Genomic DNA, 144,179 nt, shown 5'->3' with positions numbered 1-144,179 from the left:
CAAATCAGTCACAGAATCTGCTTTAGATTCAACTGCATTAGAATCAAGCTTACTATCTGCGTTAACACATTCTGAAATATCTTTTGTTTTATCTAACTTCATCTTATCAGGAATGTCTTTTAATTCCAACTTTTTACCACTGACTGTTCTTTCTTCTTTAGAGTCATATTTCACATTTTCAGTTTTCTCTTTTTCAGGTTTCTCTTCATCAGGAGAAATGACAGGTTTTTCTGTAATTTTTATGTCTCCGATTTTCACTGTTTTATTTTCAATATCAATACCGTCACCTTCGAGGACCGAATCGTGTTTACTTTCATCCGATTCTTGACTGAAAGACTTATCAATTTCACTTATATTTTTCTCGTCATCAGTTAAATATCCGCTCGTTTCAGTTTTCAAATCAGAAGCATTGGTAGCGTCCGTTTCCATAGGAACGGTGTCTTCAACGTCAGCTTTGAAACGTTTTGCCTGGTTTGTGTACACAGCGTAGTACAATCTAAGCGGTCCTTTCTGAAATGGATATGTAAAAATGTTCTAGATTGCAGAATGCCAGAATATTCTATGAATAATGCGTTACTTAGGAACTAGCTGTCAACAAATCAGATGTCATTAAAATAAAGCTATTTTTCTCTATGCTGAATAACGATATCAATTCTGTTAACAACAACAAAAACTACGTTTAAGATACATCGCAACTGTCAATCATATTTATGTGGTTTTGAAAAAAAAAGTTAATTAATACTTTATTGATGTTTCCCTAAAAAAGACACACCATATACATCGCGTTACCACTTTATTGTAAAAATAACTATATTTCCTGCTCAAAGTTAAACAGCTATTTATTCTATTCAAAACGTCTCTTATATACAGACACCGGGATTCTTTTCCGCACGGGGGTAAATCTTTTTCAGACTTATCGCTTTTAACACGTGTAAACATACATTTATCAAGTGAATTCCATGAAGAAATAATAATTTTTGAAGCTTTTATACTAAGTGTCCTAAAGCGAATATATGGGGAATGATGTTGAAACTATTTCGTTTCAGCAAACTCCATGAAAATGAAACTTTCGAACAACAACGTATTTCTGTTATTTTGTATAACTTGAAGGTTTTGGTGCATTTTACAGCAATCGACTTATGGTGCGTATAATAGAACATTTACTGCCGCGCATTTACAAAAGTATGTACGGTATTTGAGAAATACGTCGGTAGTCAATCTATACGACACCTTTAGCTGAAAGATATAGCCACCGATTAAAGATGAAAAACTCTCAAATTTCATTTATCATTTATGTATACAAATTATCTAACAGTTTATACATAAATGTAGAGTAAATCCCCCATTAATGACAGGCGGGACAGACCATAGCAGTATAACTACACAAGTATATAGTGAAATTATGACGGCTGGTGAAATGTACGAGTAATTTAGCTTGTTAATTTAGAGAATAAGAAATTCCTGAGAGACTGGTCGATGTATCCATACGGCAAACCGTCTACTAACATTCAATAAAATCTACATCGTGAAATTATATATACAGACAAAACCTATGAAACATAAAGCCAGTGCACGTTATTTGCATTTTAATTTGTTCACATTCACTGAAAAAAAATCAAAATAATGGTCACTAAGTGTATTCTCATACTTAAAAGATCTCGCGCACGAGTTTTTACCAGGATGTGTCAGATGATATGTTGCCAAGCAACGGCATGTTTTAGCACGCGCTATCAATCTGCCTACTTAATTCATAACATTGGCCCTTTAATGACCCAGATAAAATACAATTACCATACATATCTAATGATCTTTAAAAATATAACGGATTGCTACAAAAAATTGAATATTGCATAGCATGAAAGTGTCTTGAAATAGTGTCAAAGTTTGGTAGGATAATCAAAAAGAAGTCATTATCCAAAGCAAATTTTACTCAATATTTTTGTGAATAATCATCTGTATGGCATATTCCATCTACCAAGACAATTGTCTTGCGGAAAACTCAAAAAGCTGTCATGACAATACAACTTTTCAGAAATAATTTCAGACCATTAGTCTTACAACATCAAGAAATAATATGATTACATCTATTCCGCAGATGACAAAATTCACATACGCAGACGGACAAATTTCACGTTACAACAAGAAATTTCTTCTTAAGGCATATAACAGAAAATTGAAAATAATAGAAAATAGCCTTTTTCTTTCTGTTATATCACTAGAGCACATACAATACTGGAAATATCTGATGTTATGTTAGAAAATATCGATCAGTACTAACCCTGCGCCAAGAGTATATATACGCAATATCTACCAGTGTATAATGGTCGTGTAAAGTCTCGTCTGTGTGGTAAAAATCAATCTGAAAAAAAAAATGCAATTCAAATTTCCATATCATATATATCATAAATACACATGTATAATTAATGAGGCTGAATATCAACATGTATGTGTTGTCGAGAATGATTTTTGGCACGGAATTTTCGGTGTTGACGGTCCGGACTGATAACGTCAAAAGCCATCAATTTAACTGAACATGTTTAAACATTCATCCTAAATCTTGCAGGAGGTTTTCAACAATTTGTTCATACATTACAGGTACGAAATTCACAATATTTTCAAATCTGAAAAATAAATGATTCTTTAAGGTAGGTTTTGATTTATTGCTAACTATAATAATTAATGTTTACGGTTATACTATACATTATTTTCATTTTTCTGTTTTTCAGGGGACAGAACATGGAGGTACTAATCTTCGTTTTAATTGCGATGTTGTAAAGGAGAGCGTCTATTTGAGTAAACTTCATAAAATTCATTTTTCATTAACAACAATTGCATAGAAACGGAGTGGAAAATAACCGCTTCAGTGGTATATATAAAGTTACTGTTAACACGTCATTCATTATTCACTCACATCTGTTTATGCCAAAAACACCGATGAATGAATTTTATAAACATTATAATAACATTCCGTGATGTGACATTTATAATTTACGTATCTGCACGCACTTGTAAGTCTCCAAATTTCAATAACATTCTGGCGGGCCGAGGCGAAACGTACACAGTAATGTCCGACAGACGCATTAATACTTAAACATTATTAATGTACTGATTTCAGGTCAATGTAAATTAACAAACAAGGACATAATAAAATGTTTTGTTAAAAGGTACAACATTAAAACATAAGTGGCTGTGAAGAAACTCGTGTTCTCCCTCTATAGATATTTCTGTTTACAACATTCCATCATAAAAATATGTAAGAAATGTGTGTATTTCATATTATTATGTTGTTTATTATTCGCGTTGGTGTAACAAAAATAAACGCTTCGAAATTTAAGATTTTTTAAATGAAAATTGCAACAATAAATGGTGCGCGTTTGTTGATAAAACCTAATAGGAATTTGCGGGGGGTGTTAAATCTTCTCATATTATTTATTAACCTCTATATCTATGCGCTTTCCATTTATATGTTATGCATGTCACAGGGTTACCAAGTGTTAATGTTCATGACTCCGTTGTTATCAGAATTTGATCGTTTATTTGCTCACAGTAACCTCAAGCAAGCTGCTTTTCCGATTAATTTGCCCTTTTTGTCTTTCTTTTCTTATGTTCTTTTGTAAGTTAGATACTTCTGCCAAATACTATGTTAATCCAAATTCCGTAAACTTTAATAATGAAGATTTACCTGAAATCGGTCACACAAGTTGAACTTCATTTTGATAAATTTCTTTAGATGTCCAACGGTAAAATTCCCTGGACATGACAAGTAACGGCGATCCGCGGCCTGTTTAAAACAAAATAGAAAAATGTGATTATTTTATGAAACATTTTAATGACATTCATTATGTACGAAATATGTTAAAACTTATATAATAATAATATTCCACCGAGACTGACAGGCATTTCAACTACCTATAGAGTTCGGCGCAAAATTTTCTATAGAAAGTTAAGAACATTTACAATTATGAATTAAAATGCTATATCAGTAAAAGTGCTGAAGAAATCTGAAACTGCAAAAGCTTCTACAAATACATGTTTGTACAGCATGTAATAAAAAAACAATACTAAAAAACATGCATTATTAAACATTGCAAAGCTTGACTGAAAATGAAATTTTTTTGCAACCAGTAGTGAGTCCGGCCAGTCTAGTCTGCTTAAACTTTATACTGTTTGTTCACAAACTACCAGTATATAAATACAAAATGTAAATATTTTCATATACATGAATCGGCTGTTTAACTATGTTATATGTATATACTTAAGCGGAAATTGTCATGTTGACCTTTCTTGAAACAATTCATTTTTCAAATTTCAAGCGTTTGTTTTGTTTACCTCTAATCTTGGTTGCCTAGACGATCGACCACTTGTCGAGTATGGTGCATTACCGCTAGAAATGAAATAAAAATATTTATTAACTATGACGATATGAAAAATGTCATAGAACCGGATTTGAAATAAATAAAACACTTATAAAAATATTATACAAAACATTTTACCCCTTACTCATAACTAAATATTTGATGTAATTAAATGAATCTTGTATCATAAAAACGGATACAAGTATGGAGAAATATCAATGGAAATTAAAGTGTATAAGGAAAACAACTCATTATTTCAAGTTTTTCAAGACAAATACACCAAGATAAGCAGACGACAACTTAAGAGACACGAACGCTGACCAGGCTAAATTCAGTTATATATTTTTACTACAAATAATTCGAATAATCTAAAGTTAAGACGGTAAATACAAAAAAAAACGTGTAAGACATACATTTTTGTAATTATAAAGGTTAGAGATTTATTACTTACTCGGAACTTAATTCGATCACAAGACTTATATGTTCATCAGCTGAGTATATAATCCGTTCTCGTTCTTCCGGTATACCATTCTCGCCGACACGGCCTGAACAGAAAATAACCACTATATACTATTCATACTAGTTCGATTTTATTAACAAACACTTTTATCCGAAACTATCTAAGCATCTATACATAATGCATGTAAATGAGAAAATAATATCTATAGGAAAAACATTTGTATTATATATAACATCTTTCAATGTGAAATTATATTCAAATTTTTATTCTCAATATAACTTTTATAAGAAAGATGCCACGTAACAAATAAAAAACAATAATTACTAGCAAACTCACCACTTTCTATCTCTTCTTTGTAGAATTCACGCCGCTTTTTCATTTCATCTGTAATAATTAAGAAAAAAGAACTAACATTTAGAATACTAAAATCAGGCTACAAATAATGCTACGAATATCACGTGTTTCTTCTTTATAATTTGCAAAAGGGAAATGTGAGATAAAAGCAGACATAAAAACATGATAAGACTGTCATGCTAAGGCATATTTATACTGCAATTAACATGATATGCAGCGCGTGCATACAATTTGGACGGCGACTCGTTGAGGCTTAATTCGGATAATACACAATTCGGTCACGTCACGCTAAACTTTCCCATATATGGTCGAAGTTCATTACGAAAACTCCTTAATGGAATGTCGGAAATCCCCGTGGGTGCTGAAATCTCATTCTTTACCATGAGAACCCGTTGATCCCTGCTGCTGACCCTTATTAGCGCCATAGTTCTATAATCATGTTTCCATTACGCATGGGCAATTGTTACCATAGTTACCCATTCTCTGCACGTGATTGGACAAAATGAAATTAGCGCGACGTCAAATGAATCCCCGGAAATGTCACGACAGACAAATGAAAGTGACATGGAAATCGAATAAGCTACAAACACGGGATACGGGCGAATCCATTACTGAGATAATTCCTGGAATTCGATACGTCTGCTACCGTTTTTTTTTCTAGATAAAAATGCTTCAGTAAGCACTGCATGAATTCGGTACTCATATTTTATCATTGTGTTGTCTGCAAGTTACCTAAAGAATTGTTGATGATTTTTTATACTGTTGGTCATATGCGTAAGATCATGTTTTTCTTTCCTCAATGAAAGAAAACTATCGAACGGTACAACGCCATTAATATTACTAGGCAGTTTTACTGACCATGTTTAAAAAAATATAAAGAAATAATAACAACGAAAATTTAAACTATATAATCATTATAGTCCATTGATTTATTCTGATTATATGTGATAGAAATAGTAACTATACCTTGAAATAATCCCGGGACTAACTTGTACACCAGATCTTGTAGGGTGTGGTCAGGTCTGAAAAAAAAACAACAGGATAGCATAAAAATACAATATAAGTATAAAGTACATTGCCCATAACTCCAATGTCAAAGACATGCTAAGAATTGGTGTAAATGTTTTTGCTATTCGACGTAAAAGACAGGGTCCGAAACATTACCGCATTTTGTTTGTATATTATTGCGTTCTAAATCTGACATCATTATGTAATATTATTCCTTTAAAGTGTATAACAAACTTTAATGGTTTTCGTCATTTTATCGAAAGAATCGTTACATTTTGCTCTCCGATGCATTAAACGGAGAAAAAAAAGCACCAGTATAATATTCAAATGCATCTATGCACTGAAAAGTGATCGTTAAATTCACTGTTCTTGTTTTTTTCTGCAATATCTGCAGACGATAATAAAATGTAGAATTCTTTAGAAACTCCTGAGATTAAAGGTATAAATAAATGAGTAAACAGTGTTCTTTAAATGCAATTCTCACGTGCTAACAATAGACATACCAGCACGAGACTAATACTTCCCGTGAACAGGCTTTATGCACGAGCTTTATGCAATTTATAAACTATTTCTGAAAGGAACGCGCGACTTGGCGCACCACAGATCAAAGATCTTTGCGAACAAAACGCTTAGATAAAAGCTTTCGTATCTTCAAGCAACGTAAAACATATGACGGAAATATAAGGTATGGCGAAGGGTTTTAAGAAAAGATAATTGTCGTCTGCTCAATAAGTTATTAGATTCTACATCAGGTTATGAATTAAACGAAATTGCAATTTAAACACGAACGTGCCGTAAAATAATTTTAAACTAGATTGCAGTATCATATTTTCATGTCATTTAGTTAAGTGCTAACGCACGAACATTTCCAGCAAATAAAATTGTAAATAGGATGGTATAGAAAATACAAAATGTACTATCTTAAGGGTAATTTGATAAATCTTTCAGCGTTTCTAGTTTACTAAGCCTTCCCCTATAAATGAACGTCGTTATGTGAAAATAAAAAATAATTATTCGCTCGCCTCAGTTATTTAATAGTCGGAAATATGATTGGCTGCGAAACAAATAGCTGCACCACGTTGCCTATATTCTCTGTTGCCATGGTAACACAATGGTAAATATCTATTTTATAGTGGCTTCAGAATGTTACATTAAGTTGTTGTTGCGCGTAAAAAGAACTTTATCATCATGGTCTTAACAGGTTTTACACCGTTTGGACTATTAAAACGTGATTTATATAGTGTGCGAGTAAATCTCAGCTTTCACTCTATGTACGTAAACATGGAAACATGCCAAGCAACGGAATAAATAGGACGTTTGCGTCTTGTTTTTATTTATTTATCTTTTTTTTTCGTAAGTTTTCCTCACAAACGTTTTAAGTACAAAAAAGATCTCAAAGCAAATTAACAAGAAAAGCGATTTATATTATCTCACGTAATAAAATTGATACACCTTGATTTTATCTTACAGAAAATAATTCGTTCAAATAATGTTAGACCTCTTTATGTAAAAACTGAAGGAAGTAAAATGCCAAGTTATAAATCAGGCGTACATTTTATTTTAATAAGAAGACTCGATCAACCTGCACGCATAAATCAAGCTATACTCGGGGTTATCAATAAATGTCCGACTGCTTTATTGCTCTGGAAGGAAAACAATACTAATTTAAAAACATTTATCTATCGCGTTGGCACGGTACAGAATTTTCCATTAATATTTTTTTTCTCATAACTTAAATGCATATTGTATTCTGGAGGCAAGATATGACTTCTGATATTTCCATTACCCGCTTATTTACGCAGTAATTACTTGGTCGTCTGCCTCTTTCAATCATCACGTGATGCGCACGTGACTTCTGACATCCGGCACGCGCGCGTCGTGAGCTCTTGAAAACAGATTATTGGTTTTCATGTACGCTCCAAAAGATCCTAAAATACCGTAACAAGTGGAACAAATACGCGTTCTCAATTATCTTAAGACAACATGAAAACCACACGATATCCAAGAAAAAACAACCTAGCAGGAATGTCAGAAGTTCTGCGTTAACTTTATATTTCTCATTAAAATGTACATGATCATATTCTTGCCAGATTTCACTACGGTAACCGTAAACATGCATATTTATTAAACATCCACCTTACAAAATGAATACAGCAACAAAGATGTCCATTTATTCATATACATGTATATAACACGTGCATGGATAATATTTCCACTGCGCTTCAATTAAAACCGTGTGTGTGCATTATCCTCGTAATTCAAAATAAGCAGACGAAATTCACACCAAGTCTTGAAAAATCATTAAAACTTCTTTTTTTTCAACAAGTGGAAAGTAAAAAACAAAACGTTTATCTTACGTCAATTGCCATTCTTTTTTGCAACCCGGAAGAATATCAATTTGAGATACAGGAGGCTACTAAGTACAGTCAGAAATTTTGAATATACATTTGTAACGCATAATTATATGTAGAAAAAAGAACGCATGATATAACTTCGAAAGCGAATCTATCTGTATCAAAGTTTCTAAAAACGAGGTATTAAAGCCAGATATGTTGTAAGTTAAAATTTTGTTGTCGAGACAGGCAAACAATATACAGTATTCCTGAAGTGACACAAGTGGTCCACTAAAGTTTATTTGTCTCAAACGTACGCCGTCTCAATATTTATTGAGTGAAGGTCCTTAAACATTAACAATGTCTTTAAGCTATATCCATTACTAAAAATTATTGTGTCTAGATTTTTACCCTGAAAATTTCGTGCACATGATTATAGCGGAGTTGTACTGGTATAATTGTTTTCATACTATTCACAGAATTTCTTTCTTCGTAAAGCCTAACTCATTAGGGAGTGAGAACGATAATATAGACATCATGGAAATGTGTACATGTTAAACACGGGAGGCAAAACAGACCCATGTGTTTCTTGTTGTTTAACACTGCAGATAGTTATAAACGATGTACAAACTATTTCAATATTTCTTTGTAGTCAACAAAGACCGCGTGCGCAAACTAGGCATTCACGGCACGTGTAACTTGTAAGCGTCTCTTTTCTGTAATATAAGTACAACAACCGCTAATTAACTTAAAATGAGATTAAATACAAACGCAATGTTTCTTTTGCTCCCTGTATACGCCATTAAATTATTTTTCTATGAGAATATATGTAAGGGAAATTCTAAGAAATACCTTTAGATTGTACACCGCGAACATTTGCTTCGAAATTATTAGCCACAATATCATAATGTGGAGTTATATCTGTAGTTGTGTTGTTAGGGCTCATACTTGGTGTAAAACAGTATAAAAATAAATCATATGTTGTTTTTATGTATATACTAAATGTAATTCAAAGATTCACTTACATAAAAGGAGACCCGTGGTCGAGTAAATTGACGAAGACAAACTGGGGAGCCATGAAAACATGAATAAATGCTAACCTTAAGCCCCCTTGCAAGCATTAGACCAGCGCAGACCGAGATCATCCGGCACAACCGTGTCGTCTAGTCATGGTCTGTACCACTCGCTTTTAAGCCGATAAATATTTTGAAAATTTTTCCTAAAAATGTTGAATGGTTTTGTCCGGATTCAAGATGGTGAATGGTCAAGTCTATTTAGAATATTTAACATGATAACGGTTAAAGAAATGCAAAGACTGAGAGCAATTAACCTTGTCTTGTAACCATTCAATTACGATTTATTCTCTGTTTCTTTTTTCTAAGATTACTAAGTTTTCAAATTGTATATAGTTACAAGTGAAAACTGTTAATCATTTACGAAATAGTGGTTCAAAAGCTGCAATTATCGTGAATATTGTTGTCTCCGATGATGAGACAGAATAATAATTTATTATAAAACTGATTAATTTTGCTAATACTATAAAGAATTTAATCTGCTGTCTATTTCGAGTCAAGGAATCCTGAAAACGATACTCCACGTCAAAATCTCATCGATACTGTCGGGCATCTCCGTAAGAAATGACAGTTGTGAAATTTTGTCGGCACCGGAAAGGAATTTTAACAAATTATGCGGGCAAGTCATTACGATAACATATAAATCTTATCTTTCGATCAAAGCTAGTTCCAAATATAATTCCATCAAACAAAGACAGAACTAAATTACGCGCACCGCTAGCACGACGTTGACGCCACTTAAACAGCCTTACATCCTCGGACCACAACGGCAATGTATACATGAACAAACAGATAATAGTTAAAATATTAATGATGAAATTTTGTCAAACTAAATAAAATATATATTAACGAAATAGAAATCTACAATTGTTACGTTATTCCCTGTATAAAACAAGTATAACGATAATTTACCTAAGTCGTAGATGCGGCTTTGTTTTATGAACAAGGTTGTCACACACCGGACAGTGCCTGCTCGCCTCCAAATATCCAACTATACATGTTTTACAAACTGAAAATAGAAAAAAGTAAACATAAAAGATACTAAACTGTGATATACCGTATACGTGTACATCTTACGTATAAAAATTTCTGGTAATTTTAATAATTATTGCGAAGTAAAAATGTCTGAAAGGGCCTCGACGAACCACCATAATAAATTATCGTAAGATGACGAAAGGCCCCAACAATTTCGGCATATTGGGGGTAGTTCCAAATGGGAAAACAGCTAGACTCTTTTTAACTACATTTGAAAGGAATGATGTATATATAACCATTAGTGAATAATTCATAATTCTAACGTATCATTTTAACATATCTTTTCTGCTTTCTATTACGAACTAAAATAATTATTCATGTGTATATATTATTTAAATGCTACATATTTTCTTTGCTGACGTAAGAACGCTGCAAGTGTCGTATTCCATTCATTGATTTTATTTATTTATTTATAGATATTTTTGCAAATATTGTCATGCTGAAAATAGATAAAATATGAGAAAATGAAACAAATGCAAATGTTACTGAACAGCATTTATCAGAAACTCTGTATCTATTATGCTTAAATTTCATTTTCAAGTTACATGAATATAGTTTGAAAAAATTTAATTTACAATTTATTTACTCTGGAAAGCAACAAATGTAAACCAAATATAGATGCAGGTATGTGTTTTTTATAAGCGTGTTTCAACATATCATGCCCGACCCAACAGATTCAAATATAATTTATAGTATCTACACCGTAGTAAAATAAAAAATAAAAGTACTTATTAGACAATAACAATGTTTTTCAAAACAACATCTGATCACAAAGGCGTCAACAAAATATATTTTTAGAAAAGAAACATCAATGAAATATTTTGCTTAAAAAATAACAGCACCAAAGCACGCACATATATAAATTAATGCATCATAAAATATACATCTTTAAAGGGATATGCGTAATAATTATTTGAACATATTCCGTCTGTTGCAACTAAACGGTAACTAATTAAAATGCATTACATGAACTTTATATATTCCAAGCCCCCGAGCGTACTACTAATTAGATGCATGTGCAATTGACGCAACTGCACGTGCGTATAACATGCTTCCCGTGTATTCATGCATCATTTCCAATATTTTAACAATTTATCATTTTTTTATTTCATGAAACAGGTATTATCCCCACATATGCGCCTTCTTTATCTGTACACGATGATAAAAATCTTAAAACAAATGCAATAAAAACAAATTTAGAATTGAAAATATGCAAAATGTACAAATGCATTACTTAGGAGAAAAAAAAATCACTAAAATTAAACAAAACTTCTATATCAAACTTTCTGGTTACCTTTTTTTATTAATGATTTTCGACTTCACATATCTTTTCAAATTTTACTCTGAACTTACTCAATATTTTTTTTCTTTTAAGAATAGGAAATGTAAAAAACAAATCTTATACATTGATCAAAAGGTTCTAAAATATAACCAAACTAGCATCGAAGGTAAGGAAAAATTCGTTGCTTTTTCTTGTAAGAAATGAATTTCAAACATTAAAAAATATATATATGAATGATTAAAACTTTGCTAGACGATATAGTTTAATTAAGAATTTGTGAAACTTCTTTTTATATATAATATTCTTCACTATGTAATTGTTAAATTATCCCAAATCTTTATATTATACCGATTTGCTGGATAGATAAATTTATACTTTTTGCATTTTACGTAGATCTGTTTTATTTCATAGAAATTTACAGACGAGAATCTGTTAAAATCAAATCAAGACATTTAAATTATTTGTAACATTTTGATAAGTTTTATTTTTTATTGAGATATTAAAAGCTTAATGATTTCTTCAGCTCAAATCTAAAGACGATTCTATCAAATAATTCAATAAAAATATCAACATACTCTTTAGCTCTTATTATTTATAAACTTGAAATGTATGTGAATCCGGAAAACAAACTTTATATGAAAGCATGGATCGAATAAGTTTGTGAACAATTTACTAGAATCTTCTGACCAAACAAATACTTACAATAAACTTGGTGAGTTTTTTTTAAAAGATATAATAATTAGGCTTAACTTTGAGTAAAATATTACTATTGCAGAAATTAATTGAAATCTAGTTCCTTATTTCGGGTCTACTAAAGCTGGTATTTTCTTACTAAAAACTGCCATTTTTTTAATGACATTATAATTATATTCATAGTGTGCCTGTCCACTTATATTGTGCAGGATTTAAAACATATCTTCTTTATCATATGTGAAGTCAAAACATGTTTATTTTATATTTTTTATATTTACAAAGAGACTATGTAGCAATTATCACTATTTTCAAATATCAAATTTGAGCATAGTATATCTTTGAATGTGAGGGGAATAGCCAAAAATTTCTTTGGATATTTGTATGACACACGAACTTTTATTGCCTTTTTTACAGATATATAACTATACAACAATATATGAAAGATACGTGTACAGTATTGTATAGAATTAAGATAAATATTTCATCTATAAAAATCGGAAAAAAACACCAAAAAGCTATTCAAGAAATTAATTATAATGAACTTAAAAGATATGAAAAATAGATATAAAAAGCGTTTATACCCTTTACAGTTTATCTTAACGAAGACGATTCTTTTTTTAATGTTGTCAATTTTTGATTTTTTTTATCCATGGTGCTAATGGAGTTTAAATACGAAAAGATCCAACTTAAGTGTTACTGTTAAAACGAGTTATTGTTAAATTCAGTAGATTAAAAGAATCTAAAAAAAGTTTCTTTATTTTTTGCAAAAGAAAATTTCAGAACAATATTATAAAATACAAACTCATTTTTAGAAAATAGAAAATAAACTTTTAAAATAAAGAATTAAGAACATTTTAAAAAATAATATGGTACGGTTAAAATTAAAATGAAATGTATATAAATATAAATAAACGTGAAGCAATTTAAACTAAAAAATGAAATCAACAAAAAAGTTTAAAATGTAAATAAAATATTGTTTGAACAATGCAAATCAAGATGTTTCTGCTGGACATTAAGACTTATCTATTTTGTTTAATTCAACTTGCATTTATACAAGTTAGTTGTTAAATTGCACACTTTCAAACATATTTTTCCATCTTAGGTTTTACATCTAGTAAACATCATATTTCACTTTTATCACACATTCTTTAGTTTATTTGTTTTTAAATAAAAAATCCTCAATTTTAATTTTACTATATTAAAAACTAATGTCATGACCATAAAAGGGCATGTCCCTTTTTGTGTTTTGATATACATTATTATTTTTACGGACATAAACTATTTAAACAAATGCTTCTGAAGTTTTGCAATTTTTTAATGTAACTAATAATACGTTATATACAGTTTCTTTACGAATTTTACCCAACCAAGATCTACAGGGAGTTTTTTTGCTGTCTGGTTATGGTCTGTACTGTGTGCAATCCGTAAATATTTTGAAATTTCCCCTAAAAATTATAATTAGTTTCGTCCACACTAAGAGATTGGCAAGTCCATTTAAGGTATATGGGGTGGTAAGGATAAAAGAAAAATTGCTAAAAGATCAAATGTTTTACTGAATGTTATCACACAATTAACAGATATATATATACCTGGCTTCTGAATTAGAATGAGAGATATATATATTTGTCCGTTTTCTTATAATTAGGATGAAACTGTAATACAATTTTTGCATTTTTGTTTAAAAAAAATATAAACTATCACAATTTGCGAAGTTGCAATCTTTATATTTTCTATGTTCTATGTTCTTTACTAAGAACCATAAAGATAATATGAAGAAAATGCGCAGTTTTTTTTATCTTTTAAATGTTTGTATGGGACAATGTTTTAATGTTGATGCAAAAAAATACAAAAAAAATAGAATTATTGGAAAATAGAGATGTTTGAATAAAGTTTTAACTATTGTGGTTCTAAGTAACACCATGGAATAACATGTCAAATGTAAATTTCACCAGAGGCATTCGAGATAAAATGTGTGTACATTACTCATATTCGTCGAGCTTTTAGGTCTATACTGATATATACATGTGTAAATATTTATTAAAACACTGTAACTATTCCCACTAAAAGAAAACAATGCCATTGATTCGAGTTGATGGGTATCAAACAACATATTTTCTGAAAAGAATTTCAATAGTAATATGTCCTTTTTATCATAAAATATGTTTCAATTGTCACTATTGTAATGAATATATTTTTATTAAGTTTCATTTTAGTAGAATTTTATACTTGTGTGTATTTGTTACTTTTTGTTTAATTTTATGTTTTTTTTTTCTATTCGGAATTGTCACAAACATTAACTTCAACGATAACTGTGTGCATAAATGTTATGTACTGTATTAAATTTATAATCATATTGCAATTCAAGCCGCAACAAGAAAAAAGTTTGTTTATCATGAATCTTGCAATATTTTCAACGCATACATCATTTTTCCGTGTAATATGAAAATATATTGAACGGTTTCTTTCATTCAAACACAAGTGTGATACATTGTATATCCCTGTATCTCACTGACCACATGTGCGTTTATTATATACTTTAACAGTACAATACAACAGTACGTGTTTTCATTTATACTTTGATGTTGTTTCTTCGTTGTGTGTTTAATGTTAACGGAAATACATGTACATGTATATAATAAATTGCGGGCTAAGTCTGAGAAAGACATTTTTACGCTTATTTCATCAACATATTGGTTACAACTATCCTAAGGTGACATACATTCAAATTATTGCGCACCCGAATTGTCGTTACAACATACTATCATTTTTCATTTATTGAAAACTAATTTTGTTTTAAATTCAAATCAAAATTTCATATCGTCTGCTTTTTACGCGATGCAAAATGACTTATATGTACATACAATATGTTGAGATGAAGTGGCTATTCTGCAGAGATGTAAAAAACTAAATCTATTTGAATTTTTCAGTAGTGCAGTTTCTAGTTACAGAAATGTATAGGGTAACGAAATGTCATTAAATCGTTAGGAGATGCCGCCCAAAAAATACCACAAACAATTAGACAAACGCTTCACAAAGCGTTTTTATCACTCTGATCTCGAGGCCGAATTACTTCCAGGTGAACGGAACACTTTAAATCCTCCGCCTCAAAAAGTAGGCCACGTTTTTTCAGCAATGATATAATGCGTTTTTGACATTAGTGTATGCGTCATACAGTCATTTGAAGAGTCTAATTTATCATTTATGATTTTAAGATGAGATACGAATGTCCTTGGACGTGTTTAAACGAATGAAATGCACCTCGTGCTTTTTTTGTTATCAGGCTTGCAAAAAATTCAATCATGAACACCGTACTGATTGTACGGCTCGAATGATATGAAATGGAGAAACATAATCAATCGTGGAGATAAAATGAAATTTATATCACGCATACCACCATATCTCACAATAACGTTGTAGCGAAAATCTCATTTTCAAGCAATAACGCAGACGATGAACATCAAATTACAGCGTAGTTACCATCTATATATCTGCATGATAAAGAGCTCCGTCGATTATATAACTAAACATGTAGCATGCTCTGAATGGATAGCCTGTCACCATCCGTCTTTCCAAAGCTTAATTATGTACTGAGATAAAGAGGAAAGGTTTTCCCGCCAAAAACATGTAAAGGCATGGGCTGACGACAATGATCTTAAACAATGACATTTTCGTTAATAATATTTTTTACAAGTCCCGACAAAAAAGTCTTTAAAGGCCATCGGACTTAAAAATAGGTATATAGAAGGTATTGTAGTAGGATTTCTTTAAATATCATTTAACACAATGTCTAAAGTATATAAATTAATGTTTAATTTAGATTTTGTATTGCTATATACATGCATATACAATACAGATACAAATTTCATATGTATTCTAAACAGCAAAAGAAAACGGGTTGGGCCCCAAGTTCATACAACATTAGCGGTCGGCCCTCCCCGGAAGATAATGAATAACTTAACAAACCCACATGTATGTTTCTGGCAAAGAACTCATCAGAAATATGGACATAATAGCGTTTTTAGAAGTTCACTGGCGATAAATTAAGCATATTGCATTTAAAAAAATAGATTTTAAAAAACAGCAGACGACAATTGCACACACTGCAGAAGAAATGTATAAAACGATATTTGTTGCTATGAAATATTCATTATCATTTAAAAGGCCAAATATCACAGAACGCGCATGCGAACTTGCCGCGGACGACATCGCTCACTATCTGCTGCTGGAATGCTGTTCACAGTGTCACAACTGCGTCATATGGAATTTTCTTAAACAACCTGGCAGACGCTCGTGGTAGAACAGAATCGATATTTTCAATAGAATTACAAACTCTCTGCGGGAATAGTTAATTCTTGCAATACAGGACATAAATCTCTGGTAATAGCTAGGCTGCAAGGCTTTTTCTTCTTCTCGCGAACAGTCTCAAACAAACGAAAGACAAAAATGTGACGAAGCTTAAAATTATAACACTCAGGGAAACGGAGTTGTCGTTAAGGTTAAAAAGGATGCTTGTATTTGTAAAACAAAAATATTCGAAATTTACAACACGTGATACACAGACCGGAAATGAAGTCTAATTCTTCAGGAAAAAAATGCAAGAAAATGATAAGATTGTAAAATTAATTCATATTTTTGTCGTGCTGTTTTAGGAAATATTTAGGTCCCTGGTTTGAAAATCATTTAAATCTAGCTTTTTTATACTTATTGCTTATTGTTACTAGTGTCCACGTTTGTTTATTTACTGTGACATTAGTTAAAAACTAGTAAAATGATTCCATTTCTGAAGAACACAGGATCGTTTTTTCGCAAATAAAAAGAAATATAAAGTACCAAATAATGCACAATACTAGTCCATTTGAAATCGTAAGGGTACCGAGTAAAACGTATGCGCGATATTTCAGCTTCTCCAAGTTGATTAAGCGACAATGGGAAGCTATAAAACAAATCATCAAAATTGCTAGTAATCTTTTCTCCATTGATTGCCCGAAAACTACAGACTTGTAATTTCCTAGTGTCAGTGTTTGAACAGAGAACACTTCACGCGCACTAATCGTGCTTTATGAACGACCTCTATGATAAATCTCACATGCTTTCTATTATTATCATGTATTTTAATGAAAAGAACTCCTGCTGATGATTTCTCTACCTCTATATAAGACGAAAAACGGAGAAAAAATGATTTCGGTATTCACGTCTAAGTATTAAACATTTTAAATTCTAGCCGTCGTTACCGCTGTAATTAAGAAGTAAAATGGCATTAAATTAACACTTAATTTTTAAAGACTTTCGTGATAAAAGAATAACTCTCAAATGTATTTGGACCCCAAACAATACTTTTGACAACAATTTATAACTATAATATTGTTCACATAACGAACTTTTAACACATACAGTTCTTTTTTGTAAACGTTTTCTTCGCCAACCAAAGTTTGAACATTTTAGAAAATGAATTTAACTATCACGATTATTTTCTATGAAATACATGTATGAACATATAAAATTCATTATTTCGTTTATTCACGATTTCAACTTGACGTATTTTACTACATTTATTAAAGAGTTCAGTTCAACTTTGAAATGGTGGTATTTCAGCTTCACGAATTTTTTAATGCAACTTTCATTCACGAATTTTTTATCGTGCATTCTTGGAGTAGAACTCGTGAATTCGTTACAATTCTTGAATATGAAATCGAACATTCGTTAAGTTGAAAGGTCACCACCGATTTTTCCTTATTTCAGTGAACATTATTCCTCAAAAATGCAATGTTAAAATGAATTACCATACTAACAACAACAACAACAAAAACAAAAGTACTTGTAACACTTCAAACTTTGTATATTGCTCTTTAAAAGTGAAAATTAAAGTTTTCAAACGTACAGTATTTATTACAATAAGACATAAATCATTCATTTACAAAGCAAATGTTATCAGAAAAAGACAGGAATTGGTACCCAAGTAATGAGTTTTTAAAGTTCAATACACGCATGCGCGTCTTCAGATGTTATATCCGGTTGCACATGACAGATGCATTTTCCGCAGATTTCTCACCCATCTTCAAGGGGAAAATTTGATCATCTTGAAGAAATACGGACGAAAGTTGGCCAAATTCCTGGAAAATTTCGTTTCATCTTTTCCAGACAGATCTTTAAAGTATTCATTTTAAAAGATATTCTAGCAAATTAATGTTTAGATAAGGAAGCAATACGGAAAGCATCGAAAAATAAAATCCATGAAAGCAAATAAATCAATTTTAATTTTACGTTAACTAAAATAGATGATACGATTCGTGCACTTTATGACTGGGAAAGAAGAATGTATGTTTGCTGGTGAATATTGTTAAGACAATAGTTTAAATTTAAACAAAGGACTCAAAAGTACCATTCAATTAAGACATTAAAGTCGTTTAAATCATGTACAGTTTTGGTTTATCTTTACCTACACAATTACACTGTACATGTTACAATCTCATTACACGTTTCAGCCTAACAATCCGAGACAAATGTTTAATTAAATAAAACAAAACGTATTAAGACTTAAAACTTAATAGAAACTCATAAATTTCAGAAGTCAAATCTGTCAAACAAGAAATTTGTTTTTACTGGTAACAGAAAAACACATTTCGCACAAAGGGATGTTACGAATATTTTATCGTATATAAGTCGTAAATCTTTAAACAGGGGAGTTGCGTTTTAACATTTAAACCTTATAGATAATAAAAGTCACAAAGCGTCATCGTCGTCATTATTTAAGCCTTTGTTTAAATGTAATTATTCCGCCATTTAATAAAGATCTTAACTTAAATCCCATTTAAAAACTAAAAACTGCTCAAATTAAAGGTGTTCTGTATTCAAAACGGAAATGAACGCAAATTAGTGAAAAAAAAGAATGAAAAACAGCACGTAATATAGCATTATCGTGCGATTCTTCAACTATGCTTCATTATTCTTATAGATAAACACGATACATTTACTTCAAAAAAGCGTATGAAATAAAAATGCACGATAATGCACGTTCATCTCATCACACGCTGTGCTTCTCGCGGGATTTTTTCGTGACCTGTTTAACTCTTCAGTGTTTTAATGGGAAATCCGTCACTGGAGCAAGATAATAACTGTCTGTTTGATAAATCCGACAGTCAATTACAACACAGCTTCTGTTGAGACTGAAAGAAAAAATCTCAACGAAAATGCACGAGTTTTGTTATCTCTACCGGTGCAGTCGTAAAATAAGTCCAGTCATGAGAATTGCACCTGCTGTAGAATTCTATCAATTCAAGAAAAAAATAACAGAGTCAAAACTTTTTTTAACATTATTTAAGTTATTTTTTATTTAGTATTTAAATTCAGGCGATAAAAACAAACATATATTTTACGATCGTTTTAGTTTTAAGTACAGAGCCTTGTAGGAAAAGACAACCTAAGTTATAGATATTTTATGTAATCACTGACAAATACATCTGAATAAACCAGGTTTCAAGTTTTCTCCAAGTTTTCTCCAAGTCTCTCCAAAACGGAGTACATTTTACAATGAGATAAAAATTTACAACGGCCTTCAAAGATAACAAAACACGATAGCCAATACGCCCGCGCTGATGGCCATTTTTGTTACAATCACGTGACATCTTATCTGATAACACGAGTAAATTATCTCCCTTTATCGACTCGCCATTGAGGCGGCCATATATCAAACTGACACTAATATTCTACATTAAATCGAAGGTTTGAAGGAGGAACATTTGTCATTTTCTCAACATGCTGCAATTCTCAGTTATTTATATTGATTCGGAAAGCCAAAGTAAAAGACCAGGCCACTCTTGATTGTCAACACGACGAAAAACACATGTTAATTTTTTATGTGTGGAAAATCAAAGTTTTTTTTCAGCCAGTTTTGATGAGATTCAATGGCACAATTCTTATCGTCTTGGTGGTAAAATCTATGAGAACAGAACTTGAATTTCAACAAAAGAAAATGATTATACACATTTTTTCCGTTGGCTGTGCACTGTTTAGTGATTTATTTTTATAGTGTTGAAATACATCTGTGTATATATATATGGAAATTCTTTTCATATATTTCTTTTTTAAATGCAACTTAATTGACCCTCTTATTGCATCAACTTTATGTTTAATAATTTCTGCGAATCACAGTTTAAGAAAATAAAGCGCCTTACAATTGAGAAATATGTGTTTTAACGAAGCCGTATATTTGTCGTGTAGGAAACATTTGTTGTGTCGGTGTTAATTTCATCATTCAAATTATTATTATCTACTGCTTACAATAAGCTTAAATGTCTATGAAATTAAAACAAAAACAAACTTTAATATGCTTAAAAGTCTAGCCAACTACCGCATGGTTCTGTTTAAGCATACATTTTGATTTCTGAACAATATTTTTACAATTTGTCAGTCTAACGATCTAGAATAAATTTAAAATTATGCAAATATGCCAGTATTTCTCTCGTGGTCTCGTAAACTTATGTCAATTTGTGTTATTAATAAATCCATTGAATAATCATTAAATATTTCATCTGAACGGTCATTATCATACTGAATGTGAAAGCCGACTAATATACGCAGACGTAAATAAAACTGGAATGTTAAATTTTGTTTTGAAAACTTCCATTCATGTCTTAAGATACAAACGTAGATAACAACATTTTACAAGCTCATTTTAGTAGGGTTTTTTTTCTGCATTACGAGTCGTTCTCTCTTTGCTGTTCTGCTTAAATTAATTATTTTATCATTGTTTCCTTATACTCTCGGTGGCTCGAGGTTTTGTTTAATAAAAAAACGCAAAGAGACCGTGAATACTTGAAAAAAATGTTTTGACTTGCCATTAATGTGTTTATTTTGCAATACTCTGGATACAGGCAATCTATCTCAGGCAATCCAATACAAATTTTCACTCATGAAAAGACCATAATTTCCCGTCCACAATGGTCCTTATATTTGCATAAAAGCTAGTTTGACCAAAGGCCTTTCACGTCGCTTCAGAACTATACAAACAGCCATTGGGAATTAACTTTTATCGATTGGCGGAGAAAGGAACTTGATCGTTCCGCTCAGCATAATTTGTAGTAACTTTATAGTCCGTACTTTCAGATAAAAATGCGTAACTTTACAATGTTTACTCGACGATTATTCGTCCACGGTGTTCTTGGCTTAACCGCAAAATTTGGTTAAAACCACAAAGCGCAGCCTTTGGAAAAGTCATTAATTTGTCAACCATTAGAACCTAATGTAGTCTGTGCTTCTTTGTAAAGTAGAACATTTCGCCGCCTGTCTCCTAGGGTGGTAAGTAAGGGGTTCGATCAATAGCCATTTACAAAACAAATTTAACATTCTGGTAGATGTCTGGACATCGTAATCAGCAGTCAAACATAATCTCTCCCTCTCTGTTGATTATAACACATTTAATATAAAAAACCCTTACATTTTAAAACGACTTAACAAAGAATGTTCATTAAGAATGGGATATTTTCTTGATGTCAGCTATGTTTCAGGTTTTTTTAAAAACACCTGTAAATGTTATGGAATGAAATATAATTGAATGGAATAGAATAGAATAGAATACTGATTGGCAAATACATTATTACATTTACTTTGGAAGAAGATAATCTCAATTTCAATTTTTATATCATTGAAATGTTATTCTAAATATATACTGTTTTGTTTTTCTTCAATTTACCAACAACAAAAAATAACAATCATAACTTAATTAAGTAATCAGCTCTCGGTTCGATAAATTTTATACAAAGCAGTTCAAGGCTACATAAAACTGTTATTATCTTTTTTTGGTTTGAATATAAACCAAAACATCATTCAACAAAAACGTAATTATGTGGCTAATATACGAAACAAACAGACTTGTGAAAATACCAAGATCGTATTCCAAAAGTGGTTCCTACATATCGATCCACGGTGCTATATAAACATTTGAACAACGTTTGAAAACGTCTGACGGATGTATTTTTTGTTCTCAGAAGAAAAAAATGATGAAAGATGCAGATGCAGTTTTTTTAATCCTTTTTTTTAATTTTCAAATTATAGAACAATTATATATTGTTTCAACTATGAACTGACTTGCTACGTATTAAATGAATGTACTTCATTTGCAATAACGGTTTAACATGATTAACGAAATTAAACATTGACGTCATGTTTTGATGACGAATTTCTATTTGGATATATTTACATTACTTCCAGACTTATAAAGTTAGCGAAGCTATCGTATACAGAGAGTCTGTTATCGTTTATCTTTCATCTTCTATATTAGGTATTACAACACAAAATTGTAAAGATAAAACGTGCATAAATATGATCAGATATAGCCATTAGAAAGTTCCCTTTATCAGAAATGTCAATAATAATAATATGGATACTACGTTATAGCAAACTGCCTGAAGGCGCGTTACTTTTATAGCTTTGACGGTGACGTCAATTCCACAAAACATACGAGAGAAAAAACTACACAGAATGTATACATTATATAATGTATACTAGTATAGTTTATCACGAAACTGCTTACAGTCACCATCATTTCAGTTTTGCCCGAAAAACTACAAATATTTATGTGGACATAAAACGTTAGTGAATATAAATCAAAATGATATAACGTATTGTGTAAAAGCGTTCTTCTCCAAGTGACGTCAGTATATGAAAACACTTACGAAAGAGTTATATAAAACACAAAGGAAAAGATATATTTCTTATTGCCGTAATTATTTGTATTTTTCCTAACTTTAATGCCATCTCCTGGACGCCACACATAATTATATGATATAATTGATTGCCCATGGTTTTTCCTTTCTTTGTACTTCGGACGTTGACCGCAATTAAGCAGAATATGATTTTCTTATATAAACATATAAGGTTTCTAAATAAAAAAATGTATCATTCGCAAAATGTTTCTACAAGGGAGGTATGGTTGCACGCGCGCACGAGTGGCACGAATGGCGGGGTAAAGATTCCATAGAGAAAGAACTTCTAGCTACTTCACCGAAGCATTCCGATCAATTCTGACGGAAGCGAACACATAAAATGGGCATGAAATTATAGCTAAATGTCGCCCAATAGCTCAATTCTGGTCATTAATTCTCCATTATTGATTGGAAACAATCTAGAAAGAGGATATTAAGATGGTATTAATGAACCCTCCGTATTTAATGGAAGTATTGGAAGATTGTAAATCGAAATTTAACAGGAAAAAAACCCACAAGAGCTGCACATTATGGGTTTTGCAAAGAATGAGCATTGGAGGGAGGGGGTGTTAGTATGCATTTCTACAGTATTTCAAGATAAAGCTATTGTGAAATTCATATTCATATATTATTACTTTGTTTGATTATGTGTTTGTACTTTATATGCATATTTTATATATATAAATCATGTTTTATACAAAATAAAATTTTCAAAAATAGCACCCATAAACGTTTATTTTAGTTTATAAAATTTTTACTCTATAAAAGTTTGCCTTTATAAACACCACTTTAATCACGTGTAATGTCTACCTGACATATTTGTTTAAATAGATTACAATTAATCGTCGGCAAGATCAAAGAATTTTCAATTAACAGAAAACATAAACAAGGGAAACAAGTGGATCAGACGTAAATAACAAATGAACTTTTGAGTTTTCTTATCCAGAAATGTTGACAATATAATTAATTACCTTGGCAGAGGAATTTCCAGTTTTTCCTTCCTAATAACTGACGGTTGGACGTAAATTGATGACGCAAAACATTTATTATAAATTATTTCGAAAAAGAGAAACAACGTGATTCAGAAACAAGGCTTTCATAATAACGGTAATATTCTTTTTCAAAGTACGAGTCATACTTCAAAGTTAACCAATGAAAACAATCTATATATTACCGGTTCAAAGTAAGATTGACAACTTCAGGCACATCGTACTCTTAAAATAGTAAGTGCAAGTTAAAGTTAAAATATCAGGCATATTCCAAATTCAGGGCCGGTGTTCTCGGTTCCGTTGTCGAGTCAAAATGAAATTACAAAATAAAATAAAGCAACGCTCCCCCATAATAATCAGTACATTGTAAAGTACCAATAGTTGCAAAATGTCTGATAGTAATGACCAATTATACATTGAATAATTAAAAGCCTTTTAGTGAACTCAAAACGTCATACTACAATCTGAAACAAAATTTAGTACCACATTACACTGTAAATGTTTGCTATTTATATTTAATGTCGAGTCTATTTGAGAACATAAACTCACTAAGAATCCAAACTCGAGAGAAACCCAATTCGGGAAAGGATGATTATTATGAAATATGAATCTACCGGAAGTGACAGCGACTTGGCGTCTATTTCTTTTTTGTTCTTATATTTTATGAAAAAGAAGAATACTTCAAAATGTATTTGTTACTAAAATTAAGTAAACAGTCATTAGTGTTCTGTTGATTTGAATTGATTTCACATTAGAGAATTTAGGATATTAGTTTATTAGACGACGGTTTACTTGCTAGAAGTCAAATTTCAGGAAACGGATATCCTTTCCTGAAACTTCATATAAGGATTATTGGATGCAGGCGAGTATTCCGAATGTTCAGACATTTGGAACTGGAAATGAAAATAAAAATAAAATTCCAATAACTCACGTACTTGCAAAGTTTTCATAAACGATTATACCTGGGAAGATACTTGCCTTTACACAATGATCACTTTCTTTGCAAGCCGACCCTTTACAAGCTTGTTCTTAGTGAAATGAAAATATCTTCCTGTTAGTCCGGACTCTTTCTGGTTACAATCGCTTTGACCAAGAAAATAATTTGTCACAATATCAATGTTATATGGACGCATGTTATTGTGATTTCTTTGTGGAAACTATTTATGGAAGAACTCAATTAGTCAAATACCTACAACAAGAGAAATTCATACAAACATATAATAAGGAGACTTACATGTATGTAGACATTCTATAATGGTTGTGGCATCGATGTAATAACCGCCGCAAAGGACACAAATCAAGTGAGGATTAACTTCCGATACACGCAGACGCTTGAACCGTTCCATTTTCCGGAAGCTTCGGTCCAGCTGAAAGTAAGAATAAATAATAATTAAATTGTACATGAAAGAACAATTCCTGCACATCAGGTGATACGAAAAAATCACGGTCATGAAAGATATATAAATCCGTAGAATTTTAAAATAATCTCTGGATATCTGTCGTAAAGTGTGTAGAAAATAGATGTGTGGAAATAAATGACTATTTATATTATTAAGTTTGACTAGGGGATGGGGAATTTTTCTCGGTATACCTGACTTATACTTTTATTTGACAGAATAAAAATACGCATTAAAGCTTGAAAGCAAAACTTAACAAAATAACTGTTTCATGATGTGGAAAACATGTGTACCTTGAAAAATCATCAGTATTCAAATGGTGTATTCGTGAAATTTACAAAATTAATTAACGTACGAAAATCACAATGAATGAATCAATCAAGAACAGTAGTAAACCTAATACTTTGAGAAATTTGTATTTAAATGATTCAGCAAAATATACAAAAAAAAATAGTTCAATGACTTTCGGAAATGGATAATTAATAATTATGTGAAATTGGTAAAATTTAACCGTTTAAATCTTATCAGTTACAAATAATGTTCTGATTAAAGCAATGAAATTAAAGGGAATATCTTAAGTTTGACTACAAAAAAAAACGCCGATAGTTTTATACGAATTTATGTATAAAAGTTATATAACAGTTGAAGAAAAAAAAACCTTCTCAACGTTCCGCCAATAACTAACCTTTTCTGTTCTATATACAAAAATATACGTGTATACGTTAAAGGATATAAAACTATTTCTAATTAAATATTTTTGTAAATGATTTATAGTGTAATGTACGGGAACGATATATTATCATATCTTAGCAGGAAAGTGATTGTTGCATACGCTGCTAACGGAATATATAAACGTACTTCTTTCAAACAAGTATTTTGAAATTATTCTTTTTTAAAAATTCAAACAATAGGCAGCAGATTCATAGCTTTAAAAAGGGGTATATTGTCAATTTATAGTAAACAATCAATGGAAATCGCTCGTCCATCGCTTTAGTTAAAATATGTTTGAAAGGAAATAATGTATGGATTAGCGTCAAATTCGTTTATAAAGAAAGAGAATTAAATATTTTCATATCCCTTCAAACATCATGACTAGAATATTAATTGCAATTTTTATCTTGTTATACTGAGAGCTACGTGCATGTATTTCTTTACAAGCATTAAGGTATTATCAAATATAAAAACAAAGCTTAAGTTATGGCTGTTTTGCGTCGGGTCAAGGTTTTAATTTTTCTGTATCCAGGGTTCCAGTTTCAGACATGGAATGCGTCATGGACCGCCTTCATAAAGTCTTCCTAAAGATTAGTGTTATACACACCTGAGACAAAAACTCCTCCATTAAACGGTGTTACATTTCCCTTTGAAGATTCTCATAACAGATATCTCATTTTAAATAATTCTAAAATTTTGTCTGAAATGTTAATACTTGAAAATCGGCCCATTGCAGCGCATTATCAGTGTTTTCTTTCTTTCTATTTTTGTTAAAGACGTATTTAAGATCTTTAAAAGTTTTATTTCATTGAGCAAAATAACTTTTATCAAAAGAGCAGGTAAAGAAATCAAAGATAATGTGGGGGAAAACTATTGACAGGAAATAAATGTAACTGGAAACTATAACGAGCTATCGGAGAGAAAAAAACAAACAAGAAAGCTTGTAAAAAGATATTAATTTCAACAGGTATGTGAAGAGTTAAAACTCTTTATGTAATGCAAGGCATTCGGGTTATCGCGTATAACATTTTAAAAATCCGTATTGGGTAAGCTTGTTATGGGTACATTTCATTCAATGGTATTTACTATTATAACTTGTTTTTGTAGGTATTTGGATACAAAATCCGCGTTTATCTTTCCGTTCATCTACGTAATTACGGTGTACAAAGCGTACATATTTTTCAATAGGCGGCCAATCCATAAAATCGGTGGCGTTGAATTGAACTTATTTATCCGTCTAATGAGGAGATTCCTTGAGTAATCCATATAAATCATTATGATTGTGACTGGCTTTGTCGAAAAACTGTTTACCCCGCCCACTTTGTGCAGAACGAGGCGGTATTACGCTTATGTTAGAAGATGTTAGGTTCTGATAACGATTATTATGTTAAAGTGTAGAGGGTTTGAATTTCTAACTACGAGTTTTTACAATCGTTAGATAAGAATGTATGAGAAAGGTGAACGGGGTCATTGTTCGTAAATACAGAAGTAGTTTTCGCAAATAATTTTATACAATTTTGTTCAACTTTGGGTAATGTTATAAAGGCGTTTATATCTCACATCCGGATCTGTGTACAGTTAATAAAAACATACACAAGAGGTTTATTGTGAAACCACTTAATGAAGTTTCGTCTTTATATATATACACAGTATAACCAAATAACAGTCGAACCTTGTTTCTTGTGCTACAGTCACTGTTGATTTACTGATATACTTATTGGTGAACTGAATCCACAGGGTATGTCTTTATATGACCAATGTTTTATTCTTTGTATTAAAAGAATGAATGTCCGGTTATGTGTGTTCTTTTTTTTGTGGTATTTTCATTGTTTTGAAACAGGACGGAGTACGAAAATATATTTTTGTTATCTGTCTGCTATCTTGGGGGCTAGGACTGGTTTTGTTGTTGTTTTTGCTGGTGGTGATGTTGTTGTTGTATGATAAAAAGTTGTGGTTACAAAGAACAGAATAGAACACAATCCAACACTTACATAAAAATAATACATACATATCATCGACTTATTAAACGTTCATGCTGTTTTATGCACTTATGTAATTTCGTAAAACACGTATGAATAATAATCATTTATATCTGTCAGGGCATACGTGTTCTCGAAAATTAATGACCGAAAAAAAAAATGTAGGAAATTACACATTTATGACTACGGTCTCTGTGCTGTTTAGTCTAATAATCAAAGCAAGGTTTTTGGTCTAAGCTAAAAAAAATCTATTGCACACCGTTCACGAATTTAACGCATTAATACACGATTTAAGCGCAATAAATTATTTAAAATTACGTCTTCACTTCGTCTCATACAAAGAACATGTTTATAATTAAAAGCGTCTGTCGAGACTGATTGTTAGGGTAATAAGCCAAACGCTTGCACATATTCTAAATAACGTCAGGGAAAAAATGAAATTTAACTCAAACGTTGTCTAAGATTTGCTCTACTTTTGGACCATTTGTTTAGAATAAAGAAGTAGTCCCTAAAACCGTAAATCTATCTTTAAAAAATATTCTTAAGCCTCTGAATAAAAACTGAATAAACTCTTTTTATAAGAAAATAAAACACCCACCAACACAAAAAAAAACACAACATAAAAGGGAACAGGTAATGTATATATCAGGTTAATTCATCAGATATGCCACGATTTAAAGATTTCTTTACTCCCCCAGATACTGATCTAATCTTTAAAATGAAACCCAAGTACGTCTTTATCAAAGACGAAAAATGCAATCATTTGTTAAGGTTACTTTTCAGAATTCTCATTGAAAGTACTTGTTCGTGTTCAGTTCTCGTGCATTTACGATAAACGCATCTCAAGTGGCTGACAAATAAATTTGAAGTTGATGTAAACGAAAACGTCTCCATTGTTGCGAAAGACGCGTACTTATTTATACAGCACGTTTTTTCGTAATCTTTAATGTTGCCTGTGAAAGTCTGGTTCCACAATTCTCCCATAGAGCCGACAGGAATTGTACGTATACATGTAGAAAGTACATGTCTGCGATGTTTTCGGAGTTGATGGACATGTTAATGATGCAGGATGCAGACGATACGGTTGGGAGCTGCATGTCCCATTCTAAACATTATAACATAACCGTCTTCAAAACTACTTAATAAACGTAAGTGACATGAAATACAGGGAAATAAGCACAGGCAAGTGTGCAGTTTGTTTTATTATTTTGTGACAAATTGCACAGTTTTCTGTGCAATAATAATGACAAGATAATAAAACATGACGAAGATTGATGCTGAATAAAAACACCCAAACATAATTTCAATTGTTTCTCTATCGTCGTTTAAAAGAGTAAAATAAATTAAACGACTTCAGCGTTATATCGGATGAAAATTGCACGTCATATTCATGATGGAGCTGCAGTATCTATACATACATGTACATGTATTATCAACTACAGTCTTTTCGTATGTGAAAACAACAATATATTTCTATGCTTGCAATATTTATTATGTCATCTATGTATACTATTCATTATCCAATGATTTTTTGGAAAACAAACATGAAAACCAATATTATACACCATTTTCTCTCATCTGCGTACACAAAAAAAGATGTCGGCTGATTTATCATTATCGTCTGTTTGATTCTATGAATGCAACACCACGATCTAGCTGTAACATTAAACCACACCATTCTGTAAGATTATACGCTAAATGTTATGGTCAGTGGTTTCTCACGGTCATTTTACATCAAAATATCTTGACCGGACACACTAAATATCATACGATGCATTGTATCAAACGAGAAGCAACAAGATAGTGTAATTGATTGCGTTAAATTAGAGAGAAAGAAATTTCTTCTGAACCATTCTAACATACGGACTGGCTCTAAATTAAACGAAATCTTATGATAATTTCCATACAGCAGACGAAGAATGCGTGCTAAAAAACAGACTGTTGGAAATAATGAAAAGGCAACATTAGTTCTCACGTGCACTTGGGGTAATTGGTGATCTAGTAAAGTTCCTTATCATACATTAAAAGCATGTTGTTAAATTTCACATGGATCAGGAAAGCTACGAAAAATTAAAAATAAAACAACACAAAACATCGCCCACATGCTACTGAAGAAAGTGCAAAACTGTTATAAATTACGTTAGCCATCCCTTCAACAACAACAACAACAGCACGAAAAGATTTCGAAACAACAGTGGCACTTAAATCCAGATAGCATTGTTGCAGAGTTGAAGCATATGGCAATTCAAATAAAGTTACATAATTTGATCCCACATAGAGAATACCTGGCTCATACGTCATTGCTTCATATTATCGAATTATTTTACGTACTGGTACTTCCGGTTTTGAGTTCCAGCTACATTAATATGTTGCAATTACTGGACAGAAATCTTAAGTATCAACATCATCATATTGCAGGATACAGTAACCACAAAAGATGCAGAAATAAATATTAAAAAATGTTAGTACTAAATGTAGAGTTCACACCGTTATATCCTGGTTATTGTGCACGTGATTTCCGAGTAAGTTTAAGTGGTAAAACAATCGATATATAAAGTACGTGGAAATAAAATCAAACGATCTTGACACCATTACGCTGCTCATCGTGTAATGACGACATTGACAATATAATCTGACATTGAAGACATTGATTTTTGTCTGATTAAAATGATACAGTCAAACTTCTACTTACATATACAGTCAAACATGTGTGACAAACTATCCTAATAAAGAGGAGCATAGACTTACCAACCTCTCGTCAAAGCTCATTGTTGTTTTTTGTTGGGTTTTTTCAATTACAAATACATGTTAAATTAACCTGAATCAAGACACCACCTGTCTAGAACGATTACCTGTAATGGTCGTTCTAGACAAGTCATTCTGTTTAACTACATCACTAAAAGTTTCATCTTTAAATCATCAATACATAGTATTACACAATCACCTATACGGACAGATTACATAATGTACAAAAAAACAAAAACTTGTCGATTCATTTCCTGCCCCGATAAATCTAATCTCAGAAATGGAAATTCTGCAAGTATAAAACCACTGTCAAAAGGTTCATCAATTATTCATAAAATATATTATACATGTGAATAGTAATGTCTATTTCTCTTCGTCAAGTATTTCCCAATACCAGAGCATCCAAAGTTTTTCAATACAACTGCACGATATCACTGGGAGACGATCAAACACCGGAAATTGTGTTTTCCAAGAAAATAAAGCAGACGACATTTAGACGAGTACATAACTCCATAGCAATTTTGTCATTTCACTCTATTTTTTCGTTATAACAAAGCTAATAAAATTCAAATCAAGTTTTTTTTACTGGCGTCGCAGTGTAGTCTCGTTTTAACAATTATATCTCCTATTTCAAAAGACGGCAAAGGGCATAGTAACAAAATGATATCAAATTAAAATGTATTTTATATCTCTTTGCACGGGGCTAACAGCTGAAATGAAGCGTTATTTGAACTCCCTGTAAAAGTAACTTTCACACATGCTAATTTATACGCACACCGTGTAATATATTTTTAAAGCAAAAGAATCTATATATATATTGACATTTAAAGTATATGAAATGAAATGATGACCTTACCCTTTGACATATGCTAATTTTCCCAGACATGTCCATCGTAGAACAAAGGTTATGTCCCCTTATATTTGCTATTGAATTATCTCCCCTGACATCTTGTTAACATTCACTGTTTCCTCATTGACCCCAAGAAAAAAAACCTTATAAAACAATGAAGTTTCCATACATAGTTGAAACACATTAAATCCATTTATCCCCGATATTATCTCCCTTTATGAAAATCAAAAAACCTGCACATAAGAAAGTCCATTATTAAACGATATGCAAAATAAATTAAATGATTTCCTATTCATGAACTCTGTATAATATGCATAAATGAACTGAAATTTCCAGCTACACAGGTATAATAAGAGCACTAAATCCCCCTCACGATGAATAAGATCACATCCGCAGTTTCAAGTCTCAGCATATAGTAAACTTTGTGAACACAATTAATTATTCCCCCTAAAGCGTTTGATTTATCATACTCCGAGCTATTTAACTATATTCCGTGCTTTGATGCGCATCTTAAGAGAACGTTGCAGCGTAATAAGCACTTAATGTGCAAGAATTCTCCCGGTTTTTTAATACACATTGTACATGTATAGTTTAAGCACTACCAGACCACACCGTATATACAATAACATAAATGACAGAATAAGTAATTTACTTTGTGTGTCTAGTATGATAAATTAAACATCGGGCAATAAAAATAGAGCACAAACGGCCGTATCGTCTTTCAGAACGTATTCAAGCGAAAACGACGTTAATGGGAATTTATGTCAATCAAATACTATGTGGGCGGAGCTACGTCCAACGCGAGGCATGGATTTGGGCGACTTCCAACGAGCTTCATGATTAATTAAATTTGTTTGGTAGATTTTATCATTCATAGAGATAAAGTTCAAACAAGCACGAAACAGTTTTGATGAAACAAAGAAGAGTCCAAAAAATTTTGAGTCATGTTACGTCATGTATATGGGATTTTATATAAATATTTCTTTAGTGTAATTTTATTTTAAATATTTAAAAGGCAAGGGAAAAAATAAAAAGACAGAAAATGTAAAGAAAAGGTTTTTTTAGCACAAAAAAATCTGGAAATTTTAAACGGATGTACTTGATGACATTTGATGTATTATCTTCATGCAAAACAGGTTTACAAATGTTATGAATGTATGAATTTCCTGCGAAACTTCGCGCCTATTTTTAACGTTTTTTACATTTATACTCTCCCATCGGAAATGAAAACACTTACAGTGTTCTATAAAATGTTACATGGAAAATAAAGACATGGGAAAACCTTTATATATTACTAAGTACAAAAATTCTTTAACTCAGCGTATTTGTTGGCAATAAATAATGCATATGTAATTATTTATTTTTATAAAGTAAGCTGTAATGGGAAAACTTGGCGCTCTGTGTTGCCTAGCAACTTAAAGGAGGGTTTAACATATCTGTGCCAATTATTACGTCATTTCTGTATAGTAATTGTTGCTTTCAAAGCTTTATCACCGAAAATGGCGCAATATTATTTACACAAGATAAATTAGCTCGGCACTAAATATAAATCTGTTAAAATCTGCAGATAAAACCAAGTACAATATTTGTCATAGAAAACTGTTGCACATTAAAAGGGGCTTTTAAAATGCGTTTATTATTTAAACCAACAGTCGGTCTGTACGCTAATATTTTGACACATGCCTCTAGGCTTTAGATTATAAATTAACTTCGTTTTACACATAAAAAAATCATAATTTAATTTTTGTGCATTAACATATACATTAAACAGGAAATCACTCTGGTATTTAAAAATTCAATGACATATCTTTTAAATTAATGGTTAATTCATTTGATTATACATCGCAAATTTTATACGAATCCCGGAAACAAACAACAGAAAAAATTGTAAAGATTTAATAAAATAACTAAGCTTATGAAATAAAGCGCGAGTAATACATAAAAAAAATTGAATTGATAAAATAATGCACGATCTTAGTGAATTAATAATGCACGTGACCTGGGGTTTACAATCTGCCAAAAGCTGATATGATATTTCCCCCTTGCCTGACACACGGCCTCTATCCGGGCTTAATTCGTCAATAGATTAAAACAGAAAACTTGTGATAATAATCATAAAATGTCAATACTAAATACGACTAATGGGTCACGTGGTCGTAGTTTTTATCTGTCCGAGGCATATCCGCTTACGACATCATGCGGATTCTTTCCCTCTTGACCGTACACACATTCAGAGATCATTGGATTTTTTTTATTGACTTGGACAACACTATCTGTTTTACGACATAGATGCTTTTGACGTTGTATTAATATTTCAACACAAAGCATATTTCCATCTTAAAATAAAGAAATAAAGATACCTGGCAGCGAACACTCAAGATAAAACTTCAGGTACATGCACATGTACTAAATTCTTACACATCAAAAAAAAAAAAATATCAATGAATATATTGAAAAGAAAATTGAAAAAGACCCCCAATCCCCTGTAAAAGTAAGTACATGTATAAACTGATAAAACTTATTGAAGCACCACTATAAAACGCTAGTGCCAAAAAAAAAACACGTCTATGTATATACAGACACGTCATTAAACCAATAAAAATACAATAATTTCAGGTAGTTTTTTTTCCATTTCACTTCAGTGTTCTTTATATTTCTACTTTTTTTATCAGTACACACATTTCTCTTTTCATAATGATGATAAGAACGGAAACAAATCTGCCACACAACAAAAACGAAATAAATACCTTACCAACACAGGAAATGCATTTTCCATGCAAAAAATGCACAGTCATTAAAATTGGAGAGAGAGAATAATGTAAATCTACGTTGCAACTGAATACGTGGAGAGAAATGTCCCGACTCGAGTGTATCATAAAATGAGCCGCGTCATGACAAAACCAACATAATGGGTTTGCGACAAGCATGGATCCAGACCAGCCTGCGCATCCGCGCAGTCTGATCAGGATCCATGCTGTTCGCTTACAAACCCTATAACAAGTAGAGAAACTGATAGCGAACAGCATGGATCCTGATCAGACTGCGCGGATGCGCAGGCTGGTCTGGATCCATGCTGGTCGCAAACCCATTATGTTGGTTTTGTCGTGACGCGGCTCAAATAAACATAAAATTCGCTGCTTATAAAAACTACTATATACAACATTATGACACTTCATTCATTTATCATACAGGGGTCTTTACTTCGTGACAAGATAAATCTTCATAATTTAAAAGCACTAGTCATAAACTACGTGCAACTTTTAAAACATGAATATAATGTTTTAAATGTTCTAGTTTTTTCCTACCCCTGCTCTTCAAACATTGATATATCATGAATACTAATAAGGTTGTTTTTCCTACTTGTCAAAATATAATGAGAAAAAAATCATAGTAGCCTTTTCTTTGAACGAGTGTTTTTCGTGGACGAAGCACAAGGAGTGATTCAATATAACTATGTTTTTAGAGTTTTACATAAACAATAAATGCATTTGATTTCAATAAAGAAACTCTGTAAACATTTAGGCAGACGAATTAAATAAATATCATTAAATTAACCTAAATTCACTCTGAATCATTATAAATTCATATATAATCATCCTACCAAAATTTATATTTAGATTGACAATAGTTAAGAAACGGTATTTTATAGTCTAAATTTTTGATAAATAAATTAGATGAGAAATCATTACTAGAGAATGTTAAAAGATGTCTTTTTAAAATATTTAACACAGACATTAAGAAATTGAGCTAAATTAATTTATAAACGGATACAAAGTTTCAAGATATACTATGCTCATCTAACGATAAAATACTTTTATTAGAAATTAATTGAAATTCTCTCTGAATATGTCCAATTTGAATAAGAGAATGTCCAAAATATATTTATGAAACTTCATTCCCTATTACTGGTCAAGTTTATTTGATCCTGTCTTTAAAAAAAAGTGCCAGTTTGTTTTAAAAGATACTTGTATCTGTCTACAGTGGTAAAGTCTAACGGAATATATCGTCTGTACGTGTACTCAAAAGATATCCATTTTACATGATAAGAAAGTAAAGCAATTATCAGTATTTTCAAATATTACATTTGGGCATAACATTTAAAAATAGCGTTAGTCACGCAGTTGTCCTCTATGTTATATACCTATTTTTGATAGTGACCTATTTCTTTTATATGTCTACATATTTGATTTGCTCATGTTTTTGTACATTATACAAACTGAGTGTTATTGTAAATAAAATTGAAATTGAAATTGAAATTGTACGTGAAGAATCTCTGTCTACACGCAGTTACAGGTTTGTCTTGTATAATTAAAAAAAATGTACAAAAAATACACGGAATAACATAGCATGATTGAACGTTTCGTTTAACATTTTAGTAAGTTCAAAATGTACCGCAGAATTTCAAATTTCCAAAACTACCGTATACCTTTTTTCTTTCTTCTTATTTCACGTTAAAAATACTTTTTGTTCTGTATATAATAGATCATGAACAATATATTAGGGGTGTTGTTTTGCAAAGTATAAAAAATTTTCACATTTTATTACGGACATTTTCGTTTATTTATGTAGAAAAAACATTCAAATTTACTATTTTAACGTAAATAATTATAATGTCTGTTTTTAAGGTTTTGGGAAAAAAATCATTTTTGTTTACTAAGCACCGTTTTATTTAACTTTTTTTTTCGACGAAATCAATGTAAATAATCAACTGTAGAAAACACTCCAAATTTTATATTCTAAAGTGTTTTAAACTCCACGAAAAACAAATTCTAGAAACAAAAAACACCCGCATTTAACATTTATGACCAAAAATATCTCTATTTAAATAATGATTTATGTTATCATTTTATTGTTTGCTTGGTCAAATAAGTTTGTAAAGTTGAAATAGCACTTGCAAATATTGCTAAATCAGTTGAAAAAGTCTTGAAATATATTTTATCATTTACATAAATAAAAATGCCGGAATATTTTTTAATGAAAAGCGAGTTATTTGAAGTGTATATTTATTTCTTTATCTCAAATCAAATATTTCCAGTTAAAAATAGTGAATTATTATTATGAACAAACAGTAAAATGGATAATTTGAGCAACAAAATGCATTTTATCTAATCCAAATACATACAGGGATATATCAGCGTTCGTTTATATTCTGTCATTCCTTTACTTTTTCATTCAAGAAATGTCGTCTGATAATGAGTTAAAACGGAAACGTTACATATTTGTTCAGCGGCGGGAAACTTGTACTTCCGGACAATAAAGCGCCCCCTACGTTTTAAACATGGCTTATCAGGTTGACGATCTAAATCTTGACCTTTGAAGTGCCAATTTCTGCCCTTTTAAGTGACTCGTGCTTGAAAAACTTCCGTTTAAAATTGTGCATTTCCGTAAAAGGGAAGTTACATTAAGTTACAGTTATTCTCGTGTACTAATCTGACGGGTTTTGTTGTTTTTTCCCTTTCCTATTTTTTCCATTTACGTGTTCGCATGTTAGTATATGAACATGATCAACGAGGAAAAATAAATACACCATTTTGTGAGCATTCAAATGTATATACACATTATTATTTCACATTTTTTAGAAATGTTTTTTATAAGTTACGCTTACATACTACCTATAATTCCCCCTTTCCTTTTTGAAATTTTGCACGATACAGAATAAAGAACTTATTGACGACATAAATTTATTTTGTCATTTTAAACAATTCATCACATAATGTTTCCACACTTGTTTCTTTTATTGTTCCGTTGTTAGAACTTTACATTTCCGAGTGAAAAAATAATAAGATTTTTACGCATGTTGCATTGAAAAAATATTTTATTTGAATTCCTTAGAATTTATGAAAATAGCAAAAAGATTTTTTTTAACTTTACATTACTTTCTTTATTCTGCGACAGAAAACAAAAATCTCGACAAATTGTCAGATGTTGGCAATATATTTTACGACAAATCTGTCTTGACAATATCTATCAAAAATTTAATTCTATGCAACTGCTTAAAATTGAGGAAAAAACACACACACACACACAAACAACTTAACCATACAAAATCAGATATTTTCTTAACTTACGAGATCAAAGTTTTAACAATAGAATATAGAGAAGTCGTATAGATATGGCAGCAATATCTTGAAATTTTCAAATGCATATATATTTGTACTAAAATGAATAATTTTTGTATCATTTCTATTCTCGTTGTTTACCGTTTCCTACAAAATTACGAATCAAAACGAACAAAACTATATTTATTACATTTTAAAACTGTTTGAAACATCGTAATCTAAAGTTTCTTCTGTCACAGATATTTTTTGCAACATATTTACTTGTTATATTTCTTGTCATCATATCTCATGTATCAATATTTCACGTATACGTAAAATAAATAAATAAGTCTCTGGTGGCCAAACTGTGTTTCATTCTTCATTTTCAGGGATGGTGGTGACAAAATAATAGAAGAGTTTTTTCTCAACGTAAACTTCATTCTATTTAACATACTGTACTTGGTTGTTCAAATTATTTAGAAATTGTGCGACAAATTTAAAATAAAAATACATTTGCATATGAACATGTATATATACTATGATCACATAGTACGTAAACTAACGTTAAACGTAACTGATTGTACTGCGACTGATGTAGGTTTAATGCAAAGAGTTTAAACTTCTATAATAAATTACATACGAGCACATTTTTAACATACATATTTAAAATTATTTATTTTGATTTAATCAATTGAATTTAATTGTAAATTTCTAATTTCATAATAAGTAACTAATAAGATTTAGTACAGTGTTAATGCAATCGAGAATTACTAAATCATTAAGAATTTATTGCTATTTACTAAAAAGTATTCGGTTATTAATTTTCTTGTTTGCTATTGACTATCATTTTAAACCAAAAAAGACACTGTTTATATGCCCCTCCCCCATGCTCATGTACAGTCTTCTCCCCGTAACTTTAAAACACCAGAAGACAGATTGTATGATTTATTCTGTATGAAAAAAAACTAAACGGAAAATAGTCTTTAAAATTTGCACGATGTTCGAAAGATTTTTTAAAATTTAAATTAAAGACACAATAAGCTTCAATTTCCTCCGACGAAAAGGCATACGTATGTTTAATCTCTAACTTGTCAGTTTAAACAGTTTATTTTAAAACAAGTTAACACATTTACAATTTACAAATAAAACTTTTGCAACACATGAAATGTATGAAGAAGGATCAGAATCTTTAACTTGACTAATAGTTAAAAAGCAAAAGATGGTTTGGCTTGATGGTCAATGAGTTCCGTTTAGGAAACCTACAGAAATAAAAACAACAACATTTTATGGAGCTTAACGAGTCTGTATTTTCCTTTTTTTATTTTCAAACAATCCAAGAATTTAAGGTGAATCTCCTTTTCAGCATAAGTATTAACTATCCTTTATTTACAGATGAGCAAGTATATGTACATCGTATGTAGAGATTACCGCGCGCATGTGAAACAGTGCACGAGATTTTAATCAATTAGAGGTAACGCAGGATGTGCAGTAAAATTCCAATTTTTCGATTAAGTTCTGTCTTGAAATGTCAGACTGTAAGAGAAAAAGCAGGTGTAGCGTCTGGAGATTACGTAAGTGTAAACACAGACTTTGTACAAGACGCAAGTGGTTGCCGTACCGTACCGTATACCGTACCGTATTTTATCTAAAATAATTGCGCTGGTTATTATTTTCATGCAATGATAAGAATGTATGCAAATACAGAAATTTATTTTATTACTGTACTGTAAAACAAAAAAAGGCTCGGTTACAATACTTATATTATGGTAAAAACGAATTAAGTAAGATAAGGAATAGGTTTTGTTTGCCTTATATAACTGCATATGCACATTTTGCATCATTGAAACTTTCAGAAATGTATATTAATGCTGCCATGACAATGACTGTAACATATCTTCCTTTTCTATATATAGCAGACAACACTGCAAGAACTATATTCCCTTCTTTAAATCGATAATCTTTACGATAATATCGATCTTCATTACGATACACATGTTCGTTTCCACGATATTTGAGCGATATTTTTTCACGATACAATCGATAACTATTTTCGATATATTTCACAGTACAATCAATTTTCATCATGGTACTATTAAACTATAATACACTTGCAACGATTTTTGAGTCGATTTTACAGGTCCTCATTGTTATACAATTTATATACTAAATATCTCGATTAAATTTAATTCTATTAAGATAAAACGGATCTTTCATACGAAACTGTTTGAATCTGAATCATTATCATAAACCACCGATATTTTTTTGCGATAGTGCCTTCATAATTCATACTTTTATATTCTACATCTAACGTGCGAAATAATACGTTCAATGATTTTAAAATTCAACCATATTCCTTGTGCTATACACGTGACTGGGCCGGGCAACATATGGATGGCTGCTTTCCATTTATTTTCAAAATTACTATTGCTAATGGAATTAATTCGTACGTCCTAATTCGTACTTTCTCTCGTCTTAAGAGAGTAATAAACCATCTGTCCCAGGGAAAGGAAGAAGGGAACTGAAGTTTAGCACGACATTTCAACAAATTACTTGCTTCGATTAATTAAATTACAGTTTGAAACATGTCGCTTAAAGCTTGAAATTTTAATGTTTATCGCCTAGACACATATACTTTGGCAAATACGGTAAACAGACTGGAGAAAAAAAAAGAAATATTTCCTGAAATGCACATGAGTTTATTGTGGTATCGGCTTTACGTTGAGAACAGTTCACAGAAAGCATTGAATCGAATTTTACAGAAACCGAACGCACATGCGCACATCACTAAAACTCTGTAACAGAATCAGATAATTTTAATTTCCTGCACGAGAAGCGCAGGAACAGCACTTGGATTTCACAAATCAATAGAATATTGTAGAATTTTTCAAAAATAAAACGCAACATCCATCTTAAAAGCAATCCTGTTAAAATAGCACACGTTGCTCTCGTTAGAATACAAAAAATGAGCATCACGGAGTTGTGTTGCCTTGTTGTTACACTTACTGCATTTTTCTGCATATACAAACAGATGTTTTTGATTTTTGTCACACTACATGTATGCAGTGTAAATATTTTAATGTATGCAGCAGCGCATAAATTGAAGCAGTATTTAAAGAGTATTTAATTGCTAACAAAAAATGTATATTTATTTAAGTTATTTTTCACTTGATCCCATTTGTTGAAACATTATTTGATAAAACGTATCTGCAGTCATGAATTTTATTAGTGAATATTACATTCACTTGCACAAGAAAAAGTGCATTTGGTTTATGTGAAATACTGTGTACTAAATTAAGCAAACTATTGGCAAATGTTTTATCAATTTTTTTAGAATTGTATTTAGTGCACGATGATTTACTTTAAAATGAAAATTTATTCTTACGTGCATGAAAATAGCGGAAGGGTGAAAAGCGAAAGTTGCAGAATTCTGGTTTTTGTTGTTGTCGTTGTTGTCTAATAAGTGACAAAGCAAATGTTTAAAGACTGCATGGGCCTAACGTAAATCTTATGGAGTCTGCTGGAATGGTTTCTATTCTAATATTCAAGTATCCAGAGGAGGCAAAAACGTATTTACAAAACAAAATATGTCTGCAACTTGAAGCATTCTTCCTTTTATATGTTCAAGACGTAAGATGATAATTCTTATATTAATCAATTTTCGATCAAATGTAAAACATTTCGCAGTCTATACATTTTTGAAACTATTTAAACCAAACACTAGTAGATGACCATGTTTTGCTATATGTATACTAGTCCACGCTATTTTGCAATTAAATAAAGAAATCTTATGGTGACGCTTGCAAATTCAAAACATCGTACTATCGTTACATTGCCTTTTTAAATTGGATGTTAAAAGAATAAAAAAAGAAATGTTATTAGACCGAAATATGACCACAGACTCGAACTTTGCAAATTAGCCTTATTTATGATAGACACGATTATCAGACATATAATGTTCATTACCGGAGCATTTAGTCGACATATATATTTTCCTCATGCTATTTTAGAAACCTTTTTCGGGGAAAGAGAAAAAAGTATGTATGTAGGATTATACAGTCATGTATGTACAAACCGCGAAATAACGAAGGAGAATAAAAAAAATTCTTACATGTATAAATGTATACAGACACGAAATATGTATGAAACCTCGTCAATTCAGACATTTCGTTCATCCCAACAGGTCTACGAACAGACTAACTCTTTCGTCACCGTTGTTAAAGAATTCCTACGGGAATGATGTTTATTTTGGCATTTTCACAGACGGCTTAATGAAGCGGCAGTTTGCTCTAGCACATCCGCGCTGTTTGTAGAAGATAATGCGCAATATAAGATCCAGAGATCTCTACAACAATTCCCAAACAATCAATGCCGCACTAAATCAAACCATTCCGTGATTAGTGAAATTCATTTCGTGTTTTATAAAAATTGTTTCGTATTTTGCGTCATTGTTTTATACAGTATTTGTGTCATCGCTTTAAGAGAGAACTATCTTCTGTCATTTTAATGTTGATATTAATAGCAACAATAACGATACATTACATAGAACATTGAAACGATTCTTCTAGCACATAAAGTCACATATTATCAGAATATCATCTTGCTGTAACGTTTATCAATTAAATGTCTATTGTATGAAGATGCTAATTAAATATTCCCTGATCATTAAAATATAATAATAAAACAAAGAAAATAGGATCGACTAAAAAGTTATGCCTTGCATTTGATCGGGGTAAAAACTGCCGTAGAGAATTCTGGTTTCGAAAAAACCGAGAGAGTTAATGTACATTATTTAGAGTATACATGGCCTTAGAGAATCTTTAAATAATGATGCAAGCAAAGTTTTTTCTCTACTGAACTATCTATAGACCTAAAATTTTCGTTTTAATATTATTACATTTCACCTTATTGTGAGATAAGATGGACATTTTTACTGGTGATCATTTTTGTTATACCAACAAACCATCGCATGTATACAATACAAAGTACTTGATTTTATACCACACTGAGAGGCATATGTCAATCTTTCGGTCACGGAACGGTTTTCATGTTAGTGATTAATTTCGGTTTAAGTACAAATAATGATTTTAAACGAATTTGCCTCAAATTAGTTTCAGAATACTATGGTGGAGAAATTTGATAAGTTTCACCCCTTGTAATTGACAAGTCCAAATATTCACACCTAAAAATTGATGGAAGAACAATCAATCCACCGTCTCCGTCTTGCTGCATTCAAAGCACCGTTTTCTCCTTTTTAATTTCACAGACGACGGATCGTCACATCCTTTTCATCAAACTTTGACAAGATATCCGCCATATTGGGATCCCCAGACGGGTTCAATGGTTTTTTCTTGCAATCAAGCGTCTCGCGTACAATGATGAATCACTTTCACTAATGGGTCGATACGAAATCCGTAGAACCGGTCTGATTTAATTGATTTTACAGCTATCAGCCAATAATGTTGTTCACCACGAGAAAAGGGAAGTTTTTGTATCCAATTAGAGAATTATAAAATATTAATTTACTCAGAAATCGATACAAATGAGACGTGAAGTGGGTGGGTTAATTGAATTCGAAACATGAAACGCAGATACCGACTGATTATGTATTTTCAATTCAAATGCAGTCAGTAATGGTAAAGAATGCATTTCATTCTCTACGTAAATTATTCAAGTTATTTCTGTGTTTTTTATATGACGTAATGCATGATGAAATGATAATTATAAATCAAATAATGAGATTCTTTTGTAAAAAAAAATAAATAATTCGTATGATATTTTCATAAATCGATTATTTAAATTGCTGGTCCATTTACATGATATGTATGTATTCCCTTTAACATCAAGAAGTTGTCAATTAGAAACGTAACAAGTTCACAAAACAGGAATAGATTTTACGAATTCAGGAAATAATTATTTTAAAGGCGCAAAAATGTTTTAATATATCTAAATGCGATATTTTTGTTTCCTGTAGTTAACAGTATGTTAAGAGAAAAGAGAGATATAGTTCCAATCGTCAATGCATAAGATATTCAGCAGCACTACAATGTTGTAACCACGTGACTTTACGGGAAGATATTATTGATGGAATTTGGTTGCAGTGATAATTACATTACTTCTTTCGGTCATTATTAATAAAGATATAACAACAAAACTTTGTGAAATATGCATGATATAACACCATCTAATGCTGACAAACAGCGACAAAAATATGCCTTTCCGCTTAACAATGTTCCAGAACTTTTCAATCAAATCGAGTAGTTTTCAGTTGCAATTAAGCTAGTAAAGATTAAGGAACGTATTCTCACACGAAACAGCTAAATTCTTATAATCGAACAAAAGAGAATCTCAACAGACTATGTCAAACGTCGGTGTATTTCGATCAGATGCTCTGACCGATAATTGGTCCCTAGGGATGTCTTATGCCATCAAGACTATATACCCATTACATTTACAACAACAAGTATCTTAAAGTCATTTAAATCGCTATCAGTATACATGTTCTCTTCCAGTATCTTTATAGAAATATATCATCATAGACAAAAAAATGTGACGTAAATCATAAAAGTTTTCAACTGAAACACTATACGTATTATTTTAAATACTGATCAGTTACATAACCCAGAAGCATCACAAAGTCAACCAATTACTAGACTTACTTTAAAAAAATCGTGTTGTTGGATCTTCGTGTTAATACATTTTTGTAGTGAAAATTGCAACACATACTATTTTCCTACCATTAGATAAGCCAAATACAAAATACTAGTGCATCAACGTGCATAAAAATAAACTTCTTTACGTAAACAATAAAAAAATATTCTAACTGGACATAGTACGTTGGTCTTTTTGCAAAATTGCCCTCAAACGCGCGCTAATGATAGTACTTATTATTATGAAAATACATAATTATATATAAAAAAATTCAGGCCACCTTGATCGCTGAAACGTTTTTGTTCTCTTCTTTTTTTTCATCAAAAATACTTAGGATATAATTCACTGATGTACCGCATCAAAATTTTGATCTAATCTGTGAAGTCGTATATTAAATTTCATATAATTACGCGTAATTTATTTCACTGGTGTAAACCCTTCGTAAAATTTTAATGAAACGAATGAAATAAAACTGAAAAATGTTTTGTACATAATTTGAATACTGTACTAACCCTATCAAATTTAAGTCAATAATTAAATTTCTTTGAAAAGGAAAATAGACGTGAGCTGAATAAATGAATTAAGAATTAAAAAACGTATTTATCTATACCGAGCGAGTCGAGTATTGCCGAAAAAAAAAAGAATTTTACCATTTTATTTGTCGTTTCTTCGTTCCATATTGACGTGCAAGGTGTGTTTTACACATAACGTTACTTGCATAACGTGTAACATTCGTCTGCCTTTTGCAGCACGTGAGTAGTATCGTGTTCACGTGCATTTACTAATAGTTTACAACATATTCTACTTCATTGTATTTATTTGCTTATTATGACAATACAGGTACATCGTTGAAAAGTCATACACCCTTGCTTATTGGTGGTCTCTTTAAACAAGTTTTTGCACTACGATGAGCACGTGCAAAGTACATGTTACCTACACAAGATTTGTTGTTGTGTTCGAAAAATCACATCGTTATATTTAGTACTTTTAGATATTAAAACTATGTTTATTGTCCATCACCATCAAAGTATACATGCATACTGACATTTTAATGGTATTTGTAATAATAAAAAATGATTTAAAATAACAATAACAGACCGGAGATGTTAACTATTTTTAATTGCAATTAACAGCAACAGTATTAATTAATAAATATTCAAGAAGTAATTAAAATTTCATTAATTTTATACGCTGCAATCGTTTAAAAAAAAGATACAAAACACAATCGTAATAAAGCGTTTCATTATTCATAAAACAAAAGCGTCTGGATACATTGAACGCTTAAATTCACACGTATTCAAAATTAAAATGTCAAGGGAAAAAACTTCAGGGATTTTATTATAAGGAAAGCACTACAAGTGAGTGCAGCGCAATAAGTGAAAAATGAGAGATATTTAACAAAACAATGTCGTCTGCTTTAAAACCTTCAGTCCGGAGATGAGATTTTACGATGATGTTAATTAGACATAGCTTTTATGGGCACTAATTTACGTAGAAAGAAAACAGTTATTTTACGAGGAGAGAGACTTGTTATATCATTTCTACATATCAATCAAACAGTTGGACTGAGTCAACAAGACGCCGGACATTTTGTAGATTTTTCGTCATCACCTTGGCTAGAATAATAATCTTCCGAATATAATCATTAACATAGTCGTCGCCAAATGAAATGCGCATTTGAAGCCAGTAAACCATTATTAACAAAATACCTAAGTAATGTCCACCATCATTAACTATTGAATCCATATTTATTTATTAATTGCATGTAACTTTTGTAAGACTACCAGTCCATTCAGTTCCATGACAAACTAATAATTCAAGATCATTCTAAATACAATTCCTGCTAAGACACTAACGAGCCATAAACCGAGGTTTGAGAGAATGAGAAATTGGAACTGTAGAAATCTACCACGAATCTTCAATATTTTAATATTTCAAATCGAACTTGGTAATACATGTAATTATTTGCATTAAAAGTAGATCAACATTCTAAAGATAGTGTGATAATAAGTTCGAAAATGACAGCTTCATTCATACCACAGAGTCACGCAACAACAACAAAAACACCAATGGCATAATCTATATATTTTTGAGAACTGATAAATCTTCCTGGCCTGGCCAGGCAAAAAGAAGAAGAAAAACAAATGTGAACACATCTGCAGTTCTTGACGTTTCATACACGTATAAAGATAAAGAAATAGGTCTGGTAGAAATGAAGAATGCAGGGCCCCTATCTTAACATTTAACTTTAATTACAATACATGTACATGATTTTCGTAGTGTTTAATGTTATATTGACAAAGGTCTTCGTAATTATCACGACATTCAATATAAACATCGGAATTAAATGTTCCATGCACAACAACATGCACGTCGGTGTTTAATTAAATTTTACTATCCATTTACGTCAAACGGTTCCAGTCTTTAAAAAAAGAATTAGAAGTTCATTTATAACCACCCAGTTCACATTATTTACCGGCCTCCGCACAATCATATTTATACATTCATATTTTTTTAGGGAATACTCATAGATCTACAATATTTCTTCTGATCTAATAGGAACAGAGCAGACTTTATTTTAAACTTGAACATATATACTTTATAAATGACGATGTACCTTTGCATTATGGTTTTACCAGAAACTTGTATTATTTATTGATATATAAACCTTTATGGTCTTACACATTCTAAATTCACATACGTATGTGGAAATTCTAACAATGTAAAATACAACAGAAAAAAAGAATTCTGTTTGAGAATATTAGATAAGACACTGATATTTCATATATTTTATAATGAAAGAGATATAGAGAAAAGAGGGATGCTGGGAAATAATTGACTTGTGTTATAGTGGCAGCTAGAGACTGCTGAACACGTAAATGACTGCGCTAAAATATCGGCGTATAAATGCCATAAGATAGCAGATCGATAGAAAGACACGAGAATTCCATTCTGTTTTCTACTCTTTTACACACAATGATGGACGATAAGACCGACACAATCAGTCCTGGCGTGTATTGTTACTATTTAGCTCATACCATTCATGTCAAATTATCATACAGACAAAAACGACAAAGTACAGAAGAAATTTAAGAAATTCTTTTTTTGTTTTCTGTTCATACGATGTAAAGAATATCGTGCCAGCACAGAAAATCATCGACTTCCATGTGGAAATGTATTTCTGATAATATTTTTGATAAGAGCAGCTGTTTTTTACTGGTATATTTACAGATTGTTACAGACGCGACAGTCATAGGAAATCACTTTCCTTATTTTTTTGTAATACATTGATTAGATTTCAGATTATTCAAAAGTCAAAAAGCAAACATATCTAGACTTAAAGACAAAACGCATTCCGGATGAGCTTTGCGTGGCTTTCTTTCTCACGCAGTCTCGTGAAAAATAAATATTATTTTCAGAATGCAACTGGCACACACCGCTTAGAAAGCAAATAACACGTGATTTTTGTGCCATTTACAGCGTATCTGGTGGGTACTTGTCTGTTTAAACAGTATTATTGTATCATTCTTATATAGTTTTGTTGTTAATGTTGTTGTTCTTTTAATCATTAACAAAAACAAGCGTTCCCCAACAAACGAATTATGGAAAAAGCTTTTCTTAAATATTTATCGTCGGAATCCCTCTGCCCAAGCCCCAACTCCCCTAATATCGGACAATAAGCAACATGTAGGGTAAACACCTTGTAAAATAAACACCACTCTATTTTTTTCCTTCTTTCTATGACCTTTTTATGATCAAATCAGTTTTCACGGTAACAACTACGTAAATAAGAATACGTAATGTAAATAGAACGTTTCAATAACAATCAATTTCCATGTTAAATAGGGTTTGCGCTTACATTTTCCAATTAAAGCCATAAAATATTTTGATAATTCAAACTTCGCGTGAGAACTGAAATTATATGGAAATAAAACTGATGAATTGGGGTGTAAAAAAGTAAAAGCCTCGCAAAGGCTGGGTTGATTTTACTCGCTCGAGTTTATTCGTGTATTTTTTTCTTTCTTGAGTATGAATAAAACATCAAGTTGCAATAAAAATAAAGATGAAAGCGGCGTGATTACCATAAAACCATTAATCATGAGTTCGAATTGGCCCGGGAACTAACATCGAATATTGATAGGTTAAAACCTATGTGCGACTTGTTAATTATAAATACAGGTAGACTAGTTTAAAGTAAATGGTCGATGTGTGTGTATTTCCCACAAAATACGAGCGTGTGTAAATATTGAAACAATACGATACAAATACATGCCCTTTTAATGGAAGTTCCGTGTTCTAAAAATGTGTTTCCTTACGCCGCGCACAATTATTTCCCAACTTGCTGTGGGCTATAATAAAACTAATGGGAACAACGCGTGTATGAAATTCGGTTTTGGTCTCTCTTAAAGAATATTTAAATCATAAATTGCACTAATGAATATTAATAAGGCGTGCAGCATGGAAATTTCGTGCAGAGTGTTGGTCGATAGTATTACACTGACCTTTCATATTCTATTTCGCAAAAGGTTATGCCAAGTATTCACTAAAAATTACGATATAGTATATCACTGTATAAAATAAATTCTAACTTGTGCAAATATTACGGTTTGGTATAAGCTAAAAGAAATGGTAAAGTGGTTAATTAAGTAAAAATAAAAATGTTATATTCACTATACTTAGATTGATTCGTGCAGCTACGTGGCATGTTGCTATTTATCAAATTAAGGCGCATGCATGTTTATTCTAATGGGATAAGTTCATTTCTCGGTATGTGCAGCGTGCAAAATCTTCCCATGAACGAAATGTCAACGTAACTTTAATTTTAATTTAAAAACTTATACTTATTAAACTTAATGTTAATTAAATATGGCTTTAGCATAACCAACACAAAGAACGACTTTTTAAGAAAAATAGTTTGAACCTTAAAGGTCGTCTGTGTGCTTTGGAATATTTCACGAACGTATTTACATACATGTATTACATATCGGTAGTCAATAACACGTGCTGTGTATGGATCGAAAGGCTAATGAGAGTTTTACATTATCAAAAAGATTTTTAAACTCGTAAAGGGTTATTGATTGCGTCCAGAAGGTTGGCTAATAAAATAAACTTCTTCCAAACCCGGAGGTAATTACCTATGCAACAGAGATTTGAACCTTTTGGTGCGCACACGCAACATGTGGTGGTACTTGATCAATACTTCTAATGACCGAGAGATGCCACACATAACAAACAGATTCAAATACTAACAGGCATTGTTCGAAATGTAGACAAAATTTTAGTATTCATTTACTTAATTACATGATTTCCTTTTTTGTGTAGTATTCACGTTTTTAAAACTACAGTCTGTAAAACTATACCATATATTATTTTATTATATTAATCAGAGTGCATTAAAGAAGTGTGCAAGTTCAATTCCTTATTGCCAATAAATATACAATTTGTATTCTGTTCGGTTCTGTTCTTGCTGTAAAAACTGTCAATATAATACGACTAAAGAAATAAACAAAAATAACATAGCCTAGTTGGTATGTTCATAACCTATCTTTTATGAGAAATCTCAAGTCAATGCACTGTGTGTTTTTAATTCAAGATTAGCTGTAAAGTTATCTTATAATCCCTAAAAGTGCCTCTTATATACATGCCGTAATCTTATTTCCGCAGGCCTCCTGTTCAAATTAAGATAGTGAATGTTGCAAAGACGTACTTCTCTCTTCTATGGTCGATGTGCCAGCTGGGATTTTCTCAATTAGACGAAGTGTATCTCGGCCATCAAACGCATTAAGAGATGTAACAGACCTCCCTAGTTACTGTTGTTACGCAAAATATTTCTATTCAACATTTTAAAAGAAAATAGCTCGTAATGTTTAAAAGCGACATGTTTTTTTTCTCTCTACACATTCCCTTGCATAAATTTTGCGTCTGCACATCTGCAAAACAACCTTCGTCACTCGTGTACTAGTTTTATGCATATCAAAATAGCAATATACTCTCGCCGCCTGACAGGTGATAAATCGCCTTCATTATTCATTGGCGGCCCAAGTAGGCGGAGCCTATTTTGTCGATAAATCAGAAGTTTTTTACAAATTGCGCAAAAATGGAATACTTTATCGTAAAATTAGAACCATTATGCAAAGTATTTATTTTTTCTGGAACGAAATTTTCAATTTCGTAGAGATTGAGTCTATAATGATATCAAAATTAATTTTAATTAAATCCGTATGACCTTCGCCTCACACCGAGTAATGGCGGAGGCCGCCATCTTGGATTTCTAGATATATCGGTTTTGGTGACGTATTTACCTAAATTCTGCATTTAATACAGCTCGAAAACAAACAAACTCACCATGAATCATTTCAAAATAATTCTTAAATAAAGGTAGTGCACTTACCTTGGCTGAAAACGTCTTTAATCTGCAGAAATTCCACTCAATTCATTAACCGCTGTGTGAGATCTCACTACACGCAGATGAAATGTAAAGTAGTTCGCCCATGGATAATTTTCGAGCCAGCTGATCACGTGATCTGCATAAAATTTAGGAATCTAATTTTTCTTCGTTACACTGTATTGGCGAATTTTCATGCTGTTTTTTGCGTATTTCGCGTAGATTACCCATTGTATTTGCACTGTATCTGCGATACGCGGATCGTATAAAAGTTAAATAGAGAAGACGAATTTAATGCGACTCGAAAATAATTAGCTCATATTTCGTGAGATAAATAATTGAATACATCTACAGCAGATTTTCTTTGATAAAAAAATCGACCTTTCAATCAAGCTGAAAGTTTTAAAACAATTTTCCTTCTTTTTCCTATCAGATTTTAAATGTTTTGAAGGTCAACACATTTGAAGATATTTCGCGAAATAATATTTATTATGTTTTTGTAACGTAATTAAAATAAAAGGTTTGCTACAAAATAAGAAAAAAAGTAAATTTAAATTTTGTTTAAATATATATATATATAATACTTGACGTAAGTCAGGTGACAATATGATAGGTTCTTTTTTCTGAAGAAATTGGGTGGCCCTGAAAAGGGCCGTTGGGTATGAACGCCTGAACGTCAGAACTAATCGTTGGTTTCCTCGTCATCAGTTTCCATCGAAGAATAATCTTCGTCTGATGAAGCCATATCGGAATAAGTGTCAAATTCGTCGTCTGCGTCAGAATCGTCATTTCCGGCAACGATCGTGACATTCTGGTCGTATAGTTCCTTCCGTAACTCAGCGACTTCCTCGGCCCGGTCACGTGCGTATTCGTAGTACATGTTGCGTACACCTTCAACAGCAGCCAAACGAATTCGTATGTTATACCGGAAGCTTTTGAAGCCTTCAGCACGTGCTTTTTGGTAGCGTTTCGTTAGTCCCCGAATTTTGTCATTTAGCAAGATGACGTGTTCACAGGATCGAACCAGTTTTCGTTCTGCCTTCATTAACTGACGAGTTCTGTTAAACCGGTACCGAGACAAGTCCGCGGCTCTTTGTGAAGGAGTGACTCTCCTGATGAAGGTTGAAGTGCTTGTTGAACGAGCCTGTGCCGTCGCTGTTGAACGAGTCTGTGCGGTCGCTGTACTTCTAGTAGCAACCCCGTCTCGAGGTCCAGTCGGTTGTCCAGCGTTCATCGCTGCAGCAGCTGCCCTAGCTCTTGATCGTGTGTTCATAGTGTATTCAGAAATGAATGATGAATCAGTATTTCACTCTTATATTTATATCAGTCCAGTGATGCTGACAGTTAATTAAGAGTATATCCGTGTATTGTAAGTCTAATGACACGTTAACTCTATGACAAGTAAAATTAGCAGAGATACAAATTGTCCAACTTAAAATGCCAACTTTTCTATGTATATCCAGATTAAATTACACAAATTTGACTGTAATTATGTCAGTGGTAATTTTGAAGTATTTCACATATGCTGTTTACTCAGTAATTTGAGAAGTGTCAAAAATGTCACGTGCACATGTATATGACACACATTGCATTGTTTTTGAGTTACGGCTGACTGGCGTAATTTGATAATGGGTTTCGGAATTTGATTGATCAAAAGGATTTTTTAACAAAACTACTAGTAAACTGTGAGAAACCATATGGTAAAAATGTTAGATAATTTTACTCGCTAATTTGTATACAGTAGATATTTTTCAGCGTAAAGTGTAAAAAAAATATCTTAGAAAAAACTTATTAAATCTGCGGAACAATAAAAGAAACATATAAAAAAGATGGGTTTTTTTATAAGCGTATATCATATAAATATTTTCAGCCTGACTTTTTATTGATTATTTGTATAGATTATTTTCAGTAATAGGATAATTTCACTGGTGTAGAAATGCATCTAATATTTTTTTTTTAAATCCGGGCGTTTACTTTTACATTTTTTATTTTCAAATGTAAAAAAAAAACACAGAGCGTTCTTTGGTAATGCTGAAACAATATAGCTAAACCTTTATATTGCGTGCATCTAAGCGAAAAAAAATATAAAGAAAAAAGCTTTTGTGGGTTTAAAGAATAAACAGTCGAATATGTAAATGATACATTTTTAATCATATTTAATAGAAGAACTGTACACGGGACAAAACAAATTTAATTTAAGAGATAGACTCCAACATGTATACAACAACCACAGCAAGACATTTTCAATATGAATATATTATAGTTTGGTGGAAGTGACATGTAAGGGTTAAAAAATGACGATTTTGAAATAATGCACATCGCATCAATTTCAATAATCAACTTATTTTATTTTTTCTGTTACCACATTTCTTTTCATTGGTGAATAAATTTTTTTTAAAAAAAGGAAAATTAATTATTTAAATGATAAAAACGTAAAAAAAACTAAAACAGAGAAATTATGGAAAGCCATGAAGTGTGTATCTATTTTTGCATATTGATATAGCTTATGTATTAAAAATTCAAATTGCAGTCTTAGTCATACACATTAAATACGACAGTTCCGGTAATAAATTCAGTGGGATAATGTAAGCTTCTTTATGTAAGAGTAAAATGTTTTGTTGTTTTAACTTAATATTTTTCTAGTGTTTGATGATCATATAAATGGAACTTCACAGCAATGGCGATATTGGGTATTATTATATTTATTGCATAAGTGAAATTGACCACTTACCCGTTTTTTATGATTCAACATAAATTAGACATTTGACAGTCCCCTCCCTCTTTTGCAGTGGCGTGCATTTGCCCCTTCATATCTTTGAAAGGGAAGGACATTTGCCCCTCCACCCCTTTCCCCAAATTTTAAGTTGCAAGGTGTTTGCCTGAAATATTGATATCATTTTAGATTAAGAATTTCGTATATATTTAATATATCATTACCTTGCATTTCATTTTCGTGTAAGGTAGGGTAGAGAAAATAATGATGTATATATATTTCAGAGCAATATGTTAAGATGTAAAATGATTTATATGTGCAGTCATTATATGTATATAATTACATTTCTTTTATATGTATCTAAATTAAATACTAGTTTATATATGTTACCTCCTCCCATATAGATTCTTTTTGGGAATGTATGGGTGTCACATTGCTTTTTGTTAAGTTCATGCACTGTTCGTTGTATGTAGATATTTGTGCTATGTTTATCCTCATGGGCTTTTTAGCCTAATGGAATGTTGAATAAAACTTTTGAATATTTGTAATATTTGTAATAATTGTAAAAATATTTTGTAATTTTACATTTAAAACATATATTCAAACAAAAAGTATTTTCCTATTGTGTGATTATAACAGACGATTGTATTAAATATAAAGAAGGGAATAGTAATGTTCAGCTTTTGTTTAATTACACATCTGTAAGTATTATTTCAAAATTACATATAACAAACAAATAGTAGCTGAAAACGCAACGTTTCTCGTTTGAAAATATGAAAATAGAATTATAACTATGCTGAAAAAGTTAGGCAAACAATGAAAAGAAAAAAAAACATTCGAGGATTTGCCGAAGGTCTTAAAACATCAAATCAAATACACATAGGGAGGGGAGGGAGGTGAGGATTGTTTTTCGTCTTGTTTAAGATGTGATTTTTTCTTCTTTTTCATAAGAATGTGTAAAATACGATTTGGGTAACAAGAATTGTCCAAAGTAGATGAGCAGGTGAATTGTCCGGAAGGAGTAATTTTCAAACGTAAATCTAACGCTCACTTCAATAACATACAAGTATAAACACAATAAGAGGTTTTACAAAATTGAATCGGTATAAAGCTAGATCTGATGACATATTGTTACATAAAATATAAACGGTAAAATTATGTTGCTTCCATTATATTATAGTCGATTCTCGAAAAAGAGCTGGAATTAATATATTTAATGACATACGTTTTCCACTATGGTTTTCCTCGTGGTATAATTCTCCCAACCTATGCACTAGTCAATGAAATACCTTACCTGACCACGCTTTCCACGTGATCCAATTCTCCTTTTCTTATTACGCTTCACCCGTGCCAACCCCAATTCTCCCAACGTGCCTATTTACCATTTAAATTACAGATAATGAGATTAATAAGGTCTACATAGTTTTAAATATTGTGTTAAATTGATTGACATGTTATTTACTTATTAACTTTGTATATATCTGTCCCCATCTATTTACCCATATTTCAATATAAAACAAAATGAATCATGCTATTACATGTCTGTAATCTGATATTAATAAAAGTAATTGTTGTTGTTGTTGTTGTTGTTGTTTCGATTACTTAATTAAATTTCTAGTGGGATAAATGTCCGCCCTTAACAGACGAGGAGGCAAAATGTCTGCCTTGACAAAAAGGCGGTCAAATGTCCGGATGGGGGAGGCAGTTGTCCGAGGGGGGCAAGGGTCCGTTATCCATCTAACACATGAATAATATATTCCGGAAAAATATATGTTTCTTTTTTAAGTAAGATTTTAAATATTTAACATGAATACGCAACTCGCATTCAAGGAAATATAATATATTTTTTCATACAAATATTTTTTTGAAATACATGTAGTAGTAAAGAAGTAAAATTGTATACATGTACTGATATTTTCCCCATCCTCCCCACTCTTCACCATTGAACATTCCACCACACACCCACCCTTTTCTTCAGCCCTACCAGTCATACGTTATTAAGTGTAAAAAGCATAACCAAAGTTATGTGCTTTTTGTTTTGAATGGAATTTAATTTTAGATGCCTTCTTTAATTTCCAGAATAACACACATCGCATAACTTTAATAATTACATTTTACATACATGTATATAATTCAAGTTTATATTGGTGGCTTAACATCCTAGTACCAACTGGTGTGTGCGGATGCCGAAAAAGAACCAATGATCAAGTTTTTAAATTGGGGGCAAACGTTACTTTTGAAACTGACATGAAAATTTATTTTTTGATACATACTCTACATTTATTATAAAAGGATAAAGCAAAACAGGACATGATTTTTTATTAAAATGTACTTACTTTTGCTTTCGGGTTTTTTTTAACCGTTGTCATTATTTCTTGTTGTTTGTTCACATTATGTTTTTTCATATTCATCATAACCCTTTAAATAACAATACATATATATTTATGCTATTGTTAAAAGAAATACATGTAACAAGTGTTTAAACACTGAAATCATAGTTACGTTTACAAGTCGTACATCTAATTGTATATAAAAAAATAAAAAACACCTTTTAATCCGTTAATAACGGGTTTATGTATGGCGATGGAACACTAAATTCAATCAGTCATTTTTTTATGTTAAACGTGAAAGTGTCACATACAACGAGACTATCATTTGTTTCTTATCTTTTCTGTATCAAATGTGAGAATATTATATCAATATTTCAAAGAAGATATCTAATTTCTGACATTATATTTTAAGTATTTAAACAAGCTTATACCCTAAGTTTATTACGTACATTATAAGAAAGTAAATTCCTGGCATTTTTTAAAATGGACTGGCTTTGCCAGTTGACACGGTATTCTTTTTTCTTCTTCCATTTTAGTAGATCTGCATTTTAATTTGACCATCAAAATACATGTACCGTGTTTAATGAAAAATATTAACAAAACTAGATATAGCGAAATGTTAACTTGATATAATTTAATGTTTATTCCGAAATCAGAAGATCCCCTGCGACGTGGTTATCGGACCAGGGGGTGACACTTGTGGATCTGTGTATTGTCAATTAATGCCATGTCGTACATGCGGGTAAATGCGTAGCACGTGCTACCGTGACTGTCTAGCCCTCATACCCTATACCCGCTCACACTTACACAGACGTCGTGCTAGACAAAACAACGCGCCTCATTTCAACGACTTCCCAAATATACAGCAAAGTGCCAAGTTGTTAGGGTTTTTAAACAATGTTTAAATCAGATCTTGCCATTTCTGCTTTGGAAATTGTTCTGTACACATATGTAATGATGAGTGACCTTTCAGTTTATTCTGATTTATATCTCAGATTTATTGAGAGAAAATACGTTCGTACTCTCGCTGTAATTGCTGCCATGGACGTGGAAGTTCTATCTCTACTCAAGCGATTTGAGTCTGCACGTGAAAAAGGACATAAGGTTGCCAGCTACAATCTTCGTCTTCGAATTTCCATCACAGAGGGTGTCCGATTCATGTACGTTCAGTACTCGAACCAACTCGCCTCCCAGATTTCACTTCTACGTCTCCAGATCTACAACCAAGTCGTCGTCATGTTTGAGAGCACGGTGACGAGATTTTCATTGACAGTCTCAATAATTCGTTAGACTTCATTGATGACGACGGCGATGATGATGATTCGTTGGAAGATTCATCGGATGAAATGCATGTCGACGAGACGCTTGCAGCTCAGCTGTAAATACAGCATTAACACATAAAACAAAAAGGTCCTTTTCAGGACCACTTCATATTCTTTCCGAAGAATATCTTTCTCATTATTGTCAAAATGATAGTCTACTCCAATGTACATTATTATTATTATTATTATTATTATAATTATTATTATTATTATTATTATTATTATTATTATTATTATTATTATTATTATTATTATTTATGAGTGGAGGAAATAAAAGTATCTATCTATTCAAAGTGAACATCAATTTTTGCCTTATTATAATCCTACAATACAAAAGTGTGCACTTGATAACAGAGACATATTTTTATTTATTTATGCATAATATTGGCATATATATGGTATCAAAACTTGCAGGAATGTATTGACTACACGATTATTATCAGATTGGTTATACGTATGTATACAAGTGAGGGATGAAAAAATGTTGCAGAATTGTGCCTTTTGAAAAAATCAAACTAGAAAAAAACGTAATAAGATTTTTTTAAAAGTAAATATATAGATTCAAGATTCAAGTAACAATTCACATGTTATGTACAATAATTACTGATTTTTGCAGAATTTATCAGCATATTTTTAATGCCTGACTAACAAAGGAATGGCTATTTTTGCATTATATGACTTACTGTTGGTAGTTTTTGATAAATTTTCTTTTGCAAAATTCTTTTCATTCACTTTACAATATTTTACATTTAATACATTTTCAAAATTTTTATGAAAATCAGTATAAATCTGGAGGTTTGCTGCTTTAAATCATATTGTCTTTTATAATAAAACAGAACAGAACAAGACACTAATTATTAGAAGTATTGTGAGATCATTGGACTTTATGAAAACTAATTTATTACCCTTATAAATGATGTAAAAATGTAACATTTTAACTTTATTATTTTATTGTAAATAAGTTTCATGTGCGGTTTGGCTCTGGTTGACTGTGAATTAAGACATAAAAACCAACATATCTTATTTTTAACATGCGGAAAAGTAACATTATGAAAAATACAAATTTAATCTATGAAATTTCTTGATGATCTCTAATACAAATTGATAAAATGCATTACAATGGGTAAGACATGCTTTAGGTTCATTTCATTTTACTTTAAAGATATACTATGCTCATCTTTTAGTGAAAAAATTTAATCACAGAAATGTGTTGAAATCTATGAAGTTCTAACTGAATATGTCTAACTTGAATAAACGAATGAATAAAATGTGTATGGGAAGCTGCATTCCCTGATACGGGTGAGAAGTTGCGATTTCTTTTCTTTCAAAAATACGACACAAACGGTTTGTATTTTGAAGTACACTATACTATAACTATTTTACACTTATACTGTGTATGTAAATTTTAATACATAATTATAGTTCATTCTTTTGTACTGATAAGCTAAAACCTGTCTTATTTTCATGTGACAAAGAGTCTAGTGATCAATTTAATAATTCTTCGAATATTAAATCATTCGATGGTAAGCATATTATAGTTCATTTCAGATTTTATTTTGATCGGTCTAAACTATTCAAACTAAACCATCACCGTTTATGTTAGCTTTTCTGTTGAGAACGACCTTTATCCAAGACAAATAGGAGACAAACAGGTTTTTAATTGTTGAGCAAAAACTAACCTTCATTGATGATTTTGCCGTACTATTTTGTTCTATTTTAAATAAAAAATGCTAAAGTTTTCACTCTATATTTCCCTCTAGATAATTTCTGTATCATTCAACACGAGATAAAATACATTTGGAATTTTGTTTCCTATGGAATACACGAGTCTGGAGGAGTTCCAGAATCTTCTGGGGGAAAAACAATAAATCCTAATATTACGGAACCGTTGCCATGGTAACGGCGAATCTTCTTATTTAATGAAATAAACAATAAGGTGTTTTGACAGTTACGTTCGATCAATTTATCTTGATGTTTTTCAGACTAAGGGAAAACTAGTAAAATTAGATGGAAAAAAGTTTTCGTGTGTGTAGGTAATGCGCAGGGATTCTTAAACGAAGTGATAGTTTGTGAAATATAAAAAAACGTTGGCTCTTAGCGCGTGCATGCACGCGTCCGTCCGTTCGAGTTTACTCATTTACTGAGAATGAGCCCTTTTTCATTCAGTCATTTACTTATAAAATTTGGTAACGTTCCCTAATTTTGCACAGCAATTTTTTTTACAGAAACCTGTTAAGAATGAAATTTTAAAAAAAAAGATATGTCCGATGAAAGTATGTATATGTTCATTTGTATGTTAATGTGGCGTTATTGACATATACAAGCAGAATCTATACTGGAGAAATCGCATACATTGTGAAGTAAAAATAAAAATTATCTTAGGAAGAAGAAAAAATCTGAACACTAATAAAATAACCAGAACTGTTTTGCTTGTGTTGTTTTGAAAAAGCAGTATATCATTTTAGTTTCTTAAGTATTTCTACTTTTTTATTTGTCTTTTCTTAAACAGTGAATGGCAGTAAGCAGTTTTTGATTAGGTTTTTATCGTGTTCATTTTTCAAGAGTGTGAGATAAATAGAAAGCACGTCTATAAAACACAACACAATCTCCGTACACATCTGTTTGTTGTTGGATTCATTTGTACAACATTAAATTAACTGGGAACAGAATTAAATTCAAAACGTTCAAGCGAGTTAATAACGTCAGAGCTACATTAACTTGGTATAAAATTTCATGTTTTGCTATTCTAAAGAGAGTTACGGTAAAATCCAATTAAAGTGTAACTATGGTTTCACATTGAGAATCGCCGCGAGTTGGAAATGCGCTTTGGAGAATAAAAACACCCCTGTACAAGTTTCTGATAAATATTTTAATAAAAGACCATTCCACTAGACGTTCTCATTTAACACAGCAATCCGCACAGGAATAGTTTAAGTGATCAATTTTCTCCAAGTCATTTCTCCGAGACACAAAATCGATTTCCTCGTGCTATATAGAACTCGTTGTTTTCCGGCGCACGCGCCATATCAGCGGAATGTCCCGATATCCGATAGAATGAAATAGATTTACTGGGAAAATTTCTGATAGGAGAAAATGATTTTGTGAACAAGTTGATGGTATTGATCCGCTAAAATACAAGACTGGTTTTATGTTTCGAAAGAGGCAATTACTTTAAATCACAGAAATGAGGGCATGGAAAACGGAATTCGTATATTTAATAGACGTATTAAATTTAAAAATAAGAGAAACCCAAATAATTTACAATGGATCTATGTCACAGTTTTTTTGCAAGTTAATCTAATTTATCGTTAGATGATAACAGCCGGTGTTCGTAAGAATTTGCATTGGGTGAAAATTGCAAAATATTTTCGCAAATATATACTTTCAATGACTTCGCTCAAATTTGATATTAAAAATATTGATATTTGCCACACAATCTCTTTGTAAATATAAATAACCATGTTTTGACTTCACACGAAGCAGGTATGTAATGTTTAAACTTTTAACAATAAATGTGGATATAGTGTCATTAAAAAAATTGGCCGTTTTTGTTTCTTATAGAAAAGCCCAGCTTTTCTTGACCCGTAATAAGGAATACATAATCACATACATAGTTTGTTCACCCTTTTTTTCAAGTTAGACATGTTCAGTAATAATTTTATTGATCACAATAAATTTCCATGATTAAAATATTTTACTCAATGATGAGCATAGTCTTTAATTCCGCCATAATACTCGACTTAACAAAAAGGTGACAATGGAAAACGTATTATGTTTTTATATTTTAGTAGAAAACTTAGAAAAAGTCTGCTCAAGTACGGAAAACAATTCAAAAAACAGAATTTTATTTCAGACATACATTACACATCGCCGTATTAATTATAATTTAGCACACTTATTTTTATGTCATGCGTTCTTTGACACTAAAATCATATGATTTTTGTGCTGTTATTGTATGTTGTATTTGTATGTTATAATGATGGATAATGAACCTAAGTCAGAAATAAAGTGTATGTTCTGTTCTGTTGTTGTTGTTTTTGTATTATATAGAAGTATTAAATTTTCTTAAACTTTCTTCCATATTTTTTAGGCTTAGATAATAATTGAACCTTTGTTATTCAAGTTTATTTGAATTATTGTTTATGTCAAATTGAATACACCGGAAAACAGGAAGGCCTACAAAATACTGTTTCTTTTAGCTCACTTTTACCACTTTACACTCCATCATCAAATGTTGTGTACAATTATTAGTACTAATGTAAGTTTTTAATGTCACATAATTTTATTTTTTAAAATTTCTGTTTTCTTCTGGCAGTATATAATATACATAAATATTATCAATAGTAGATTGTCAGATTTCACGGATGTGCAGGCTGGCCTGGATTTCCAAAGGCGGCTAATCGGTATCGTCTCCAACAGGTTAATTAATGTTGAAATAATGTAAATTAATTCATGGAATAAGAAACTCATAAGAAGGAATGACATGAGAAAAACGAAAGATAACAACAAAAACATCAAAAGAATGATCAAATAATTTGCTAAACATGTATAAAAACATACATATATGTCAATTATGAAATGCCTCTTGATGAATATTCTACTGTAAACAGATTAAGTAGATTAAGTTCTGAGAATATACCATGAAAGATATCGTGACCATTAAACATAAATAACTGTAACACATAAATAATGACAAGATACAATATTTCTGATTAAAGGGGAAAATTTCTTCAAGGACATAATATAATTATTGATTGCCTATCCTTCTAGATATAATGTACCTGGTTAGAAGTTGACAATATTTAATTAATATTAAGATTGAGATAAACTAAGATTGAATTTAGTTAATATTAGTTTTCTTAAGGGCATTAACTAAAATATACAACGATTGTGACTTGCCCATAATTTTTCTCGAAACTGATTAACTTACTCATGAAATTTAGCTATGATATTGTACAGAATAGAAAGAAAGAAAACAACAACAACAAAAAACAAATATAACAAATTATAAGCCTTTCTGTAAAAAACATGCGTGCAAAGTGTACAAAAAAAAACAAAAACAAAGGAAATGTATATAACTATATTCAAAGTCGTAATTTAAATTAAATTTAAATTTGGCGAAATTCCATTTTACATATAAATCCAACATAAATAAATATATTTTCATTTATAATTCAGCGAGTTTTCAGCCTAGTAACATTAAAAGTTAAATATTTTTGTTTTCTCATTGCATGGGTTTAATATCGAGTGTATTTGTTGTTGTTGTTGTTGTTGCTGTTATTGTTCTTGTTGTTGTTGTTTTTTCCTGGAAATAATATAACCATTTACATAGATATTTGTCGAAAAAAACTTTCCTTTTTAATTTTATAAGGGAATATTTGTAAATTGGGCTATTGATAAATTGTGTTAATAAATACATTAAAATTCACAAACTTTATATTAAAAAAACCGTCTGGATTTCATAGTCTGGGTGTAGACATTTGCACGTATTATTTTTGCCATATCCATTTTTTTAATCAAATGTTGATGAAACAAACAAATATACTACTTCCGGTGGTATATGTTCTCAGCAATTTGGGGTATATTTTAGTCGTTGTACATATAAATAATAATAGATATAACGCAACATACACGCACCAATAAATAAAAATAAAAATTCCTCAAACTGTCCGCATAAAATATTCTGCATCCTTAATCATTATGATCCTCTTTGTATATGGTTTAAAAAAATAATAAAACAGTTATAATTAGAGCAATCTTTAAATACATTTTTTAAACAAATGATCTCATATATTGATGCAGGAGTGCCTGATAGTTGGTTGATATGGTTTTTCATATTGTAAAATAATTATGTTATCGTTTTACAGTAAACTTCTATTAATCAGTGCAAGGGAGGCTACTATTATACAATTTCGATTTATTACTGACAGAGTGAATGCCCTTGTAAGTGTATACTACTGCATTTCTTCTTCTTTACATATTTCGCAGTTTAAAATGACATGATGCTCAATTTTTCGTTGTCAAGTTGAGGTGAATAAGCATGATATTTCAAAAGATTTATTATTTTAATGGTGATTGACCAATAATTGATATAAAATATAAAAACTGCCGACAATATAAAAAGACTGCCTCGCTCTTTTTATCAACTGAGCGTTACCAATACAGTGTGAAAGATATTTATAGAAATTTCCGTACGCCACAACTGAAAATAAATATGGCAAAATCTAAACTTATTTTGACTTTTACCTGAGGTCTCAATATTTACACTTGGATAGGCACAATGTCACTTTAAAAATTTGTTTTTTTTTACAAAAAAAAAATAAAATAAATATATAAATAAAAATAAAAAAAATGAACATATTGTTAACTACATGAATAATTTATAAGATATAAAATATATGTTGTGCGTTAGTAAGTAAGTAGGTAGGCGGGCTGGCGGACGGACGGACGGCAGGCAGGCACGCAGTCAGGCAGTTAGGTAGGTAGGTAAGCAAGCAAGTAATAGTCCAGTCATTCTAGCTCAAAATAGAGCCAAACCTCAAACAAATTGCAACAGAAAATATTTTGAGTGTTTTGAAACCCCAGACCTATATTGTATAACATATCAAAAGTCTAGAAAAATCTAAATTGGAGAATGTTTTCAAAAATTGAGATCAAATATATGGGTATCATTGTATTTATTTTTTTAATTTGAACTCAATGTAATACACACTTACAATTTTCAAATCAGTTTTATAATTATATAATATGCATAAAAATATGGCTAAATCTATCCCTATAGTAACATAAAGTAATCAAAAAGTTATTTTTGTTTAAAGAAACTACTTTTACCTTTCTAAAAATTATTAATTAACTTAAGTGGGTGGGGTAATATTATATTTTTACATTGATGTAGATCAACAATTTATTGAAAGCTCTATGTTATATGATATTAAACAGAAAATACATAATGGTTTACGTACATGTGAAAACTGTCAAGTTTCAACGTTTTATGAATTTAATTTACATTCCATCAATATTTAATGCATATATTGAAATATTTTTATTTACATTGTACAGCTAGTGGGTGGGGTAATTTTATACAAAATAAAGACATTAAGGAAATTTATATTATCTATGATAATAATATTGAGTTTTATATTAACTTGAATACTTTCAAGCACATCTGTTGTATTTTTTTCTGAGTCATATAACATCATGACATTGGGTCAAAAGAGGTGACATTGACCTTTTGGAAGGTCAATTTCAAATATTTGATACATTTGAGCATAAAATGTAAAAAAAAAATATTTGCAAATTTTAATTTGTAAAATATCTTCGCTAAGCATAAGCACAAGAATGTCATGACTTTTACAAAGCGTCACTCGCTTCTGTAATTTCTGGTCGACCAATCTTTCACTTTTTATCACTAGATGGTAGCACCTGAAATTCTTCTGGTATATATTTTCCAGTTCTGAAATTAGAGGAGCATAAACATGTTTGATGGTAAAGAGCATCTGCTACAAGCAAGTTGTGAACCTGTTCTATATTTGCTCTCACTATCTCAGACAAACAGTCATTCCTCTGTTTATATATCTATTCAAAATAGTAGGTTCTAGTGTCCTTACTGGCGAAACATCACACTTCCTTGTTTTACCCTTACTTATTACAGATTGACCACAATATAAACAATCTTTTTTGTATGAAAACTCAATGGTGGCATCAGTGTTTTCTTTTTCTGTCTTAGTGTCTCTTTTAGTGTAATGTGGGTTACAGTACATCTTTCTACACTCAATGTGAATATATTATTCCGATTCAACTTTTAAACTGTCATTTTATTTCTCACTGGCAGCATTTATTCCCTTGCATTCCTTTTTGTTGCCTTTAACTGTCTTTGTATGATCATCAAACAGCCGTTAACAAATCCGACAGGAGTTCATCTTGAAAAAAAAACAATAACTGATATTGTAAGATTTATAAAATCTGTTTTTTACATTATATGGAGGTTGATCCAGAATTACCCAAAATTTGTTTATAATTCTGATAACTTTTTATGTTTTCTTCATTAAATTTATAAATGCGCAAAGATCGATGTTTCTTATTTAATTGCCAAATATAATTTATTATAAACATCCAGTACCGTCTCATGCCGCCTTAAATAACCCTGGATACGCTACAGCAGCGCAACTCAAAGATCACGACGTTCTTTGAAATTTATAATACACCAAAGTGCTCGACACAAAAAGGGATCATGTCCAATATTTGCCGAAGGTTAATGTAAAGCCTGCTAAAATTTCACGTCGTTTGAACATTGTATTATTGTGTAATCATTTGTAATTGCAACGTTTATTTTTGCAAAAACGTCTTCATTAAGGCGTCGGAAAACGGCACTTTCATAAACATTTGTCAACTGTTTAGACAGCCTACCATAGAAACATCTAATATGATAAAAGAAATGCGACACAAGTATTTTGTTAGTCATGCATACAAAACTTTTTGAGGGGTAAAGAAGTTTTTTTACCAGACTGTTGGAGTAATTTTAAAGATAAATACATATCGTTTGCGGCATAGAAGAATGCGCGTGAAGTTAACGTTCTCCGTCGCTGTGGCGATTGAAAAATACAAATATGCTGTCATATGCGGCCTTGCACAATTTCAATGCGATTTAAAAAAATGAATTCTAATTGACGATTATGTGCTGTTTTTCATACTTTATTTGTTTTCTTTTACATGCACTTTTTATCTAATTAAATTAAATGAATCATATATTTTATGCCTTCAACTTTAAGATGATCATGTGTATGAATCACAGCAATCAAAGCAATTAGCAGTTTAATAGTCATATGTTTAGGTTGTTAGTACACTTATAGTGAATGGCATCGGGAGGATTCCCTATGTAAAGCCTCGTTACCGCCCAATGGCGTGTCACCTCGGGACGGATATTCCGATCCGAACCGCACATATGACAGATATAATTATTATTTTCTAAGGTTTTAATCTAAAATTATAAATATAAAATACCTACCGGTTAAAGTGTTTGGAAGTAACGTAAAGATAAAGTCACATATTGAGTTTAAAAATGTCACCTTTCAATTTTAAGCATTTCTAATGCCCATCCGTGCATGCATTCAAAAATATTTGTACTGATATGTTACTATATCGAACTTATGACACACTTTAAAAGTGTGCTTATATGAAAAATATCATTAAAGTGACTTTGTGAAACAAATGTCTCAACTATGCATCTTTACCTTTAACTTGTATACAGTAAAGACTGTCTTAGCGACCCCCTGTATATAGCGACGTTCTGTCTTTAGTGACCATAGTTAGGTGCGCCGAACAGTATTTACTATATAAATGGTCTGTATGTAGCGACTCCCTGTCTAGTCCGTACAACGACCATGATTTAGTCACCCGTTACGGTATTTGAGCCGAGAACAGCGACTTTTGCAAGGGGAGCAAGGCTTGAACTAGGTGACGACTTTGGCGAAGAAGTCGCCTTCGGATCAGCGACTTTGCCTAAAACAAACTTCAAACTTAAGAGATTTTGAAGTCGCCCGATTTTTATAATTTTCCGTCATACTTATTTACGCCGCTAGGTCTGTTAATAATTTGTTTATCTCTCAATTACATCCAATTACCGTTAATCCGCTAATTAAGAACGCGTGTCAACATCAACAAAGTTAAATACACGCCGCAAGGCAAGAGTTCAATATATTTATCTTTCTCATTACGTTTTCATGCGACTGACGAATCAGAACGCGCGTTGTATCTACGGCAGGTTGCATTGACCAATCGGCGACACGCTAATACACTGTGGCTGTTTGTTGACAATTACACAAAATGGCGACAGATTCAATCAATTTCGCCGATAGAATGATTAAAGACACCTGCATGTACATAAATGCTGCGGTGTTTTGGCGAGTAAAGATAAACAATGCCAAACGTCTCAAAGGTGAGGTTATGTTTGAAACCTCGATTGTTAATTTTTTCGGAGCACTTATCTGTAGAAATTATGTGAAGATTTGTATCTAATGTTTTATTAATACATTGAACTCCGTAAAGTTAACAGGCTGATTATACAAAATTAAATGTCTCTACAGTAACATCTCATTAGTAAAATTGAAATTAAACATTTTTTTACAAACAGATTTATCAATATAAATTACATTTTCATGAATATGTAACTTTTAAATACTAATGTTATGGTGTAGTTTATAATCTTAACCAATTATACATGCAATTTTAATACTCTCTTGTTTTTTATAAATGATATTTGGTATGTTAGATATCAATAAAAATATAATTAAACCCTTAGTATGGTACTATCCTGCTTTTCAACATAATATTGGTATGATATGTTCATATATCCGAATAATGTAGAGACTGTCCACAGTGACTCCCTGTCTATAATGACCTTTTTTCTTTTCTCCCATCGAAGGTCACTGTAAACAGTCTTTACTGTACATCACAGTGTCCTCAGAACACACACATGATCGGGCATACCCATTGGCTCTGGTGTGTTGATGAAATCTGTAACATAGAAATTACTTCAAGTTTGAAAGGATCAGAATCTTATTTTCATATTTACGTGAAATAAGGTTCTATAGAATACACAGATGTTTTTATTGTTACATGTATTTGCTTAAATTTTGATTTTAAAAGTACTATAGTCAACTTAGGTGTGCATTCCGAAAGAAATACTAATATATCGCTGTGAATTAATCTTATACACGTAATGCACTTTTTCAAATTCGTGCAGGTGCTATTGTATGCATAAAATATTTTCTTTTAAATTATGGATCAACTGTGCATGTTTACCTTGAACTCATACACATCGTCAATCATGAACCATAACTAGGAATCACGTTTGTTTATTGATAAATTTTTCATGTCACCTTTTCATGTATAAATTTCTTCTATGTCTATTAAAAACTGAAAATAATTTCAGATATATTGAATTATGCATACGACGCTCTATTTCCTCCATGTTTAATATTCACTTAAACTAGTAAAAGATAATGTTTGATATTTGTGTTATATATGTAAAAATATTACAAATGTAAGCACAGGAAAGCAAACTTACTCATTTAGTGTACATATAGTTTACTGGATTTTTTTTTATTTTCAAAATCAAGCATACATCAATGAAGACTACCTCAAAGCGGTACCCCTGAAATAATAATAACATTACATACATTATATATGTAAAACAATTTTAAAAAACTATTAAAAAATACAAAAAAAAACAACCTTGAATACACATTTAACAATAAAACATGATTAAAGTATTCAGAATTTATTTAACGTAATTCGTCATAATTAAAGTGATAATGGCGTTCCATAGTTTAAAAATACTGTCGAAATTAACTTGTTATAAATACACATTTTTAGGCCGTTTTTGAATGTTTACTAAGACAGGAGTTAATCAGAGTTGTAATTTATATAAATTAAACTGTTTTCCATGAAAAGTATAATACAGATCGCTTGAAACACCTGTTGACCTTCAACGGATAAAGAACTGGTAAAACAAGTAATAATTTTCAACAAATACTCATAATAAACTTACGACCCCACATTAATAATTCCTATTATGATCTGTAATATTTTAAGGAAAATATACCAACCCACTTTACAGTGTACTTTACTGACATTTATTTTGTTTACACTTATTTTGTTGTTGTTGTCGCCATTATGCAGTCGCTATTCTGAGTATCGGAGACGCTTTGTTCGCCTATGGAAGACCGTTGTCGTCAGAAAAAAATCACAAAAAATAACGCGATAAAAACCCGTTTTTTTCTATGTTGCGCAACTTAGATTTTGCTAGACTTTTGATATGATTCATGTTATTCCATATACTTTCTATACCAGGTAAAATATTTTCTGTTGCAATTTGTTTGAGGTCGATTTACAGACTGACTGGACTATAAGTAAGTAAGTAAGTAAGTAAGCAAGTAAGTAAATATTTTATTATAGTGACATAATTATGCAATATGTAACAAATATACAATAATTTAGATGTATTGAAAGCATCCGGCCCAATGGACCTATAAGTCACCAAAATCTACACATCATAATGAATTCCGATATTGATAAATGCTATGATTATATAGACAATAGATATATAAAGTTATATATAGTCAGATATGCATTTACATTAAATTTTACAAGTTTAAAGAAATTTGTATGACATTTAACTATGTCATATAAAGAGTTCTTCTTCTAAGTAGATCTGAATTAACAATATATTTCACTGATTTTTGCGGATAATTGTTTAAGAGATATGCTAATCTGTCAGATTATTCATTTTTCAGAGTCATTTCGCCTTGAATATTGTTGCGTATTTGATTATAATATTTATATCATATATCCACCACCCCACCATTTAGTGACCTCGCCATTTAGTGCAATATTTTTAAATAAAGTTTGGGAATATTACAAAACGACTTAATTTACGACAAGGAAAGGACCTTATACATTTAATATGTTTATATATTAGTAATAAATTCAAGTCCATGTTTAGTGAAGGAAGTGATAATATCTCAAGACACATCTTACACCTGTCATATAGACATATGACAAAAGTTTCTGTAGCTAAATTAGTTTTTTATTTTAGCAATAAACTAACAACAGAACTCCTGTAATTATGAAAACGATAATAATATATATTGTAGTCTTCCATTTCTAGTTTTTAAAAGAAATTTTTAATTAACACCACAGGAACATCAGATTTTTATCTAGCAATTAAGGAAAATTCTAAAGTACGAGGATTGATAAAAAAAGTTCTCGGCCCGATGTACTTCCGGTAGTCAGAGAACCCGACTTATGGTCTTACTTTTCAATATAATCGCCCTCTACATCAATTAACTTTGCACACCTGTGCTCCAACTTGTTAAACCCTTCAAAATAGAGCCCTCAAAGAACTGATTTGACCGCCTCTATGACACCTTCATTGCTTCCAAAACGTCTGCCATGAAGTTTGGTTTTCAGTTTCTGAAACAGGAAGAAGTCAGAGGGGGCCAAGTCCGGAGAATATGGGTGATGGGGAAGAATTTCAAAGCCCCAGTCAGTTACAGCAGCCATCGCAACTTGGGATGTGTGAGCTGGCGAATTGTCGTGCAGGAGCAGAACGCCTTGAGTCAGTTTGTCCCTCCTTTTAAGCGCGATTTCTTGACGCAGACATCTCAATTCGTCTGCATAGTACGTACCGTTTATTGTACGACCTTGCTCAAGATAGTCAATCATGATTATCCCCTGACTATCCCACAAAATTGAAGCAATCATCTTCCCTGCTGATGGCACCTTCTTGAATTTCTTCGGAGGGGGTGAGCCAGGGTGCTTCCACTGCATGCTCTGTTTTTGGATTCTGGATCGAAGTGATGGACCCATGTTTCATCCTGAGTTACGGTCCGGTAGATAAAATCAGGTTCATCCTCGTAGCGAGACTAAAGATATCTTGAAATGTCAAACCCGATCCGTTTCTGGTCGTCAGTGAACTGTCTGGGGATCCACCTAGCGGAAACCTTTGACATGCCATAGACATCAGTCAGAATTGCCTGAACTGAACCAAAGCTTACGTATACCCACTCTCCTTACAATGCTTCGCAGGTCTCGCCTTCTGTCGCACATGACCAGATCGTGCACAGCTTCGGCAGTTTCATCGTTGGTAGCCTCATTTGGCCGCACAGGCCGCTCATTATCTCCAATGATCTCCCTGCCCCTCTTAAAACACCAGCCCAATTTTTTTCACAGTGCTATAGGAAGGGTACTCCTTCCCAAGTGTATACATGAAGTATTCATGGATTTCCTTGGGGGACATCCCTTTCTTACAGAGGTACTTAATGGCGGCTCTGATTTCAACTTTCTCCATTTGGTCTAAATGACACATCCCTCTACTGATCAAAGTGTGTTTTATGTTACTTAATCTGTGTAAAACCGCGTGTAACTCTGTCAGTAATGTTCAATTAGATATCGGTGTCCACTTATCGTGTGTAAATGTCAGTGTAGTGGCTAGAAGTATATCAGGCCGAGAACTTTTAGATCATACCTCGTATATTGTATTCTAAAATGTCATAATTTTTAATAGTAATGCTCAATTTACAAGGGCATTCACCCCGTCAAACTTAAAACCTATTTTGAATCGAAGTAGCCTCCCTTTCACCCAAAAAGATGTTTCACACAAAAAGCATTATTATTGTATTATTTTAAATGGAAACATAATTCATTACGCTAGCTCTTACAAGAGAATTTATGTTTGCTGACCCTCTCACCAGTTTGGATTCTGTACCGCCTGGAAGGTTGATGCTTCCAATCATGTTCTCTTTCTTACATGAAGTGTCCTTCCACCAGCAAAGTGAGACAGTCACCATGCAGATAGCATTAAACAATGCCGCTGTGATTTGAACACCACTTGAAGATAAAATCCAGAGAATTATACCGCAGAAAGTATATTTTCAAAATAATGTTTGTTAGATACCCAAATTCAGTCCGCAACGTCCATCAAACTGTATACTTCTTAGTTTTGATATTAGATACTTATTTGCATCAAACGCATAATCACACATTAAAGTTTTAACAATATAAGTTTACTTGTATCTATATGTACATGTTAATTGCGACACTACTTTCTTCCCTACATGCATAGTTTACCTCTCAGAATACAGATATGTTTATAGCCAAGGGCTTATATATGATTTTTTCGGCCGCAGACTTTGCAACTTCAATGGAAAAAAATGGGAAAAAAAAACAAAAACAAAAAAAAACAACAACCTATGAAATACAGATGGCATCAAGGTAGACCTAATATTGCAGACTATTTTGCATTTAGAAATGTCTTTCTCTGGAAGTCTAAGGAAGATGACAGTTATAGACTTATTCTCGAATCCGTGCCTGGAACCTACCAGACTAAGCAAGAAGTGTTACTGTGGATAGAATATTATGTTTGTATTTAAACCTATGTACATTCGTAATTTATTCATTATAATTCTGCTATGTAATACCTATAAAGATTGGGATACCAGTTTATGTAATTAACAATCATGTTACTGTAAATATCTATCAGCATAATGCAGGATAGAAGTGTTAAATAGGAGAACGTGCAAGATTGAAAATACAAAATGCGGTGAAAGATAATAGAACAGAACATAGTGCAAGACAGAAGATAGTACTAGTGTGTACAATTAAGGATAGTCCGTGATTAAAGATAGTGAAAGTGATATATAAGAAAATGTGTGATAGAAATTTTGCGAGATAGAGTATATTGCAAGATAAAAGGTAATGTGACATGGAAGATCGATGATACCTTAAGAAGAAGATAGTGCAGGACATGAGATAGTGCAATATAGAAGATAGTGCATGTTAGAAAATAATGCATGACAGAAAAAAAAATGCGTGATAAAAGACATTTTGAGAAAGAAGACGTTCACAATTCTAGACAATTCAAGACAGTGTAAGACAGAAGATAGCGCGAGATAGAATACAGTGTTATATATAAAAGATTGTGCGAGATAGAAAACAGTGAAAGAAAGATTAGAGAACATTGTAAGATAGAAGATAGTGCGAAATAGAAGACAGTGTAAAGTAGAAGATAATACGAGATAGAAGACAGTGTAAGGAAGAAGATAACGTGAGATAAAAGACAGTATAAGATAGTGTAAGGTAGAAGATAGTCTAAGATAGAAGACAGTGTAAGATAGAAGATAGTACGAGATAGAGGACAGTGTAAGTTAGAAGTAAGTGTAAGATAGAAGACAGTGTAAGATAGAAGACAGTGTGAGGTAGAAGATAGTACGAGATAGAAGACAGTGTAAGATAGAAGATAGTGTAAGGTAAAAGACAGTGTAAGATAGAAGACAGTGTAAGGTAGAAGATAATGTGAGATAGAAGACAGTGTAAGATAGAAGATAGTGTAAGGTAGAAGACAGTGTAAGATAGAAGATAGTGTAAGGTAAAAGACAGTGTAAGATAGAAGACAGTGTAAGGTAGAAGATAATGTGAGATTGAAGACATTGTAAGGTAGAAGATAGGGTAAGATGGAAGACAGTGTAAGAAAGAAGACAGTGTTAAATAGAAGATAATGTGAGATAGAAGACAGTGTAAGGTAGAAGATAGTGTAAGGTAGAAGATAGTGTAAGGTAGAAGATAGTGTAAGGTTGAAGATAGTACGAGATAGAAGACAGTGTAAGATAGAAAATAGTGTAAGGTAGAAGACAGCACGAGATAGGAGACAGTGTAAGATAGAAAGTAGTGTAAGATAGAAGACAGTGTAAGATAGAAGATAGTGTGAGGTAGAAGATAGTACGAAAAAGAAGTCAGTGTAAGGTAGAAGATAATGCGAGATAGAAGACAATGTAAGATAGAAGATAATGCGATATAGAAGACAGTGTAAGATAGAAGACAGTGTAAGGTAGAAGACAGAGTAAGATAAAAGACAATGTAAGATAAAATACAGTGTAAAATAGAAGACAGTGAAAGAAAGATTAGAGAACATTGTAAGATAGAAGATAGTGCGAACTAGAAGACAGTGTAAAGTAGAAGATAATACGAGATAGAAGACAGTGTAAGATAGAAGATAGCACGAGATAGAAGACAGTGTAAGATAGAAGATAATGTGAGATAGAAGACAGTGTTTGATAGAAGATAGTACGATATGAATACAGGATTAGATAGAAGATAATGCAAAGTAGAAGAAGTGTAAGGTAGAAGAAAATGCGATGTAGAAGACAGTGTAAGGTAGCAAAATAGTGTAAGAAAGAAGACAGTGTGAGATAGAAGATAGTGTAAGGTAGAAGATAGTGTAAGGTAGAAGATAGTGTAAGGTTGAAGATAGTACGAGATAGAAGACAGTGTAAGATAGAAAATAGTGTAAGGTAGAAGACAGTACGAGATAGGAGACAGTGTAAGATAGAAAATAGTGTAAGATAGAAGACAGTGTAAGATAGAAGATAGTGTGAGGTAGAAGATAGTACGAAAAAGAAGTCAGTGTAAGGTAGAAGATAATGCGAGATAGAAGACAATATAAGATAGAAGATAATGCGATATAGAAGACAGTGTAAGATAGAAGACAGTGTAAGGTAGAAGACAGTGTAAGATAAAAGACAATGTAAGATAAAATACAGTGTAAGATAGAAGACAGTGAAAGAAGGATTAGAGAACATTGTAAGATAGAAGATAGTGCGAACTAGAAGACAGTGTAAAGTAGAAGGTAATACGAGATAGAAGACAGTGTAAGATAGAAGATAGCACGAGATAGAAGACAGTGTAAGATAGAAGATAATGTGAGATAGAAGACAGTGTTTGATAGAAGATAGTACGATATGAAAACAGGGTTAGATAGAAGATAATGCGAAGTAGAAGAAGTGTAAGGTAGAAGAGAATGTGATATAGAAGACAGTGTAAGGTAGCAAAAAAGTGTAAGAAAGAAGACAGTGTGAGATAGAAGATAGTGTAAGGTAGAAGATAGTGTAATATAAAAGATAGTGTAAGATAGAAGATAGCGTAAGATAGAAGATAATGCGATACCGAAGACAGCGTAAGATAGAGGACAGTGTAAGGTAGAAGATAATGTAAGATAGAAGACAGTGTAAGGTAGAAGATGATGCGAGATAGAAGACAATGTTAGGTAGAAGATAGTTCGAGATAGAAGACAGTGTAATGTAGATGATAATGTGAGATAAAAGACAGTGTAAGATAGAAGATAGTGTAAGATAGAAGACAGTGTAAGATAGAAGACAGTGTAAGGTAGAAGATGATGCGAGATAGAAGACAATGTTAGGGAGAAGATAGTTCGAGATAGAAGACAGTGTAATGTAGATGATAATGTGAGATAGAAAACAGTGTTAGAAAGAAGATAGGACGAGATAGAAGACAGTGTAAGATAGAAGATAGTGTATGGTAGAAGATAGTGTAAGATAGAAGACAGTGTAAGGTAGAAGATAATGTGAGATAGAAAACAGTGTTAGAAAGAAGATATGACGAGATAGAAGACAGTGTAAGATAGAAGATAGTGTAAGGTAGAAGAGAGTATAAGATAGAAGACAGTGTAAGATAGAATATTATGTGAGATAGAAGACAGTGTTAGGTAGAAGATAGTACGAGACAGAAGACAGTGAAAGGTTGTAGATAGTACGAGATAGAAGACAGTGTAAGATAGAAGATAGTACGAGATAGAAAACAGTGTAAGATAGAAGTAAGTGTAAGATAGAAGACAGTGTAAGATAGAAGTAAGTGTAAGATAGAAGACAGTGTAAGATAGAAGACAGTGTGAGGTAGAAGATGATGCGAGATAGAAGACAATGTAAGGTAGAAGATAGTACGAGAAAGAAGACAGTGTAAGGTAGATGGTAATGTAAGGTAGAAGGCAGTGTAAGATAGAAGATAGTGTAAGGTAGAAGACAGTGTTAGATAGAAGATAGTGTAAGGTAGAAGATAATGTGAGATAGAAGAAATTGTAAGGTAGAAGATGGTGTAAGATAAAAGACAGTGTAAGGTAGAAGACAGTACGAGATAGAAGACAGTGTAAGGTAGAAGATAGTACGAGATAGAAGACAGTGTAAGATAGAAGATAATGCGAGATAGAGGACAAAGTAAGACAGAAGACAATGCGATATAGAAGAAAGTATAAGGTAGCAGACAGTGTAAAATAGAAGATAGTGTAAGGTAGAAGACTGTGTAAGATAGAAAATAGTGTAAGGTAAAAGATAATGTGAGATAGAAGACAGTCTAAGATAGAAGATAATGTGAGATAGAAGACAGTGTAAGATAAAAGATAATGTGAGATAGTAGACAGAAGGATAATGTGAGATAGTAGACAGTGTAAGTAAAGTAGAAGAAAATGCGAGATAGAAGACAGTGTAAGGTAGAAGACAGTGTAAGATAGAAGATAGTGTAAGATAGAAGGCAGTGTAAGGTAGAAGACAGTGTAAGGTAGAAGATAATGTGAGATAGAAAACAGTGCATGATAGAAGATAGTGTAAAGTAGAAGATAATATGAGATAGAAGATAGTACGAGATAGAAGATAGTGTAAGATAGAAGACATTGTAAGATAGAAGATAGTGTGAGATAGAAGACATTGTAAGATAGAAGATAGTGTGAGATAGAAGACATTGTAAGATAGAAGATAGTGTGAGATAGAAGACATTGTAAGATAGATGATAGTGCGAGATAGAAGACAGTGTAAGATAGAAGATAGTGTAAGATAGAAGACATTGTAAGATAGAAGATAGTGTGAGATAGAAGACATTGTAAGATAGAAGATAGTGTGAGATAGAAGACAGTGTAAGATAGAAGATAGTGCGAGATAGAAGACAGTGAAAGATAGAAGACAGTGTTAGGTAGAAGATAGTGCGAGATAGAAGGCAGTGTTAGATAGAATATAGTACGAGATAGAAGACAGTGTAAGATAGAAGATAGTGTAAGGTAGAAGACAGTGAAAGATAGAAGACAGTGTAAGGTAGAAAATAATGTGAGATAGAAGACAGTGTAAGGAAGAAGATAGTACGAGATAGAAAGCAGTGGATAGGAGATAGAATGCAGTGTAAGGTAGATAGATGATAATACGAGATAGAAAACAGTGTAAGGTAGAAGATAATGCGAGAAAGAAGACAGTGTTAGATAGAAGATAATGCGAGAAAGAAGACATTATCAGGTAGTTCTAGATCATTCAAAATAGAAGACAGTGTAATATAGATTGAATTCTTCGAGTATATACCCATCTTATTTCATTTTGGACTTTATATGATTATCTACCATTTTTGATATATATAAAAGACTTGCATTTCACTGTAAAGGAATTCCACTGAGACCTAAAGCTAGAAACATAAAATTTGTATTCCTAACATAGATCAGCTGGTGCACTTAAGACAGAAAAAAATGTAAAAGTTAACTAAGAATTATGATCAGAAATAAATTGGAAACCGCTCTATTTATCTCAATTTAAAGCAACACTAAATAAATATGTTAAAATATTTTTGCCGTCGGCCTAAAAACCAAGCATTCTACAGTTTCATTAACCGTTTTAACAGTATCGTTGTAAATCTCATCAAATATTGTTCATAAATTAAGATTTTAAATGGAAAACCCCACGGTAACACTAAAGTTCGTATACGAATTTTAACATGCAAATGAAGACTATAATCAGCTTGTGTATGCGCTACGTCACGGTGTTATAGTTGCTATCCGGAACACAGCAAATATAAGATTTTCTTGTGCAAACACACTTTTTACCGTTTAAGCTTCACGGTGCACGAGGCCTGTGGTTCAGAAAAAATAATCATCTCATAAAAAAGATTAAATTTGTATGAAAATATCCTTTACAATGCGGAAATATACTGTTAAATTAGGACTGCTACATATAGTCACGTTTGTTGATTTAACATTGATGTACGGATGATCCGAAGGCGGAGTTTCTCATGCAAACAGAAATTGTACTACCTAATTCGCCACAATGAGGTTGCACATTTGTATGCTCATTAAACTCATTTTGGTTGTCTGGACACCAAAATAAGATCTGGAGTCGATATGAAACCTAATTTGTTAATGAAATGTCGCTATTTCTTTTTTTATGAAATTTATTTAATGTAACTTTAAGCATTGCAACGCTTTTCAATTTTGCGCCATATTTCACCATTAGAATAATAATCCCAAAAACGGAGTGAGGGAATAATCTGTAATTTTGCACACATGTTTTTGGTCTTGATATACGTCAAGTAGAATATTAATCTCTAAATATTATTTCGAGTACAGTCATGTCAAAAATGTCAGTGGAGTCCCTTTTTTAATCACTTGCAATGAATTGTTTTTGATATTGAATCTTGAGAATGTGTATATATAAAATAAGTATTATAAGGAGTAAAAGAAAACAAGCCTCGTTTAGAAAACAATGACTGCAGGATAGGGTTTTTATTCAAAAATGTTAACATTGTTGGACACGAGAACGCTACGATCAACAGATAAAATAACACAACATCTTTGTACACCATGTGAATAACATGACAAAATGACAGCCATACGCTGTCCGCCAGATGATAACCATTTACCCGCTGAAATAAAAGAAAAAAAATACATTGTAATTCCAGAAATAAAATGACGTTAAAATTCTTTTTATAGTGAAAATAAGATAGGCTCTCAAAGCACACGCTGTTATTTTTCTTATTTTTAAAATTAGTGAACTTATATCCTCAAAAAACAGTTATTACACTTTTTTCTTTATACAAGTTTGTATTTATTCGGGAAAGTATATGTAGATGTCAATTTAAGCTAATGAATAAAAAATAAACGAAAAGAATGGAATTTTTAATGATGCTACACTAAAATGTTAAAAGTTTCCAAAATAAATTACGTTAAGGAAGGAAATATTTTACTAATTTTTGCGATCGGTATTTACGCATTGAAGACCCGTTTGAGGTTTTTTTCAATATCATCAAGTTATTCATTATTTACTTACAGTTGTAACAAATTCAAAAGAACGCCGAGTGTTGGGAACTTAATTAAGTCACGTGTTGGTTAACTTTTACTTTAAGCACGTGATCTGAGATGATATACTTACACTGAAACTTCGTCATCTGTAAAGTTACCATAAACAACATGGAAATTTGTTCCTCTACTACCAAATATGGCAAAGATGATCACTAAAAACCCGAGCAATGAAACTGAAACAATAAATTCTCATGATGTTAAACAATATACATGTGTGTACATATATTCTCGTTCGTTAAATATGATAATAAACAAAACAATATCATTGAAATAACATGATGATGACAGTCATCATTATCATTGCTTAATGTTGTTTTTTGTTGTTTTTTTTTTAAATAAAATCATTGAGATATTTTTTATCATAAATATTGTTGACAGTTCAGATAACATGATGGTGAACATGATTATGCGTATCACTGTAGACAACATGATCATATACAAAATATTACTTATTGAGATAACATGATTAGAAAAGATATCCCATTTTTATTTTTATTTCTTTATTGTTTTAACGAGAAGCGAGGTAATCAACACACATGGTTTTATCGTTGTTGTTTTTCATACAGATGTTTATCCGAAGCTGAATTTAAATAATGAGATTACATAAAGATAAGTTATGTGCAATAATTCATAAAGTTTTAGTTTTGTGTTAGCGTGTGTTGCAAAAATTTCATTGCAACTAATTATTTTTGTTTACTGTTTTTTATTTATTTATTTTTTCATTTTTAACATTTAGTTACCATTAGTACATGTGAAGCGTTAAGCATGCTTTGTCTGTTTCAACTAATATCTTTTCTGTATTGGTCAGTATTTATAAGTATGCATTTTAAAAGTTAAAATTGCCCAGGAGCCGTTCGACCAATATTTTAATATTGTAAATGCTTACTGATGAACGATTATCTCTACAAAATAAATTTATTCATTACATATTCCTTCTTTTGTAGTTTCACAGTATTTTTAATCCGCATCTTTTCTTTTATTACTTATTCCCACTTATTTCCAAACATGCAAAAATAGAAATAAATAAATAAATAGTGCTTAATAATAACTTATAAATAAAAAGTTCAGACACCTGATGGAAACTCGCCACAAGTAATTGTCTTAAATGCAGTACACAATTCGATTCAAGCAAAATTGGTGAACATTCAGAGACATGGGAGTTGTACAAATAATGAGACGCTAAATGACATGACATGTCGAAATACGCCCGTACTTTGTCAGGGCAGTGATGAAGATGAAATTGGTGTCAAGGGAAATCGTTCATATATTATTACAAACGATTTACATACATTTCTTGAAACTCTATATTTAATACGTGTATCCTCTATTAAAATAACACGAACCTAGAAACGTGTAGTTACACAAACAAAAGAAAACCACAGATACTATTATCAAAAATATACAATATATGTTATGATATATAATCCCCTATGTCGGAACTAATTATACCTATGAAGAAAACAGACACAAAACAAAAATCACAAAAACAGACAAAAAACAAAAGAAAAAAAAAGACAAACAACAAAAACAACTTACGAATTCCCCAGTTATTACTTCCTCCTCGGGACTGTGGGTTATTATAATATCCATAACTGTATTGTGATTGAACCACGCCCACTACTACCATCAGCGCCAGGAGCCCGATAAAAACGGGCTTCATCTTGCCTGTAAGAAACCGAGTTTGTAAATGATTGAATTTCTATTTTCTTTTTTATTTGAAAGAGTCCTTGTATATTTGTTCAATACGATTTAAAATATATAGAATTAATATCGCATAAAATGATAAATATTAATATTGCAAAAAATATTTATTTCTAAAATTCTGTTTGATAACTCCATAAATATGATATAAAGTTTTAAAAACAAGGGAAAGAAAAGCTCCATTCACTTTACTAGTATAAGAAGTGCATGCAGAATACCTAACGACGGTGACTGTCGAACCCCCTACTAATCCGTGCAGTAACTAAAAAGAACACGGGATTGGTATAAATAATCACGCGGTACCGCGAGGCCCGGCTTCCGGAAAATTTCCACTTTTCTGTATCAATAATTTCCTTCTTTTCGTGACAGCAGGTTCGTCTTGGTTTTAATGACTTTGATATTGTAATAATGTATTACACACTGATAGGAAATTGTAACCTTGTACAATATAATATTGTATCATAGTTTGGGGACCTTTCTGTTGAAAATGTGTCAGAGTTAACTCCTATACATATACATGCACCGTGCGTTAACTGGAGTGCAGGTATTAGTTACCCGCACTCCAGAGCATGCCCATTGATTGGCTCATTTTTGCTGGGGTTTACTTATTGTGACGGCAGAGAAAGTGAAAGCGACAGAAATGTTATATTTAGATGCTCGTTCATTGGTTTCTTTTCTCCGGGGTTTCATATTGAGAACAGGGAACGTGTTTTTATGTTTGACTATGATACAAAAGAGAAAGAACATCAAAACACTCGGCAATCTGATTTATACTCGGGAGCTATGCCCCCTCGTATAAATCAGATACCCTCGTGTTTCGAAGGTCTTTCTATTACGTATACATTAATAAATAGGTAAGTTTATTTACGGAGAATGATGTTCGAAATATACGGTGAGTGACATACGGTAAATATGGTGAATGATATATGGTTATTACGAAGAGTGATATTGGTTAATACGACGAGTGAACACAGTGTACGATGAGTGAACATGATAAATACGATGAGCAATATACGGTAAATACGGTGAATGATATACGGTAAATATGGTGAGTGAAATCTAGTAAATATAACGAGCGATATCTATAGGTCAATACGATAAGTGATTCTCATAAATACGATGAATGATACACGGTAAATATAATTAGTTAAAGGCGATAAATACGACGACAGAAACACGGTAAATACGATGGTTGATAAACGGTATTTGTTAAACGGTAAATGCGATGAAAGATACACGGTATATACGATGAAAGATACACGGTAAATACGATGAAAGATATACGGTAAATACAGGGAAATATACTGTGTATGTTATACGGTAAATACGGTGAATGATCATGGTGTATGGTAAATACGATAAATTTCATATGGGATGTTACATATTTGTTACAGAAACAATTCTTGAACAGGTTGAACTAAGTATTTTTGCAAATTTCAAACGAAGGGCCTCTTGTTTTTTTCAGATCCTCAGGCTTAGACAACAATATAGCAATGGTCCAATCACTGACCAGTTACTGTTTATTTACGGTCGGAAACCGGCAATGCATGTACAAAAGGATGGGGAGGGAGAAATTTAATTATCTTAAAATGTTTCAGGCTAATTTTCTGTATGACATTTGTGCGCAATAAAAGCTTCTCCTCGGCGATTTTGTTTTCCAATGAATTTACAATGTAAACTTGTATTGTATACAACTAACTTTGAAAGTATTAAACTTTTTGTCCTGCGGCTTCATTATTTTGCTTTCAAGGTTTAAATTTAAACATTTAGAGAACGAATATTAGTTAAATAATATTTTATTTATTTTTTAAAAACTATATAAATGAAAATTTTATGCTGTAAAATATTGAAAATATAGGTAATTTTGCACGTATGTACGTTTTATCTACGCAGGCTAGATCAGCCATTACTAATATATGAAATAAGTTCTAGGCAATTTTAGGGAGCGGACTCAAACGTGATTTATATATTAAGGGTGAACATTTTTCAAACATTACTTAATATATATGAAGGAAATAAATTGAGCATTCCTGGATTCTATACCGTACACATGCAATGTTCCTAACAAACCATCTAAAATAGTGGCAAAAGACAAAAACGTTAGACCTATCATCTACCAAATCAACGTGGCAAATGTACAACGAGCTCTCGTTTCCTACTCTATATACAATATACATAAAAGATTGGATATATTTGGAATACATCTGTTATTTTAAAGCTCAAGTATTACTGTATACTACCGGGCCTCTATACACGGAAACTAGCAACTGCTTAAAACTCTATTCATAACAAAAGAAAATTATTATCTATTCAATGCCCATCACTCTGCAATTTATTGTCTTGGCTCCAAAAATACAGGTAATTAACAGTTGGCAGCTCACATCCAGTTTTCTAATATGTCTATTTTTTGCAAGTCACATACGTTTTCTGACATGCCCTAAATTTGCAACACACATGCAGTGTTTTAACATGCCCTATTCTGGCTATGAAAATGTTTATGCTATGACATTTATTGGCAAGTCAAATACAATTTTCTGCCATTTCATATACTGTATTGGCTACTCACGTGCAGGTTCATACGCATCTAATTTTAGCAAAATACACGCAGTTTCTGCAATGCCCGTTATTGGCAACCCGCAATACCCGTTATTGGCAACCCTAATGGCAGTTTCTGCAATGCCCGTTATTGGCAACCCGCAATATCCGTTATTGGCAACCCTAATGGCAGTTTCTGCAATGCCCTACATTGACAAGTCGAATGACGTTTTCTGCCGTGACCTACATTGTAAAGCCACATGCATTTGTCGAACAAACGTTATATTGGCAAACCATTTCCGGTTTTATGCCATTACATTGTACTTATGTTGATCACGTGCTTTATCGGCAAGTCAATTGCCGTCTTTATTATATACTGAACCAAAAAAGAAACTTTCGCAAAGTATGTGCCAGTTGTTCAAGGGTACCACTTAGATGTACACACTTATATATATGTAGTAGCTTGTAAAACTCGTTTTGTTTGCAAAATCGGTCAGCTAATCCCCGTATAAAAGCCCGATATGTTTATTCAACGTAAAAATCGAGTTTCAAAAGGATTGAAAAACTGTACTAACATATCTACATTCAAACTTGGAGAAAGCTTCTTTTTTGTTTCAGTATAGTTAAGAAAGCTAAATACGAGTTGAGAATACTATCTTTTATAGAATTTTAAGGGTATTTTTAATCCATAGTTCCGATATATTGCATATCTGAAAAATATATTTCGATATAAGATTGCAAGATAAACAAGACATTTTTTTGTAAAACATGAAGAAGAAGAAGAACTTGAAGACGAAGAAGAACAAGAAGGAAAAGAAAACGTTTATTTATCACTAAAACATCAACATGCACCCCTAACGCCAGCCAATAAGTCATGTGGCCAAGTCATTCTGACTGACTAATAATGACCTAGTGGCAAACAAACAAGACTTTGTAACAGAGTTACCAAACGTCCCCGCCTAACGGAAGTTTTCATGAAGCACAAAATTGTGCTATTTTAAACTACAGTGGCACAAGTTGAAAACTGGAAATCTTTTACTAAGTAATTGACAAAAAACTCTACAAATACTGAATAAATTAAGAAGCAAACCCCAAGGTCCATAACTACACATGCTGATCAACATTCTTGTATACTTTCAGGACTAAAGGTCAAATACGTTTTGAGATATGCATGAACAAGTCTATAATATATACTAAGTCAAGGGCAAAAACTCCAACAAAACTAAAGAATATCCACATGCAAAATCCCAGGGGGATAGCTTCACAGTGATATTGATCATCATTCCTGTAAAGTTGGTTGATTCTAACTCAAACACTCAAGGTACACATAAGACAAAATTTGGAATGGTTTTTACTAAGTCAAGGGCAATAAAATTAGAAACGCTGAATAAATCCACAATTAAACTCCAAGGTGCACAACTACATTAACTACCAATATTTATGTAAAGTTTCGTGACTCTAGGTCAAATACTTCTTGAAATATACACAAGTTGAAAAATTGCAAATTTTTAATAATTCAAGAAACACTGAAAAAAAAAGCCACAACCAAAACGCCTAGTGCGCAACTACACATGCTGACCAACATTCCCTCTAAGTTTCATGGCTCTAGGTCAAATACTTTTTGAGCTACGTGCAACACAAATTGAAAATTGGAAATTTTTACTAAGTCAAGGGCCGTAACTCTGACAAAACATAAAAAATCCACAAGCGAAACCCCAGGTGCACAAACTCACGTGCTGAGCAACATTCCTGTAAAGTTTCATGACTCTAGGACAAATACATTTTGAGCTACGTGCGACACAAGTTGAAGATTGCAAATTTCACTAAGTCAGGGGCAATAACTCTACCAATACTAAATAAATCCACATGCAAACACCAAGGCGCACAACTAGACATGCTGACCAATATTACTGTAAAGTTTCATGACTCTAGGTAAAATAGTTTTTGAGCTATGTGCGACACAAAAGATAACAGACGGACGGATTGACAGACAGACGGATTGGCAGATGGACAAGAGTTTATCTAAATGCCACCCCCTATTGTGGGGCACACTAATTTCTGTGTATGTGTAAAAAGAAATGCATTTGTATAGCTGTTATCACTATTTTAAAGGCACAAAATGTGTTAAATACAAAATCAGTGCTGGATATGGAGTCACCAATCAAGGTATGTGGGGAATTCACCAATGACATTTTATTTGCATAGGTCTGACTTGGCATCATATCCTGTAACAGATTATTTTAGGGTTTGACCTCCAAGTGTGACCTTGACTTTTGAGGTAGGGGTCTGGGTGTTGTGCATGACATCTTGTATTATTATTGTAAAATTTTGAGCCAATTTTATGATGAAAAGTTATATATCGAACATAAAATATACCTTAGAACAGACAATGTTAAGCTTTTGTAACCAAGTGTGATCTTGACATGAAGGTAGGGGTCTGGGTGATGCGCATGACAACTGGTCCCATTTTTTTGTGAACATTTTTGCCAACTTATTTCAAAATCTCTTAAACAATAAAAAAATAATTGACTGGACACAAAAGATACAAGTACCCAATCAAAAACTTTGATCTCTTAGTGTGGCCTTGACCTTGGAGACAAGGGTCAGCATGTTGTGCATGACACATCATCTTATTATTGTCAACATTTGGTCCCAGTAATTTCAAAATCCCTTGATTTATGAAAAAGTTATGGACCAGACACTACAAATACCCTCGAACAGACAATGATAACTTTTTATTCCCAAGTGTGACCTTGACCTTAAAGGGGTGTTGCGCTTGCGCACGTCATATCATTTTCTTATTGTGAATATTTGTGCCTAGTATTTTCAAAATCCTTTGATGGACGAGAAAGGTATATATTGGCAACAAAATATACCCTATAACAGACCATATTAAGCTTTGACCTCCAAGTGTGACCTTGAAGGTAGAGGTCTGGGTGTTGCATATGACACATCATCTTATTATCCAAGTAATTTTAAATCCCTTGATCTATTAAAAAGTTATGGACCGGACACAAAATATACCCTGTCACAAACTATTCCAAGTGTGACATTGACCATAGAGGTAGGCAACTGGTTGTTGCACATGACACATTGTCTCATTATTGTGAACATTTGTGGCAAGTATTTTCAAAATCCCTTCATGGATAAGAATTTTATGGACCGGACACAACATACACCTCAAATAGACAATGTTGACATTTAATCACCATGTGTGACCTTGACGGTAGTGGTCTGGTTGTTGCGCATGACACATTGTCTTATTATAACAAACATTTGTGCCAAACTATTTCAAATTCTTTGATAAATGACATAGTAATGGACCAAACACGAAAGTGTGACGGACAGACAGAGCCTATTTCAATAACCCCCTTTTTTCTTGGAAAAGGCAGAGGACAACAATAGGGTTGACCAATCTCAATACCCAGGCACATTTATGGATGCCCCTGCATCGAACTGTTTTGTCAATATACAGACACACAGCACAACAGATGGACAAGGGCTCATATATATATGTCCCACACTTAAGTTGTGGAGGCAAAAAAAAAAAAGACCTGAGAAACTGTGATTTAACAAGATTTTAATATTTTATCAATTGGACATTTAAAATTTACATAAAGTGAGGATACATAGTCTGCAGTCGCCACAGAATAAACAAGAAGCAGTAACAATATACAATCAAAATGTGTTGACATATGTGTTAACATCATCAGTATGTGTAATGAACAGCTTGATGTGTTAACACCATCATGTGTAATGACATATAAATGTGTAAAAATACAGTCAAAATAAGTAATTACATGGAGTGACTGTAGTCTACACAAAATAAGCAGTAACAATATACATATAATATTCTTAATGTGTAAACAATATACTTACATATGTTTTATGTGTTAAACTTTATTTTAAAACATGTGTAAACTAACCTTTTCATGACTACCTTAAATGTGTAAACATAATCTGACATGATGATGTACGACACGTGTAATTATTTATAACATATAAAACAATTTTTATATGTAAACATCATGTAATTGTGTAAATATCATATTTAACACGTTTACAATACCTTGTTCCATTATAATGCCTTACTGCATAAAGTGTGCTATGAACTCGAATAATAAATAGACTGAAAAAATGTAAAGTACATAATATTTATGTTTTTATTTTTTGTGTAAAAACATTAAGTGATACCAATTTATAAACAGCTTTGATGGGAAAGAAACTGCATTATACATATATATATATTAAAACATTCAAGTAATTAAACAAAGATAGGAAAGTTCTCCTGAAGAAACAAAAAATAAATCTACAGATATTGTCAGTTAAAGGAATTCTTGACTTTATGAAATAAGTTTCACAATTGTGAAATAATTCTGAAATATGTTACACATCAGTGGGAATAAATATGTTCATTATTTCTGAAATATAAGAAAATACGAAAATATAGCAAAAACGTTGGTGTTTCTAGAAATAAATTATAAAATATATTTTTTCAGTAACTCAACATGGCCTAGACAACCATGAGGTGTGACCAGGTTTTACAGTGTATTGGTTGCTCAAATAGAATTATTATGTCGTTAAAATTTGTTTATTTATTTATGGACATTTCTAAGTTCAAAGCAAAAATGTATAACACAATTTTACTGGGTCATGAATGAATTCTCATTTTCTATTCTTTATCTAAGTAAAACTACCATGTTAGTCCCAAAGCATGGAAGTTTGATTTACATGTACTTTTTTCACCTTCCCAAAGACATATATAATATTACACAACAAAAGCAATAATATGAAATAAACTAATTACAGAATTTATATATTTTGCTGTAGAAAAAACAAAACAAAACAAAACACCGGGTTTAATGCTGAATTAACTGTCGACATTTATATCTATTAATTTATTCAAAAATTGCTCTACTTCAAGATGACTGTCTGTCGACAGCAAAATTTAAGTTTTGATGTTGACATGAAAATCCCACTGTATGTTGACAGGAGATTTTTTGTTTTGTTTTAATACTTGTGCAATTATTTTTACTTTATTTTGTAATTGGGTCAGTATATTAAAAGCAAAATTTGCATTTAAGTAATATACTTATTTTTTTAAAACTTGAAACTACTGCAAATTGACAGCAAAATTCTTATTTGTTCAAAAATATTTCACATAAAAACTGTCTTTTTTTTTGGATAAATTTTTTTTTTACTTTTTCCAGAAAACGTTGGTTTGAAACTGTAACTTGAAACAAAATTATTCACAACAGAAAGGATTTCAATTATTTTATGCATTGATATATCGGAAATGATGATAGATTTTGTTTCCATGGATACAACAACAGAATTTACAATGACCTGAATGGGAAAAAAAGAAGGAAATAAAATTTAACATAAACAAAAAAGTACACTAACTTTCACAAACAATTTTTTGTTCCACCAAAATAAAAACATAAAATTTGAAGACTCCCACAATGAAGTAAGTTAATTAGTTATATAGAGAGGGTATGTCCACAATATATCTTGCTAATTTCAACATACTTTTTGAATGCAATAAACATATTAATGAAGCACATTTTTCTATTGAAACCAACAGATCTTAGCGGAAGAAAAATTAACAAAAGTAGTGGAAATATATTGTAATGACTTTTAATAAACAGATTATGTTCCGTTAAAGATAACCATAAATGCTTTCTTGAAGGAAACATTGAAAATTCCCACCTAATATTGAAGTAAATGTACATATCAATGGATTAACACAGAAAATAATTCTTCAAGGAAATGGTCTGCTTTTAGCATTACCAAGAACAAAAATATAAAGAAAAATAATCAATGGGAATTTATTCTTTATTAAAATTTGACATGAATGCTAACTTTGTGCAAACACCTATTATTTTATTATTTATTATTTCTTCCCCTTTTTATGTATTATTAGTACTTTGTAAAGCATGCATACATGTAATAAATTTTTATGAACACTGAAATATTGAACCAAATCAAAAGTATATATAGTCATCTATAAACATAAAATTACAAGATTTAAAAAAAAAATTAACATGGTACTTTAAGACATTGCATTATTAACATACTACAATTCAATTCTTTACTTTTATATATTACTCAATATTCAATTGTAAAGCTATACTTCTTCTATCAGAAAATAAACACAACAACAGCACATCAAAATTCAAGCTATTAAAATACCAGAAACAAATATCAAAAATTATAATAGCCTAAACAAATAGAAGCTTTAGTTTTTATATATCTTCTTTCCCTTTTTTCTATAAAACCCCACAAAATTTTTTTACACAGAATGCTCATAATTAACATTTTAAATTTTCTACAAGGCCTTTAAAATTGATGAAGATGGTCAACAAGATCGATCTAAATTCAAATTTGTTCATGAACATTCATTGACAGTAATTATGATACTAATAATTTGCCTTGACCATTTGAAGGAAGTGTGCAAACAAATTAAATTTTGTGTATATTATTCAGCAGTTAGTATTCCAATTAAGGCTGTCAAAAATGCAATAATGTTGACAATAGTCATTTTATGATCTGCCAGATCACACAGCACTGGTATGATGATAAAAACTCAAACATAGTTACTTGTTTAAAAAAATTGTTCATTACTTTTGGACAAATAAAAAAATATTCTGTAAAAAATGTTTTCATCCTAAGGCCAAATGGTGAAATTTTAAGCTTTTACATAACATTTTAACTTACACATTCAACCAGTTGAGCTCCCTGTCTGAAATAGACTTGACCGGTGTCCATTTTTGGAACTGTCCATTATAAAATAAAAGAAAGAAAAAATCGAAGGGAAAATCAGTCTTTTCAGTCCTGAACATCGATAAGATTACATAAGGAATCAATTCCATGATAACATTTTATTTTAATTAAATCTACCAAAATGTTGTTTTTTTTTAGTTACTAACGATTTAAAAGTCATACCATTCCTCAGCAACAATACATAATATATCAGTTACAACTAAGGTATTATTTAAACAAATATTTTATTACAAAAAATAATTGTTATATATGTTAACACAAATTAACTACATTATATTCTTATTATTGAGTATTCAAATACAGAATATTATGTCCTCATTTATCAAATTTGTTTTACATAAAGGGAAGATAACTCTGTTTATCAGTTTTCATTCTCACATAAGAGTTACCTCCCTTTATCTTCATAAACATATAAACATCAAACAATCGAAGAAAAAAAAAAAAAAAACGACAAAGTTTCACATAATTTATGTAAATAACTAGAAATGTGTCCATAGGACACGGATGCCCCCACACGTCACTGTTCTGTCAATCTTATGACTCTAGGTCAAATATTTTTGGACTACATGTGCCACAAGTTGAAAACTAAAAATCCACAAAGGGCCATAATTCTGTTAAATTTGGTCGCAGCAAAAATTCCTTCCTTTACTACCATCTACACATTAAGGTTGTTAATCCCTGGTAGTTTAAGCAAAATCTGCCATCTGGTTTAAGAGGAGTTGCGTTCACAAAATTTCTACATAGTATATAGTGAAAAAATCAACAAAGGGCCATAATTCTGTTAAATTTGGTCCCAGCAAAAATTCCTTCCTTTACTACAATCTACACCTTAAGGTTGTTCATCCCTGTAAGTTTAAGCAAAATCTGCCATCCGGTTTAAGAGGAGTTGCGTTCACAAAATTTCTACATAGTATATAGTGAAAAAATCAACAAAGGGCCATAATTCTGTTAAATTTGGTTGCAGCAAAAATTCCTTCCTTTACTACCATCTACACATTAAGGTTGTTCATCCCTGTAAGTTTAAGCAAAATCTGCCATCCTGTTTAAGAGGAGTTGCGTTCACAAAATTTCTACATAGTATCTAGTGAAAAAATCAACAAAGGGCCATAATTCTGTTAAATTTGGTCGCAGCAAAAATTCCTTCCTTTACTACCATCTACACCTTAAGGTTGTTCATCCCTGTAAGTTTAAGCAAAATCTGCCATCCGGTTTAAGAGGAGTTGCGTTCACAAAATTTCTACATAGTATATAGTGAAAAAATCAACAAAGGGCCATAATTCTGTTAAATTTGGTTGCAGCAAAAATTCCTTCCTTTACTACCATCTACACATTAAGGTTGTTCATCCCTGTAAGTTTAAGCAAAATCTGCCATCCGGTTTAAGAGGAGTTGCGTTCACAAAATTTCTACATAGTATCTAGTGAAAAAATCAACAAAGGGCCATAATTCTGTTAAATTTGGTCGCAGCAAAAATTCCTTCCTTTACTACCATCTACACATTAAGGTTGTTCATCCCTGTAAGTTTAAGCAAAATCTGCCATACGGTTTAAGAGGAGTTGCGTTCACAAGATTTCGGGACGTACGGACGGACGGACAATTGAAGAAAAAAAAAATACAGAAAAAAAAAACAAAAACAAAAAACAGGACAAAGTTTCACATAATTTATGTAAATAAAAATATTTTATACATATCAATAACTTTATCTAAGGCAACAGTTTAACAAATAAATTCATTAATCTTGACAATAATACATGGAACACAAATAATATTACGTGAACATGTTAAAAGGAAGTTACACACTTTCACCTCTTTAGCAACAATGGTGTGTTAAACCCCTTAATGAATATGAAATGTTAAGAATAATAAACAGTATAAGTGAACAATGATATATTAGAGATAACTGGATATATGGCTAACTTTTACCAGAGCTTTATTTGTTCTGCCAGTCTTCCTCAAAAGGGAAAGCATTGGATTTGTTTACAGGGTCACTGGTTTGATAGTTTGGAGAGGTGAAATTCTCAGTGACAATCAATTGAGTTATTGTATCATTCAGTCTAATAGTCATTTGAGCCGTGTCACGACAAAACCAACATAGTGCATCTGCGTCCAGCATTGATCCAGACCAGCCTGCGCATCCGCCCAGTCTGATCAGGATCCATGCTGTTCGCTATCAGTTTCTCTACTTGTAATAGAGTTGGTAAGCGAACAGCATGGATCCTGATCAGACTGCGCGGATGCGCAGACTGGTCTGGATCCATGCTGGTCACAAACGCATTATGTTGGTTTTGTCGTGACGCGGCTCATTTATCTCTCACCGCTGATTCTGAAATCATGCAGGATTAGTAGTAGGTCACTAGCTGAGACATTGGTAATTATTGGAGTCATAATTAGAAACTTAATTGTGAGCAAAGTATGGCTCAAACCTACAGTCACTGTAAGATGGATATCTATATATCATATTCAATCTTTAATTGCTTTTTTACAGGTAATAGGCAGCCAAGCAACCAGTTTCCCTTTATAAAATGTGCAAAATGAAAGCATATCAAGCACCTACCAGTATACAGTACATATTTACTCTAAATAACTTAAAACATTACTTAAATATCTAACATTTAAAGTATTAAAATGGAAATGTGAGTGTGTTTTTTTTTTGGAAATGTGACTTAAATGAGATGATTTTCTCCCAACATGATAAAGAAATATGATTTATTTTATTAAACTGATTGCATATATAATTTTCCAGTAACTGTGAAAAATCAAAAGTCTTCAACCATTCCCATGTTAAATTTACACAATGGATTTGTCAAGCTTTTATTTGATAATTTGAAAGTGCACAAATGTGGGACATTTTGGTATCAAAATGCTCAAAATTCAGAAGCCAACAGTTTAGTATGTTATTAGACTGCACAAAATGTGCGGACTGCACACCCTTGTGGTAGTAACTACTTTTCTACACCTGGGAAGCATCCATTAAAGTCTCAGTTTAAGTTTCCAAACATTAGAAATTATGTCAATGCAGAAACAATTATAATGTGCATTATGATTAAAGTTTGAGAAACTGATAAAAAAAATTCAATTGAAGTCGTTACAAATATGAAATATGAAAAAAAATTAATGTACAAAAAGAGAATTGATTCAAATTGCAAAATTTCATTTAAAACACAATTATCATGAATTTTATACTCTATCTACATGATGCACATTTATACATGGACCTGATCAGGACAATATAATGAAATGAAGCCAATTTTAGCAATATTGGGTTGTTGTGGTTTAGAAGTAATCCTAACATTGTTACAGGGGTTTCCAGCTTTACCGGTGGAGGAAGACTTCAGGTACTACTTTGTACAAACTGGCACCTCAGTAGAACCACAAACATTCTGTAAGCTAGCGGGATATCTTCCTCACACATGAAAGTATCAAATGTCACCGGCATGATTTGTACTATTAGAAGTTGAGTGGAAAGCCAATAATAGTTAATCAGATTTCTGAATAAAGCTACCTGAAAATATTCACTGAGAAATGGCTGGTGCAGATGCAAATTCAAAACAACTAATTGCATTCCAGTCATAATTTTTCTAGTTTATCTTGATTTTCATCTATTTGCATAAAACAATTGAGATAAACTACAAAATTATATTCAAAAATATCATAACAAACAAAAAAACAACAACAACATTTAGATGGAAAATATTGTTTTAAGCACATGTGTAAACACCTTTCACTTTAGTACTCTGCTATTTTGTTTTCTAATTTTCAAACCATTTCAGGTCACACTATAATTCACACTGTTATTTAAAAGAAAAGTCTTCTCAACATTACCATACCAATCAAAATATCAAACAAGAATGTTTCTGATGAAAATATAATGTAACTGACTAATGAGTGTAGCACTTTTAGACATGCCTTAAAAGTGTTAATTATACACAATAGAGCCCACATTTTCTTTCCAATGTTTGACCTTTTGACCTCACAATGTGACCTTGACCTTCACAGCATCAATATTACAATAAACATGTATTTTTATAAAGTAAAATGCCCCGCTCATGTATAAGCACATTCAAATGTCAACATGAAAGCAAAATGTAAACATTCAATCAATTTATATCAAAGTGTATCATTTAAAGCAGTGATATCAAATTATACAATTCATATATCAAAGTCCATAATTTATACCATTGATATCAGAGATAACAATTTATACTATAATATTGATATTAAAGTTAGCTCTAAACATAACATAAAGTGGTCAGCATTTGCCACCAGTATGAAGCCCAGACAGTCTACACATCATCACAGTCTGACTAGGGTCTATACAGCTGTCTTACTAACTGGATATCCTAAAATTGATAACTGGCATTTCTTAAAATGAAACAAGGTATGTCCTTATCTTAATAATTCAGCAAGAAAAGGATACAATAATTCACACAGATATCAAACATAACAATTTCATACTTTTATATCAATGCCCGTAAATTTTATCATCATGACGTTAATATTAAATCTCTTATCGTAAAGTTTTCAGATCAGTTTCCATTTTTATCAATTGTTTAACGGCCCATAATAGCATTATTTTACAAATGTCAATTTCATCAAACTTCACCATTCAACAAGTTCACATAATAACAATGATTTCAATTAGCAAAGCACTAGTAGATTTTCTTTTGAGATGGTAAAACGTGCCACTTTACAGTAAAAATTGCCAAGTTAATAATTCTGATCACATTCATATTTAAAAACACAATCTATAAGCAGTCTGTAATTGGCCTTTAAAGTTATAAAAGTTAATTTATACACAGGGAAATGTACCAGTCCGATATATTTATACATAAATAAGGATCAAGATAAGTAATCGCTGAAAGGTCAGGATCATATTTTTTTAATTTTGGTGGGTCAAGCTTCATTTAACAAGGTTAAGCTTATATTATTATGACTTTGGAAGAGTAAACGGTGGAACGTCTTTTTTTTTTGTTTTTTTAATAGTTAAGGTTTGTGGTGACTGTTTTTGAAACTTATAGGTGGATAAAATGTATGACATTAAATAATCAACAAAACTTGTGCAGGAAATAAATAAAAACAAACAGAATTATTGTGTGTATATAAGTTCTTGACCATGACCCTGCTGGGACCAAAAATGACTGACCTTTACCATCAAGTTTAGAGATAGGCCAGCCTGAACTTCTGAGCAATCTGACCTGGCTCTAGACTGTTAGAAGCTCATTATTATTATTATTATTTTTTGAAACCCCTTAAATTTTGAATGGCCTGTTCTTATTTCAAAGCAGGGAAATTCCATAACAAAACTTCAGCAGGCTTAGGATGATAAAAACATTATACATATGAGATTGAAAAAAAATAAATATTTGTCAACTCTTTATAATTGAAAAGAAATGTTTGATGTAAAACAAATATTTTCTTTTTTAAACAAAAACTGTTTTTTAATCTTGCTGCCTATTTTTATTTCAAACAAATCCAATATTTCAATAATTATAATTATCTGGAAGAATTTCTATAAATTACGTCATCATAATTATTAAAGATATCATTTACATTTTAAATAAATCACAAAATTTATAATGAAATTAAAACACAAATCATTACCTCAAAAAGGTTGTCTATTCATGTACATTATATACAATAAATAAAGATAAATCAATTACAACTTTGTTGTCTCAAAATGAAATTTACAACATCATATAACAAAAACATATCATATACAAAGTTCTTCCCCTTTAAGTTGTATTCCCCATTTACTTAACTTACTTTTAAGGTCAAATCCTAGAAAAAATAAATCATACTTCTCCTAACAGAAGCTAAATTATTATTTTGACACAGGCTTTTATACAGTAAGCTTACTTTCTGACTACTTACCAAATTACATGTAATTCATAATCAGTTTTGCATATTATTTTATATTTTAACTTGTACATATCAATAATTGCAATCATTAACATTTTCTAAAGCACTTATCTAAATCTGAGACAGAAGTTAACAATGCAAGTTTAATGCACTGGTAGAGTATAGTACAGTCAAACCAATGACTGTCAGATTTTTGGTATAGAGAATTGACTCAAGTCTTTCTTTATTTCATATAAGTTACTGCAGTTTTGTGTCAACCCAGATATACAGAAAAGTGATCTTTGCCAATCAAAAGTTCTGAAATATACCAAGGTAAAAAGGTAACATAGAATAAGACAAATAAGTGGTCTTTGCTAAGTCAAAAAAAAAGACAATAGACAACCTAAAATGAACAGGTTTCTAACCAGCCGATTCAATGTTGTGATCACCATATTGCACAGGTTTGACTTAACTTCAAAATGAGGAAATTCAGTATTACATCAGTGTTTATTAACTGTAAAAGCTGTACATAATAATCTGCATTTTCCACTGCTTTAAACTTTTTTGTATTTACGAGTTTGTACCAATCTTTTATAAAAAGGCATCAAGTTGGCAATATATATAGAAAATAAAATAAGACTAGAAAGAGAAAATTCTGTTGCTAAACATCCCCTTCTATTAACCTTATTAAATTGGGTCGCAACACAAGCATTACAAATTTTATTTCCAAGAAACACAACTCTGTATGTATGATATTTAAAGTAACAATAAGAGTTGCTTCCCTTTATTAAAAATCTGGTATCAATATTTTACTTGAGCTGCTTTTATTGAAGTTCATAGCATAGATCAATTTTGGTAAAAATAGTTCACAATTTTAAAAAGAATATATTATGCAAATCACTTGTTTGTAACAATCTCTGATCTACCCTGAAAAGTCGCATCTCCTAAATACCCCATCATTCTTCATCACTGATTAAAAGGCAATATAAACTTTGATCACTGGATGCATCAAGTATGGATATTAAATATGAATAATGAGCTGTCACATGTACAGATCAAACAATAACTTAAACATGGAACTTGATCGTTATAATGAAAAGCTTTTGTTCAAAAACTAAAAAAAAAACATCAGCGTAGACTTTACATACATAGTGCGTGATTTTCTACAAACATGACATAAATTATGATGGTGATAGCTAAATTCATACACATTCATCATACGTCCTGTATGCATGGGATAATATAGTGGTTTGCACAAGCCCTCAGTCATAAATAATGATAAAATACTATAGATTTAGCACATATACTGTCAAGAAATTTCTGTTTTATCACATTCAAGCACGTTTGTTTTATTCACTCGATACACTTGTCGATAAATTCAAGAAATCGTTTCATGTATTGATCAGGATGAACGGTGGATATTTCCGCCCCTGCTCCATGTTTCATAGTCTTTGCAGCTTGAGCGGTTCGTTTTTTCATGCCGTAGCGCGTTAAAATGTCAATCAGTGCGAGAAAATAAACCTCTTTCTTTGGTCCTCCTGCAATGAACAATAATAACATTGTAAATAGTCATTTGTTTAGTTTTTCTGTTTTGTTAATGCTGATTTTAAGACAGTTTTTGGCCATACTCAACAGTCAGTCCACCTAGCTGGGTGTTCAGGATAACTTTCCAGCTATTATCACTTTTTCCCCAAGTGACCAAATTCTAATCCTACTTGATTTCTAAATTAGTGGAGATAGTCGAGTGACAATTATTATCGATCAAATAATTATGGAGAATTTTCGCCTCATCTGAGGCTTAAACCAGCCACCCCTGGACTACATATAAAATTTTCTCCCTACTTAACTAGGCAGACAGACTAGATAGTTACACGCTCGAGGTACCTAGGTTACGTTCCAATTACATCTCAATTTCTTACAAAAAACGTAAGTTTTTACAAACAAGATTTTTAGATCTATTTGTAGATTTGCTCACAGCTTGTGCATTTTACATTTACAAGAGTAGAGTTGAACATTTTATATGAAAGCCAGGATGCAAATTATACATATAAGTTATTATCTTTATAAAATAACTGACAAATTTTCATTTTCTGTAAATCTTTTGGTTATCCATTACATAAAATCATATAAATGCTGCATCTTTTGTTTATATTCAGAACTATTCCATTTCTTTTTATCATAGTAGTGAAGAATTCACAAAAACATATCCCATCTACATTCAGACAAGGTAAAAACCACAAAATTAAAAGTCCCATGATACACTTATATATATATATATATATAAATATATATATATATATATATATATATATATATATATATATATATATATATATACTGGCATGCGAGCAGTTCCCGTACAGAAGCAGTACCCGTATTTTTCATTTAAACGCTTGATTTTTACTTGCATTCTTCAAAAATTAATTTCAAATCAAGCAGATACATAAACGAGACAAAATCTAAGTGTCAGCTCGGCAGTACGTATATAAAGTCTCATTTTAAATCACTTTCACCTGTGCGTCGTCAAAACGTGACCTTGTTTTCTGGGGGATTCCGTCCTTGTGCGCATGCGCAAAAATACTTACACGTGAGGCTTGTTAAAGGGTTGTCCACTAATACCACCTGTTTACAAATAAGTAGGCAATGTGATGTAAACTTGTTTAATTATCAGAATGTTGACCAATATTACTATATATAATAATTTTATGGCTTTGATGCGTAAAATATCATGCATACAAGCATGCTATTGCATGTGAATGCGTTGGGGTAACGGTACCGGGTAATTGATACCCGCGTTTAGTCTACGCTCTAATTCCTGAATTACATCTATTTATCTCTTAGATAATGGTCTGTTCAACAATTATAAATGAAAAATAGGTCCGATATAATAAAATTGTATAATTATAATGGGTTAGATTTTATGTACGGGAACTACTTCTCTTCATACAAAATAATGGATAATTTCGGTACCCCATATGAGGCCTCATAAGTTAGGGTTATACTATGTTTAGAACATGATGGAATTTCCATGATTTGTGTGATGAGCTGAATATTGATGTGTAACATTCAAATTTTGGTGAGTGAGCGTAATAAAAAATAATGTTTAAGTAACTATGATTTTTGTACGGGAACTGCTCGCATGCCAGTATACATTTTACCAATTTGATATAAGCAGAAAACATTTACTTACACTAAATCAGTTGTGGAAAATAAAAAAAAAATCGTCCAGTACAAATATAATAGTTACCTTCAACACTTTTAATTCCAAATCTTTCTATATTAGGATCAATATCCCCATTATAAGCAGGCAAGACATTTGGCTGTGGACTGTCCGGTGGTGTAGGCGCAAACCCGGCAATTTCGTGGTTCTCTTCATATTCTAGTCCATTCTCCTCGTCCCCACTGACGGGCTCGTCGGAATCGGTGTTTGGTGCGTTCATTTCTGGTCCATCTGGGTCTATGCGGTCACAATCATGTATACCAACAATTAAACTATAGTCCATAAGGTGGAGATTTGCCAGAAACTGTAACAATATATCAATGTTTGGTTGCAAGGAAAATTAAACATTATTTACAAGGTTTGACTTTAGTTGTTTGCTATTGTGTCGAGTTTTCTGGACTTTTCTGTTATTGTTCTTTTTAAGACTTAGAATATTGTCCTTCAAAATTGTTAAACAATTGAACTAAGGATTTATAATATACAGTTAGAACACTGACATAAATGACAAAATCAGACTGTTTAACAAGTATAAATGATTATTTTAAAAGAATGTTTATGAATTTATATTTCTTCGAGTATAAATATAAGCAAGTAGATTTATATAATATAATAATATTTAAAGTTTTTTTAAATATTTTATGGTGCACCAACACAGTTTAGGTCATATGGCACCAAAACAGGAATGATGATTTTGGCTAACCTCCGGTGTTACAAACTTAAAGCAACACCAGGAGTCAAAGCCACCTCAACTGCTAGTGCTAGAAATGCATATAGACTCCAATAATTTGAAATAAGAATGTAAATTCTAACCTCCACATCTTTAGTTAGACTTGCCATCAAGATCTCCTTTGCATCTGGTCCTATATTTACCTTACCACCGTCTGTGAGAAAATCATTGTCTTTATAGGTGGGCAGTTCTTTAGCCTGAATAAGAAAGCAACAAATTTTACCCCCAGAATGCCAGGTGCAGTTATAACAAATCAAGGCTACCAGTATAAAGCCAGGCCGGATTGCACATCATTGTCAGACCAGACCCTGTACTGTTGACTAACCTCATTAATTTTTATGTTCCAATATGGAACTTATTGCATTATTAACCATTTCGATACTTGTAGCCCACCATCCCACCCAAATGAAACACAAATAATTTCTATATGGATAATCAACAAAAATGAATAATAAACCAGTTCATTCAAAATACCATGAATAACTAGGAACATTAAATGTTACGGTTCTGTGGAACCAATATTTCCATAGATGTTCATGATGTCAAGATTTTAAGTGTGACTAAAGGTTAACTACTCTGTATTCATAATATTATATTCATACAGATTCTGATAGGCATGGAACAGTTTTGAATTCAACCTATTCAATTTCAACAAAAGTGGAGTAAAGAATTTAAACTGAACACATATCACTTAAATATTAAATTAACAGTACAGTTTTTTAATATCATTATTAAAATTCAGAGAACATGCAAACAACAACAACTGATTCATACAAATTTTCTGAATCAATAAACTTACTTTTTCTTTATCACTTGCACATCTGTCCACTGTTGAACCCTGAAAATATCAAATATATCATACACAATATCTTAGCCAGCAAGTTTAAAACTCACATCTATAATTGACCATACAAGCTTAGAAATGTTTAATTTACAAAATGACATAATGGTTAGTATTACCCTTATGCGTATTAACTGCAGAGAAAATGTCAAAATTAGAGCACCATGTTGCATAATCAATGTGCAGTATGAACCAGAACCAATACTGTAGCCTGCTGAACACTTACCTACCTAATATCTTAAAACTGACTTTTCCCATCTTTCAATCTGGACAAAACCATCCATCAATTTTCAGGAAATTTTCAACAAATTTACTGACTGAATTTAAAAATAACAGACAGTGCAGATATAATGAGATGTCTGATGGCATGGACGTATTGGTCATCTTGGTCGACACTGGCTGCATGTGCAGAATTTGTTACCACTATCAGGCTACCAGTTAACTCTGATAATTATCAAAATCTATGACAGGCAGTTATAAATTTGATAACATGGAAAATCAATTACACAGATCTTAATTTAGGTAAGGAAAAAGTTTTCCTCTATAGGCAGTTAGGTTAAGTAATCATAAAATCTTTATATCAAATTTGATCTGACGGAATATATTTTCCTGTACAAAATAAATTAATAGTGCACTTAAATGTGTACTTTAACGGTATATGAAATCAACGAATTTCAATAAATACTGACAATAATCTATGAATAAACATGTTAATTTCCTGGATAGAACATTATTCATTAATAATATTAGTATGTTCTATATAAAAGCTCCTGAAGAAAACTTTCAGTACTGCTTGAACATTCTACTACTTGAATAACAATAAAATTATTTTCCTTCAAGGAAGAAAATGCCAACTGTTAGATTTCTGTGAATTATAAAACCAATTGGTTTATGCTTACAGCTAAAATTATTCGATTGTTTAGAATTAATTCATCTAATAGCAACTTGTAATTGAGTTCACTTCAATATTAAAGAAAATCATTTCAAACTTCCTAGAGGTCTATTAATTCTAGATTCTAAAATTCTATTTAACTGGCAACATTACTTTTTTGAATGCCCTTGACCTGGACTTGTACAAACTGAACTAAGAAGTTCTATGCCATTTGCATATAAAGGCAGCAAATTCTGCATATCAAATAAAACTATGTATTCTTAGTACATTGTACATGTACATCTAAACAGTCTAGCAATTGTCTTTCCACTTCACTGATCAAATTTAGTATTTTGACATTAAAGTCACTCATATTTTGCTAGGTCATTTCATTCTTTACATACATGTAGTTAGTACTGGCAAATGGTGGTCTGTTTGCTTCCCAATCGAGAAGCCAAAAATTCACAAACCTCTGAATTAATGATCTTGCTAGTAATTTTGTTCATAACACAGTCTTTGAAATAACTTATACAAGAAGCTATTTTTTTCTTATATTATTATGTTTATTATTTGTGTTTAGCAGTTTCTATCTGTTTCTCAAAAATTTCCAGTTCATACTTTTAACAACATTTCCCCCAAATTCCACCAGTATTGGTGGCAGGCATTACCAAAATGTTGGAAAAAAGGCCTGTTTATAATCATAAGTTTTATATTCTTAAGATGATCATCTATTTCACAAAATTAGCGAAACGGCCATGTTTTTCAATAAGTTCATAAGCTATAAGCTTTACATTTTAATCCAAAAGACTTTCAGGTATTTCATGAAAATAACTTCACACTGCTTTCTTCTTAAACTGAAATCCATCTATCCTATTTATAACTAAAATTCCATAAAATCAAACATCTTTCTGAATGGTAGACAGATTTAATGATTGAATTTTCGAGATTTCCCTGGAAATTTAACTCAATTTATAGGTCATTTAACAGACTAGACTCTGAGATTTATAGCTCATTCTAGTAGAATTTAATTAAATAAAGATTTCAGAAAAGCATCTAACATATAATCAGACTTATGAAATAGTGAGTGAAGAAATAACTGAGAAAATATTACATTTTCAATTTTAGTGAATAATCTTACTTCTCCCTCTTTCATAGACAAGATTTCAATTTCTCGGCAGTTAGTTAATACAGGGAGAATTTATTTGAGCCGCGTCATGACAAAATCAACGTAATGCATTTGCGACCAGCATGGATCCAGACCAGCCTCCGCCTCCGCGCAGTCTGATCAGGATCCATGCTGTTCGTTTACCAACTCTATTACAAGTAGAGAAACTGATAGCGAACAGCATGGATCCTGATCAGACTGCGCGGATGCGCAGGCTGGTCGGGATACATGCTGGTCGCAAACCCATTATGTTGGTTTTGTCGTGACGCAGCTCATTTTATTTCCATAAAAGCTTATAGACACAAATTCTAATCTGTTCTTACTAAGCAATGTGTGTAAAGTTTCTTGCTCATGGAAACAACACCTAGCCCCTGATGAAGTTCGAACCCGAGCGGTTGACAATCTATATAGTAGTCAGATACATGAACCTCATAGCCATGTCATCTCTTTATGGGCAGTTAGATTTATGGGCTTTAGACATTAATTTCCTAATATGATCTCAAATTAGTGTGTAATTAACAAGTTAATATCTGTAGTGGTTGATGGGATATGATGTTATACAAGAATTTTCATGTAAAACTTAAACCAAAGTGAAAGCCGACACTAGAGTAAGTAGTAAAGTCTCACTTCATTAAAACTATCTGAATAGTAAACCACAATATTATAATTGGGGTGCATACAAATAAAACAAGAGCTGTCCGTAAGACAGCGCGCTCGACTTTTTTATTGCTTGCCAATAAAAAAAGTTTTTGCAGTAAAAGGCAATACAAGAATCTCTGTATTTTTAAAGTGAACTAGTTGTTTGATACCCTTGAATATTACAGCAATGTTTATATGACATAATTTATGGTAAAGTGAACAAGTGGATAGGAATGAATTTTTTTAGATTTTTTAAGTTTTTTAGTGCTTGCCTATAATACAAAACATTGACAGTTAAGGGCCATAATTCAAATAAAATCTTTGACAGAATTACCTTCTCCTGGACATGTTTGGGAATCATGATTGTAAACAAGTATTCCAACTTTCAAATTAATATCTCAAACAGTTCAGTCAAAAAGTGGACTGGTACTAAAAACTTAACCAAGATTCTAAGTCGATAAAAGGCCTTAATTTTTAAAACAAACCCTTGACAGAGTTACCTTCTCTTGCGTACAGATGGGGGTAATGATGTGAAATAGCATTAAAAGTTTCAAAGCAATATCTCAAAGGGTTAAGGCAATAAGTGGATTTTACCCATATTCAATGTATTTTCTAAGTCAAAAAGGGGCATAATTCTGTCAAAAAACCTTGACAGAGTTATGTCCTCTTGTCTGTTGATGAAGGTCGTGATGGTAAACAAGTATGGTCAGTTTCAAAGCAATACCTCAATGGTTTTGAAATAAAGTGAGGTGGTACAAAAAACTTAACCAAGCTCAATACACTTTCTAAGTCAAAAAAGGGCCATAATTCTGTCAAAAACCTTGACAGAGTTATGTACTCTTGTCTGTAGATGGAGGTTATGATGGTGAACAAGTATGGTAAGTTTCAAAGCCATACTTGTAATACTTCTGAAATAAAGTGGGGTGGTACGAAAAACTTAACCAAGGTGTGACGCCAACGCCGACGCCGACGCCGGGGCGACTACAATAGCTCTCATATTCTTCGAATAGTCGAGCTAAAAATCATTCAAACATAACTATTCAAATATCATTAATGATGGTGATTCAATGCAAATAGCATCAAAGTAGCTTATGATTTCCTTTTCTCTTTAATCAAAGAAGAAAAATTCCCTCCTTTAAAAGGTATATGACTTTGTGTTATCAAATTAGAAGTTGTCTACATTCTAAAATCAAACAACTAGTTTAATTTCAAAATTTTCAAATTAAACAAAATTAAATGAACATATTTTGAAGTTTGAGCAGAATTTCATCAATTAAATCAACCAGTACCAACCTTTAAATCGTATTTTTTATGTAGAGGCAAACGAGGACTGAACACATTTCTCATGATGACCAGGTACGTTTCTACGTCATTCACCGTGATCCGGTACATACCCAGGTAGTGCGGTAACAATGTCTGTGCATGGCATTCAACGATATGCTGAAATATAGATAACTGGGTAATAATATTTTGATATGACATTTAACGGAAGTGTTGAAAAATAAAGATAACTTGGTAACAACATATTATCATGGGACTGAATGAAATGCTGAAATACTTGGAAAATAACATTTTGGCATGGCATTAAAGGGTTACAGGCTCTTTTGAAATGCATTTTGATTTTAAAAATTTAACAGGTATTCTTAGTTTGACTTATAAATCATGTTTGAATTGGATATATGTAATACTTTTGGAGAAAATCAAACCTTAACAAAAAGGTTAACCAGGGCAAAAATATGAGAGAGTGAGACTAAAACAAGAGGGCCATAATGGCCCTGAGGTCGCTCACTTGTATATAGGCCCCCCGACCCCCCCAACCTTGCAGGGCCAATTTCACCCAAGGGCTTTTATTTGCACAAACTTGGTAGACACCTATAAGAAGATGTTTCATGCTAAACATCTAAGCTCTAGCTTATTGGGCTTTTTAAAAGAAGATTACACATATAGTTAAAAACAATGACACCCCTGGGGCTGGGCCAGACCTTTTATTTGAACAAACTTTGTAGACACTTACTAGAAGATGTTTCATGCTTAATATCTAAACTTTAGCTATTTTCAAAGAAGATTTTAAGTTTTGCTACACACATATAAAGAAAATCAATGACCCCGGGGCGGAGCCAATTTTAACCCCAGGTCTTTTATTTGAACAAACTTTGTAGACACTGACTAAAAGATGTTTCATGCTTAATATCTTAACTCTAGCTATTTGGGTTTTTTCAAAGAAGATTTTTTAAGTTTTTGCTATACACATATAAGGAAAATCAATGACCCCCCAGGCGGTGCCAATTTTGACCCAAGGGCTTTTATTTGAACAAACTTGGTAAACACCTATTAGAACATGTTTGATGCTACATATCTTAGCCATAGCTCTTTGAGTTTTTTAAAAGAAGATTTTTTAAGTTTTTACTATATGCACATAAGGAAAATCAAAGACCCCCCCCCCCCCCGGGCGGGGCCAATTTTGACCCCAGGGCTTTTATTTGAACAAACTTGGTAGACACTTATTAGAACATGTTTCATGCTAAATATCTTAGCTCTAACTCTTTTGGTTCTTTAAAAGAAGATTTTTTAAGTTTTTACTATATGCATATAGGGAAAATCAATGACCCCTGGGGCGGGGCCAATTTTGACCCCAGGGCTTTTATTTGAACAAACTTGGTAGACACCCATTAGAACATGTTTGATGCTCAATATCTTAGCCATAGCTCTTTGAGTTCTTTAAAAGAAGATTTTTTAAGTTTTTTACTATATGCATATAGGGAAAATCAATGACCCCCCGGGGCGGGGCCAATTTTGACCCAGGGCTTTTATTTGAACAAACTTGGTAGACACCCATTAGAACATGTTTCATGCTAAATATCTTAGCTCTAGCTCTTTGGGTTCTTTAAAAGAAGATTTTTTAAGTTTTTACTATATGCATATAGGAAAAATCAATGACCCCCGGGGCGGGGCCAATTTTGACCCCAGGGCTTTTATTTGAACAAACTTGGTAGACACTCACTAGAAGATGTTTCATGCCATATATCTAAGCTCTAGCTCTTTTTTAAAAGAAGATATTTAAAGTTTTTTCTTTCGGTTGCCATGGCAACCAGAGTTCTGCATGGAATTAAATTCTTTGAACAATTTTTAAAGGTGACCACCAAAGGAACATTCCTGTGAAGTTTGGATGAAATTGGCTTAGTGGTTTATGAGGAGATGTCATTTAAAGTAAAAGTTTACGGACGGACGACGGACGGACGGACGGACGCCGGACGAAAAGCGATCACAAAAGCTCACCCTGTCACTTTGTGACAGGTGAGCTAAAAAGTGTTGGAGCAGCACAATAAATACTGTGTTCCTGTATTAACCACTCAAGGTGCTTGAATGATTAAATGCACTCTTAAGACGTCTAATTTATTTGTTCACACATATTTACTTAAGGATTATCTGCACTTTTAAAATAGAATACTTTCATGGCAATAAACCTGTATACCATGTTTGAATAGCTTTTAAAATTTCTGACAAAAAGGACCTTAATAAATGAAAAGGTTAACCAATGCCACGACTGACAAGATGGTCATGACAGAAGCTTCAAAAAGTGAAGCCAAAAATCACCAAGATCATCCAGGGTCCAACAGTTTGACAAGGAAATACAGGTCAGGTAAAGACTCTAGCAATAATTTTGTAACTTTAATGTTGTCAAAAAAACTGGCAAAATTAATATGTCAACATACAATTAACTATTATGTAAGGGTTTGTACCAGTACCAGATACAATAATTATGAACATCATAATTATAATAAAGCACATATTGAAAAGGGGGCGTCCGTGGCCGAGTGGTTAAAGTCGTTGACTTCAAACCACTTGCCCCTCACTACTGTGGGTTCAAATCCCGACAGGGACTTTGGATTCTTTCATGTGAGGAAGCTATCCAGCTAGCTTACGGAACGTCGGCGGTTCTACTCAGGTGCCTGTTCGTGCCTGAAATAATGCATGGAAGGGCACCTGAGGTCTTCCTCCACCAGTAAAGCTGGAACGTCGCAATATGACCTATACTGTGTCGATGTGACGTAAAACCAAAAAAAAACAAAACAAAAAACAAACATATTGAAAGGTTAGTATATATCTTGGTAAGGTTTATAAAGTATCACGGATCTATATGAGGGAAGTGTAATAGAACACTTGTTTACAATCGTTGCTGCAGATAAAGCCCTATAAAATGCAACAAAACAAATAAATCCACAATTGCTTGATGCAATGCCATTAAAAGGATAGAAAATTGATATGAATACTATTTCTATCTTCTCGTGCAATAACATAATTTATCTCTGCAGCAGCAAAAAACTTAACTATTCTAATATACTGCTTAATTGTGTAATAGATACCTCGTTTTTGTGCTGAGTGGACAATTTCTATATCTGTGTAATACTGAGATAAAAGGACTGTATTTGCATCAATTACAACATGAACAACAAACAAGTGGCTCCCTAGGATACTTTTATCAAGTTACTGCTGTAATTATTTCAGGATGAGATAACAGGAATTTATCAGTTGTAAAATATATATAACAGTACAAACACAGTTTAAACAAGAGCAATATATACCAGACTTCAGTGAGTCTACATTAACAAAGTTGAAAATTGGTCAGCCAACACTATAGAGCCTGGTCTGGCTAAACAAATGTACACACTCTACATCTTTTACATTCACTGTGCCTGTTTAAGGCTGCTTAAATAACAAGAGGGCCATGATGGCCCTGAGGTCGCTCACCTGTATATAGACCCCCCCCAACCCCCAACCACCCCAACAAACGTTGCAGGGTCAATTTAACCCAAGGGCTTTATTTGCACAAACTTGGTAGACACCCATAAGAAGATGTTTCATGCTAAACATCTAAGCTCTAGCTCATTAAGCTTTTTAAAAGAAGATTTTTTTTAAGTTTTTACAATACACATATGCATGCAGTTAAAAACAATGACACCCCTGGGGCCGGGCCAGTTTTGACCCCAGGGCTTTTATTTGAACAAACTTTGTAGACACTTACTAGAAGATGTTTCATGCTTAACATCTAAACTCTAGCTATTTGGGTTTTTTCAAAGAAGATTTTAAGTTTTTTGCTATACACATATAAAGAAAATCAATGACCCCCGAGGCGGTGCCAATTTTGACCAGATGTCTTTTATTTGAACAAACTTTGTAGACACTCACTAAAAGATGTTTCATGCTTAATATCTTAACTCTAGCTATTTGGGTTTTTTCAAAGAAGATTTTTTAAGTTTTTGCTATACACATATAAGGAAAATCAATGACCCCTGGGGCGGTGCCAATTTTGACCCCAGGGCTTTTATTTGAACAAACTTGGTAGACACCTATTAGAACATGTTTGATGCTAAATATCTTAGCCATAGCTCTTTGAGTTCTTTAAAAGAAGATTTTTTAAGTTTTTACTATATGCATATAGGGAAAATCAATGACCCCCCGGGGCGGGGCCAATTTTGACCCCAGGGCTTTTATTTGAACAAACTTGGTAGACACCCATTAGAACATGTTTCATGCTTAATATCTTAGCTCTAGCTCTTTGGGTTCTTTAAAAGAAGATTTTTTAAGTTTTTACTATATGCATATAGGGAAAATCAATGACCCCCCGGGGCGGGGCCAATTTTGACCCCAGGGCTTTTATTTGAACAAACTTGGTAGACACTCACTAGAAGATGTTTCATGCCAAATATCTAAGCTCTAGCTCTTATGGTTTTTTAAAAGAAGATATTTAAAGTTTTTTCTTTCGGTTGCCATGGCAACCAGAGTTCTGCATGGAATTAAATTCTTTGAACAATTTTTAAAGGTGACCACCAAAGGAACATTCCTGTGAAGTTTGGATGAAATTGGCTTAGTGGTTTATGAGGAGATGTCATTTAAAGTAAAAGTTTACGGACGGACGACGGCCGGACCCGGACGAAAAGTGATCACAAAAGCTCACCCTGTCACTTTGTGACAGGTGAGCTAAAAATGGGCTTGGTTCCAGGTTTATTAGGTTTAATTGGATTTTAATTTGGAAATGTGAATAGATTGCAGGCACTTAAAAAAAATAGAGTTATGAGTAGAGTTATGGCCCTTGGCAACCTGTTTGAAGATTATCAGAAGTAGACAATCTCGATTATGTTAATCTCATAAATGTAAAACTTTCTAAGAGTATATTACTTGAACATTAAATATAAACTTTTACAAAACCAAAAACCTGACAAAATCTAACCATCATCCTGAGATAGGCCTCTAAGTCCACAAACATAGTCAACCTGAGCATGCTAAACCGTGCAGTCTGAACACTGCTCTTATACCACAACAGTAACTTAACTTTTGTAGTTCAATGTTAAAATCCCTTAATCTGTTAATGGACTGTTCCAAATTCAAAGCTGGGCGACTCCATTACACAAAATCAGCTGGTAAAGTGTTTCAAAGATTTTTATAAAGATAAACTGTATGTATTGAATTGTAAATGCAGTTGTATTTACATTTAGTCTGAGTATAATATAGTCATTTTACCCCCGCATATTAAATATTAAAACTATCTCCAATATCATAATTATATGCATTAAGTATGCATTTGCACTGGAATTCTAACTTGAAAACTTAAAAGGGCCTAAATTTAAAAGACAAGAGGGCCATGATGGCCCTAGATCGCTCACCTGAATTATCAAACTCATCCAAACAATTACCTAGACAAGCATTCTGACCAAGTCTCATGACAGGTGAGTCAAAAATGTGACCACTACAGTGTTAACAAGGATTATCCATATTTGAGCAGTGCGACCTAGTTTTTTACCCAGGTGACACATATTCAAACTTGACCTAGAAATCATCAAAACAAACTTTCAGACCAATTTCCAGGATACTTGGATCAAAACAGTAGCAACTAGAGTGTTAACAAGATTTTTCTATTTTTAGCTCCGGTGACCTAGTTTCACATGCGATTTCGAACTCATCCAAGCAATTACCTAGACAAACATCCTGACCAAGTTTGATGATAATTGAGTCGAAAATGTGACCACTAGAATGTTAACAAGGTTTTTCCATATTTGGGCGGTGTGACCTAGTTTTTCATCCAAGATGACCCATGTTCGATCTTGACTTAGAAATCATCAAAACAAACTTTCAGACCAATTAACAGAATATTTGGATCACAACAGTAGCCACTAGAGTGTTAACAAGATTTTTTCTATTTTTAGCTCCTGTGACCTAGTTTTTCATCCGAAATGTCCCATGTTCGATTTATTCCCAGCAATGACCTAGACAAGTTTCCTGACCAAGTTTGATGACAATTGAGTCAAAATTGTGACCACTAGAGTGTTAACAAGGTTTTTCTATTTTTAGCTCCTGTGACCTAGTTTTTCACCCGGAGCTATCACCTAGACAAGCATCTTGATCAAGTTTGATGATGATTGATGCAAAAATGTGACCGCTAAAGTGTTAACAAGGTTTTTCTATTTTTAGCTCTGGTGACCTACTTTTTCATCCGAGATGACCCATGTTCGAACTCATCCAAGCTATCAACTAGATAAGCATCCTGACCAAGTTTGATGATGATTGATGCAAAAATGTGACCACTAAAGTGTTCACAAGGTTTTTCTATTTATAGCTCCGGTGACCTAGTTTTTTCATCCGAGATGACCCATATTCGAACTCATCCGAGCTATTATCTAAACAAGCATCCTGACAAAGTTTGATGATGATTGGGTCAAAAATGTGACCACTAGAGTGTTCACAAGGTTTTTTCTATTTTTAGCTCCTGTGACCTAGTTTTTCATCAGAGATGACCCATGTTCGAACTCATCCAAGCAATTGACTAGACAAGCATTCTGACCAAGTTTGATGATGATTGGTTCAAAAATGTGACCACTAGAGTGTTCACAAGGTTTTTCTATTTATAGCTCCTGTGACTACTTTTTCATCCGAGATGACCCATGTTCGAACTCATCCAAGCTATCACCTAGACAAACATCCTGACCAAGTTTGATGATGATTGGGTCAAAAATGTGACCTCTAGAGTGTTCACAAGGTTTTTCTATTTTTAGCTCTTGTGACCTAGTTTTTCATCCGAGATGACCCATGTTCGAACTCATCCGAGCTTTCAACTAGATAAGCATCCTGACCAAGTTTGATGATGATTGAGGCAAAAATGCGACCGCTAGAGTGTTCACAAGTAATTGTGGACGGCCGGACGGACGACGGACATTCACCGATCCTAAAAGCTCACCCTGAGCAAGCTCAGGTGAGCTAAAAATCAACCTCCTATCACAAAACAAAACTATTTATTTCCCTACAGTTTACTTCACTCAGGAATTTGTTTTGCAATTAATTGCACTTTACCACTCAATGTCCGCTTTTTTAAATGTTGTATAAGGGCATAATAATTACAGTTAGAAGCCTAACATGGATAATTAAACAATATGTGTATGATAACAGAATAGTTGTAATGTTCTAGGCATTATATTTTGGATTAGTTTTTGGTTCTATTAATGAGAAGCATGTGTATTTAAAGACAATGAAGAACCTTGAACCCAATGACAAGACTACTGACTGAAGTAACACCGAAAGTCCAGAAAATTTAAGTGAAAAAGAGCAGTAGAAAAAAAAAAATTGGGAATCCAAAAACAATAAATTTTAATTTTGCAAAATTTTTAAAAAAAACCCAACTGATCTAAAAAAAATTGATCAGTTCAATAAATCTTTTCCCAAAGGAAACTTAAACATAAACAATATGTATAATAGGCTATACTTCCTGCAGTAATTCAACCATGGTAAAAAATATGTCTCGACTGACTTGTGACATAGAATAAAATTCAGTTTTCATCATTATAGGAACAATCATAATCAAAGTGAATAATCATAGCTTGTAATAAATGCTTCATTACCCTGCTGAATTTGTAAAACATTTCTGTGTTTGAAAAAATCGATCAGTAAAAATCGACTAAACAGATTCTCATTTCCCAAGATGCATTGCTTTACTGCTGCATATAAAGTTTGCTTTTATATAATTTAGAGCAATTTAACTTAAAAGTGCAACTTACTTGAGGACTTGAAATACTTGAGCCCGCTAGTTTAGCTAACATATTATAACACTAAGTACTTGTAATATTTGTTCATTAATTTTTACACTCAGTTTACCTCTATTATAAGAGGACAAATTGCTTGTTGGATTTTATCTTAAGATGTCCCCCATTTGAATACAAAAAAAATTAATCAGTTTCAACTACTAACAAGTCCTACAAAATTGCAATTGTTCCCAAAAATAAGTTTTGAAATTCCGATTAAGCTGGAAAACTGCTTTGTATTTTTCTTCAAATTTACTAAATCTCCAAACAAAAAGTTTCCTTTTAGGTTATAATTCATTAATGACATTGCCCCAGGACACATTCAAAAAATGGTGAGGGAATAAAAAAAACCCTACTAAAGACATAAGGTTACAATTGAATGGCAACATATGCCATGCGAATTGTTGACTAGTACTGGCTTAAACTGGCTGTAATACATTGTAATCATTAGTAGCAAAAACCCTGTTGTTATTTCTACACTCATGTTAACCATGTTTTTCTGGTTACAATAATTACTATCTCAAGACTATAAAGTGGAAGCTGTGAGTGTTTACAGTGATTGTTGAAATATTGAACAAAATATTGATTCCATCCAACACTCAATAAAAGACAACATTTTTTGCTTGTTTTATTTTTTTATAGCAGCCATTTATTCTAGAGATAACTAATGATTTTAGTAAACACTTCAAAAAACTATGACAATTCTCTCCAATATTACGGAAATATTTGTTGATGTTTTTATCATAATCAGTTAAAATAACAGGAGATTTCTGACATGCACTCAATATCAGTCTTCTTTATTATTGTAAAATAAAGACAAATAATAATAATAATAATAATAACAACAGACAAACTTTAAAAATAAAAATTATTAAAGAGCCAGAACTGGAAAATGCTGAAGATATGCACAACTAAACTTTGTAAAGTTTGGATGAAACTGCACCAGTAAATTCTGAGGAGTGGGCTGGATAAGTTTTGTGACGGACAGACAGACATACAGACATCCGGCTGAAATGGAATAAGGGGCCATTATTTTGTTATTTTCTATTGTTTAATAGAGGGCCTGAATGGCCCCTTACTCTATTGTTACGGAATGAACTCAATTGTTCTCTTTTGTTCTGTTTACAGTTACATGGCCCCCTACTTCTCTTAAATAGCCCGTGAGACAGACAGACAGATGGACAGACAGAGAAGGGAGAAGTGATCCCTATAAGTCACCACTACTCGGTAGAGGTGACACAAAAAGAAACAGAATTCTGAACCCAGATTCCCATAAGACATGCATGTCAGTTAAAAAACTTGACAATTTCAAAAAATATTTTAAGCAAGGGAAGCAAGATATACCTTGGAAAAGGTTAACGTTCTGATTGACTACTTAACATTCTTTTAACTTAAACATACAAAACTTGGCAGTCCAACAGTGCATTTTACCAATATTTTTGAACTAGAGTCTTGTGCCACTCACAGAGTTAATGAACTTTTCATCCAGTCAAGCCTGATAAATGACCACCAGAGTCATGCAGGCTAGCCCGCACATCCATGCAGTCCTATGACTGGCCTGCAACTTAAACTTTTCATCTCCAAAGCTTCAAAATTGATAATGGGCTATTCCAAAAAATTGGAACCTCAGCTAGCATGTCCACTTAAAAAATTCAGAAAGTTTAAAGATCAAAATTATAATTTTCACCGAAACAAAAATGACTGAACATTGTTAGATTAGCCAAAGAAATAGCAATAAAATACTTGGCTTATTTAGATATTCTATGCACAACATCAACTTTCTATACAATTATCGAGACTGTACACACTTAATTCTTCTTCCCCTAATTTGGTATTCCATGCATGTATCGGTTGTCTGTTCTTAAATGTCCTGCTAACTATATAGGGTCTGTATTTGGGCAAAACGTAACCACTTAATAAAATGAATACATCACCCGCCATACACTTTCATCAATTTTTCCTAATACTCGAAAGTCTTCTCTGTTAAAGGATTACATTTCTCCAATGCCTGCAGGTCCCATAACTCTTTATTAGACATGTTTATGGGGAACAAAAATAACTGACCATGCTTTTAGAAAACCAGAATGCTGAGAAAATTTGATGCTTTTGATTTAAAAAATGTTCTTTTCATAGAAGTTTGAAAAAGAATGCATTATACCTGAAGGAAAGAAATATGCTTGCACATTTCCTCAAGAGTGAATGGCATAATAAGTAATGCATAACAAGAGCCGGTTGAACCGGCTGATGCTCCCATACTCAGTTTTGGACACAGAAAAGTATATCTTTTGTAGTTTTGAGATTTATGTCCCACACAAAGTTCAAAATGTGATAATTTCAAACTTAGGCAAGGCAGAGTTACTGTTCTTCGCCTTGCACTTCCACTCAATGAGATCTAACTACGGACTTGCACGCAACATATCGTATCAATATGGTGATCTTTTCTGTGAAATAGTTGTAAAATCCGAATTCAAAAAACAAAGTTATGGGCCAGACATGATTTTGCTGCAAGGTCATGCTGTGACCTTGACCTTCAAGGTAGTGACCCAAATGTTGCTTGCCACACATAGTCTCAATATGGTGATTATTTATGTGACATAAATGTAAAATCCGAAGTTATGGGCAGGACACGATTTTGCTTCAAGGTCAGGCTGTGACCTTAACCTTCAAGATAGCGAACCAAATGTTGAGCGTGACACGTTGTCTGAATATGGTGATCATTTCTGTGAAATAGTTGTAAAATCCAACTTTAAATAACAAAGTTATGGGCCGGACACGAATTAGGGACGTACATAAGGACGGACGTTCTAACAGGAGAGTAATAATGTGACTACTCTATTTATCTTTTTAGCCACACCAAAGAAAATAGCCACATAAAAGCATTACGGAATGAATGACATAAATGAGAAAGAACAGTTACCTATTGTCCCTCTAGCCACAAAATTACTGCCCTGTGAGTGCGGACTGTCAGACAGACAACCCGGCGACTATATGCTCCCCCGAAATTTTTCAGGGAGCATAAAAACACTGCTAATTGTTTAAAACCAAATTTTAAATAGGAGCATAATATTTACTTTTAGTTCTGGACAGCATATTTTTTTCTGTTGAGAAAATATATAGGAAAAATCATATGATACAGCTTTATAAAGTGACTATGTGGTTAAAAAGATTTCAGATGAAACAATTGCACCAGTCATCCTCTTGACATTTTATACAAAGAAAAAAAGACAAACATTTCCTTTGATGCTCAGTACACCTGTAAATAAGATTATCAGGTTTTTAGACCAGAGGGCTGGCCTTGTAAACACAATTAGAATGTCACACAATTAATGTCAACCTTATGTTTAAAGCTTTACAATATTTTATTTCTTAACTCTGATTTTTCACATTTATTTTCTGAAGAACAAACCCTCAATTTAAGGATCATTCTTAGTAAGTTTCATCAAAATATGTGAGGCTGCAGTGAGAGCATGTTCTCAGTTATGGGAATCTCAAGAATTGAAAGCATTTCATATTGAAAGTCCATAATCTCTATAACAGCTTAGTTCAAGGATACAATATTTCAAATGACACTGGAATATTAATATCAAGTGTTCATAAACATTTTAACAATCAATCAACACAAACTATTAACTGCTTTATATAAACATGTTTACTTAGAACTCAATTACTGACAAACAATAAAACCTGTTACTCTCAAGATCACTGCCAGCTAAACAGTAGTTTTAGAGTCCATTAATGATTGGTCTATGAAATGTCAAATGGTGACAAATTGCCATGAACTAACATTTTCCAGCAGGCAAGCAAGTGATTTCATATTTCCAGATCAAAGATATACTTGTTACATGGAGCAATAAATAAATTGTTGTTAAAGATAATAATGTAACATTCTCCAATATTTACACACATTAAAACTCTTTCCCATACTGATATTGTGCAATGTTTTCATTCATCTTTTAAACTTTAGAACAGTTCATTTTGAGTTTGGTGGCAGTTAATGAATGCACCAGTTAGTGGTGTACCGACATAATCCCCTTCAGACAAATTATCCCCTCCATGTTTTGTTTGTTTGTTTTGGGTTTTACCTCACATCGACACAGTATAGGTCTTATTGCGAAGTTCCAGCTTTACTGGTGGAGGAAGACCTCAGGTGCCCCTTCCTTCATGTACTTTTAGCTCTTAACAAATTTTGACCCCTCCCCCTTTGGAAGGGCAGGAAATTGCAGACAATATAAGCTGAGTTTTTGCATTTTGTTAATCCCCACACTTCCTGGTCATTGTGACCCGAGATATTTCCAAACCACAGTGCCATGGGCTTTCCCCATCTGAATGTCTCTGTAGAGCATGTCCTTTACCAAGGGTTTGTCCCCACTTTTTGGGCATGGGTTAATAATTGGGGACTAGAGAAAATTATTTAAATTTCAAATACCCTGATTTTAATTTACCATGTCATTTTTGGGGCCCAGGTTTCTACACTAAAAAACGGGATTTTTAAACCCAAAAAACCACCCCAAAACCCAATCAGGATAATTAAAAATTAAATTCCTTTCACACTGCTGTGTTTAATTTTTTAAACCCCTCCCCCTTTCAAAAACCCATTTCCCTCTCATGAAACAAAAGGCACTAGGGCCCCCCCCCCGGCTTTTTGGGCCTTTAAATTATTTTTTAAAATGTCCTTTTTGGGGCCCCAAACACATTTTTCCCCCTTGAGAAATTTGTTTTTTACAAAAAGGGGAGCCCCTTTGGGGGCGCCCCCCCAAAAAAATTTTTTGGGAAACATGGGGACGGGCTAAAAATCGGCCTCACGGTCGATGTTTAAGGTGAGGTGTAAACCAACCTTGAAAATTCTTTTACCTCTATCTCATTTTGCATTAGAAGTTTAGCAGCACTTTGAAATCAGTTTTTGAATGGAAAAAAAAACAATGCAAAAAATAGTGGTTTGAATTTTTCGCAATTTTGAGACGTTTCCCCCCGTTTGCCATGGTAACAGGAAATTTAAGATTGAGCATGTTGCTTACAGGAGGTTATGTTTCCGTCTAACATAATGTGCCAAGTTCTCATCAGTTATTGAAGCCATTTTTTTTCATAGTTTATAGCAGTTAGCTGGAACTTGCAACAGGAGGCTTTTTCAATGCAAACACGGCCATTTTTCCCCACAATATGCCTTCATGAGGGAAAGCGGCCGTTAAAGTTGCAATTTTTAGCCTTACATTTTCTGTCCACCAGCCTAATATGCAGGTTCAATACTGATGACAGCTGAAATTATTTCACAGATTTTGGACCAGGATAATCCCTTTGTAAGGGCCAAAGCCTGCGGGGGGTGGGGGGGGGGGGGGGGGGGGGGAGTAAACTCCAATATACAAAATTAATTAACAATTAAAACAGGCTGACTTGTTAGAAACAAACATGTTTGTTTCCTAACATAAATCCGACCCATTTTTCATTAGAAATAATTCCAAATAAAGAGAAAAAACAAAAATTTTCTATTCTGGAAAAGTGATTTTTATTATTTGAATAAAGTATATCAAAAGAACAATTAAACAAAATGTATAACACAGTTCTGATTTGTCTATTCATGTAAAACTTACTAATAAATTATATCTTGGCCAACACATAGCTATAACATCAAAAAAAGGACTTCACTTTTTAATCTATTTATAGTGTCATAGTTAAATAAAAGGTTTGATATTTATAAAATGTATATTAACTATCAAAATTAAAAACATTATGAGCTACATCTCTTTTTAAAATTTAAGTTCTATGTTTGTTTCATAAACCACTTGAATAATAACTTCATGAATAACATGTTGTATGTTGTTAATAAAATAACTATAGTCCAATGATCAACTTCCCTGTCTGATGTTACACTGTCTAATTGATCATTATTAATTCATCTATCAGACTACAATTGCACCATAACTGTCAATTACTTTACTTTCGCTAAATAACACATCAAATATAAGGCCTAAAAATTCAGTCAAGGACAAATTGCTTAATTAACACAAGTGTTTTCACAATAAGCAGCTGGTAATGGGCAAAATTAATTATCTGTTTGTTTAATGAGCAATTTGATTCATCTAGGTTGAGCATCATTCTATTTCTAGCAGTAATCATCATAACATATCTTTATTCCAGCGGGCAAACAAAACATTTACAAGTATCTCTTTTTTGTTGTTGTTGTTGTGATTTCAGACAGATAATCACAACATGGCTTTCAAGTCAGAAAGAGCTCTCTGCAGGCCTATAGTGGTTGTAATGATTGCTGACTGAATCACTTACCCCCACACCTTTGAGCAATAAACTGTAGCTTATATCCCAATCACGTTCTTACAGCGACCTAAACCGGTATTTTACAGGACTTAGATGTGCATTAGGTGTTCACAGGATTTTTATAGTTACAATGGTGTTCCTAGGACATTTCAGTCTCCGGGATGCACTAAAACACTGATCATTAGCATGTTCAGAAAGATTGTTGTCAGGCTAGGTGTCCTGAGGCAGAAATAGGGTCTTCCAAGCAACTTGACTTGTTTCAGACTTTACAGTGTCCATGGGGTTTAAACTTCATTTTAAGGTTCTGCTTCGAATGCTGTAAGGTCGCAAGTCCAGTGTGGACAGGGGTATTAAGGTCAGTGATCCAAGCACTTCAGGTGTAAGATTCACCATGTAAATTATCAAGGATGATAATGACCTTCTCTTTTGGTTGGGTTTTCCATTGCGCATCAACACAGTGGCAACAATTTTCAAGCTTTACTGGTGGAGGCACTCGGGGCCCCATTCCATGCTTATTTCTGGCACTATTTTGGCACACTGAGAAAAAAAAACTGCAGTTTATTTTTAAAGCGGGGATTATACTAAGCTTCCTCCCCTTTTGAAAGAAACCACTTTTTATGACCCAAAGTCGGGGTTTAAAAACCTCTTTGGAAAGTACAAGGGCCCTATTTTTGATTTGTTTTTAAATTTCTTTTTTCCCAAATGTTGCCACCACTTTTCAAACTTTATTAGGGGTCTTTTAAAGGGGGATATTTTTTAATTTTTTAATTTTTCTTTACATTTTTTTTTTTTAACATCTTTATACAAAAATATTATACCCTTTTGTTCCCCTTTTAGAAAATTTTTTTCAAAAAAAAATCCCAAAAATTTTTTTTTTCCTAACCCAAACTTATGTATGATAAATCTTTTTCAATTTGGGGGACTAAATTGCAGCTTAAAGCTTTATGAGCCAATTTTCTTACTTAATATTCAGTTACTCAACCATAAACAATGATTTATGCTTTTACAAATTTTATTAAATACTCCCGTAATCCACAGGGAGGAAATTAAATAGCATCTCTTACTCTTCAATAACCTTAGAGAGGGAACATACAGCCTGTTGAAAAATTAGGAATGAAAATTTATTAAGTGGAAAAACAGTTGGAATGCCAGTTCTTATTAAAAAAGATATAAGTTTGTAAATAGATGCCAAACGTTAGAAATTTAACGGCCTTTAATTTTCCTCTTGATGGCATTTTTGGCAACAATGTCGAGTTTTTTTATTTCACAATTTTGAACGAGAGTTTATAAATGTTTTACCGTTTATTGGAACATTCTTCCCTTGTCTGCATCATATTTAGAGAAATATAATTTAATCTATAGATTTTAGTCTAAATATTTTTTTGTATGTGCAGGTGTGTGGGGTGGAGGGGGTGGAGGAGGGAGGTTTAAGTCTACCCTACCCCTACATATTTCATTTTAGTAAGCATTGTTCTTCATAAGATTTTTTAAAGAAAAATCTTGGTGCATTGTTTCTTTTTTAAGGAAATACAATGAAGCATGTTGTTAAGGAAATATCTTAAGACAAATGTAAATCTTTTATCTAGATCTTCAACTATAAATTACTCTTCTTAACTCATACTTTTCTTTTAGAGGCAAGTGGACAACTAACAATTGCCTGCCTGTAGATTCAAATAATCTATTTTTTTCAACACATATATCAATCATATTTAAACCTGACTAAGATGGATTATTCATTATATTCCAGAGAAAAGTCACGATCATTTTCTTCCTTCAAACATACTCAAGTTCACTGCCAATTTTCATCATTGGTTATTTCAGGTACTCCTCTATATATACATTGTATTACCTTTACAAATGCTTTGAAGTTGTTTTTATTTTAAGAGTTTGAAGGTGATAAGTTAACAGTTACTGTAATGAAAGTTAAAATGACCTGGTTCTTTACTGATAACATTGGTCAGTGTCACTGTCTATGTTCACACTATTTTATTCATCATCCTGGTTTATTATAAGGCAATTGGACTTTTACAGCTGGGGTTTCTTTACCTGAAGACATGGATACCTGCCCATTTAAATCCTTTTTGTCTGTAAGCGGACAGTATTAAAGTTGAATAGTTATGTAATGGCAATGATTTGTTGTTTTTTTTTTAAATGCAGATTTCAACACATTTCAAGTAATTTCTCAGTAATTGGTCCGCTAACCAGACTTTTCTGTGCTGGCACTGTATAGTTCACTTATATTCAGTCAGTAAATATTTTGAAGTTTTCCCTATAAATAATGGATTGAAAAATGAACAAGTCCATTTGTGATAAAGGTTGACAATAGACAGTCCCATATACATAGCAAGGTAAGTCTATTAAAAAAAATTAGTATATAGGGATTGTCAATTTTACAACATTTAAAGACAGCTTTTCATGACTTCCAATGTGCAGTGTTACTGTACAATTTATTTCTTATTTTGTTTACAATAAATCTTTAGCATTAACATTTTTTTAAAGCAAAAAAGAATGAACGTAACCTTTTCTTTACTATGATTTAATTTTCTTAACATTTCCTTATGTAAAAGATACAATTATATACCTAACAAATATCAATCAACTGTTACCGTTACACAAATCAGACAGGTTTTTATAGCATTTCAAATATGTATTGGACTGGTAATAAATGGAAAATTGAGAGTGATAAATGAGTTTGTATACAAAGTTACACTGCAATGCAAACTTAATGAAAGACATTTTCACTGAAACATGCTGTACTTTCACTTCATGGTATGAGGATAATATTTGATACACTGTTGCTTTTAAGGAAGCATGCCTCCTTTTCGTGAAAATTTTGAAAATGTATTTAAAAGTAAAATAAATGTGAACTTAAAAGAAAGAGAAATTTACACAAAAACAGGCTCTCTCGAATCTCCCTATATTCTATATTTTATTGGTCAACGCACTTTCTGTGCCGGATTCAGACCAATCAAATACACCAGATCTAAGTCTGAGCTTGGAAAACTTCTTTATAATCGTAGAACCAGTTTTGCTATCTATAATTAGATAATAGGTACGATTTGCAAGAGACTGAACCTGTCAGCACATCCATAAAAGAATGTTTTACCATACTGAGACCGAAATTGCCTGACAGGTAAGAAATGGTTATAGTAGGAGTAGTATAGGTAAGAAGTCAAACTCCTCACAGTGATTACATCCCTTGGCAGATTGTACTCTGTACTGACAAGGGGAGATCACTGATTGATAAGAAGTAGTAATTTACCTGATGATATTGTTTGAGTAAGTGGTGCATCTGTTCCACCTCTTCTTGGACTAGAGTTTTAATGAAGTAACGTTTATCATGAGACATAAGCATCCGAGCCCCACTCCGCCCCGGCGAGTCTGTGCCCACTGGCTGCTTTGTTAATGAATTCTGAAAGTAGAAAACATGCATGTCTTACTATACAACAGTTACTTTGTATGAATATTGTATGACTTAAGTTAATACAAGAATCTAAGTATTCTTATGAAAGAACATACTTGTATTAATTGATAAACAAAAACTTTTTATACCATTCTGAATAATTTTTTAGTCAAACACTATCATAACAGCACATAATTTCAGTATCACTAATTTTAGGAATTAATATAGATAAATACTACCGTAAATACAAAATCTTATTTCACAAGAAAATAAATTTTAGCAAATTAATAAATTGGTAAATGCCAGTTATGTTTGAAAATACTTTACTAGGTTGCATGATAAATGGAAAAACACATGTAAATTATCACATAGTAATGATATTGCAGTTTTGAGAAATGATTTTTTCTTTTCAAATTTATTTAAAGGTTAATTTCATGAAGTGATTGAGGGTTTTGTGACAAATTGCAGAAACATTTATTTTAACTCATAAAATTTAAATGTTATTTTCTAGTATGCCTTAAATTCTTATGCAATCAACTACCACTGTTTTCATACTCATAGTTGAAAAGAAAAGTTGATAAAAATAAATGGGCAGAGCTAAACTTTTGGTGGTTATTTTAAATTGCCCTTCTGAAATCCCCAATCCCCATTTTGATAAGGAGTTTATAAAGAAGAATATCTTTGAACATCTTTCAAAATTAACCTCCGACACGGTAATGGTTACAAGAGGGCCATGATGTTTTAAAGCTCCAATTCTTTATTCTTCCTAAAAGAGTTACTTTGAAAAATGTCTCTTTTTATCAGGGAGAAAAAATCGTGTAAACGTTATTTGATGTCTGGACTACTGGTTTACTGTCTCTGAGAAAACATTCCACACGTAAATGGAACATTTATTACACACTAATTAAATGAACCTCTTGTTTTAAGGGTACTAAATAACTGACTTATTGATCCCTTGAATACAAATTGCTGTCAACAACTTCTGTCTACTGAGCTAACACAATTACCACATGACATTTTACAGAAATCAGCTAACACAATTACCACATGACATTTTACAGAAATCAGCTAACACAATTACCACATGACATTTTACAGAAATCAGAATTGAGAAACAAAGTTGAGGAAAACAATAGCATAGTAGGTGTCAAGCTAGTCTGTTAGGGGCAACAACTAAAATAAAATAAAATTTAAGGGTGTTATGGTGTTATAGCTGTTATGTATGTCTGTTTACATCATGATAAATAACTTTCTGATAGTGAAAATTCTAGATATTCAACAGGTATTTAAACAAAAAGTTTCATAACTTTTGAAGAAATCAAAGTTTTGTGTTGATACCATAGTTTTTAAATCATTCTTCTAAATTAGAAGTTTTGACAAAAAGTCTTAATTAAAATGGGGCATAATTCTAAAAATATAGCTTTTAGAATGATGTCCCTTGTTTTACAACTGTGTCTTGTCAAGTTAAGCAAGTATGCCAAGTTTCATGTTGATACTTTTTACAATGCCAGCATAAAACATTTAATTAGATTGGATGCTAGATAATATTTTGGTTTTAGAGAACAGATGTAATCCCAAAGGGAACTGATACACAAATGTAGCAAAGCATTGAAAGTAACAATTGCTGTCTGAGGAACAGGGCATTCCACTTTTCTTTAAAAGGGGACATAATTCAGAAAAACTGCTTATCAGTATTATCTTCCCTTGACAGTAAACAAGTGTGGATATTTAATAATGGTGATGTTTTTTGTGAAAATTACAAAAAATATACAAATATTAAAGGGAGATAATTAAGCAAAATCGACTTTCAAGGTTATCTGCCCTTAAAAAATGCGCTCCAAGTTTAATAGTGAACATTTAGTATTCTATTTAGTTTCATGTAAATATCTTAAAAAGTTTCAATTGAAAGTAATTAACCTTAACAAAACGCTAATCAGGGGGGAAACTCTAAATGTTAATCAAAGGTAAAAACTCTATGTCAAAAAGGGGCATAACTGCAAAATATAATTTTAGGATAATCTACCCTTGTGATACAACCAGGCATCATATCATTTGATTTCTATGTTGATAATTAAAAGTTTACAAAGTTTGTAGTCAATAGCTTTGGTAGTTCTTATGGTCCATAACTTATTACCTATTACAGCTCACAGTGACCTTCACCTTTGATGTTTCAAGTTTAAAATAAGTGTAGTAGGTAGAACTTATCAAGGTTCAATCCACATAATTATGAAGTTTCAATGTTTTACCTTTGTGATATTGAAGTTAATGACCATAAATGAAAACACCGTTTATATAATATTATGCAAACAACTGTTTCTGTAGGGAAGACACTATGTTCAAAGACTTTTATAACTAATATTTAATAGGACCTATCTAATTTATAGAATCTCCATGAATTGTAAAATGTATATCAGTTCAAAACTTCCTTAATTGATAGAATTAACGCTTCAATATCTGCAAACTTCTTATAATGTACAGTAAAAATACTGATACAACTTGCCAATAACCAAAGTAATAAGAGAAAATTCTGCAGCTAAAGGCTACAAACAGAATGTTTTCATGGTATACAGTATGTAATTTTACAGACAATTGTTTTGTCTTACGTAAGTCCCGCGGGGCCATGTCTGCTTTGCATCACCAGTCTATTCATCAATAGCAGCATGCATAATTAATGAAATCATTTTGTTTTTCCATCACATTCACATTGTTTTAACACCATTGTTACAAGATACCCTCCTGAATTAAACTGTGTTATGAACAATGCCCTGCTTTAAATCTAAAATATACATCAGTCCAATTAATTAAGTTTATAGGACCTTACAACTAATAATTGAGCAGTGAGCATATATAACAGACTGACTTATCTCTAAACTTAATATAAGTAATCAATTTCACTATTCAATGAGTTTTCTTTTAAATTTCTTTTTGCAACAGCCAATATTGGCCTTTTTATTAGTTAACAAAATAAGGAAAATTTAATTTTGTATTAAACATAGGACAAAAAAAATATTGTGAAATATTTACCAAAAAACTGAAAATTCATATTGTATAAACATAAAAGATTTTGGGGAATTTCATTTTAAATGGAAATTTTCAACATTTTGTTTAAACTTAGATAAAGACCAATATTGGCCTTTTCTCAAATCAATGTTATTGCTGTAGCACTTGAATGCAAATCGTATATTATAGGCCTTACAATGCAGCACAGCAGTCACATGTCGGTTTGCACGTTTCAAAATCAAATACAACCATATAGGCTAGGTCATTTGAATAAAGCATATATGCTTAAAAGGAGCATTTTATGTGAATTTCTTAAGCTATTAAATCCATGCAGAAAGTTAATTCAGAGGCAAAAATGGTTCCCCTGAGATTGTAATCAATTATTTCATTTTTGATGGCTTTAAAACAACCTTCACAGCCTTTTCAGTTATTAATATACATGTATGATGTAGAATAAAGTTATGAGTATAAAAGCTATGAGACTGATGATAACTATTAGGATAGAAACTACCATTACATGGATAACTATGAGAAAAGAATTAGGTATGTAAATTAGAGCTACGCGAGCTGGATGTGTTGCCTTGTGAACAGTATAGTTGTCACTTAGTCATTTTCTTCTTTAATATAGGTTATTTATAAACACCAGTCACTAAAGGGCAATAACTCAAAAAATAAGAAGTGCAGAGTACCTGTTCTTGTGCACTGCACTTCTTCTCAATGAGATCTATCATCCTTTGAAGTTTGAAGTCCATAGCTTTGACAATTTAGGAGAAATGGCCAAGACAAAATTAAAGTATAAAAATTAACAAAGGGCAATTATTCAAAAATTAAGTTCTAAGTGCAGAGTACCGCTTCTTGTGCACTGCAGTCTCGGGTTATTGAAAAAAGCATGCATACCAAGTTTGGAGTCAATCCAACTTATAGCGACTGAGTTATGCTCCGGACAAGCCTTAGGGGACGCCGACAACGACGCTGCCGACAAAAGTAACCCCTTATGTCGACTTTTCAATCATAAAGATTTATTTATCAATGCAGAGAGGCATGCAAGAAAAGAGATCCCTGAAATTTGTTTCCTTGAGATGAAGATTTTTTTCATAACTTTCTTTCATTATATTATACATCTAAACTGAAAAGAAACTTTGTACCATTCTTAAAAATACTTAAAAATGCTTACATATCAAGATGTATAAACAATGGATTATTCATAGAAACGTTTGTTAAGAGGGTGAAACAATGTAGGTTAAGCACCAATTTATTTTCATCACTTCCCATCTATTGTTATCATTTTAGTTTCATATTAATGTACAAAAATATTGAAGAAATAAAATCATGACATTTAAAATGTTTATTTCAACTACAGTTGCCTATTTCTAGTTTTAAAGAGGTAAGTGATTCCCCTTAAAATTACCAAGTTTAAACATCTTTTTTTTAGCTTGTAATAAATCTTTGAAGCATGAAGCAGCATTGAGTCCCCTTCCCCAGACAATTATGCCATGACAGTCCTGGTGTTCTAAGAATTACTATGGTTGTGGCCCCGGGTGCTCAATCCCATAATCCCTGACTTAAATGGCTAACACATTAAGAAATTGAGTTTGCTTCACTTCCTAAACATTACAATAAACATAACAAGGCATATTATGACAAAACATGGTCATATCCACTGTAGGACTTAAACCCTGGATCCTGAGATACTTCAACTGGCCATTTCATTCCCTTTACTTAACTGTCCCCTCCGCTGGCAGAATCGCCAAATTATCAATAAGGAAGTTGGATTATCTGATTTCCATTTTCCATTACAGAATTCAATTAGCCCACAGTGTAGCAATAATCCTCGCCTGATCTTCATTTCATACATAATGACCTGATTTGAACTTGAAGAAATCCGTAAGTAGCAAAAGGGATTTCAGTATACAAATACTGATCTGAAAACCAGTATAGTCTATGTTGGACTGCAGAGATTTGTGCAGGATACCTTTCTGGCAAAGGTCTGTTAAATTACAATACAGCTTATAGGATTTTGTTTTGAACCTACGTTGATGGGAAAAGTGATTAATTCAATACTGATCCCAACTTCTAAACCACTCTTTGGTCCCTGATTTGTACAGTTATTATGAAGCATTCAGTATATTCTTTGTTCCTCCCTTGCCTAAAGTATATATTTTTCTCCTTATTTTTTTTTTTTTAATCCACTTTTTTAATTTTTGTGGGGCCCCCACACACACAACTTTTTCATGATAATGAAATATGATTTTACTGTTTTATCTTATATTCTATTAAAATACAATAAAAAGCCTACAATATACATGCCAGAAAAAACCCCAACAAATTTGAAATCATTTGCATGCTTCAAACACAGACCAAAGACAAACAAACTTCAAAAGTAGAAAAAAAGCCCATTGGCATCTAAAGCATTTCATTCTAGGGAAAAACGCATAATTATCCTGAGACAGGTAAAATGCTAGTTAATGTGCTTAAAAAATAAATACAAGATAATATCAGATATGATTTGAAATAAACCACTTGGAGATATTATATCAATAGAGTTTTATGATACAGTAAGAAGGAAATAACCAAGTTCACAAAATGATACCGCAGTACATACATCAACATATACACACTTATAACTTCACTGCGTAAAATGATCTCTATGCACAAGTCAATTGTAAACTCAGAGCACCGCCCTGCCCCCCCCCCCCCCCCTCTCTCTCTCTCCCACTCCCAAGGAATAGCACACCTTTTAATTACAGTTGGGTTTTTGAGCATCTGGTATTAAAGGCTCTCTAAAAGGACCAGCATTTATAGTTTGACATATCCCTTAAGTACTCTAAGTCCTTCTCTCACAGATTTCCCTAGATATCCCCTACCCTTCCTCTAAAGAATGGTAGAATGGGGAAACTTAAGGTCACAACTGACTGGTGCATTACTGCTGTGCAGAGTACAGAAATTATAGCATTGTTTATAATAATTATGTAATTTATTGTAATGTATATTCATAAATGTCATACTAAATTTAATATGAACAATTATGTTACTTTAATTATCCATCATTATTAACATTTAAATTTTGTAAACCTTTTTACGCTTAATCTTAATTCACAATTATCAATATTTATTATTGTTTTGAAGTGTTTTAGTATAAGATAAATAATCTAAATGTCATCAAGTCAGTAAGAAAAGCATTAGACAGGAGTTACTTATAAACATTGACAAACATGTTTTCATTAGGAGTTACTTATAAACATTGACAAACATGTTTTCATTAGGAGTTACTTATAAACATTGACAAACATGTTTTCATTAGGAGTTACTTATAAACATTGACAAACATGTTTTCATTAGGAGTTACTTATAAACATTGACAAACATGTTTTCATTACCTAACATCTATCTCATGGAAGCAATTAAAATCCTGACAAAAAATTGTGTGTGAAGATGCATGCAAATCTTTAAAAATCTAAGTTATACCGGCCTTTCTGCATATGTAATACATCATGCTGCTTTCAAAGTAAGCAAGAGAGCTGAATTATTCTTGGAATAAGTTAAGCTTAAAGCAAAAACAACAACATAGTAAAATGTAAAGCTATACTTACCATATAATCTTGATCATCAATGCCAAATCTCTCACGTAAATTTCTGAACACAATAGGGCAGTACTCCTTCACCTTAAAATGACTTGGCATGTTTTCTCTGAAATTTATACAAACATGATATTTCAACAATCAAAGTATCATTCCCTTTCATCACTGCTTAATGTGTGTAAATCATCCCCTTTTATCCCCCCACCCCACTTCATGTGTGTAAAACATCCCCTTCCATCCCTGCTTTATGTTAGTAAATTATCTCCTCGTCCCTGCTTAATGTTAGTAAAACTTCCCTCCAATCCCTGTTTAATGTGTGTAAATCATCCCCTCCCATCCCTGCTTTATGTTAGTAAATTATCTCCCCATCCCTGCTTAATGTTAGTAAATTATCTTCCCATCCCTGCTTAATGTTAGTAAATTATCTCCCCATCCCTGCTTAATGTTAGTAAATTATCTTCCCATCCCTGCTTAATGTGTATAAATTATCTCCTTCCATCCCTGCTTAATGTGTATAAATTATCTCCTTCCATCCCTGCTTAATGTGTATAAATTATCTCCTTCCATCCCTGCTTAATATGTGGAAATGTGTCCCTCCTATCCCCGCTAAACATGTATAAATGATCATCTCCCAACCTTTTGTTTGTTTGTTTTGGGTTTTACGTGACATCATCACAGTACAGGTCTATCTCGACGTTCCAGCTTTACTGGTGGAGGAAGACATCAGGTGCCGTTCCGTGCATTATTTCAAGCAGTAACGGCCACCTGAGTAGAGGGGCAAATGGTTTGAAGTCAACAACCTTAATCATTCGGCCACGGACGCCCCTATCTCTCAACCTAGTGCTCAATGTGTGTAAATTATCCCCTCCCATCCATGCTTAAAATGTGTAATAATTACACATACAATTATTGATCCCCTCCCAACCCAGCAAGGTTATAAATTACCTCCAACCCTGCTTAACTAAAGTATCCTTGGATGTGCAAATTGACCAGTATAAAAAAACTTAAATAGATATACATGCAAACTGCAGGGCATACTTAAATACTGGTGGCTAGATTTACCTGTCTTTATCTTATGTTTTACTTTGTGTTTTTCAATTCATTAAATTGTTTTCATTTGATTTGTTCTTCAGAAGCTCCTTTAATGCTTTCCAAACAATCACAAAGGTATAGAAATATTTATAACTTCAATTTATAACAGCAGAGACACCTGCACAGAATGAATCACAATTTTTTAAATCATCTTAACATGTTATTTTATCATTAGTGTTCTTAGATAGCATTTCAATATTCTTTAAAATTAAATTATGAAATTTAATCACTATTTAATATCATCTTACATTACTACAGTACTTGCAAACGGTTATTTTGACAGAATATATAATCGTATTTTGTTGTACAGTTTAAATGTATATAAAATCTTTAGCTTTGTGGTTTACTGAAAGTGCTATCAGGTTTTATTACTATGGTAACCAAATTCAAATTCAGATATTGAAGATCGAAGACTCTTAAGGTTTTCTGTGGGAATATTCTGAAACACCTTGCCTGCTGTCGACAGTCTCATGTACATAATGACTGACAGCATAAAACAGTAATGAAGTGAACGCGTAATTACGTGACAATTTTCAATCAACGTAATTCTACCATTATCCTTAATGATTGTGACATATTCACATTAGCTTCTCGTAATTAACTAAGGAAAGTCATTATTGTATATACCTCAAGTCTGCCAGGACTGTCCACCTTAATTTAGAATGTTATTTGACCAGATATAACATTATATGACTAGATAGACATGTATATATCTTGATTTACTAATATCACTTGTCTGTGGCCAGTGTGTATTTCTGACAGTCTATAGACTGCTTTCTCAGTTTCTACATTAACATCAGTAGACTTGTTCCAAAAATTCAGTCAAAAAAATAAACCAGAACAAAATTTAGAGAAAATAACCAGAAATTTTAAGAGAAATCTAAATCAAATATGAGATAAAAATTCACAAAACAAAGCCTTCAACTGTTAATGTTTGTTACACAGGACCACTGGAAAGGTATCCTCTAAAAGGGCCAAGGAACATGATGTTGTAAACTGCAGACTTCCCGAAATACGTCGGTCCGACGGACATGTCCGATAAATTTTGATCAGGTCCGACAATTTTTTATTCCGGATCGGTCCGACTGTCCGGCTTTTATCCAAGCCGCATGTATTACAAAATGGCATCGCTAAAGGTGCCAAACCTTGGAAAAACCAAAAATCTACGTCAGAAGAGTGCACAGAAAAGCAATAAAAAATGATGAAAATATTAGACCTGAGACAAAATTTAATGAAAAATGAAAGCAGAACCATGAATCATTGGTGTATGACAGGGAGGAGATGAAAAATGCGCTGTACGGATTGTGCCGATTTTTACGGCGAAAAAAATGAAAAACAAAAAGTGTCTTAGAAATACAAACACAAGTTTTTTCTTTGATTTTGATCAATTTTATTTGGTCTGACAGATTTTGTTTCGGTCCGACAGATTTTCATGGTTTGTCAGACCGAATGTCTGACAGTTTTTTTCAACTTTCGGGAAGTCTGAAACTGACATCAGATCAAAAGCCTACACAAACATCTTAGGGGCATATTACTTTCAGTTTCTGTATAAATGGGTGTAGGGTTTGGTTGGGGGGAGGGGAGGAGGTCTATTATAGTAATATTTCAATGACACACTTGTGTGCCAATATCAAGTTTTGTATAAACCTTGGTCTAACACTGCTTCAGAATCAGAGGATGTTATGAAAATTGCCTTAGTCACAGGGAAAATTTAAATATTCAAAATGACTTCAGAAATTTTAACATTAAAAATCACGCTTTGATGACACAAAACCATCAGAACACTGGCCCCCGGGGAAATTTTTTATGGATGGGGAAACAATTTTAAAATTTTTTGAACCCAAGGGGATAACAGATGAAGTACCCGTTCAGGAATTTTTTTTGTGTTGGTATTTTTTAAAAAACCCAAAAAATTTTACATGTATTCGTTATTTTTGTATAATGGGCCAACATAGTCATAGAAACAAAATAATATTTTTTAAAGGGCATAAAAAACTGTTTATTGGGAAATTTTTGAAACAAAAAAAAAGGGCCCATGCATCATTACTTCATATAAATCAGACTATACAAACTTGTTATCACACAGCCCTAGTACATGTTTATACTATGTAATAATGTAATATGGTCAGTACTAAACCTTAGTCTTTAAAAGTGGCATCTGGCTGAAGGTGGTTTTTCTAAATAAATTTATTTGAAAGAAAGGCAGATCTTTTCATGTTTATATCTACCAAAAAAGTTGCTCCGTACTGTTGAAAATTTTCACGGGCTACCATTATGGCTACCATTATCATAACAAGCCCTTGGTTTTTTTTTATTACTCTTAACCCCCAGGGAAAAAAATAAAAGTTTCAGCTTTTAAATGGTTATAATTGGGGGAAATTGTAATAAGGGTTATTATCAACCAAAGCCGATCCCAAAAAAACAAAAAAAGGCCAAAAAGCAAATCTTTTTGGAAACAGAATTTAAGAAGGGTTAAATAATTAAACAATTGAAAATGTATTATTGACAATGGGCAAAGGATGCACACATCAAATCTGTGATCAATATAATATAATATATATACCAGTGTAAGTAATGAGTTCATGAAATCCATAAATAAACATTTCAGTGCCAAGAAATTAAGGTGATCTACCCATCTATCTATATAGTTTAAAGTAATAAAGTTGGCTTATAATATATACAAAATAAGGTCCCTTGTTTTTTGTGGTTTTTTTAGCAACCCATGCATTTTAAATAGTGTATTTCAGCCATTAAAACTATATAATATTATGTATATGTAATATTTATGTTTAAACAGTTTAGCTATTTAAATATAAGGAAATTTTAAGATTTTTAGGGAAAAAAAAGAAAGAAAAGATCCGAAATACCAGTGTTCATTACATCAGGTATGAGCCTATAATAAGCACAATGGTTATACGACTAACACTACCTGATGCTTATATATTCATGGATGATACACCTTGTTACTGTCATAAACATTGTCTCTCCTCTTATATAACATTCAATAAATATGCATAAAAACTCTGTAGTACTCTCATTACTTCACAAAGGAATGAGTAAAATGTCCGTTAATATCATCTTTTATATGGATCAATGCAACAGTGATGTAACTTAGTTCACTTGAAGAATAAGTTAAAACAAGATTGTGATGAACGTTTCCAACTAACAAAATGTTGTTTATATTCAGCATTATAAGTTTTCTTTTATACCAATGTTTTTTCATAGGTTAAAAAATATAAATATGAGCCGCGTCACGACAAAACCAACATAATGCGTTTGCGACCAGCATGGATCCAGACCAGCCTGCGCATCCGCGCAGTCTGATCAGGATCCATGCTGTTCACTTACCAACCCTATTACATGTAGCAAAACTGATAGCGAACAGCATGGATCCTGATCAGACTGCACGGATGCGCAGGCTGGTCTGGATTCATGCCGGTCGCAAACGCATTATGTTGGTTTTGTCATGACGCGGCTCATATGTGTTTAATTTTATAGTACTTTATTTTTGTATAGAAGCTTAGAGAATTCTCATTTAATAAAAATATATATAACAAGAGCTGTCAGTAGGACAGCGCAAACAACCTGGACTTTGGACCCAGGTTTGATTCCCAAATGTGATTTACATGTATCATGAAATCCTTTCTACAGTCATTTGCACAGCACCTGTTCTGTAGCATGTAAAACTATTTTTAATAATAAAGGACTATTTTGGTCAACTTTACCAAGGATGTTCTTTTAATGTTGGTAAATGGTCTGGTTAAATCGAGCAAAAATGCATACTCTGATGCCAAAATATTGGGATCTTTTTTTAGTTTACCCAATTGATATCATTTTTGTTGTTATGTTAATGTTTACATTATAGGTTGATTAAAACAATTTCTTGACTTTATTGATTATACACGGCAGATACAATATCTCAGGCTTATATATTTTTGGTTCTGAATTGGAAAGAAATGTATTTTAGATTGGGAAGGGTCTGTTTACTGGACCCAAAGAAGGAAAAAAATTGTTGCTAACTAATATTTGTTTAAGAGAGGTCAAAATGGACTTATTACAGTTTACACTGATTGGCTCAAGAAATATGAAATGGAATAAACTGTAAGATCTAAATGGAACCAGACATTTCATTGGCTCAAGAAAGGACACAATGGAACCAACAATTATTGGCTTCAGAAAGGTCAAAATAGAAAAAAGTTATAATTATTGGCTCAAGATTAAAGTTAAAATGGAACCAACAATTATCAATTGGCTTATAAATGGTTAAAATTTTAACTAATTCTTACTGGCTCAAGTTATGTCAAAATGAAATCAACTTTAATGACTTAAAAAAAAATGATATTATAGCTAAATCAAAATGAGGCTTACTTGTTAAAAAGATGATTATCTACCCTGACTTTTGTATATGCTTTAAAGTCATCTGGCATCAACATTACTGGTATTGTCACATGATTCAGCTCACTCACCTGAAATATAACAATCATTTCATGATAACATGCTGGAACCAAACATGATTACATGTACCCTTTGCCATTAGTACTACAGTATCAGGTCATCCAACACCATCTGTGAAGACTGGTCATGTAGGTTTCATACTACTGGTAACTCAATTTCTGTACTTTGATATTAAAATCCAGGATTGTTCCAAATGAAAAACAAAGCAAATCCATTACACAAAAAAGAACTGACCCTGGACAGAAAGCTCCACTATTGTCAGTGCCTGAAACTATGATATAAGAACTGACCCTGGACAGTAAGCTCCGCTATTGTCAGTGCCTGAAACTATGATATAAGAACTAACCCTGGACAGTAAGCTCCGCTATTTTCAGTGCCTGAAACTATGATATAAGAACTGACCCTGGACAGTAAGCTCCGCTATTGTCAGTGCCTGAAACTATGATACAAGACCTGACCCTGGACAGAAAGCTCCACTATTGTCAGTGCCTGAAACTATGATACAAGAACTGACCCTGGACAGGGAAAAGCTCCACTATTGTCAGTGCCTGAAAAACTATGATACAAGAACTGACCCTGGACAGAAAAGCTCCACTATTGTCAGTGCCTGAAACTATGATATAAGAACTGACCCTGGACAGAAAGCTCCGCTATTGTCAGTGCCTGAAACTATGATACAAGAAAACTGACCCTAGACAGAAAGCTCCACTATTGTTCAGTGCCTGAAACTATGATATAAGAACTGACCCTGGACAGGAAAGCTCCACTATTGTCAGTGCCTGAAAACTATATATAAGAACAGACCCAGGACAGAAAGTTCTTCTATTGTCAGTGCCAGACCTATGGTATAAGAACTGACCCAGGACAGAAAGCCTCCACTATTGTCAGTGCCTGAAAGTATGATATAAGAACTGACCTGGATAGAAAGCTCTTCTATTGTCAGTGCCTGAAACTATGATATAAGAACTGACCCTGGATAGAAAGCTCCACTATTGTCAGTGCCTGAAACTATGATATAACTTATAAGAACTGACCCTGGACAGAAAGCTACGCTATTGTCAGTGCCTGAAACTATGATATAAGAACTGACCCTGGACAGAAAGCTCCACTATTGTCAGTGCCTGAAACTATGATATAAGAACTGACCCTGGACAGAAAGCTCCACTATTGTCAGTGCCTGAAACTATGATATAAGAACTGACCCTGGACAGAAAGCTCTACTATTGTCAGTGCCTGAAACTATGATATAAGAACTGACCCTGGACAGAAAGCTACGCTATTGTCAGTGCCTGAAACTATGATATAAGAACTGACCCTTTACAGAAAGCTTCACTATTGTCAGTGCCTGAAACTTTGATATTAGAACTGACCCTGTACAGAAAGCTCTACTTTCGTCAGTGCCTGGAACTTTAATAATTGTGACTATTCAAATGTTTTGAATGATGTTTCTTCAGACATAAACGATAGTTATACAAAACTTTCTTAATACATTGTACTATTATGGCTAAAGCAAAATGTTTTTTAAAAAAATCAAAATGGCTTGAAAAAACCACTAGATAATAATATAACCTTGTGACTAACACAATTTTCTTACAAACATGCTGATTTAAAAATAGATTATCTTTAGATGACTCATCCCTTTGTTAGTAAATAATCATCAAAGTTCTTTGCTGGAGTTATCTAAATCATAAATAAAGAGATAATAAATGAACTTTTATAACTATTCTCCATTTATCATATGACCCCACATGTATAATGTTTGTTGTTTTTGTTCAATACAGTTTACTATGTTCTTTAAGTGAATATATATACTATAATAGACATGTACTAGCTTAACATTTTAATCATTTACTTGTCTCAATGTGAGGGGCACTAACATAGTTGAAAGAATACCATCCTAATTTGTTTGTTTAGTTTTTCTTTTTTTTTTTCATGTACTCTAGTGATCAAGAGTGTGATTGTCCTAAAAAGTCAATAGATATCAGGTAATATGTCCTAATTAAATAATAAAATTTAAAAAAAGCTTTGGACACTTTTATTGTGAAATAAGTTTGTAGCTTGCACAGTTCAATCTCTTTTCAAGATTCTCTGTTCATGATACAACAGCACAGAGACAACAAATAAGTCACTAAATTCTAGCATGTATAATAATAATGTAAACAATCAGACATGACGAACAGTTTATTGATAATGCAAATTATGATTAAAGAGATACAGTGTTTGAAATTAGCACTCGCCTTATTGCTCTGGTGAGTAAAATTCAACATCAGGCAGCCAACTATTCAGCGATTTTTTTTTTATTTTCACATTCTATTCAAACATTGAATGATTGTAATCAGAATAATATTGAATGATAGTTAAAATGGAAATATGTTTGTGTTGTTCATTGATCAATAAAAAATTGTCACAAATGATAAATATGTTGAAATTCTTCCAACGCAAAGATAATTTTTTACACTAGGTGATCAAATTCAATTATTTTAATGCTTATGTCAAGGGATGCTCTCACTGGCTAAAGATATTCTACATCCCCACATATGGGCACGTATCACTAGCCCTTTACACTGAATAATTTAGTTGTCTCATGGAAAACACATGCCTTGAATTCATATTTCATCATGTGTAAATAAAGTGCGTCAAAAATTGCAAGCAGAAACAATGATCTGGGTATGACAATCGTCTGGTTTTGGTGGTACCCAACCAGTAGAGAGTAGATCTTATTATCACTCTATTTAAATTGATTTGTAACAAATACTTAGAATGGTTGGACTGACTGATTTACCAATGCTTGGCACAAATATAATGATTTTAAGAGTAAGTTATCAAATAAAATATAACACTAAAAAAAAATTACTTTTACTTTACTGTAATGTCCTTTCATCTAAAATTTTACTTTTCATTAAACCTTCCTACATGGTCATGTAACTTCTCTGCAGCAGACAAAAGAGGGGTAACCCTAGGTCCAGTGGATAGAACAGCTGTGTTTTGGCACATGTATAGTGAATTTAGGTTATTAATTAACATTTGTTAAAGAAATGTTGATAAAATTTTATGTCTGTAGCTATGGTTCAATATTTACAAATTTTAAAAATACTTTTTATCTAATCCAACCTCCAAATAGAAGGACCATGTTGTACAAAGCATTGGTTTACTTAGAGATAGACACTATCCTCACACATTTTACTTGTTCTACTCATAGTGCAAACTCTGTCAAATGTCATGCTTGTTTTTAACCATTTCCAGGAATAAGTGCATAGATTACTCATGAACACCAGCATTTACTTTCATAAGATAAATCAAATAAAATAAACATTAACATCATTTGTAACAATTTAGTGCTGAGCACAGGTGTCAGCACTTTATCATTTGATTTCAATAAATAAATACGTCTCAAAAGCTGTCATGAATAAATTTGAAACTGTCCTGTACCACTCGTGACTGTTAAAATTTATTTTGAACTGACAATTATCAGATTTGATCTACCAGTGTCTATTTCTCTGTTTTGATGTTTTCATACAAAATTTCTGGGCCTACATGTGTATTGATGCAATGATCTTGTTTCAAGTTATACGATTATTTATAGATATTAAGAACAAATAACTTACCGTGTGGTTGATACCCCACATAAACACACTAAGCAAAGGCTCATTGGCACGGAATAGTTTCCTTTTCTGGTAAACTGCCTTCACTTTTAACACTTTCTGCTTAGGAACTGTTTGAACACTTGCCATTTTCCGTGGAATATTGCACGTTGATACTGAATCACTAAACAAATTGAAATGATTAAATGTTTTACAATAAATGCAATTGATTACGTTTCCCGATCAGCCTTCAGTCTTTTCATACTGAAGTCAAAAATCGATTTTTCTGTCTCAAAACAACACCCTTTCCTAAATGATGGCGATTCAATTACCCAGAATTCTTAATGCAGGGGAGACAATCGAGAGGCCCTGCATCACATTTACGTACTAAAAAAGTAGTACTATCGATATAACGAAACATAGGCCAAGTGTGTGTTTAATCTGGGTAAACATAATCACGTGAAATAAACATTGCTTTTGATCAAATTAAAAATACACAAGCGACAGCTTATCGCTTCAAAATAATTGAAAGATCCTGCTTGAAAAGAAAAAACACATCCACGTGCGTTACGTGACAGTGACTAAGATAGGTCTACAGTATTATATTCGTTTTTAGACATCACACTTCGAACCTGTTGTTTTCGTTGGTACTCTTATGGGATTATATGCTCTATGTGTGACACAGCCCATTTTGCCATAATAGATCCACATAATACGTATGCCTTGAGGAAGTCTATATATTATATGCTCATCCTGAGAAGATCTAAAATATATTTCAATCACAGTAACCTATGAAATTCTTACTATTGTATATGTATTAATTAATTTGAATAAAAGAATAAATAAACTATATAAGAGGAGCTGCGTCAAGTAAAGTTGATCTTTTCTTAAAAAAAAACTGCCAGTTTTTAAAGACAGGATATATATTCATAATGTGACTACCTAATACAGTGTGTAGAATTTCAAACATAACATCCACTTTGTCTGAAGTCGCAACATGTTTATTTTCTATTAAAGGTCCTTTAACTCGATTTTTTTATGGTTTTATATCATTAATATAACGCTTAAATGAAGATTTATCAATATTGTAAGTTCCAAAAAGCATTATTATTTGTAAAGATATTACCGAATTTCCATTTCATGTTAATTAAAAATTTATTTTCTATAAAGTCTATGTCAAGTTTTTCAATAAGAAATGAAACAGAATGCATATAATTTAGAGATTACATATAATGTGAACAAATATTTGCATTTTGCAGTACATATTTTACATATTCTTTGATGTTTGAAACTTGTTTTAGATGCATAATTATATACATATATAAAATTCCACTTAAGTTTGGTAACAACCTTAATTACAACATACAGGATCTTTAACAAAGAGACTGTGTAGCACTTATCTTTTTTTTTCTAATATCAAAATTGAGCATAATCTAGATGTTGATTTATTCAAATACGATCTTGGTCATCTTTTTTTTTTTACTAAAGAAATTTAAATTTAAAACGATTATACCTCTGAAGGACTGTTCGATTATGAGACATCAGCTTTCAATCAGCCATCCTCATGACCATAAGTGAAAAAACACAGATTTATATATATTTCAAATTGTAATTAAGATCTGTGTTTAAACAAAACAGACCAAATAAGGATGCCAGAAGAAAGCCCAAAATGGCAAAATTTAAAAATTAATGTTGCAGACTCGGTTTGATTAAGTCATCCAAAATTGATAAAAATGACAAGAATTGTCGATAGTGCAGTAAGGCCGACTGTACGAACGCAATGTAGATATTTTTAAACACCTTAGAATTAGGGACGGGTATACATTCGCAACGTCCTCGGCTATTATCTAGAATAACCTTATCCGAGGACTGACGGAAAGGGCCGAAAAGTTGCGATTGGGGTAGGTATTGCACAAGATGACTACACTTCTAAATTGATAGAATTATATATTTTAATTAAAAGATATTGCGATATCTGAAAACATTGCAATATAATATTGCAAGATAAAATATTGCGATATCCAATATATTGGACAACGCTACTTAAAATTGACTTAAAATATTCCACTGACTCACACGATGATTATTCTTTTGCTTTATATTTTTAGATAAGAGTGGCCATCAAAAGACAAAACTTGGTCATACGTACGGACTGTCACGTTTCAGTTAATTAACAATTTAAATTAATGTAAATGAACAATATTTAATTTACAAACTACGCTTTATTCCCCAGATTTACAAACAATTTCCAGTTAAAAAGTCTTTTATTGTCTGTCATTTTTTGCAACCCAAACCATTTATCGCCGCCAAAAGTATCCATACTACGACTTCACTTGTAGGTTTGTCCCACGAACACACTAATTTCAACTTCTTGTGGAAATATTTAAAATGAAAGTTCTCGTGGAAATATTAAGAATGTAGACTTTCTTTAAAAAACATTTTTGTAGATTTTTGGCGGGAATTTAAGACCATTCCATTTCCCCGGATTCCATGAAAGTACAGTTTTAATTATTAAATTTATGGCGTTAATAGTACATTGTGTATTTATTTTGTAACTATTTATTTCGTTTCTATTTTAATTTTTAAAGTTAGAGTTTACAAAGAAGGTATGAGGTAAAATGAATATTATACTACCACGGTGGAGGAACTGTTACACGGAGGATGGAGTTCTTAGTCCGGAGTAATCTTCTGTAATTGTCACGAAGTTTAACACATACATAGTTATATATACACTCATATATATCAAACTTGGCTGAAAATGACCTAGTCAAGGTAATAAGTAGTGGAGGACCCTCCACTACTGTAATGCTAGTAGATTCCTAGTTTTTCTTTGAATTTCACTTTTTAGTATTTAAAACGTTGTGTCCAAATCATTTGATGGTGAGTCAGTGTTACTGTATGAAATTGTTCACACACTGGGGAGAAAGTGATCGGAAGCTCAGTCAGTACAGCTGCATACAGGTATTCATGGGGTCCAAGGTTTCCATCCCAGCCATGCTGCACTTCACAGAGATTTTTTTTTATCAGAAACCGGAAATATTTCTCAAACTACACAGAATTTCAACTAAATTAAAAACAGTCTGGTTGTCTCAACTCTTCACATTATTTTTATTTTTAAGTAACTTTGTAGATATGTCCAGTATGTTAGATTTGTTGTAAAGTTATGTATAGTCTCTTATAACTCATCTATGAGTGGCATTTATGTACAATGTAGTAGGTTTTATATTTGTATTGTTTTAATATTGTACATGATGATGATACTTTAATAAACTATCTTAATAAACTTAATCTTAATAATAAACTCTGATGTAAGTCTAGACTTATTACTTGCATGCAAAATTTCAGATTATTTTCTCACTCCGTTCTTCCATAATGACCAAAGAATGAACCATTATGTACAGCGTTTTCAATTATTATATCGAGCTAAGGATAACAAAAACACCATTCCTCAATTTTCTTCGGAATATGTTTCTCTACTTATCTATTGCATTTCACCGGTTCCAAATGTCCAAGTTCATCTATGCCGGAAATTAAAATTGTATGTTTTAGACTATGTTTGACCTCGGTGGAGTTCCTTAAACACTGGAGTTCCTTTAACACGTATTGTTTATTTTGAACCAAACTAACTTTATTATGGGGCTGAATGAATTTGACATTTATAACTCTTTTTCATTGGTGGATTTTAGTTTATGGATTACGTAGGCAATAAACAACTTTCTAATGGTCACTTATATCATTGGCGGTAAACATTTTTGTCTTTTTCACCTCTACAATTTTAGTTCATTCTGTATTTGGTTGACAAGTAAATCACATGTTTAGATTCTAATTCACTTTCCATTGAAAATAGATGTAAAATTATTAAGGATATTTCTCATGTTTTTTATGTTGATGTAAATGTAGTCTTTGATAAACTGTTCTTTGTTTGTTTTCAGAACATGTAACTCATCCACCACATCGCAAGTGTTCAATAGTCTCAGACTTCATTGCCAAAAATGTGTCAAGGATTTGGGATACTCAAATTACAGCCTTTCCATGAGGTCAAGTTTCCGAATTTCACAAGGCCAAGTTGATCTTAGATCTGCTTACATCATATTACATGTTGGTACTAATGATGTAACTGGCCCTCGTTCAGAAGATGAGATTATCTCATCTTTTAACGATTTGATCTCCAATGTTGGTCAACAATCAAATAGCAGCATATTAATAAATTATATCTGCTATCATAGATTTTGATGCAACTGGTAATAGGGTTAGAAATTTAAACAATTAATTGGTTTTATTATGCAAATCTAGAAATGTTTCTTTCATTAGAACTTTCAAACCCTTTCTTAGGTGTGGCATGCCCCGTCGTGAGTATTATGCTGTTCAAGACGGTGGTTTACATCTTAATCTAGAAGGTACAAGGTGTTTGAAAGAATTTTTCATCTATACCATTGCACACAAAGTAATTTAGTGTTTGATGAGCGTTGCATGTTGGCTATAAGATTAAGTATTTGTAGTGCTTAATGGCTTGTAAACTGAAATCTGTATTTTGTGATTATTGAAATCTTTAGAATATACATGTACATTCATATGATCGTGTCATGTTCTTATGTCATTATATTTCTTTGCTTGAGGCATTTGGCTTCTCCAGAAGGACTTACTAATGGCTAGTATTGCAGATTACTCTCTGCTAGGGAGGATAGAAGAATGCCTCTTAGAAGATTTATTCTATTGTATATATATGTTCTAGAACTGTTTTACGGCCTTGAACTTGATGTTTATATATTAAAATATATGTATAAGTTGATATATGTACTTTAGGCCTTTGCTTCAGACACACTGTTTCTCAAGAAAGGCTCAGTCTCGCAAGCTGGTAATTACCTGTCTTGGAGATTATGCTACTAAGGATGTGATATGAAAGCCTCTTAGTAGATTTGTATGTATCTGAACTTGTTTTTGTTGATATTTTGTTTGTGTTTTTCATGGCCATGGGTTTGGCTTGATTATGAATATTACTACTGTAATGATTATTGTGGACAAAGCCATTTCGATTGAGTTTCTTGATGAAACAAGTTGTCTTATTTATATTTGATGAAAGAATTATTTATGTGAATGTTAAACATGCGATCTTCGTTTACCTAATTATATTACAATGTATATCAATATCTAAATTTCTCTTGTGTTTTCTTTTAAATGAAATATTGTCTAATTTTATTTTTTGTCCTATGTCATGGCAGTTCTGTTCAGAAAATAATACTAAAAAGATGGGAAAACTACAGGAAAGAGCACTTAGATTTGTCTATAATGATTTTAATTCAAGTTATGAAGATATGCTGATAAAAGTTAATATACCATCTCTAAAAATAAGAGGAATGAGGGCTATGGCCATTGAAACTTTTAAAAATTTTCATGATATGTCTCCTGCTGTTCTGTCCGACCTTATTTTCAAGAAAACATCTGGTATAAATTTTAAATATTCAAATATTTTGCAGATCCCGCAAGTAAGAACTACAACTACTGGTAAAAAATCTTTCAGGTATGCTGCACCTGCTTTATGGAATACTCTACCTGACAATTTTAGAAAATGTTCAAATTTTGTTCAGTTTAAAAAGTTAATTTCATCCTGGAATGGTAAACAGGGCAAATGTATAGCTTGCAATTTACTTCTATTTCTTTATTTACTTCACTTTTGTTTATTTTTCTGGGTATGAACATTTTTTTGGTCTCATTTATTATTTAGTTTCTTTTTTTTTGCTTTAAGTGTATTTTTTTGCTTTTCTTCCCTGCATGATTCCTGCTTATGCTAATATTATCATTTAGTTTCTAGATAGGATGTTTCTTTATTTGTGATCTTTTGATTTTTTTTTTTTTTTTTTTGCTTTTCTTTCCAGCATGACTCAATCTAGCTGTTAAATGAGTTCAACTGTTGACTTACATGTATGATCCCTTCTGTCTTTGTGTATTTGTCTGATAACCCATAGTCTTTCATATTTAAATTATATGTATAAAAAACTGTACGTTTTTTAGTATTTTTATTTATTTATTTAACTATTCATTAAATTTTTAATTGTTTAATCGGTTTATTATTGAACTTTAAATATTTTTTTTTAGATACTAGACATTGTAAGCATAGTTTAATATACAAGCTAGTGATGTAGAATTGGGTAAAACTATTTTAGTTTTTTAGCATCTGATTCATTTTTATAAAAATATCTAAAAAAGGACTATTTTTATGTATACATCTTGTCTAATAAAATTTTATTGTAGCTGTTTTATTTTTGTTGATCTTATACGGGGAAGTCAAAGACCGGGCCCGCGAAGCGGGCCCGGGCTTTGGCTTGCCCGGCTATAGACTACACGTGTATATTTAAAAGAAAATCAAATAAAAAACAATTAAAAAATATATAGAATTCTATACCTATCAATGAAATTTTCAGTGTCAGTTCTAGTCGGGCGCCGCCATTTACAATGTAACTCAATGATAATAGGCGGGGTATTCCGATAACGGAACATATCTCAACTTTTCGGATAAATGATAATCGTCGAGTGTTCCGAGTGAAAACGGAAGCGGTGCATGTAAT

The 144,179-nt window shown here is 32.1% G+C and overlaps 2 protein-coding genes across 3 annotated transcripts in view; both read right to left on the bottom strand.

Annotated features, from left to right (window-relative positions):
* Positions 1-51,136, bottom strand: part of LOC132745131 (nipped-B-like protein) — a 61,555-nt gene extending 10,419 nt beyond the window's left edge. Inside the window, exons 1-10 of one of the 2 annotated variants that reach the window (XM_060733962.1) lie at positions 51,042-51,136; positions 25,517-25,649; positions 10,496-10,592; positions 6,136-6,191; positions 5,152-5,199; positions 4,807-4,900; positions 4,330-4,384; positions 3,683-3,781; positions 2,279-2,359; positions 1-510 (exon numbers count right to left, since the gene is read on the bottom strand). The exon at positions 1-510 is cut by the window's left edge and continues 4,187 nt beyond it. In XM_060733962.1, coding sequence (XP_060589945.1) covers positions 1-510; positions 2,279-2,359; positions 3,683-3,781; positions 4,330-4,384; positions 4,807-4,900; positions 5,152-5,199; positions 6,136-6,191; positions 10,496-10,592; positions 25,517-25,628 — 1,152 coding nt within the window. In that variant the 5' untranslated portion in view covers positions 25,629-25,649; positions 51,042-51,136. Of the gene's footprint in view, positions 511-2,278; positions 2,360-3,682; positions 3,782-4,329; positions 4,385-4,806; positions 4,901-5,151; positions 5,200-6,135; positions 6,192-10,495; positions 10,593-25,516; positions 25,650-31,970; positions 32,684-51,041 lie in introns of those variants that run through there. The other variant, XM_060733960.1, reaches the window with a different exon arrangement.
* A 41,418-nt stretch (positions 51,137-92,554) lies between these two features.
* Positions 92,555-137,955, bottom strand: LOC132745130 (phosphatidylinositol 5-phosphate 4-kinase type-2 alpha-like). Its single transcript, XM_060733959.1, has 9 exons — positions 137,641-137,955; positions 133,949-134,046; positions 128,501-128,597; positions 121,770-121,919; positions 104,466-104,612; positions 100,456-100,494; positions 99,740-99,853; positions 98,957-99,233; positions 92,555-97,247 (listed from the first exon to the last, which is right to left on the bottom strand). The coding sequence occupies exons 1-9, from the start codon at positions 137,764-137,766 to the stop codon at positions 97,063-97,065; spliced, it is 1,233 nt and encodes a 410-aa protein (XP_060589942.1). The 5' UTR covers positions 137,767-137,955; the 3' UTR covers positions 92,555-97,062.
* Positions 137,956-144,179: the final 6,224 nt, after the last annotated feature.

The sequence above is a fragment of the Ruditapes philippinarum genome, unplaced genomic scaffold (genome assembly GCF_026571515.1).
Source record: "Ruditapes philippinarum isolate M1 unplaced genomic scaffold, ASM2657151v2 ctg153_1_1_1_1, whole genome shotgun sequence".
In the NCBI taxonomy this organism is placed as follows: Eukaryota; Metazoa; Mollusca; class Bivalvia; order Venerida; family Veneridae; genus Ruditapes; species Ruditapes philippinarum.
Note: the sequence above shows the minus strand (reverse complement) of the source record. Positions and strands in the feature narration are given on the sequence as shown.

Excerpts from the sequence above, each read along its gene's own strand:
- LOC132745130 (XM_060733959.1), bottom strand. The coding sequence starts at position 137,766 with ATGGCAAGTGTTCAAACAGTTCCTAAGCAGAAAGTGTTAAAAGTGAAG. Across the intron at positions 99,854-100,455 it reads GTGCAAGTGATAAAGAAAAA|GCTAAAGAACTGCCCACCTA; the intron begins GTAAGTTTATTG and ends TTTCTTATTCAG. Across the intron at positions 99,234-99,739 it reads GTCTAACTAAAGATGTGGAG|TTTCTGGCAAATCTCCACCT; the intron begins GTTAGAATTTAC and ends ATATTGTTACAG.